This window comes from Sturnira hondurensis, unplaced genomic scaffold (genome assembly GCF_014824575.4).
Source record: "Sturnira hondurensis isolate 20B ecotype Veracruz unplaced genomic scaffold, ASM1482457v3 Scaffold0008480, whole genome shotgun sequence".
In the NCBI taxonomy this organism is placed as follows: domain Eukaryota; kingdom Metazoa; phylum Chordata; class Mammalia; order Chiroptera; family Phyllostomidae; genus Sturnira; species Sturnira hondurensis.
Genome location: NW_028081111.1, coordinates 1388096 through 1532274, shown reverse-complemented (window position 1 = coordinate 1532274; position 144179 = coordinate 1388096). Strand labels below are relative to the sequence as shown.

Sequence of the window (144179 nt, the reverse complement as noted above, 5' to 3'; positions counted from 1 at the left end):
TTTATTAATAACCACTTAAGTACCTATGGTAACACTTTGATTATAACATAGACATTCTGAAGGATCTTATAAAGTACTTATCACAGAAATAAACTACATTCAGGAAAAGTTAACAGGCATATTTTTGGGTATTTTAATTCTTCAAAATTATATATTATGTATACAACATAAAATGGTAACTCTTAACAAACCAAAATGAGCAACTGACCAGACTACTACAGAATTAAGTATTTGGTAGTTTTTTTTTTAAACCTAACATTGTTCTATTGAGAAAATAGTTTTTAAAAATTTCCCTGAAAACATTTGAATTATCATGACAGGGAGAGTAAAGGAAGTTTATTTGTTAAAAGAAAAATGTCCCTGGGAAATCATACCTCAAAAACAAGGAGGATGATCTAGCCTAAGGGACCATAAGATGTTTCAGTAAATCTGAATATCAGTTGAAGTCATCCATGTGACATGCTTAAAAGGAAATGTAGATTTTTAAAAAATACAGGCAGAAGAAAAAAACCATCAAGTGATTTAGTATTTCTTATCTTTAAAGATTGTTAATTACTGCCCAAGAGCAGTAAGATACCAAGTAGATAATAATTGTTTCACCATTTCCCCTTCACCATTTCCCCTTAACCTACAAAACAAAATACCTCAAGGAAAATTACCAGACTCAATTTATAAGCATACTTTTCACATTCATGATAAAAAACACAAATTTTAGAAACTGTCTCTGTCTTCACTTAGACTAATATACATTAATGAAATACATGAACAAGGTACACAAGAAGTCAATTTTTTAAAAAATTGGGCCAAATCAATTTTTCATTGGCAACATACATGCTGGAATATATTGGTTTGGTTCAGAGCATTGCTTTCAGCCATGCTAATAGATTAAAATAACAAAATTTAATCAAAGCGAGGCTTCATGTCTATAATTAAAAGAAAAGCAATTAACCTAAGAAATTATTTAAATATTGGCTGGCTACACGTTTGACAATGACTTTTCATGATAAACCACCATTTTGGATGACATTGCCAGGCTAAACATTGTGCTAGTTTATGTACAAATGAAAAGCTGCCAAATGACTGGACATCTTTCTGTATAAGTTTGAGAGTTTTTAAAAGAGATTACAGATCTTTTAATAAAGCATAATCAAAAGGGTTTACTAGCCCTGGCTGGTGTGGCTCAGTTGGTTGAAGAAGATATGATACAAGAAACATTGTACATGATGCTTCAGTCCCCTTCAAAGTGGGCACCTTGGGACCTCACACAGTTTTCCAAATAGCCATCAGCTGACCTGTTGTATTTTCCTGAATCTCATTGACAGTTGAAATCTCTTCCCTTTCAAAGGTGACTTTAATTTTGGGAGAAACCTGAAGTCACAGGACACCAAATCTGGGCTGTAGGGGAGCTGAGTCTCTTGGGTGATTTGATGTTTCACCAAAAAACTGTGCGCAAGATGCATGAGCAGGCACCATGTTGTGATGAAGCTGCCAATCACCACTTACCCATAGTTGAGGCCTTCTGAATCATCCGAATAGTTTCTGCAGAGGAATGTTCAAGTTTCACACAAAATTTGAAGGAAATAGGTTAACATTTGGAAGATCTTTGTACCTCAGTAAATCAATGTTTTCCAAATGGTGGTAGAAAATCATGCAAGAGTAAATGGCAAGATAGACCGATAGATATGAATGTAACAGAGTAGAAAATGTTCTTTAATATGGCTTCAGATTTCATAGCGCAACCAGCCTTTAAGAAACTCACTTATTTTGGTATAGTATAAAAAATGATCACATCTAAAAAGGCTACTAAAATACTTCTTTCTTTTCCAACTACTATGTACATATGTGTCTGAATTTTCTTCATATAGTTCAACCAAAACAACAATGCAACATATTAAATGCAGAAGTAGATACAAAAATCCAATTGTGTTCTAAAGCAGAAATTAAACTGATTTGCAAAAATGTAAAACAATGCCACTAATTTTTTGTATTGAAATATATAGTTATTCTTCATAAAATATGTTTATACTATCATGCAAAAGGGTCACTCATTTTTAAATGAATTAATAAATAAGTCTTTAAACTTTTTCTGTTTTGAAAAAATGTAAAGGGAGACTGTAGTGTGAGACTGGCTATGCGAGGTGAACAGCCTGGGGCTGTGCAGGTGCAGACAAGATGGGGGAGGGCTCACAGCGGGAAGAAGTGGGTAGAGCCAGGCAAACCTGGTTCCATCCCAGCTTTATCTCCTAGTCAGTTTGTGACTTCAAGCAACTAATTTCTCTGAGTTTCTGTTTCCTCCTCTACAAAATTAAACCAACACGTCAAACACAGAAGAACAATGTGAGGATTACACTGCTTGTAAAGTAGTATGTAGAGTATATCATATATGCTTGCAATGCAGGAGACAATTTGTTGTCATTAACATACATACATAGTAAACACATAGCCTCAAGAAATGGTTTCACAAACTCAGGGCAGCAGTGAAATGTAAACCTATCATGGTTTCATTTAGATTTTCTTTTTTTCCTATAAAGTAGAAAATTTAAGTCTACATAATGCAAAGAGGTCTCAGGATTCTCTGCATGGAAGGCAGCCTGTGAGTCTTTCATTTATTGTGCAAAGTTGACATAGTGAAACTTTTTGAATATACTTGCACTGTAACATTTCTATCCAAAGAATCCAGGGTTGGGTTGGATAGGAAGAAAGATATTTAAAACAAGGAGAGCTCTAATAAACCCCAGAAAATAGTGAGGACTAGTGACAATGGGAAAGTTGACTACAGTTTAAAAATTGGCTAATATGGTGGCACGTGAAGACCCTGAGCTCACTTCCTCCCAATAACACACTGAATGTACACCTATATTTAGAGCAATTCCTTCTCAGACAACTGAGAGCCAACTGAACATCTTCTGCACAATGAACAAGAGAGGCTGCATAGAGAAGGTTGGGGAACCACGAGAACTCTCTGAGCTGAGGGTACTCTTTGGGACAGAAGAAACTGGAGCACCATTGTTCACATAGCCCCAGCACCGGGATAGTGGGTGGGAGTCCTACCTAGGGTCTCTGGCCAACCTGCAGGGGTAGAACCAGAAGGCACTCTACTGCACATCCAAGGGGGCTCCTGCACCTGGAGATCGATCCAGTGGGTTTAGTAGGGCACAGCAGTGTGCACCCATTGGGCTGCATGCAGGCAGGGCTCCTGTGCCTAGAGAGGGAACAGAATTATCAAAGTGCCACAGTACATGCACATAGGGCTGCCCCATTTGGAGAAAATGTGGAGCTAGCAGGGTAGTGTGATACACACACTCAGAGCAGTCCCGTACTTCCTGGCTCAGGCAACAGACAATTCAAACAGGGTGTGCTGTGCACGCTGAGCAGACCTGCCTGGGCAATTAAGTGTACACATATCAGCCTGCCCCACCTGGAACCCATACCCCAGACTGGTGGCACACCCGGCACCACACAGGCCCACCCCAACTACAGGTGCCCTGCCAAAATCACACAGAGGCCACACTTTTTCAAGTTTGGGAGAGAGAGCTATCTCATCCAACTGAAAGTAACAAACAGAAAAGTTGATCAAAATGGGAAACAGGAGGATATGTCCCAAGTGAAGAAACAAAAAGAAAAAAGGAGAAAAATTCTTATAAAATGAAGATAAGTAATTTTCTGGATAAGAATTCAAAAACATAGTCATAGGATGCTCAACAAACTTGAGAGAAGAACTCAGAAAGGACTTCAAGAAAGAGGTAGAAAATGTAATAGAGAACCCATCAGAGGTGAGAAGTATCGTAAGTGAAATAAAGAATGTATTAGAATAAATCAATAGCAGATAACTTAATACAGAAGGGATTGGCTACCTGGAAGACAGTAGTGAAAATCATCAAATCAGAAGAGCAAAATGAAAAAAAGGGCTTTAAGAAATAAGGATAGTATAAGGGAGACATCAAACATCCTAACATTCACATCACACAGAAGCAGAGAGAGATATGGGCAGAAAGTGTATCTGGAGAAATAGTGGCTGAAAACCCTCCCAATCTGGGGAGGAAACAGACGTGCAGGTCCAGGAAGCACGTAGAGTCCCCAACTTTCCGAAACAAGAGGAACCCAAAGAGGCCCACACCCAGACATATTGCAATTAAAATGGCAAAATTTAATGATAAAGAGACTATCTTAAAGGAAGAAAGTAAAAACAAGTCATGTAGAAAGGAAATCCTATAAGGCTGGGACTGATTACTCAGAAGCAACTTTACAAGTTAGAGGGAGTGGCAGAAAATAATTAAAGACCTGAAAGAAAAGACACAATGTCCCACAATGTTATTCGAAATCAGAGGAGAGATGAAGAGTTTCCTGGAGAAGTAAACACTAAAAGTTTACCACCATTAAACCAACTTTAAAAGAAATAGAAAGGGCTTCAGCTGTGCAGGAAAGACAGTCCAGAAATAAGAAAATAGAGGAAAGACAAAATAGCACTGGGAAAGGCAAATATATAGCATGGTAGAGAACCCACTTAAAAAGCTAAAATAAAGATTAAAGACAAAATTAGCAAAATTAACTACAACTACAATAAATAGGTACACAAAACAAAGAATATGAAACACAACATGAAAAACATGAAGGATAGAGGGAAAGCAAAAATGTAGTGCAATCAGAACACATTTCAACTTAAATGCCTATCAGGTGAAGATAGACTGCTATAGATACAGACAGATGTATATGAACCTCATGGTAGCCATATGCCAAAATGTTGACACACATGTATGCACACATGCACACGAATAAAAAGAAAGGAACCCAATCAAGACACTACAGAAAACCAGCTGATCAAAAGCAAAGCTATCAAGTGAAAAGAAACAACAGAGAAGAACAACTAAAATAATCAAAAAACAATAAACAAAATGGCAATGAACATATACCTATATAATTACTTTAAATGTAAATGAACCAAATGCTCCAATCAAAGACAGAGGGTGATAGAATGAATCAAAAACAAAGATAAAACAGAACAAGAGCCATCTTTATGTTGTCCACAAGAAACTCACTATTTTTTCAATTATAGTTGACATTCAGTACTATTTTATATTGGTTTTAGGTGTAAAGCATAGCAGTCAGGCATTTATATAGTTTAAGAAGTGGTGTCTTCAATAATCCTAGCACCCACTTGGCAATGTACATAGTTATTACAGTATCATCAACTACGTTCTCTGTGCTGTACTTTACATTCCGGTTACTACTCTGTATCTACCAATTTGTACTTCTTAACCCTTTCCCCTTGTTGTCCATTCCCCCAGCCCCACTCCCATCTGGCAGCCATCGGTTTATTCTATGTATGAGTCTGTTTTTTTTTTTTGTTGTTGTTGTTCATTTATATTGCTCTTTGTATTCCATATATAAGTTAAATAATATATCTGTTTTTCTCTGTCTGACTTACTTCACTTGGAATAAGAGCCTTTAGGTCCACCCATGTTATTGTAAATGGTAAGATTTCATCCTTTTTATGGCTGAGTAATAGTCCATTGTATATATGTGCCAATCCTTCTCTATCCATTTGGCTTCTGATGGGCACTTAGATCAGGAATTGCCCGATCAGCACTAGTTAGGTAATCTGCCTGACAGACCTGCCAATCCTTAAAGGGAAGTATATAAAAATATTCCATTGTTTTATAGTTCACTGGAACTCCTTTCTATCTGCTATATTGGATGCTGCCCAATTCAAATCGGTTTTTGCTCAAATTAATTCTTACCATTTTTAATACTTTTTAGTTCATCTTTTAGTGGGGAGACGGTGAGGCGCATGTCAGAGATAAAAGGAGGAGGGCTCTCTTGATAGATTGCCACTGGACACGATAGTACAGCTTTGAGGCTCAGTGCTTGTTTCTATGACATGGGCACAGGACCTGCCTTGCACCTGGGCTGGTGAATTTTTTAATGTTTATAATAATTATAAAAATATTATAATATTTATAACAATTTTACAGCTCTAGGATGTGGGCTGAAGAGGGAATAAAAGATGGGATTAATGAGTTTTTTTTTCTTCCCTTTTCTTTCTGGTCTAATTGTGACGGAATCTCCCCCCACCCCCGCCCTGGGGATCTTTTGTTCTGGGTTTTTTTGCCCACCACCGATAAAAGCTGTGGTCTCAAAGCCAGAGTTTGGTAAAAAGGAAGGGAACTTTTTATTCAAAAGTTACACAGGTTTGCAATAATGGCAGAATTCTGCTGTTAAATCTCACTCTCTTTAGAACAAGGAAACAACCACAAACAGAGTCCTGCCTCCTGCCTTGCCAGACCAGGCTAGTCAGGGGCACTGAATCTCAGGAAAAGAAACTAGAAGTCAGTAGCTCAGCCAGGCTCCTGTTCTTAATCCTAAACCGTGTGGAACTTCCTCCTGGAGGGCCAGTGGGAGTCCTCCTGCATTCTTGCAAACCGCGTGGCTGAGAGAGAGCTCTGTACAGCTGCTACCTCCTGTTTTTCTGCTTCTTTCTAAGCTGTGTGGTCAAGAGAGCCCCCTCAGCTCCCAAACCCCATGGTTAAACCCCACGGTTAAACCCCCAGCGTGTCTGCAACACCTGGGTTTAAATCCTGGCATGGATCTTCCTCTGTAACCCCATTTCCGACTCCTCCCACACTGGGTTACACCTGCCAGTAGTCTGGTTTCTTCTGCCTTTCTCTGCTGCCACTGTTAGTCCTGGCAAGTGTGGCCATGACGCAGAAGCCCGCTCGAAGCCCGCTCTCTCAGGTGTAGGGAGCCCTTCCTGCTACATCACATCACAGGTTAGAGTCATGCACAGTCCCTGGCTCTGAGCCAAGCACAACCTTTAACTGTTATTAAAACTCTGGCCAAGTTCTTCAGACGTGCAAAGTAGCTCTCAATGACCCTGGTACACCTCCCTCACCCCCCAAACAACAGCAGTGGGGGGTTCTCCATTTGGGAGGAAGCTCTAGTTCAGCGCCCTGTTACAGAATAACTAAGTGCTGGCAACTGGAATTGCCCACGGTGTGTAGCAAATAGGTAGGTTCTTAAGCTGTCTTCTGGATGTGGTTCGTGTGGTATGGTGGGTGTGGGAAGGCAAAAGGGTGGGGGAGTGGGGCACAGGTTTGGCACCTGCCAGGTTTGTCTCCAGCACTATGGATCTGGGAAGAGGGACTCCTTGCCTGAGGTCCTCTGTGTGTACCTGCTCTTCCTTGAGAGAGGAATTCTTGGGCCTCTTCAGGCACTTTTGGGGGTTGCCATGGCTTTGTTTACTCTGCTCAGGAGGAGGAGAGGGGCTGATTTAGGGTAACATCTCAACAGAATTTTTATCCTTATCAGTGTGTGTGTGTGTGTGTGTGTGCGCGCGTGCACGTGGGGCGGGGGGGGGGGGGNGGGGGGGGGGGGGGGGGGGGGGGGGGGGGGGGGGGGGGGGCGCGCTGCTCTTGGTCTCAAGAACCCTGAGGCAAGCTTTCTGAAGTCTTTGGGTTTCTCAGACAAATCAAGGCCAGAGGAGGCTTGACCCTGGAGCGAATGTGAGATGCCTGCAGTTGGTGGCTGGGTTTGAAGGTGCTGGCTTTACACTGATTAGGGTGTCTTTGCGCTTAGGAAAGGCTCAGGGGTTATCAGCCCCTCCGGCTGCTCTACAGGTTTTACTGCCCTGCTCTTATTTGTAAGAATGAAGCCCAGAGGAGAGGCTTGCCTGGATGCCGACCTTGGCTAGACCCTGGGGACAGTGCACTGGAGAGCAAGTCTGGTGCCCCTGTGTCTTTAAGGAGTGGTTGTGGTGCTGGTGTGAAGAAGCTCTCCCTCTTGCCTGGTAACACCTGTTTGTCCCATTTGTCTGCATGCTGTCTCACCATTGCAACCTTGTGGCTCTAGAAGCCAGGTGGATTCCAAACGCAGGCTCCAGGTGGGAGTGTGGGTACAGCAGCACAGCAACAGATCACAGCTGGGAAAAGCAGTAGGCTACCTGGCCAGGGACTGAGACTGCCTGTGCTAGACCAATGGCACAGAACTTTAGGATCTTAGCCTTTGTTTTTTGTTTGATGAAGACAAGGTAGGACTTTTTCCATGGCACAGTGGTTGGAGATTACACATTGGGAACCCAGCGGCAGCCTTTTGGTTTTGAATTGGGTGCCACAGATAAATCTTACCACACCACAATCTCCCATCCGTGGGTCTCCTGGAATGCTTTCCTTGTGATACCACAAGAACCCCACTTTCACAAGAGCAAGACAATATTTATATAAATTCTAAAACAAAAATAATTTGTAAACTTTAAGAAAATGAGGCCTGGACAAGTATGGATGGACTCCACATGGCTCAGACTTACAGAAATGCAAATAGCTGAGGACAGTGCTGAACACCCAGAAGGTGCTTAATACTAGCCATTTGACATGAATTGAACCCCAAGAGGAAGCACCCTGTGATTAAATCTAAATTTCCTGCCAAAATCTAAGCATATTCTAGTCATGTTGAGAAGAATCCTGCCCGCCCTGCGTAGACTGGGCCTCAGCATAAACCCCAAACTGAGACTTAACTGGAGAGGAAGCCATTTTCATGTGAGAGGCACTTATCAAACTGACAGTTTAATTTGCAAGTGTGGAATGTGCCAGGGGAGCAGGGGTGAGGGTGTGTGGAGTGGCTCTGTGCTGAAGGTCAGCCACAACATTTTCCCTAGGCCGGAAAATGGCTTTTCAGTTGCTTTATTCCAGCACATTGCAAGTGCCATTTAACTGCCTGATAATCATTTGTGGTAACTCCTGGGAAATAAAGCCACTATGAATTTTCTGTGAGGCTGGGGGTGGAGCCAGGAGATGAGAAGACACTTATTTCTACTTTCTTAGAGATGAAAGGCATCTACTTAGGGACCCTGTCCAGGTCGGTGCTCCCATTAATCAGCCCCACCCTGAATCCTTGCACAGGTCAGTAGAGGGGGTGAGACCCTGAAGGGAACGGAATAATATGACCAGCATGAAAATTACAGTGTGGAAACCTGAATATGGCATTTGATGGTGTGCAGAGTGCTACAGGTTGATGCATCTTGGGAAATAACTCTTGCTTCTTGACTGACGATATAGAGGGTGTGTGTGTGTGTGTGTGCACAACAGGTGGCCCAAGTTCACCAGATGCAAAATGAGGAGCCAGGGGGTACAATGGGTCACTGCCAGTACCCAGCACAGGTCAGGGTGGTCCGAGTGGGATTCTTTGGAATCCTGTCCTATGTACTATGCCAGGTAAATGTCAACGCAAGAAACATCTAAATCTGTAAGAATTTTTATGGGTTTATTTGAGCTAAACTGGTAACAATTGCTAAGAATCAAAATCTCAACAAATTAAGAAAATGTTCCAGAGAGTGGTAGTTTTGCACCTTGTAGTATACATTACAATTAAAGTAGGTGGCATAAGGGGTTATATCAAATGCATTGATGATACATTAGAAAGGTGGGAGAAAGCAAAGTGGGAAATCCCTGGGATCCCATAAAACAAATAGACACATACTTCTTTTACACTGGTGCATATAGAATAGTTAACAGTTAACAATTAACATGATAACAACAACAAAGAGAGGTTTTGTGGTCTCTGCCCTGGTGCAGTGAGGAGTTTGAGAAAAAGGAAGTTACGTTGACATTGCAAAGGTATGTTATTGTAGATGTACAAAGACAATAGATAGGCTCAGTTTAGGCAAAGATTGACCTTTGTAAAGGAAAATACAGGCATAGGACATGACTACCCATCGTGGCTCACTTTTAGTTAGAAAGGTTTAATTTCAGACTATCCTATGTGGTTACTTTTGGCCTCTGAGGTTGTATGGCCACCATGCAGGCCTCCCTTGATCTTGCCAACTTTAGTATGTGGTCTATTTTTTTTTAGCCACAGCCCCTTCCCTTCCCCCTCCATGGATGGTCCCTGTCCCCCATAACCTGCCTTCTCCATGGAGGGTTTCCCTGTCCCCTCATAATGGGGTTCAGAGTGAGGGGTCCCGAAAATTCCCATAGCCCATGGGAACTTTGGGGGATGGGGGAAGGAGATGATAGAGCACTTAAGATACTTTGCATAACTATGGCAAGTCTTTCCTGAAGCTATGCTACCACCCTGTTACAGAACAGAGGTCCAAGGGGGAGGCAATATCTGGCCCACCCAGGGACGCCCCAAACTGTTACAGAACAGATACACCAGGGCCCGGACTCCAGAGGATGGTATACTAATACCGTCCAGACCCCCTGCTGGGCCCAATTGTCCATTGCCAATTGAAAAGACATCTCTCAATGTCAGAGATTTGTGAAAAGGAAAAGAAATGTTTATTTAATGCTATACAGACCTAACATCTTCATTAAAATATCAAAGTCCTTTAGGATATCCACCTATGCACACAGTGCTCCCTTCTCTCCCTGTCCTAACTCAGGGTACTGTAAATCAGGAAAAGAGCATATGTCCATTTTTCCCGGACGCTGGTACCGTCAGCTGTGTTGCCATCAGATCTGTCGAGGCAGGATCTCCAATTAATCCAAAGTCATGCGGCACCTTCTCACTGGCAAGAGTTCTTTGTACCCATTTTTCCAGGCAAAGTCTCTCCTGCTTCCCAGGCCACTCGGCCAAATAGAGCACCCCAAAGCCGTGTGGGCCTCTTGTACCAAAGCTGCAGGGGTCCCCACTCTGGCAAAGCCGTGTGGCTCTCTTTTGCCTGGGCAAGAGGGGGTCCTCACTCTGCTAAAACTGCATGGCTCTCCCCTCCAGTGGCTGCCGTGTCTGGGTTTAAATCCCCGCGCCAACCTTCCTCTTCCTACTCAACCCCTACTTCTGATTCCTCCCATGATCAGTTACACCTGCCAGTATTTCTGTATTATTCCAAGTTTACTGGGCTGCCATCATGAGTTTGGGCTGGTATGGCCCCATGTCATGGAGCCAATCTTCTCTAAGCTTTCACGCAGGTGCTATAACTTGGGGGACCTGCCCCCCAGTTACATCTTGGGGGGAAGTGGCTTCATCCACTTGGCTCCAAGCCTGGCCACAGCCATTTAACATATCCAAGTGATCCGCCAAAGGCTATAGATATGTTAAATGACCAGGCCATGGATTAGCTGCAAGGCTGTGGCTGTACGAAACAGCCCTGCATGTTCCTGCCCCATGTGTCCCTTCCCCCAACTCACACCTGTGGGGGAAGGGGTGAGGACATCTTATATGTCTCTCCAATATTCCTATACACCTTGATTTCTGGACATCATTCCAAATTCCTTTTTTAGCTCCTCGCCCCCGCTCCTGCCCCCGCCTGGCTGCACCCTGTATCAACCCCAGGCAAAGGAGTATGTGACCCTGAGAGCATCCAGTGACTTGTGACATAGCCGGGGAACTGAATGGCCACCCTGGCAAAAGATGGCTGCCGAGAAAAGGTACAAGATACAGGAAACGCAAATGTAGCACATTGTGGGAGGAGCCAGATAGGAAGTCACATAGGAAGCTCCAGATCAGGACTTAAACTAAGGGTGGGCAGAAAAAGGGAGGCTGATCTGCCATGAGGGCTGAGAGAGTGGGTAGCAGCTGTGCTGGTCTGTAGTGAAGAGGGCAGCCATGTGAGGGATTTCTGCCATGCTACTTGAAGTGAGAGAGAAGCAATCTGTTCCTCTGAGGATTTCGGCATGTGGCCTGGGCTAGTAAGAAAGAGGAATAGTGGACTTCCGCCAAGATGGAGGCATAGGTGGAAACACTGTGCCTTCTCCCACAACCAAGTTTGAATACAACAGAGGTTTGGAGAACAAAGACACAGCCAAAAAACAGAAAATTGAATTACACAGAAGTCTGACTACATCTAACCATTCAACAGGGACGGTAAGAGGGGAGGAGCCAGCAGCAGAGCAGGGTCGGGCAGGACAGATACCCCCACCTAGGCACGCAAGTGGTCCGGACCCAGTCAGGGTGTGGGGCAGACTGACAGCGGTCGCACATTCGCGCACAGTGAGACGGACCACGCAGGCCCCAGGGGGCGAGGGCTGACAGTGGTGGCACACTCGCGTGCAGTGGGATGAAACGCATGCGCCTGGTGACGGTGGCAGCTGCGGCACCAGTGGGGGCTGCGGCGGCAGGCGGCAGACAAGAGACCATTGTTCCTCTTTGACCCCGCCCCCACATACAGCATCACAACCCTGCGACTTAGTTGCCTTGCTCTAGTGAACACCTTAGGGCTCCAATCCTGCTACGGAACAGGCACGAACAGCTCAAAAGATGGTGCAAGAAGAACTCAAAGTCCCAGAGCCGATAACTCTAAGCAACTGAGAAATTGCCAGCCTCTCAGAAGCACAATTCAAGACACTGTTTATCAGGATGCTAACAGAACTGGTTGGTTATAGTCATAAATTAGAGGAACATATGAAGGCTGAACTAAGTGAAATGAAGGGACATGTCCAGGAAACCAATAGTGATAGAAAGGAGACTGGGACTCAAATCAATGGAATGGACCAGAAGGAAGAACAAAACATCCAACCAGAAAGTAATGAAGAAATGAGAATTCAAAAAAATGAGGAGAGGCTTAGGAACCTCCAGGACATCTTTAAACGTTCCAACATCCGAATTATAGGGGTACCAGAAGGGGGAAAGAAACAGCCACGAGTGGAAAACATATTTGAACAAATACTAAAGGAGAACTTCCCCAGTCTGGCAAAGGAAATAGACTTTCAGGAAATCCAGGAAGCTCAGAGAGTCCCAAAGAAGTTGGACCTAAGAAGGAACACACCAAGGCGCATCATAATTACATTCACCAAGATTAAAATGAAGGAGAGAATCCTAGAAGCAGCAAGAGATAAGGGGACAGTCACCTACAAAGGAGTACCCATCAGACTGTCAGCGGATTTCTCAAAAGAGACCTTACAGGCAAGAAGGGGCTGGAAAGAAGTATTCCAAGTCATGAAATCCAAAGACCTACAGCCAAGATTGCTTTATCCAGCAAAACTTTCATTTAGAATGGAAGGACAGATAAAGTGCTTCTCAGATAAGGTCAAGTTCAAGGAGTTCATCATTACCAAGCCCTTATTATATGAAATGCTAAAGGGACTTATCTAAGAAAAAGAAGATGAAAAAGATGAACAGTGAAAGGACAGCAAACTCACAGTTATTAACAACCACGCCTAAAACAAAAGCAAACCAAGAGGACAGCTAGTGGAACCATAGAAATGAAGAACACATGGAGGGTTAGCAACAGGGGAGTGGGAGGAGGAGAAGGGGGGAGAAGGTACAGAAAATAGCATAGAGGGTAGGTAGAAAATAGATAGAGGGGAGGGCAAGAATAGTGGGAGAAATATAGAATCTAAAGAGCTTGAGACAGGTAGTTATAAACTAAGGGGGGAAGAATGGTGGGGGAGGGAGTGTGTGGGTGGAGGGGAATGAAGGCGGGGAATAGAACAACTGTAGTGGTATAATGAATAAAATATATTTTTTATAAAAAGGAAGAGGAATAGCCATGAGGAAAGAGCTGTGAGCCAGGAGGGATTTGGCTATTAAATCTAAGTAAGGAAGCAGCAAGCAGCTATGCAGTTTGTAGTCAGGATTCTACCATGAGGTCTGAATAAGGAAGCAGCAGCCGAGAGGGAGAGAATGGCATGCTGCTGCTCTGATCATGCTCACTATAGCTGACTTTGACGCTACCAAGGATTCCGCCTTGCAAGACTCTGACCTGCTGCCTTGCAGATCCCGACTCTATCTGGACTCCTGGGACTTGGGTATATGGAGTGGCCACTCTCTTGGGACTTGTGCCTTGTGGACTTTAGCATGATCCACTGTAACATGGCATATATTTTCCCGGACTATTACATGGAGGTTGAGGACAACATACCCCCAATCCTGAAGGACAGAGTTGCTACAAGAGGATGGCAACTTTGAAACCCGTAAGTGTACTTTCCACTTACTCTCCACTTACGGAGAACTGTTTATGCAGCCAACTTAAGAACAAATAAGAATATGGGGAATTATTTGGCTTCTTTTTGGCTTATAGCAAGGGAAGTACCGGGTCTTATGGAAGAACAGGGCTCCCAAAAGAAGTGTTACCAGTCCTCCTGAGGTTTCAACCTTGTAAATAAAAACTTGTTTCCCTCAACACTAATTGTTGGGTCATGCATCAAGGTGCCACATGCATGAGTTCTGGTTTGCTCAGTTACACCCCCTCTGAGGGGCCCCTGTCCCCTCTGCACTGTCCCATTCACGTATGGTCCCATTTTCCCTCTGCCCTATCTTCCCTATGGAGGGTCGTCTTTTTTCTGCCCTGTCCCCTCACTTACAGGCCTCTGAGGGGCATGTGGTCTGGTCTCTGGTTTTCATCTATTGTATCTGCAGGTCAAGTGCTCAATCTCTGTGTCTGAATCACATCTCACCCTCCTCATCTTTTTAAATCACATCTGTGCTCTCAAGAAATATCTAAAGTCACATAAAAAGACAAAATACTGACATTTGCAACAACATGGATGGACCTGGAAAACATTATGCTAAACTATTTAAGTCATAAAAAGCTAAGAACTGGATGATTTCACTCATATGTGGGATGCAAAATTGAAACTTATAGACACAGACAACAGTATAGTGGTTCCCAGAGGGAAGGAGGGGTGAGAATAAAGGGTAACAGAGGCCAAATATATGGTGATGAAAAATTTGACTTTGGGTGATGAGCGCACCCTGTGATATGCAGATCTTGTATCATAGAAATTTACACTCGAAACCTATATAATCTTACTATCCAGTGTAACCCCAATAAATTTAAGTAAAAAGATGCATCTCAAATGTCATTTCAAATGTCAAATCACAGAGTGATCTTAAAAAATATAAATCCGATTATGTCATTCTCGTATCTGAAAGCTTTAATGGCTCCACCACTAGTCAGCTGTCCAGACAGAATCATTGCTGTGATGATGTGACACTGCTGGGAGAAGAGTGTCCTGTCTTCCTCCTCCAGTTGCTGTCATCACTGGTCAGGTGGCATCTAGCACTGGTGCAAAGAAGAACCATGCTTCCTTGAGAGCGTGCTAAGCATTCACTTTGGCTACTAAGTTCTAGTGTAGGACCAGACACAGAAAAAAGAAAGATTCCATGGTTCTGATAACATTTCCAACTCATTTTTGGGAACTTCATCTGCCTGCCTGCCTTATCCTGTACCCCAGCCAGCCTGGCTCACCCAGCTATGGGGGAAGAAGGCTGGGATGTTGGTGCCTGGACAGTCAGTGAATATGCATCTGGTTGGATGTCTGAACAAAACTGAAGTCCTTTTAGGAAAATAAAAGAGGGAGGAATCTGCTGGTATTAGCCATGCACAAGGCAACTAAAATTTTCATGACACAATGATAGAATTGTGGCTGCATGATGCCATCATGCTCTCGCTCCCCTCTCCATACTAGGAAACCCATTTATTGCACACAGCATGAAGCAGCTCCCTGGCCTCTGAGAACACATGGACCTTCTGCAGAGCCTTTGAGCTCTTATGGCTGATCTCAGACTATGAATCCTGGATACCTTAAGTCCTGAGCTATGGCTTGTTTTGACTTTTTAATTCTACTCTTTAAAAGGAAAGCCAGGTCTGGGTCCCTTGTACAGCTAAATGGTAGGATTGTAAAAGGGTACAGCTGCTGTGGAAAACAGTGCATAGATGCTGCCAAAAAACCACATGCATGCACACACACACACAAATACCATGTGATCTAGCAACTCCACTTCTAGATGAGGCAGGGTCTTGAAGAGATATGTGCATATTCATGTTGATAGCAGTGTCATTGACAGTAGCAAAAATTTAGAAGCAACTCCAGTGTTCCACTGATGAATGAAAGGATAAACCCAATGCGGTTTATCCATACAATGGAATATTATTCCTTCTTAAAAGGAAGGACATCATGAGAGATCCCAGATGGTAGTGGAGTGGGTGGATGTTACACTCACCTCCTCCTAGGACCAAACTGGAATTACAACTAAAATGTAAAGCAAGCAACCTAAATAATCAACTGAAGACTAGCCAAAGAGAGGTCTTATAATCAAGTATTTACAGAAGAAGCCACATTGAGACTGGTAGGAAGGGTGGAACTGTGAAAAGGGGCAGACTAATTTGTACTAAGTTGTGTGGCTCTGAGGCAAGGAACTGCCCGCAGCGTGACTGGCAACTCCCACTCGCAAAAGATCCACTAACTCCACTCTCCAGACTCCTGGCCACACCATCCTGATAAGCTCAAACTCCTAGCAGAATCTATGACAGACTGATTGCATGGCTATAGAATAGGGACCATTTTTCTCTTGCATATTGTTCAACTGGTGCAGACCCTGCACATCACACAGCCAAATCTTGGTCTATTTGGGTCTAATAAACATTGCCAGCCTTACCCCAACAACTCCCTGAGACCCCCACAACACCACAAAAGTGTACAAGCACCCAGCAGGTGGCAGTTAAACGTGGTATACCCTAGGACATTTGTTCAATGTCCTCAGACCCAGCACTGACACTGAGTTTGAACTCAAATCAGTCTTTAAACACCACTTGCTCCTACTTGGTGACTCACTGAGAACACACCTCACACAATTTGAGTACCATCAGGGGCTGTTTCAGTGATTGAGCCTAACAAGCCGCCAGCAGGTAGAGAAAGGTGGAGGTGAATCTTGGGTTACCTTGAGATTTTGCTAACCTGCCCCTGGCCCTGGTGCTGGTAAAAGGCAGTGTTAGTGTGCAGCGCGGGCCTTCCTGCACTCACCTGGGCCCAGCAGAGGCAGGAAAAAACTGTGGATCACTCTGTAGCTCCAAACAAGTTGCCCAGGGCCACTCACAGGCAGTGTCTGACATTGGCCAGCAAAAGATCTTACCCTAGAGGTTTCAAAACCAATACACCCAGTGCCCAGCATCAGACAACATCAGAACAAGATCCAATTACTTTCACAAGTGGCATATCCAAAAAGAAATCTTGGCAGGCACCAGACCCTGCTGAGGGAAGTTCTGCATTTTGTGGGCAGCACCAGCACAGCAGCCCATACACTGATGGCTTGATCTTCATAGTCAGCCAACATGAGGGTCAACCCCACGCACGGATAGGGCAATAGGAATCAAGACTCGATTACAACAGGAGGGCCCACATGACCCACACTAAAGACCTTGCTAAAGCACCCAGCTCAGGTGATCAAGGAGATAGTGCCACTGGGTCCAACAGGACACCCACTACGTAAGGACACCCTACTAAGACTGGGAATCATAGCAGATCAACTTAATTCATAGAAACAAACAAAAAAAAGACAGCAAAAATGGAAAGACAAAGAAATAAGCCCAAAATAAAATGAGAAATTTGGGGGAGGGAAAAGCTAAATAAAGTGGAGGCAAGCTATTTACCAGATATAGAGTTCTAAACAATGGTATAAGGATGCTCAAGGAACTTAAGGCAAGGATAGATGAAATAAGTGAGGATTAAAAAAAAAGATAGTGAGCATGAAAAAAGACATAGAAATATTAAAAATAATCAGTCAGAAATGAAGAATACCATATCTGAAAAGAAGAATACACTAGTAGGAATAAACAGTTGGTTGGATGAAACAGAGAATCAAATAGGTGACTTGGAAGACAACGTAGCAGAAAACATCCAGTCATAGCAGCAAAAATAAAAAAGAATGAAAAAAGTGAGGATAGTTTAAAGGACCTTTGGGACAACATGAAGTGTAACAATATCCACATCATATGGGTACCAAAAGGAGAAGAAAAAGAGCAAAGGATCAAGAACCTACTAGAAGAAATAATGACTGAAAACCCCTCACATGGTAAGGAAGAAAGACATACAATTACAGGAAGTAAAGAGAGTCCCAAACAAGATGAACTCCAATAAGTCCAGACCAAGACACATCATAATTAAAATAGCAAAGATGAAAGACAAAGAGAGAATCATAAATGCAGCAAGAGAAAGACGGTTACATGCAAGGGAGAGCCCATAAGACTGTTGGTTACATTTCAGGTGACAAGAGATTGGCACGATATTTAAAGTGCTTAAAAGCAAAGACTTACAAACAGGACTATTCTACCAGCAAGACTATAATTTAAAACTGAAGAACAGCCCTGACGAGTGTGGCTCAAGAAGTTGGGTATCGTATGGCAAACCAAAAAGGTCACTGGTTCAATTCCTGGTCAGGGCACATGCCTGGGTTGGAGGCCATGCCCCTAGTTTGGGGTGGGCAAGAAGCAACTCATTGATATTTCTCTCATACATCAGTATTTCTCTCCTTCCCTTTATTCCTCCATTTCCCTCTCTCTAAAAATAAATGAATAAAATCTTATAAAATTAAAGAAGAAATGAAGAACTTCCAAAACAAGAAAAAAGCTTAAAAAGTTTGTTCCAGTATTACAGGAACTGTTAAAGGGCTTTCTTTAAGAAAAAGAAGAAAAGAAAAGCAGAGGAATATAGTTTAAAGAATAAAATGGCAATAAATACTTTCCTATCAATAATCAGTTTAAATGAAAGTAGCTAAAATGCTCCAATCAAAAGATATAAAGTGGCCAAATGAATAAGAAAACAAGACCCATATATATTCATATTCAGTCTTCAAGAGACCCACTTCAGAATGAAAGATACAGACTAAAAGTAAAGGGATGGTGGGGAAAAGGAAAAAAAGTAATGTGCCTAAAGAGTCAAAAAAAGTAAGGGGATGGAAAAAGATATTTTATACAAATGAAAATGCTCTGGCTGGTGTGGCTCAGTGGATTGAGTGCGAGCCTGCGAACCACACGATCGCGGTTCGATTCCCAGTCAGGGGGCATGCTTGGGTTTCGGGCCAGTTCCCAGCGGGGGACGCACAGGAGGCAACCATACATTGATGTTTCTCTCCTTCTCTCCTTCCTTTCCTCTCTAAAGATAAATAAAATCTTAAAAAAAAAAGAAAAGAATATGATCTTGGCTAGTGTGGCTCAGTGGATTGAGTGCCACCCTGTGAACCAAAGGGTTGCCAGTTCAATTCCCAGTCAGGGCGCATGCCTGGGTTGTAGGCCAGGTCTGCAGTTGGGGGCACATGAGAGAAATGCAACCACACATTGAAGTTTCTCTCCCTCTCTTTCTCCCTCCCTTCCCCTCTCTCTAAAAATAAATAAATAAAATCTTTAAAAAAGAAAAGGAAAAATAACTGGTATAACAATACTTATATCTGACAAAATATAGTTTAAAACAGAGGCTGTGAGTGGAACCTAATCAACAAAACAAACAAGCAAGCAAACTATAATCAGAGACATTGAAATTAAGAACAATCTGACAGTAACCAGAGGGCAGAGGGGTTAATGGAGGGTAAAGGGGGGAGGGTTTTCAGGAACAACTATAAAGGACACATGGACAAAACCAAGGGGGAGTGGAATCAGAAGAGGGAGGTGGGGATGGCTGGGGTTGGCGGAGAGTTGTGGGGGAAAAATGCAGATAACTGTACTTGAAAAACCACAAAGTTAAAAAAAATAAAACAATAAAAGAAAGGCTGTGATAAGAGACAAAGAAGGATACTAAATAATAATAAAGGGAACAATCCAACAAAAGGCTATAACCAGTGTAAACATTTATGCACCTAATTAGGGGCACCTAATTATGTAAAGCAAATCTTAATGGACATAAAAAGAGAGATTGACAGTAACACAGTCATAGTAGAGGATTGTAGCACCCCATTGATATCAGTGGATAAATCCTACAGACAGAAAATCAAAAAGGAAAGAGCAGCTTTAAATGACACACTAGATCACATGCATTTAATTGATATCTTTAAAAGCATTTTACCCTGAAGCAGGACATTCTCTTCAAATGTACATGGAGTTTTTTAAGGATAAACTGCATGTTAGGACACAAAACAAGTGTCAATAAATCTAAGATTGCTGAAATTGTGCCAAACATCTTCTCTGATCACATTGGCATGAAACTAGAAATCAATCACAAGAAGAACACTGAAAAACACAAAAAGACATGGAAGCTAAGTAACATATTACAAAACAATGACTGGGTTAACAATGAGCTCAAGGAAGAAATCAAAATGTACCTTGAAACAAATAAAAATGAGAGAACAACAACCCAACATCTATGGACACAGAGAAAGCAGTCCTAAGAGAGAAATTTATAACATTGCACACCTACATCAAGAACTGAAATATCTCAAATAAACAATCTAGCTTTATACTTAAAAGAACTAGAAGCCCTGGCCAAAAAGCTCAGTTGGTTAGAGTGTCATCCAGATACGCCAAAGTTGCAGGTTAGATTCCCAGTCAGGGCACATACAAGAATCAACCAAAGAATGCATAAATAAGTAAAACAACAAACTGATGTTTCTCTCTTCCTTCCTCTATCTTTCTAAAATAAATTAATAAATTTTTTAAAAAAGAAACTAGTAAAGGAACAATAAACAAAGCTAAAAGTCAATAGAGTAAAAAAAATACCAACCAGAGTAGTAATTTTAAAAATGGTGTAAAAAAATACAAAAGATTAATAAAACCAAGAGCTGGTTCTTTGAAAAGATGAACAAAACTGACAAACATTTATCCAGACTCATTGAGAAAAAAGAGAGTCCTCACTGAGTACCTCAGTTGGTTAGAGTGTTGTCCCAATATGCCAGGGTTGTGGGTTTGGTGTCTGGTATGGGCGCATACTAGAATCAATCAATAAATGCACAAATAAGTGGAACAACAAACCAATGTCTCTCTCTCTCTGTGTCTCTCTCATCCACCCCTCCTCCCTCCCTTCCTGTCCTTCTATCTGAAAATCAATTTAAAAAAAACAAGGAGTAGAAGACAGAAATAAATAAAATCTAAAATGAAAGAAGTAACAACTGACACCAAAGAAATACAAAGGAGGGTAAGAAAACATTATGAACATCTGCACATCAAAAAAATTGGATAATCTGGCCAAAATAGATAAATTTCTAGAAAATTATCTTCCCAATTCAATCAGGAAGAAGGAGAAAATCTCAAGAGACAGATACAACTAATGAAATTGAAACAGTGATAAAAAAAGAAAACTCCCCAAAAGAAAACATCCTGGATGAAATAAATTCATAGGTGAATTTTACCGAACATTCAAAGAGGAGCTAACAACTATTCTCAAACTTTTCCAAAAAACTTAAGAGGAGAAATACATCTAAGCTCATTTTACAAGGTCAGCATTATCCTAATTCCAAAACCAAATAAAGATACTACAAAGAAAGGAAATTAAGGGCTAATTTCCCTGAAAAACATATATGCTAAAATTCTCAACCAAATTTTAGCAGATCAGTTCTAGCAACACATTAAAAAGATTATAAACATGACTAAGTGGGCTTTATTCTAGGGATGCAAAGTTGGTATAATATCTGCAAATCAATAAATGTTATATGACATATAAACAAAATAAAGAATAAAATGAAAAAAAGAATAAAATGACATGATTATATCAACAGATCCAGAAAAAGCATTTGATAAATTCCAGACCCCATTTATGATAAAACCTCTCAGCAGAGTGAGAATAGTGGGAACATATAACACAATAAAGGCCATACCTAACGAACCCACAGCCAACATCAATACTCAACGTTTTCCTTAAGCTTGGAAACAAGACATGTCTGCTTTCAGCACTACTAGAAGTCCTAGCCACAGCAATCAGACAAAAAGAAGAAATAAAAGGCATCCAAATTGGAAAGGAAGAAACAAAACTGTCATTATTTGCAGATGACATGATACAGTATATAAAGAGCCCTAAAAATTCCATCAAAAGCTACTAGAACTGATAAATAAATTCAGTCAAAAAGCAAGATACAAAATAAATATCCAGAAATCAGTTGCATTTTTATACACCAATAATGAATTATCAGAAAGGGAAACTAAGAGAACAATCCCATTTACAATTGCATAAAAAATGAATAAAAGACCTGAGAATAAGTTTAACCAAGGATGTAAAAGACCTTCTTGGTGCCTTGGCCTTGCTCTGGCGCTATCACAGTCACAGTGCCAATCAATGACACTACTCAAGGACTCACAAGGATCAGAGGAAAGGAGGCACATTCGGCAGGAGTTTGTGCTTTTCAATTATCTGCAGACCCCCAAATGCAGAAATGATACTATGCTCTGTCAAAGGTAAGGGTTGATTAATAATTCTTCTCTGTGTACTTGGCAGAAGGTGCTAAAAATTATGGTAATAATAATAGCCTGTCTTCATATGCTCTCTCCTACCAGGCTCAATTTATCTTTTGATTTGCCTGCGAGAGGAAAAAGTAATGCTGGAGGTTGAAATCAACACAGCCTATTCAGCAGGATTTAAACAAAGATGAGAGACAGAAAGTGACTCATCAGATTTCTGGTCAAGATGTAGGCATAGGTAGATAGGCTCTGCCTCCTCACACAATCACAAAAAGAATTACAACTAAATCTTCAAACAAATGACACCCAGAACTGTCAGAAAATCAAACTGTGTGAACATCTGACAACAAAAGATTTAAAGGAGCCACATTCATCCAGATGGGTAGGAGGGGTGGAGAAGTGTCGACAGGAAGGTGATGTGGCACAAAGAGGTGATGGCAGTGGTGGGATGAGCATGGGCGGTTCCATATTCATGCATGGCAGGTAAAGATCAGGAGGGATAACTTGAGTGATCCCAGCCCCTGGCCAAATGGTGCACCCCAGGTTTCAAGTTCTGGGAAGATAAATCCCCATAACTTCTGGCCACAAAAATCACTGGGGGTTGAGGTAGCAGAAGAAACTGCTGAATTTTCAGGAAACTTCTCTTAAAGGGCCCACATGGTCTTAGAACCTATGCAACATGCATACTCTGGGATTCAACACCATGGCAACAGCTGGAGGGTGCCAGTCATATACAGGGAATGGATAAAGTGAGGGGAAACAGGAAGAGTGTCAGGCAAACCTCTGGAAGCCAGGCAGCAGCACTGTCCCCTCTTTGAGTCATGCCCCCAAACAGAGCCACAAAGTGGTAAAGCAGGTTACCCTACCCTGGTGATCACCTAAGATTCCACCTCACACAATTTACAGTGCCTTTCCTACAATAGGCCACATTACTAAGACGTGGAGCCAAAGCAGCTGTACCTAATACAGAAACACAGGCAGGCTTCCAAATTGAAGAGACAAAGAAATATGGCACACATGAAAGAACAGAACAAAATGCCAGAAAAAGAACCAAACATAATGGAGATAACTAACCTACAAGATGCATAATTCAAAACACTGGTGATTAGGATGCTCAGAGAACTCATTGAGTACAGCAACAGCATAAAGGAAAAAGTGAAGATTACACTAAATGAAATAAAGAAAAATCTACAGGGAACCAACAGTGAAGGGAAGGAAGCTGGGGTTCATATCAATGTTTTGGAACATAAGAAAGAAATAAATATTCAACCAGAACAGAAAGAAGAGCCAAGAATTAAAAAAAAAACAAAAACAAAAACAAAAACCAAGGCTAGTATAAGAAGACTCTGGGACATCTTCAAACATACCAACATCCGAATCATAGGGATGCCAGAGGAGAGGAGGAAGAGCAAGAAATTGAAAACTTATTTGAAAAAATAATTAAAGAAAATGTCCCTAATTTGGTGAAGAAAATAGACATACAGATCTAAGAAACTCAGAGAGTCCCAAACAAGATGGACCCAAAGAGGACCACACCAAAACATGTGATAATTAAAATGCCAAAGGTTAAAGTAAAGAGACTTAAAAGCAGCAAGAGAAAAGCAGAGAGTTACCTACAAAGGAGCTCTCATAAGATTGTCAACTGATTTCTCAAAACAATCTTTGCAGGTAAGAAGGGACAGGCAAGAAGTATTCAAAGTGATGAAAAGCAAGGACGTACAACCTTGATTGATCTATCCAGCAAAGCTATCATTTAGAATTGAAGGGCAGAAAGAAGTGCTTACCAGACAAGATAAAGCTGAAGGAGTTCATCATCACCAAACCATTATTACAGGAAATGTTAAAGTGACTTATTTAAGAAAAAGATCATACCCTGCCTGGGGTGGTTCAGTGGATTGAGCACAGGCCTGCGAACCAAAGGGTAGCTGGTTTGATTCCCAGTCAGGGCACATGCCTGGGTTGCAGGCCAGGTCCTCAGTGGGGGGCACGGGAGGCTACCACACATTGATGTTTCTCTCCTTTACCCTTTCTCTATAAACAAACGAACAAATAAAATATTTAAAAATATTTTTTTAAAAAGACTCTGTCCATTAGGGTAATAATGTTGAGCTGGTATAACAGACGTTTCATTGAATTTGGTGAAATCTGCTGGCTCCTTGTATCCCATTATGTAGGTAAGGAAACCAGTGCATCTCACCCTCTCCACACAGTGACTCAGAGACTCAGGGCTTCTCCAACATGTGGATCTGCCAAGTGCCCTGGTGGCCAGGTGCCCTGCTGCATTCAGCTGACAATTAACACAGAGTACCAGTGTGCAGGACAGATGGACAGTGGTGTCAAGAAGGACCAGACGGAGCTACTCACAGCTAGTTCTGCCTCTAGCCAGACCTGAACTGTGCAGTGAGAAAGACTTGGAAATGCAGAACAGTACAAACACTGTAACTCAGAACCCAGGACAGCACATTCACCCTCTTGTCCTCATATCTGTGTAGCCAACTCCATCCACCTTCTTCAGGAAGAATATCCAGAGAGAAGAATAAAAGTACCTCAGGCCAACCAATGTAGCACTTTGAAGGACTGTGAGTAAAGAAAACACTCTACTTATTTTTAAAGAAAGTCTCCTCACTGTCCAGACCCACTTTCTTCCTTCCCTTTCTTCTTAAAAAAAAAAAAAAAAAAAAAAAAAAAAAAAAAAAAAAAAAAAAAAAAAAAAAGAACACACCATTCTAGAGCCACCAGGATGGAGCAGGTCCTGAGCCAGCCATTCCCTTCCTAATGACAACCATGAGCTCAGGACAGATTAGAAAAGTCGGTATCTGAGGATTCTGGAAGAATCTGCCAGTGAGCAGACTGGGGATGGATGTCAGCACTGGACAAATGACCAGCACAGTAGCAAACTGCTTGGGTTTCCTGCCATGATCTCAGCTCTGTCCTCAAGGTGGTGGGTCTCAGCACTGTTCCAGGACCAGGAGGGGAATGATGCAGAGAAGACTGGACAAGGGGCCCATTGGAGCCAGAGTCGGGGACTGCAGGGGACCCTTCCCTCTTCTGTCCTAGCTCTGCTCCCACCCTGAAGCTGCAGCCATGGCCGGGGCATAAGTTCCAAAAATGCCGAGGAAAACGCGTCTCTGGCAAGAGCCTGGGAAAATGGGCCCCTGTACACCACAATTTTGGGAAAATCCTGTTTATTTTTTTTTCCCTTGCCAGTTTGCCCCCCCAACTACCCAGTCATGTGAGCTTCAACACAGAGTATAAGGGAAGTGAAATGTAAGATTCTGAAGGGGAACCAGAGCTTCTAGTTAAAGGACAGGGAAGTAGCAGAGACTCCAGGAGAAGATGCACTGATGGCCCTTGCTGGTATAGCTCAGTGGATTGAGCACCAGCATGCAAACCAAAGGGTCACTGGTTCAATTCTCAGTCAGGGCACATGCCTGGGTTGTGGGCCAGGTCCCTGGTAGAGGGCACGCAAGAGAAAACCACATATTACTGTTTCTCTCCCTCTCTTTCTCCCTCCCTTCCCCTGTTTATTTTTATTTTTTAAAATATATTTTATTGATTATGCCATTACAGTTGTCCTTTTACCCCCTTCATTCCCCTCCACCCGGCACACCCCTCCCCCACCATTCCCTCCCCTTTAGTTTATGTCCACATGTCTCAAATTCTTTAGATTCTAGATTTCCCATACTATTCTTACCCTCCCCCTATCTATTTTCTACCTATTGTCTATGCTACTTATTCTCTGTACCTTATCCCCTGTTGCTAATCCTCCTTGTGATCTTCATTTCTATGGTTCCACTCCTGATCTAGCTGTCCTCTTGGTTTGCTTTTGTTTTAGGTGTGGTTGTTAATAACTGTGAGTTTGCTGTCCTTTCACTGTTCATCTTTTTTATCTTCTTTTTCTTAGATAAGTCCCTTTAAACATTTCATATAATAAGGGCTTGGTGATGATGAACTCCTTGAATTTGACCTTACCTGAGAAGTGCTTTATCTGCCCTTCCATTCTAAATGAAAGCTTTGCTGGATAGAGCAATCTTGGATGTAGGTCTTTGCATTTCATGACTTGGAATACTTCTTTCTAAATGAAGCCCCTTCTTGCCTGTAAGGTCTCTTTTGAGAAATCAGCTCACAGTCTGATGGGACTGTCACCTACAACTCCTTTGTAGGTGACTGTCCCCTTATCTCTTGCTGCTTCTAGGATTCTCTCTTTCATTTTAATCTTGGCTAATGTAATTATGATGTGCCTTGGTGTGTTCCTCCTTGGGCCCAACTTCTTTGGACTCTCTGAGCTTCCTGTATTTCCTGGACATCTATTTCCTTTGCCAGATTGGGGAAGTTCTCCTTTATTATTTGTTCAAATATGTTTTCCACTTGTTGCTCTTCATCTTCTCCTTCTGGAACCCCTATAATTTGGATGTTGGAATGTTTAAAAATGTCCTTTCTGTTGATACCTAAGACTCTCCTCACTTTTTTGAATTCTTGTTTTTTCATTCTTTTCTGGTTGGATGTTTTGTTCTTCCTTCTGGTGGTCCACTCCCTTGATTTGAGTCCCAGTTTCCTTTCCATCACTATTGGTTTCCTGTGCATTTCCCTTCATTTCAATTAGTTTAGCCTTCATTTGTTCCTCTAATTTGTGACTAAAATCAACCAGTTCTGTGAGCATTCTGATTACCACTATTTTGAACTGTGCATTTGATAGGTTGGCTATTTCTTGGTTGCTTAGAGTTACCAGCTCTGGGGCTTTGAGTTCTTCTTGAGCCATGATGTTTTGGTTTGTTCTTGCCTGTTACATATGAGGGGCAGAGCCCTAGGTGTTCATCAGGGTGGGACAACTCAGTTGCTGGGTTGTGATGCTCTATGTAGGGGCGGGGTCAGAAGGGGGCAATGGCGGTCCCCTCTGCTGCTTCCTGCTGCTGGGGCCTGCGTGGTCTGTCTCACTGCTCACTCCTTTGCCTGGTTTATCTGCGTGGGAATGTGTGACCACGGGCAGCCTGCCGTCTTACACCCTCACTTGGTCTGCCCGTCGCAGCCCAACACCTGGGATTTGCCAACTGCTGCCCTCGTGCCTGGGTCCCTGGGTCGGTCTGGCTGAGTTTTCCTGTGCCACCCTGCTCCGCCAGTCATTGGCTCAGCTGCTCTTACCAGTCTGGCTGAATAGTCCATTGTTGTCGGACTTCTGTATAGTTCAGTTTTCTGTGTTTGGTTGCATTTTTGTTACTAAAACTTTGTTGTTTTTAAACTCAGTTGTGTTGAGGAAGCACAGTGTTTCCACCTACACCTCTATCTTCCTCTGTTTTATTTTTAAAACAAACAAACAAACAAACAAACAAACATGTGCTGATGGTGAGCTGGGCCCGCAGGGAGCACATGCTGGAGGCCAGCTCGAGCTCTGTGCACGCCTGTGCTGAGGCTCGCCACCCACTGGCCTCAACGCGTGCGCGCGCGCGCACACACACACACACTGAGACAGAACTGTGGTCTGAACTTAGTAAGCTCCACAGACTGAAAGAGTGGTCTCCCAGCCTCTGCTGGTCAGTGGTGGGAAGGCAGACCATAGAACTCTGTCCAGTAAGGGCAGCACATCCATCGCTAGCTTCATCTGGAGTTTGGAGGGAGAAAACACTGGGATTTCAATAAGCACAGAGGTGAGGTTGAAGACCTCTGGAGCTCCTGCATGCAGACCTGCCACTTCCTGACAGGTTCATTTTTGCACATAAATTCTTCTCCTTTTGGCATTTTCAGTGTTTCCTGTGTTTCCTATGTTAAAGACTGCGCTTCTTGTCTGAAAGGCCCAGCCAGATCTCAGCGCCCTAGGAGACCACTCTCCGTTCTGGTGGGGTTGGCCTGCGCCCAGCACTCCTCCCAGTTCTGATGGTGAATGGGGGGATCCTGTGACCAAATCTGCACCCCCGAGACACCATCAACACATGGCAACATGCTTGCAAGCCATGTTGGTTTTTTAAAAAGATTTTGTTTATTTTTTTTAGAGAGCAGAGAAGGGAGGGAGGAAGGGAAACACTGATGTTGAGAGACACTAGGATAGGTTGCTTCTTTCACATGCCCCCAACTGGGGACCTGGCCCACAACCCAGGCACGTACCCTGACTGGGAATTGAAGTGGTGAACTTTGGGTTTGCAGGCGGGTGCTCATTCCACTGAGCCACACAAGCCAGGGCTGTCACGGCTTTTATTTATCTTGTCCAACATGCTGACAAGTAAAGAGAGATTCTGTTCCAGTTGTCTCAGTGGGATGGGGATGGGTAATAGGCCTCTGCAAGGAATTGCCCCAAGGCCTCCCCAAGCACCTCACCTTCCATGACATATGAGACAGTTTAGCGCCAAAACACACCCATGACTAGGGCGTGGGAAGTAACATCCACCCTTATTCCCAGTCATCCCACTGTGTGTTGTGACTTGTTCCACTGGGCACCACACGTGGCTAAAGGTGGGCAGGAATAAAAGAGAAGGAGAAGTGGGGAGGCCTCTGGCTTCTCCAGGAGCTCAGGATAACTGAGAATTCGCTGGGGGAGAGACCAGGACTTGCTGCCACATTCCACTGCATTTGAAGCATTGGGAGTGTGGCACATGCAACCAGTGCATGAAAGCCTTTGACTCCTCACCTCTGCTCTCCCTCCGCGGGACCCCTACTGTATGCACTGGGTCACTTTGTGAGGAAAACAGTTACTGGCTTGGGAGGATTGGAAGTGCCAGACAAAACGATCTCAAATTAAAAGAAAAATAATATCCACCCTCACAGATGTGTCTTGGAAGTGAGCCCACCTCTGACTACACACAGATCTCACTTGGGAACATTTGAACATTGCTTTTTAGTAGCAATTCCTTTGACTTTATCACCCTTACCCCTGCCCAGTGTCAAACAAGCAGAGAAATAAAAAATGTCACCACCTAGGGGCACCTTTCTGTTGATACCAGAGTGGGAGCCGGAACATGACAAATTACAAAGACAGGTAAGAGGCAGCCCCTTGCAAAGGATGGCAGAGGGAGCAAGGGACTGAGTGCTGTTCGTTAATAGACCTCCATCCTGTTTGATGCCACCTCAGTGCCCTTTGGGCACAGTCCCTGATATCACCGTGCTGTCAGTTTAAGTGGACTGCAGCTGAACTTGCTATGTGAGGTCAGCCAAACTTCACTTCATAGTTTCCACTCCACTTTGCAGATTCAGGTCTTGTTCTTTGGCTGGTTCCAAGTCAGCAAATTAGTATTCTTTCTTTCTTTCTTTTTCTTTTTCTGTCTCTAATACTTTATGGGTCACCTCTAGGCCTGTGCCTGGTTGGGTGGCTCCAGGGATGGGTCTCCATTCACCAGTCAGCTGGGAATATGAAAAGGCATAGGACTAGCCATTTGGGGTCACAGACTGTGGAATATGAAGGGGCAGATCTGGCCTTTCCTGGGCCAGCACGGGGCACCCAGGTGGGGGCCAAGAGCCCAAGCTTGGTGCTTGTTTGTCAGCCTGGTTGTGTTTGGAGAAGTATTCCTCGCTGTCATCCAAGTTGGGCTTGATCGTGTCACTGCCTGGCTTCCGGCCAGCGGGACAGATCTGATGAGATTCCGCATGCTCATCTGTGCACTGAAAGGCCTGGACCAGCCGGAGAGGAGAGCCACATCCATGGAGTGCCCCTCGGGCAAATCATTGACGGTGATCTGGTGAAGGACACCCTTGCCATTGATGACAGAGGCCCCTGTAGGCAATCCCCTCATCTTTCTTCAGCATGCCACAATCATGGGACAAGCTTCTCATTACATGAGCCAGCAGGGGGATATTCAGAGGGCCCAAGCCTCCTTCCTTCCTGGGGGTGTTAATCCAAGCCAGGTGGGTGAGCTGCGAGCCTACAGAGACCCCCAGCACCTCGCGGCCCAACTTGTGGAAGTCCTCGGCATGCTTACTGAAAACGACGATCTCTGTGGGGCACGTAAAAGTGAAGTACAACGGGTAGAAAAACGAGGATCACGTATTTCCCTCTGTGATCTGAAAGCTCCACCTCCTTGAAGGACCCATGCTCCACCAGGGTGGCCTGGAAGTCTGGGGCGGGCTTTCCGCTGTGAGTGTTTCCGGAGGCCGTGACTGACAGCTGCGAGGGGGAGGGTGGGATGCACAGAGAAGCAGACTGGCTGAATCGCATTCTGAAACCAGTATGTTTTCTTTTATAAGAAAAAATTAGTTTACCCACAAAAGGATAGAGAAATAAATTAGAATTCTATCTTAATTAAGGAAGGGAGGACAAGGGGGGAGGCACTGATTTACACACAGAACAGTCCACTTTATGCAGGGTGCTGGTTTGTGGTTATACTTTAAAAATGAGTTAGCAAACCCTTTGGCCACTGGGATGGCTATGGGGCACACGCTTGCCTGATGGAAATGTCCATGACATTCACTTGGCTGCCCTGCACTAGGTCCTGGTCTCAATAAATTAGAAAGCAGATGAACATATGTAAAACTGATGTTTTATTGAACCTAGCTTATTTTTGAGTCTTGGACATAATCAACAATGTTAATTATCAATGTTTTGCAGATGGTAGAAGGATGGGCTAGGGTGAAATTCTGGGAAAGGAAGATTGGATTCTGGTGCATGTTTGTCACAACAAAAGTAGTTGGCTGGGGAGTCTTGTTGGGCTGCTCAGCTGGGTCTAGTCTCCGATGTCTCTTTTTCCACCTCACACACGCGCCCTCAGTTCTTCTTCCACCCCATCCCTCTCTGATTTCCTCTCTCATCCTACAGACTGACCACTTCCAGAAGTGGTACAACAGCCCTCTGGTCCCGTTTCTCCTGGGCAAACTGAACAGGTAATAACATTCCTCTGACCCGGGCTCCTGCACTTGGTGAGCACACGCAGACCCCCTCGGGCCCCCTCGGCTGTCACGGACACACCTCAGCTCCTCAACGTCCCCTGTGACCCGTCAGCTTCCTCTACGCTCTGGCTGTGTCTCACAACTCCCCTCAGCGGAACCCCTACTTCCTGCCCCACCACCTGCCTTCACTGTTTCCAGCTCCAGGCTTCCCCAGGTGCCTTCATCTGCCCCTTTACCAATCAACATCCTTCACCCCTTTTGAAACCCTTCATATTTTACCCCTAATATAATTCTACTTGGGATTAAACTAGCTGTTCATTGGCCTGCCTATCTCATCTAGTTTCAAAGAAAAACCAGAGCTGGACAGTAAAGTGATAAAAACAGGTTTTGTTCAATAGGAGAAAAGAGACATTGGGACAGAACCGAGCTCAACTCCAAACACAGCTTGGGCAAGTGGGAACTTACAGGATGGAGCAGGTGGGGTCAGTGGAGGCAAAATCACTAAGGAAACAATGGGGTTGGGGGGGAGGGGGGTAAAGCAGACCCGAAGGTTGCTGCTGAAGGCAGGCTGGGGTGGGGGCCAAACGCCACCTGGGTTGGGGGAGTGAAGAACTCGATTAGATAAAGAGGGTGGTTAGATGCAGGGGATGGGGGAGTCTGGCTAAACCAACCCAGCAGGATTCCTGTGAAAACTGGACAGTGTGGAGAGGAACACGGAAGCCCAAAGTGGAGGCCTTGTGGGCAAGTCCAGGGGAGCCTGGGTAGACTCTGGTCAAGGGTAGACTCTGGGTAGACCCTGTCACTAGGCTGTGAGCTCCCAAAGGTCAGGGACTATGTCCCACTCTTCTGTACCCACCCCAAGCCAAACCCAGTACCCCCGCTATGATTCCAGGAGAGCAGGCTGTGACTCGTCGTCCCCTGGCCGAATGGCTCTGGATTTCATGTCCCCGGCGGGGCTGTTGTAGCAGCCCACCCCTCCGCCAGTCCCTCAGGCAGCTCCCCCCAGATGGGTGCCACCGCATGCTGGCCTTGTGGCTGGTGTGGCCAGGGCTGCAGGTCCGTAGGGAATTCTGGCTGAGGTGAGGGAACGACCGCTCACTCATCACCTTGATCACCATCTTGATCAAGAACAGTGAAGCTAAGACACAGGTAGGGGAGAGCTGAGGCCAGAAGGGAAGAGTGTGGAAGGTCCCACTTGGGAACCGAGATGTTTCCCTAGAACACGGGAAGGCACAGAAAATTGTGTCCACAGGCACCCACCCTGGGCCTGCAGATGTCTGCATCAGTGTGTGTGGCTCCAATTACAAGTCAGGCTGACCCGTCACAGCAGAAATCAGGAGGGAGCCCTCGTCATCTCACGTGGAAGCAGATTCTGCTTCTGGGGCAGGCGGGGTCGTTCACACACCACTTTGTAGGAAGACCAGCAGAGCTGTTTTATGACTTGAAAGACAAAAAGCTCCAGGTGGCTGTTCTGCAGCAAGTCCTGGGTAATCACAGACCTCCATCGGGACAGCCTGGACATTACCCAGCCACAACCCCCATAGCACGGGTCCCAGTGGAGTCCCCGCACCGTGCCCCTGGGCGATGGTAATGAAGGCAGTAGCAATGATAACACAGCTGACCCTTGAAGAATGCGGGCGTGAACTCACACGCAATTTTTTCAGCAAATATCTGTACCATTTTCGACCACAGCTGGCAGTCTGCAGATGCAGAAGGCCGATGATCTGCATTGGTCTCTGCATCGTATTCAGGGGACTTGAGCACCGTGATTTTGGTGTCTGCAGGAGGCCTGAAGCAGACATTGAGGGAAAACTTAAGTTTTGGGGGAGTCAAAAATCGCACATGGATTTCCAATTTCCTGGGAGGTCAGCACCCCTACCCCCAGTGTTGTTTGGGGGCCAAGTGCACTATCCTGGCGATAACTCGTAAAACAGCTCCCATTTCTTCAGTTCTGCACTGGGCCCATCCCTGCTCTCTTTTCATAAATCACAACGTTAGGCCCGAGAACACCATTATAGAAGTAGATACTATTACCCCTACTTTACAGGTGAGGAAACTGAGGCACACAGAAGGTGGGTCACTTGCCACAGGGATGCGGACGGTAAGTGGCAGATACAAAACCTGAGCCCGGCTGCGACTTGGGCCCCAGCTCCGCAAGGTCTCTCTGACCGCAGTGTCGAGCGGGACTCGCACCGAGACCCTGCTGGGCGGGCAGATGAACCCCTACTCCCCGACGCCCAGGAAGAACCTTGCTCGGAGAAGTCACACAAGAGGCCTAGCCGCTTCTCCTAACCCACCTCTCCTCCTCCGTGCCTGCCCCTCTGGTGGTGTGGGCTCTGGGAAGCTCCCGTCCGCAGAGGACCTGTCGGAGGGCCGCGCCGTTCTGAACTGGGATGTGCCTTATGCACAAGGAGGGAGGTCTAAAGACCAGGATTTTGCAAGATAGCGAATGGGTGTCAGACAGAACATCTCTCTGAAGGCTGGTCTGTCAGGGACTCTGGCTGCTGGCTGTGGACAGTGTGAAGGTCAGGTTCGAAGAGCTTGAGAGAAGGGTGACTGGCTCAGCAGCATCCAGCACAGCTTGCTCCGTGTGCCTCAGGACACGCAGTGTGCCATTGTTGGTGATTTAAGTGGCCAAGCTCCTGTCCAGATGCCAATAGGTGACTGCCTCAGGGTACCTGCGACAGACCCCACCTGTGTTGCAACATCATTTCTAGAATCACAACATACCCTTGGACCCATTGAACTTTTTTATTTTTTATATTTTATTGATTATGCTATTACAGTTGTCCCATTTTCTCCTCCTTTATTCCCTTCCACCCTGCATACCTCCTCCCACCCGCATTGTCCCCCTTTAGTTCATGTCCATGGGTCTTACATATAAGTTCTGTAGCTTCTACATTTCCCATACTATTTTCAACCTCCCCCCTGTCTATTTTCTACGTACCTTTTATGCTACTTATTCTCTGTACCTTTTCTGTTTTTGTTTTTATTTTAGGTTCAGTTGTTAATAACTGCCCATTGGACGCTTAAGCCCTTTCAGTCCCTCCCCTTAATAAGAATACAACAAGCCACAGTTTAAATAAAGCAGTACCTCGCCCTGGTGAGGTAGCTTAGCTGGTTAGAGCATTGTCCCGCTACGCCAAAACTGTGGGTTCAATCCCTGGCCAAGGCTCATACAAGAATCGACATCCCTGGTCAGGGCACATATAAGAATCAACCAATGAATGCATCAGTAAGTGGAAGAGGAAATCAATGTTTTTCTCTCTCTTTCCTTCCCCTTTTCCCTCCCCCTTACTCTCTCTCAGTTCAATAAATACATTAACATTTCTTTAAAAACCTTAAATAAATTAGTTACTCACTTCAGTCTTTCTTCAGTTTAATCACACCCAACATATTGAATATTTCAAGAGGACCACACATTAGCAGTTTTAAACAAGGAGAAATGCATGTTGCATGGATTTGTCCCCTCAGCAAGATGATGATGCAGCCTCACTGTCATGGGGACAGAGTGCTCTGTCCCCTCGAAGTCTCAACCCTTCCCCTTGGGCTGGGGTCCGTGCTGACTTCAGTGGACACCGATGTCCATCAGGTTCCTGCAGAGCAGTTAAGCTTGTCTTTATCACCCAGGGCCTGGGCTCCAAGGTCAGCCCTGGAGCCATCCAGGTGCCGTGGGAGTTGTCTTTTCTGCAGGGGCTGAAGGAGCTGGCAAGAAACAAAGATCTTGGGCCCCCTTTTCCTGCCCCCTCTCCCCAGGAGTTCCAGGAGGCTGTGGGGCCCCTAGACTCAGGTTCTGACCCCTGGTAGTGAACGCCCTTACTGACGTTCTCCTTCACTGTTTTGGGGGGCTTTATATCCTTAGTACCTAGCACAGCACCTGAAGCCCAATATACGTTTGCTGAAGGAATAGCTTCAAATATGACTTTGCCATGACCCTGTGTGACATCACACACACTGTGCCCCGAATACCTGCCAAAGATCCAGCTGTAATAATAAGTCTAATTGTTGTCATTTAATCGAGTAGCAATTTCCTACAGTTTTGTATCAGGTGCAGATCATCATTTTTTGAATTAAATATATTTATTTATTCACTTAGTAACAACACTGACGAGATGTTACCAGCACTGTGCTAGGTACAGAGAATTCAAAGGTGAATATAAAATGCCTACGTTAAGTAAAAAGAAAGATCTTATACAAGTAACCTGAATTTACACCTCACAGAACTAGAAAAAGAAGAAAAAACTAAGTTCAGCATTAGCAGAATGAAAGAATAATGATTAGAGCAGAAATAGATGAAATAGAAACCAGAAAAGATCAATTAAAGTAAGAGATTTTTTAAAAAAATAAAATAAAATCGAAAAACCTTTAGCTAGACTAACCAAGAAAAAGCAGACTCAAAGAAACACAAGTAAAAAGGAAAAAGGATACATAATAATTGATACCACGAAAATACAAAGGATAATGAACTACTATTAACAACTGTACAGCCAACAAATCTACTAATCTAAAAGGCACGGATAAATTACTAGGAACACACAACCTACCAACACTAAATTGTAAAGAAATAACTAAGTGAGGAGCTCGAACTGGTAATCATAAAACCACCAACAAAGAAAAGTCCAGCACCAGATGGTTTCCACGGTGAATTCCACCAAACATTTAAATGAGAACTAACACCAATCCTTCTCAGGCTCTCAAAACACGGCAGAAGAGGGATCCTTCCCAAATTCAAAAGAGGCCAGCATCACCCTGATACCACAGCCAGACAAGGACACGATGAATAATGAATATAGCTGGATACATCCTTAACAAAATACCAGCAAATCAAATTCTGCAACACACACAGCAGCCAACTGGGTTTTCCCCTGGGTGCAAGGATGGTTCAACATGTGCGAATTGGCATGTGTGATACACCACAGTAACAGAATAACAGATAAAAACCATGTATCATCTCAACAGATGCAGAAAAAGCATTTGACCAAATCAACACCTGGACAGGATGAAGAAGTTCTAGGGTGCTGCTACAGAGCTCCATGCCTGCAGCTACTGGCACTGCGTTGTACACAAAGCCTGCTCCTGTGTTGAGTTCCTGCAGCACACAGAACCAGTAACAGTACGGTGGGAGGGAAGTCTGGGAAGAAATGACGTTTATGGCCTTGATGGGGTGGTGATGGCTGCACGGGTGTATACTTCTCCCCAAACCACCGAGCTGTAAACATTTAACATGTACAGCTTTTACATGTCATACCTCAATTCAGTGGTTTAATGAAAAGATGAGCATAAATCAAGTTATCTTCTCCCATGTTTTCATCTCAAACCTCTGAATATCGGCAAAGAAATGAAATAACTGCTTTAAATGTGACACATGCACAATGAAGTCCAAACCCACGGAACCCAGGCACGTCCTGCACAACTGGCATCAAATGCGAACACACAGGAGGCAGCACAGAGTTCCTTCCACCTCTGGTGCAGGGAGCCGGGTCTGGTTCCAACACAGGCCTGACTCTACCGCTGGTTAGATGTGCAAGCCACCCCACTGGTGTCCCCTCCCCTGTGTGACACATGGGGCTGGCCCATGAGCTCCTAAGTGCCTGCCAGCACGTGGCCACAACTCAGAGGCCTGTGTGTCCTCATCAAGAGTGTCCCTCCCAGGAGAAAAGGGATGGGGGCAGGGCGGTGCACATGGGTTCAGTGCAGAGAAAATGCAGGAGAACACCCCAGTGAAGCCGGGAGGGAACGAGGCCACTGTCCCCCAGGATGGTGATAGATCCATCTTGTCCTCTTGCTGGAGACATGAGCCCTGGAAAAGCAGAGCCACAGGAAAATTTTCTTTAAAAAGTGTTTTTTGCCACTCTTACCCCAAAATAATTAAGTAATGCTACCTGGACTCATAAGAGGAGCACATTTATGTATAAAAATATTTTTAAAGGATTAAGATCTCCTAATTCACAGCTCTGTGGTTCTAACCTCAACTGGATCTACAGAGGCAGACAGGAAACGTAAAAAGCGCACTGGCCCTGGGTTCTAATTTTATTTCTGCTACTCATTAGATCTGTGATTACAGGAATTTTACTTAACCTTTCTGGGTCTCCCAGCAACACCTATAAAGTGAGAGTAAAATTAGACCACTTAATTAAGGTTTCTGCAAACTCTTAAAAAATAAGTCTAGGTTCAAATTTCTACAATCTTCTCAATTATCTCCTTTCCCTAATTCTCTGCAGTAATAAACTTTCCCTTGGATTAACCTCTGTGGTATCAACATTTCACAAAAATGTAAACAATTTTTATAATGCTACTCATTTAAAAATACACAATGTCTATTAAACTTATCCTATAATATTTTGGTAGATCCTATTGAACATTTCTTAGTAACCATCCTAGAACCCGTCTATAGTCTCAGTTGAAAGTAAAGATTGCTCAGCACACATCGCACACACAGCACACGTGATTAATCACGCAGTACCTGCCCGAACACGTAGCAGCGGGCACTCACTACGTCATTCCCCTCAACAGGAGTCAGACATTAAAGACTAGAGGTGTTTCTTTTTTGATGTCCACAACAAAGTAGACACTGTACATCAAGTGCCTCTACATAAAATATTAGGTAAAATTAAGCATCATTTCAGTTTTAAAACCACAAGAATATGAATTTTAGGACTGAAACTCTCTGTAAGTAAACTCCCTAATTTCAGGATGGACCAAGCCCTAAGTATAAGTATTTCAGCTTCCAAACCATTTGTGTGAGTTAAATAACATCTAGTATATTTTTAAACTTTCAAGGCAGAAGATATAGCCACATTTTAATTTGATGCTTACAAAGAATTGATTTTTACCCAAAGAAAATTGGCTTCACTTGAGGCTTTTCATACCTAGCAAGTTAACTTGTTCAATTTGAATAAAAGTGTCATAATATGTGAGCCTGCGAACCACACGATCGCGGTTCGATTCCCAGTCAGGGCACATGCCTGGGTTGCAGGCCAGTTCCCAGCAGGGGACTCACAAGAAGCAACCATACATTGATATTTCTCTCCTTCTCTCCTTCCCTTCCCCTCTAAAGATAAATAAATAAAATCTTAAAAAAAAAGTGACATAATACTCAACACAGCTGTATTTCTGAGTCTATAAAACACACATTTTATGCAAAATACAAATAATAGTACAGTTGATTTTCCACAAAGATAATGCTAAATTTACTGTTTTGGACATGCTCTTTCTATCTAAAAGTCTGTAAAATCATCTTTAACCACCCTTCCCTCACCTTCAATATATGAGAATTGCAGATTAATTTAGAATCTGAAGTTAAAAAAAGGGTGACATTTACTGAGGTCTCTTTCCTCCCCAGCATCTTAGGCAATACATAATTATGGTCCAGATTAAGTAATGGATCCTAAGCACACCATTATAATTCAAAAAGAATCATGTAATGTTAAAATAATAGTGGGACAACTGGTTCACTTTCAGTTAAAATCTTTTCAGAAATTTTGTTTTGGTAAAAAAAAAAATCTAATTAAAAATGTGTTAGGGGGTGGGGGGATGTGATCACTTGCCCCAACACATAAATCCACTACTGCAGCCGATGGTTGCACAGGTTTAAAGAAGGAAATGACCCCGGCTAATTCCCTTCTCAATATTTTTTAAAACAATGTTTCTGCATTAAAGGAGTGTACCCACTACCAATCACACCAATGATTACCATTTACCTAACCCTTTCTCTGGGCCGGCAAGATGCTAGTCACTTCACAGACGTCATTTCCCTTACTCCTCAGAGCAACTCTGTAAGAAACATAGTATCCCCACTGAACAGATGGGAACGCAAAGACTGAGAGAGGGCATGAGGCTGCCAAGGAGCAGAGCTAGGGTTGTTTGACTTCAAAGTTCATGCTCATTATATTAAGCTACACTGTTTTGAGTTCCTCAAACTTCTGTTTAGATTTCTCAGGCAGAACTACTTCTCTGCAACAAATATAGCTGATTATGCAATAGTAATAGGCCTATCAATACTATAAATTAATTAAGTCTTGACAAAAGGATAGACTTTATAAAACTTCAATTATTATATCAAAGGAAAATCAGAAAATGTACAGTTAACTGAGCTTACAGGCACCCGGGCTGATCTTTTCCACATCATATAAAAGTTCTAATATGGATATTTAACCCAAAAGTTTTTCCTCATTAATTTTAGTGGTATGAAATACACATTCCACCCCACTTGTTGAAACAGTCATCTCAAACAAAAAATAAAATAAAATTTGTATTACAGAAAGACTCAAACAGGTAAATTTATTTATACTTAGGTGAAACATTCTTAACCGCCCACCCTAACCCCGCTTGAGGCAAGAGCTCTGGAAACGCAGCGCCCCCTCGCGGCCTGGCTGAATAAACCCGGGGCACCGCTGCGGACCAACTGCAGCTCCGTCCCCAGCTTCCCCGGGGAACAAGTGAAACCCGCCCATGAATGGAATGACAGGGGACAAGCTGCGCACAGAATTCGAGAAGGAGCCCGCACAAGGGTTCTTCGTCCTGAGAGGCGACCCGACGAGCATCTCAATGCTCCCTCTTTCTCACTGGACCCCCAGGCTCGACAAGTCCCATCCTTCGGGAAAACTACAGGATCCAGTTAACCCTCTAGCCGCCCCAACAGCGTAAATCCCAAGGAAACCCCAACTTGCCGGCGCTTTAAACACAGGACAAGCCCAAGATCACCCTCCCCGAGCCCCAGCTGTATCAGGACGACCGAAAGGAACGAACCCTTCCTTCAGCTGCAGACCACAGCCGCCTATACACAGGAGGCTTCAAGACACAGCCGGGACAGGACAAACACGTCCGCCCCTGCGCCACACCCCAAGTCGCACGGAGGGGCCCCGACCCGCCTTTCCGGTAGCTGCGGCCCAGGCAAGTGAGCGGGAAGGCCACACCGCGATGACACCGACAAAGATGATCCTGCCCGGTACTGCAGCCCCACGAGCATCAGCTCCATCTCCTCCTTCCAGAAGAGCCCGCGGAACCAGTCCAGCAGCTGGAGACGGGCGGCAGCACTAGGGCAGCCGGGACGCAGGGCAGACACGCCGGCGGGCGGGTTCCACGGAGCCTGCGTCTGGACTGCGCTAAGGCTCTTCGGGACCCGACTCAACACTGGCAGACACTGGCTCACGGAGGCGGAGACAGAGAGCGCTCTCCCCGCACAGTGGTCGTGGAGCCCAAAACGAGAGCCGAAAGGAGCTGCTGGCCGTGCGCGTCCGCTGCCTGCAGCGCCACCTGGTGGGGCCCGCGCGCAGTATCGGGGGCCAGTGTTCCTTCGGTTATTAGTGTTGGCTAGTTCATATTTACACCATTGTTCACTGACAGTCTACTTCGTGCAGAAAGACTTCAAGACCCTGACGGTTCAGCATAAAATAATCCCTGTTCTGATTTGTGGTAATAGCAAAAGATGGAAGTCACAAGTGTTTATTAGTAGGAGACTGATTAAACAACAATAGTATGCCTCCTGAAGGGAATACTATGCAGCTGTAAAAAGATGAGGGTGTTCTCTATAAACTGATATGGAATGATGTCCTGGACATATTTTCAAGGAGAAATGCAAGGTGTAGCCTACAATGATAGCACACAATGATATTTTTGGTGTAATTGGGAAAAGAAGACCATATGTATATATATATATGCAAATATGCGTTGTATTTGCGTAAAGAAATACTGGAAGACTAATACAAGTGATTTGTTATGGAAATAGGAAAAACTGGGTAGCCGGAGGTAGGAATGGGAGGAGACTTTTCTAAATACTTTTTTACATAAATTTGACTCTCGACCATATAAATGATTGCCTGTTTACAAATTTAACTTAATTAAAAAGTCAATAAAATATCTTCAAGGCTTTCAAATTAAAAAAAAACCTGCCCTCATGGAGCTTACATTCCAGTGAGGAGACATGTAAACAAATAAAAGATATACTGACCCATAGCACGGAACTTTATAAAGAAAATTAAGCAATATGAGACAGGAGTGGCCATTGTTCTAGTGAGGGTCAGACTAGACCTCTCAAAGGGAGTGGCCCTGGTTTGAGAAGAAGTGAGAAAGAGAGCCAGACACACGTCTTGAGGAAGCACCTTCCCAAGCAGAAGGAACAGCAAGGACCCAGAGGGGGGAGGGGCATAGAATGCTCTAGGAATGGAAATAGTCAGTGGGGCTGCTCAGATGAATGAGGCAGGGGGTGGGAAGGGATGTGGATGGAGAAGGAGGCAGGCACAAAATGGAGGAAGTCATGTGGCCTAAGTTTGATTTTATTCTTGCTGTAATTTAGGGAAGCCAGGAGAATGAACCAATTTGACCATAATGGTATGAAACTAGAAATAAATTACAGAAACCCCTGAAAAATAAAAAAACACATCAAGGCTAAATAAAATACTACTAAACAGTAAATGAGTTAAAAATGAAATCAAGGAAGAAATAAAAGGATAGCTTGAGACAAATTATAATGAAAACACAATGACCCTAAATCTATGGAACACAGCAAAAGCAGTCCTGAGAGGGAAATTCATAGCAACACAGGCCTACCTCAATAAACAAGATAAACCTCAAATAAACAATTTTCCCTTACATCTGAAGAAACTAAAAGAAAAAAACAACAAACAAAGCACAAAGTGAACAAAAGGAAGAAAATAAAGATCAGAGCAGAAATAGACTAAATAGAGTTTAAAAAATAATATAGAAGGTCAATGAAACCAAGAGCTGCTTCTCTGAAAAGATAAACATGATGGATAAACCTTTAGCCAGACTCATCAAGAAAAAAGAGGACTCAAATAAATAAAATATGAAATGAAAGAGAAAAGGTGATGACTGACACCACAGAAAAATAAAGTATTATAAGAAAATATTACAAAGAACTAAATGATAACTAACTAAACAGTCTGGAAGAAATGAATGAATTCCAAGAAAGGTATAATCTTCCAACAGTGCATCAAGAAAAAAGCAGAAAGTATGAACAGTCTGATGACTGCCAACAAATCAAACCAGTAATCAGGAAACCTTCAGCAAACAAAAGTCTGGGTATGGATGGGTTCACAGGTGAATTTTAACAAAATTAAATAAATTAACACCTATCTTTCTCAAACTATTCCAAAAAAAAATGAAGAGAAAAGGCTTCTAAGCATATTTTACAAGGCCAGCATTACCCTGATTCCAAAACCAGGTAAAGACATTTAAAAAAATTATAGGCCAATATCACTGATGAACATAGATGTAAAAATCCTCAACAAACTATTGCCAAACCAAATTCAACAATACATTAAAAAAGATCAACTGGGATTTACTCCTGAAATGTAACATTGGTTCAATACCTGCAAATCAATTAACGTGATACACTACCTAAACAAAATAAAGGATAAAAATTATACAATCATGTCACTAGATATAGAAAAAGTGTTCGACAAAATCCAGCATCCATTTATGATAAAAACTCTCAGCAAAGTGGGAGTAGAGGGAACAAACCTCAACATTAAAAAGGCCATATGTGACAATGTAGAGCTAACACCATACTCAACAGGGGAAAGCTAAAAGCATTTTCTTTCTTTTTTTAAAGTCAGGAACAAGACAGGACTGTCTGCTTTCACCACTTTTACTTAACATAGTATTGGATGTCCTAGCCACAGCAAATGAATTAAAAAACAATAAAGGCATCCAAATTGCAATGGAAGAAGTAAAACTATCAATATTTGCAGATGACATGATACTGTATATATAGAGAAACCTAATGATCCCACCAAAAAATATTAGAATAAATGAATTCAGTACAGTAGCAGGATACAGAATTAATATTCAGAAATCAGTTGCATTTTTACACAATAGCAATGAGCTACCAGAAAGAGAAATTAAGAAAATAATTCCATTTACAGTTATATCCAACATAATAAAATACCTAGGAACAAAGGTAACCAAGGATATAAAAGACCTATACTTGGAAAACTGTAAGACATTGAAGAAATAAACTGAAAAAGACACAAATAAGTTGAACCATATAGTATGCTCATAAATAGGAAGAATTAACATTGTTAAAATGTTCATACTTCCCAAGGCAATCTATATATTCAGCGCAATCCCATCAAAATACCAATGACACTTAGAGCTAGAAAAATAATCCTAAAATTTATATGAAAACACAAAAGACCTCAAATGACTACTTCAATCTTGAGGATTATTGAGGAGAACAAAGCTGGAGGGATCACACTACCTGATATCAAGCTACACTACAAGTCTATAGTAATCAAAATGGTATGGCATAGACATAAAAACAGACACGCAGATCAATGCAACAGAATAGAGAGCCCATAAATGATCCCTTGCCTATGTGGTCAATTAATCTATGACAAAATAGACAAAAAGAAACAATGGGTTAAAAACAGTCCATACAATAAATGAATTGGGAAAAATTGGACAGATACATGCAAAAAAACCCCCACAAAAAAAACTAGACCACCTACTTACACCATATACAAGAATAAATTCACAATGGATTAAAGACTTAAATGTAAGACCAGAACCCATGAAATTTCTAGAAGAAAACATAGACACTAAACTCTCTGACATTGTTTTTAGTAAAATTTTTTTGATATATCTCCTTAGGCAAGAGAAATGAAAGAAAAAATTAAAACAAATGGGGCTGCATCAAACTAAAAAGTATTTGTACAGAAAGAAAACCATCAACAAAACAAAAAGAAAACCTACTGAATGGGAGAATGTATTTGCCAATGATACATCTGATAAGTGGGTTAATATCCAACATTTACAAGAGATTAATACAACTGAACACCAAAAAAATCCAATTAAAAATGTGCAAAGGACCTGAATATACACTTCTTCAAAGAGGACATACAGATAGCCAATAGAGATATGAAAAGATGCTCAAGGTTACCAATCATCAGAGAAATGCAAATTAAAATCACAATGAGATATCACCTCATATGTGTAGAATGGCTATCATCAATAAGTCAACAAATGAGTTTGGAGAAGATGTGGGAAAATGGGAACCCTTGTGCACTGTTGGTGGGATTGCAAATTTGTGCAGCTACTGTGGAAGACAGCATGGAGTTTCCTCAAAAAAATAAAAAATGGAACTACCTTATTGCCTAGCAATTCTACTTCTGGGAACATACCCAAAGAAATCCAAAACATGAACTTGAAAAGATATATGCACCCCTATGTTTATTGCAGCATTATATACAATAGCCAAGATATGGAAGCAACCCAAGTGCCCATCAATAGATGAGTGGATAAATAAGTGGTACATATATTCAATGCAATACTACTCAGTCATAAAAGAGAATGAAATCCTACTATTTGTGACAACATTGATGGACCCTGAGGGCATTAGGCTACGTGAAATAAGTCAGACAGAGAAAGACACATGCCATATGACTTCAGTTATATGTGGAATTTAAAAAACAAAATAAGCGAACAAAATAGAAACAGACCCATAGATACAGAACACAAATGGATGGTTTCTAGATGAGAGGGGAGTTGAGGACTGGGTGAAAAAGAATTAAGAACTACAAATTGGTGGTTACAAAATAGTCACAGAGATATAAAGCACAGCATAAGAACATAATCAATAATGTTGTAATAACTATGCATGTTGCCAGGTGGGTACTAGAATTATCAGCAAGGTCATTTTGTAAATTATGTAATTCACCACTAAGATGTACACCTGAAACTAATATAAATAATATTAATATCAATTGTAACTGATATATTCAAAAAAGAGGAGACTTCCACCAAGATGGAGGCGTAGGTGGAAACACTGTGCCTTCTCCCACAACCAAGTTTAAAGGCAACAAAATTTTAGTAAACAAAAACACAGCCAAAATACAGAAAATTGAACTATTCGGAAGTCCGACAACAACGAACCATTCAGCCAGACTGATAAGAGAGGTGGAGCCAGCAGTGGAGCAGGGTCAGGAGGGAAAGATCCCTTGACCCAGGTGCATAGGCAGCCATGGGTGAATCCCAGGTGTGGGGTAGCAACAGATGGGCCCAGTGAGGGCATAAGACGGCAGGCTGACCATGGTCACACATTCGCACGCAGATAAACCAGCGAAGGAGCCAGCAGTGAGATAGACCACGAAGGCCCCAGCAGGGGGAAGCAGCAGAGAGAACCACCATTGCCCCTCTTTGACCCCGCCCCCACATACAGCATCACAACCCACTGACTGAGTTGTTCCACCCTGGTGAACACTTAGGGCTTTGCTCCTCATATTAGGAGGGCTCTGCTCCTCCTTAGGGCTCTGCTCCTCATAACAGGTGCAAACAGACCATAAATGGCTCAAGAAGAACTCAAAGCCCCAGAGCTGATAACTCTAAGTGACCAAGAAATAGCCAACCTCTCAGATGCGCAGTTCAAAACACTGGTAATCAGGATGCTCATATAACTGGTTGATTTTAGTCACAAATTAGAGGAACATATGAAGGCTGAACTAAGTGAAATGAAGGGAAATGCACAGGAAACCAATAGTGATGGAAAGGAAACTGGGATTGAAATCAAGGGAGTGGACCAGAAGGAAGAAAAAAATGACTAAACAGAAAAATATGAAGAAACAAGAATTCAAAAAAATGAGGGGAGGCTTAGGAACCCCCAGGACATCTTTAAATGTTCCAACATCTGATTTATAGGGGTACCAGAAGGGGAAGAGGAACAGCCACGAGTGGAAAACTTATTTGAACAAATAATAAAGGATAACTTCCCCAGTCTGGCAAAAGAAATAGACTTCCAGGAAATCCAGGAAGCTCAGAGAGTCCCAAAGAAGTTGGACCCAAGAAGGAACACACCAAGGCTCATCATAATTACATTAGCCAAGATTAAAATGAAGGAGAGAATCCTAGAAGCAGCAAGAGATAAGGAGACAGTCACCTATAAAGGAGTGCCCATCAGACTGTCAGCTGATTTCTCAAAAGAGACCTTACAGGCAAGAAGGGGCTGAAAAGAAGTATTCCAAGTCATGAAATCCAAAGACCTACAGCCAAGATTGCTCTATCCAGCAAAGCTTTCATTTAGAATGGAAGGACAGATAAAGCACTTCTCAGGTAAGGTCAAATTCAAGGAGTTTATCATCACCAAGCCCTTATTACATGAAATGTTAAAAGGACTTATCTAAGAAAAAGAAGATAAAAAATATGAACAGTGAAAGGAGAGCAAACTCACAGTTATTAACAACCACACCTAAAACAAAAGCAAACCTAGAGGACAGCTAGATCAGGAGTGGAACCATAGAAATGAAGAACACATGGAGGGTTAGCACCAGGTGAGTGGGAGGAGGAGAAGGGGAAAGAAGGTACAGAAAATAAGTAGCATAGACAGTAGGTACAAAATAGATAGGGGGGAGGGCAAGAATAGTAGGGGAAATATAGAATCTAAAGAACTTGAGACACGTGGTCATAAACCAAAGGGGGGGGATGGTGGGGGAGGGGTGTATAGGGTGGAGGGGAATGAAAGAGGGGAATAGATCAACTGTAATGGCATAATCAATAAAATATATTTTTTAAAAAAGAAAAAAGAACAAAGAAGTATCCTTTGGGTAAAAGATATTATTTCTGTTTATAAAATAATTAGCAATGTGGCAGGGCAGGCTGGGTGGAAGGGGTGAAGGGGAGAAAATTGGGACAGCTGTAATAGCACAAATAATAAATAAATCAATTAGCAATATGAAGACTTTAAGTGACAATCTCCCTTCATGAACTTATCTGATAAATATCTTCTGAGTACCTCATCCATGTACAAGGCACTCTTTCAGGTACCTGTCTTTCAGCAATAGAGACAAGGGAGTCTCTGTTACTCATCCTTAGCTCACAGTTGAGCAGCTGGGAAAACAGATGGTGACTGTTAGGGGTGGAGTACCATGAGGCTCCACAGGGGAGGTGAGACTTCAGGGGTGTCTTCCAAGATTAAATAGGAATTGACCAGTTATGGTGGTGAGTAGGCATCAGGCAGAGGGAAGCATCAAGGCAAAGTCTGTGCAGAGTTGGAAGCAGGAGATGTGGCAGGATCTAGGAGGAGGGTGGGCTGTGGGCTGGAGGAGGAGGAAAACCCTGCAGCATCTTGGACTCCCATGGCAGGCAATAGGGCAGCAGCAGAGTTTGTCATTTGGGTCACTCATGGGCTCTGGCTACAGCTATGTGGACATAAGCAGGGCAGAGTTGTGGTGGAGGTGAAAGAACAGACTGGCTGGAATGTGTGATAGGTTTTTTACACCAGTGACTTTCAAACTTTTTAACTGCAACCTGCAGTAAGGTGCACATTTTACAGTGCAACTCACTATACAGAAACACTTGTGTGGAGGGTACATTTATATAAGACAAAGTTACATACAACATGCAGTACAATAGTCTTATCAACTCTCTATTTCATCAGTGGAGAAAGATTTCATAATCTATTGATAGGTTGCAACTTAAAGTTTGAAAAACACTACACTAAATAGTTTAGTTTAGTGGTCTAAACTACTCAGGGTCTTCCAGGCTCACAGGACTGACATTGTGGGTGGATGATTTTGATTCTGGGGGCTGTCCTCTTCATGGTTGGATATTTAGTAGCACCTGCCTAGAGGACATCAAACTGATCCCCCACATCAGGGGTGTCAAACTCATGGGGGGGCACATCAGCCTCACGGTTGCCTGCAAAGGGCCGGATGTAACTTTAGGACTGTAAATGCAACTACCTCTTAACTAGGGGCAAGGAACTTGGTGCTGCCACTGGGTAGAAACAGGTGTTGGATTGGATAAAACAAGGTGGAGGGCCGGGTTCAGCCTGTGGGCCTTGTGTTTGCTATCTGTGCCCTACATGAACAATATTGTGACTTAGATTCTGAGAGCAGTAAGTGGAAGGTTCCTTGAGAAGCTTTGGTTAGCTACTTGTGTGATAGAGGAGAAAAGATAACTATAATAAGAACAGAGGCACCTACCAGTTCTTTTTCTAATGTTCCAGGATGTGGAGCCTGTGGAAGTATCTCTTCCAAAGTAAAAGCAAGAGGCTTCACTTTGTTCCCCCTGCCGTTAAGAAGAACACTCAACACTTAGAGTATCTCCTTGGATTCTGAAGATAATATCTACCCTACACGAGTGTCGTGAACTAAATCACTTTCTGGAATCCAAATCTCCCCTGGTCTGCGCTATGGAGTGAACCCTGCTACTTGATCCTTTGATATTAGGTGGAGACTCTGTTACTTGAAATGCATGTTAAATTGGCTAACTACCTCATTTTCAAGGCCTACAGAGTTTCAAAACACTCAGATTTCTGTGATTGTTGAGACTTGTGTCCTCACAGTCCCCTGGAGTCCAGAGATTTCCCTCAGTGCTGTCACTTATTTACAATGACAAAACACACACTTAATACAATATGGAGGAACAGAACGGTAAGCAACAGTTTTTTTTTTTGTAAAAAAGATAATAAATGGGACAACTTTAAAATGGAGCCAGGGCTGCCATCCCAGAAGAACTGCCTTGCATGTCTTATGCCTCAAACCTCTGGATGTTTAAACAGGGCACACTCACCTTTGGGCTGGGTCGAAAGCAACCTTATGTCCCAAAGAACCGCTTGTAAAGGTAATAAGAAAGCAGTTATTATGACTATTGGACTGAAAATTGAGGACATTGTTAAGAATTGGCATCACTACGTTATGTCACCTGCACCAATAGAAATGTCTTCCTCCTACTGATGGGATTGTTCTTCTTCCCTTTCTCACAAACGCCCACTGCTTTTTCTCCTAATTGGAACACTGTTTGGGCTTCTGCCTGAATCAGTGATTGTCTAATAGCCATTCCTTCCTACAAAAAATTCAAATAAATGCTTGCTATTTCTTACTTTGAAAGGCCTTTTATTGTTAGGTCTACAGGAACTACGGCAATCCTCGTACTAGCAGCAAGGCCTTGGCTGTATTCATTATCTTCCTTCCTCATTTCAGTTACATTTTCTTGAAAGCATCTCAGCTTCCAAGACTTGTACATCTGGTGAAGTGACCCAAACCTTCATCCTCAAAGGGTATAAAAATTATAAATTTTTATTAGCTTTGGCCCCTGGACTTGCTGTACTAAGAGGTATGCTGATGATCCCTGGGTTCCAGAAACACATGCCTGCCTACATTCTGTCCTGGCAAAATTATACCCTCCTTGGTAATCAGGATCAGCCATCCTGGCCAGCACAGTCACCCTCTTTTTTGTCTTTTCACTCAGTGGTTTGTGGAGCCAGGTGGCAGTCCTAACTTCCACTTCAGAATGGGTCCATTGCTCTGTCCCTTGTACTGAGAACAACAAAGCTGTAAGAATGGGTGCAAAACATGGGCAGGTGTGTGCCGCAGCCCGCTGCAGCAGACGTGATCACGAAGTGAGGCGAGGGACTAAAATAATGGAGAGGACCATAGCTCTGCTGGCATATGGCGAATTTATTCAAGCAATAGCTGTCTTATATACAAACTGTTAATGCCTAAAGCAAGACTGCAGGGAACTAGAAACAATGTTGTTTTTCAAAGTTCGTGCACTCCCTTAAGCTACCAAGGGCAAGAAGTTCTCATAACCATCTGGGAACATGACACCTGCGCCAGAGCCTTGTTGTGTCTTTCAAGGCTGGGAACTAAAAGGTTAGGAAAGTGTCAAGGTACCCGCCGGCTCCAGGGACCAGAAACCAAGTTCATCCACCATTTTCACAGTGGAGAACTCTGTCCTTGGCCCCCTTAAGGCCTGGCGGACCCCCACATTTCCCCCTTTTTTATTTTATATAGTGCACTGGCTCTACATCCTTTGTCATGTTCAGCTTATGTTTTTTGAGGTCTACGTATAAGCCACTGATTTGTTTGATAAAAAGCCGAATAATGCAAGGTATACACAACAAAAGCAGAATAACAAAGATACCAAAACCTATCCAATTATAAAGAATATGCCCAAAAGAGGGAAATTGCTTGGATAAAGCAGACAAGAAATTCTGAGCATCTCGAGCAATATCTATGTTTAAAGGAGGGGCATTGATCAAATCTTGAATCTCTCTATGTAACGTAACAAGGTCTAAGGATGAATTGCAATTATGCCAAATTATAACAAATGATTATAACAAATGATTATGCCAAATTATAACAAATGATTATGCCATTATAACAAATGATTGCGAACCTTTTCCCATGGAAACTCAGTTGAATTATAAGAAAAGGGGTAACACATATATGGGAATACATGAAATGACATTTTAAAGAAGATCTAACCTCAAGCGAGTTTAACTCTTAGTATTGTTAACATAAACAGGGACAAAGTCATTATCGTTCCAGGTTACAGGATGCATCATGGGAGGATTAGGGACAAAAGTCCAATATTCTTTAGTCTTCACTTGAATTCTCAGCATTCACAAAAGGCTCAGCAAAATTGCTAGGCGTTGGATTCTTCTCCGAGCTCACTCCGGGTGATTGAGGAGAGGTTGTATTGTTAAGGGTTAAGCACGCCAGCCGTCTCCGCAGCCGGCTTATCTTGCTTCTGGGCATGTCTGACACAGCGTTCAGGAAGCTAACGAGGGGCTTCTGCATCTGTTGGAAAAACACAAACATGCCTTCTTCCCCATGGGAGGGGTCAGGTCTATGACGAGACCCATTTATGGGGTCTCTCCAATAAATCAACGGGTAATGTCGCACACTCGGCCCCTAATGCCGATCAGCTGCGGAGCGTCTCTCTGCATCCAAAGTTAAAAAGTTAAGAGCAAATAAAGAATGTGACACTAACAGTTTAGGAGAATGAGGATCATACCATCTAGGGACTTGAACCCTGGACCCTCAGATTAAAAGTCTGATGCTCTACTGACTGAGCTATCCCGGTGGCCCTGACTTGATGGCCTCTACCTTAAGATCAGGTTCCTCAAACCGCCGCGACTCCCAAGGCATTGGAGGCGGGGCAGTCAGCACCGGAGGTGCAGGGCAAGAAAGATCCTCTCCCGAACGAGTGGCTCGCAGGCTGCTGCGAGTCCCACGCTCCCATTTGTCAAACTCAGAATCACCCCTGAGACAATCTCTCACTAGAGACCACAAAGAAAATGCATCAACAGGAGTTTTCTCTGGGCCGTGAGCACGGTAGTGTTCATGAATGCGTTCTCCTACCTTTTTCCAAATTTCCATATTAATAGTACCTTCTTCCAGGAACCAAGGGCAAACTTGTTGAATAAAATCTACAAAACGATGTATTTGATTCTTAGAGGTAGCAATGCCTCGCCCCCTCAATAGGGAGCAAAGGACTTGTTTAAAAAGTCCCCGATCTGATGAATGTGAAATCCCCATGATTATGAACTCTCCAACCCCGCTCCCTGCTACTATTATATTTATCTTACCGGTACCCCGTAGCAGCGGTCCTCTCGGGCTCCCCTATCTTCGTGATTAGGACTCTTCAGGTCCCCCCAGACCCCCTTTTTCCGGGTCTCTGTTATTCCGACCCCCTTTTTCCGGGTCCCTGTTTTTCGGGCGCCACTCTGCCGTAGTCCGCTGCAGCAGACGTGATCACGAAGTGAGGCGAGGGACTAAAATAATGGAGAGGACCATAGCTCTGCTGGCATATGGCGAATTTATTCAAGCAATAGCTGTCTTATATACAAACTGTTAATGCCTAAAGCAAGACTGCAGGGAACTAGAAACAATGTTGTTTTTCAAAGTTCGTGCACTCCCTTAAGCTACCAAGGGCAAGAAGTTCTCATAACCATCTGGGAACATGACACCTGCGCCAGAGCCTTGTTGTGTCTTTCAAGGCTGGGAACTAAAAGGTTAGGAAAGTGTCAAGGTACCCGCCGGCTCCAGGGACCAGAAACCAAGTTCATCCACCATTTTCACAGTGGAGAACTCTGTCCTTGGCCCCCTTAAGGCCTGGCGGACCCCCACAGGTGTGTCATTAGGTATAACTGTGAGAGGTCCACTCTATGTCTTTCCGCTGGTTCCTGAATGCTTTTCAGCTCTGGAGAAACCACACCATCCATTGATCACCGATTAAGAGCATTTACTGCATCCTGGAAGACACCACACCAATCTTTCAAAAAGTTGACTCCCACTGGTGCCATAACTAAGCCTGCAATAGGTCACTTCACCATTTTAAAAGGTCAACATTGTATGGATGATGAAGTACCTTTTGAATATTAAAAAATCCCCTAACCTTGGCAGGAGGAGGAGGGTGTAAATAATTTACTTGATTAAAGGTAGTGTTTTTTTGATACCACTGCCATGAATGAGGCATTCAGTAAGTTCTTGCAGAAGTATCATATCCAGTATCAATGTCTTTTTAATAAGTGTGGATCACTGACTCTTCATAATGGAAAGATTAGAATGCACTGTAGCTGCCTCCAAGTGACTGGCTGGTTTTCCTTCACTCCAAGATTTGGTACTGCATCAAGGGCTTGGAGTTGGTCAAGGATGCTGGCAAGTCCATCAGTCAGCTTTGGAGATAGATGTTAGCTTTGCCCACAGGATGCTCATGCTCCAGACCCAAGCTTCCCAATCTTGCCCCCACAGCCACTTGGTTCACTTTGGCCACCACTGCTCAACCAGAAAACTGCTGGGGTGGCTAGGGAAACAGGTTGGTTGGGATTTTTCTATCTGATTATCAGAAGCCTCCTCCAAAGTGGAGACCCCTGAGTGAAAAATCACATGGACCACTGCTGTTTTCCAGGCCCATTTTGAGAGGCTTCTGAACATTATTTTCCCCAGATCTTTTTGTCGTCTTATCCAGTCTTTTTTTTTTCTATCCTACTGGCCAAATAATAAGCCCATGAAACAGTATAATTCTGATCTTGGTCCATCTTTTCTACTTGACATGTTGTCAAACTTTAAGTGTGAAGTTCTGCTTCATGAAAGAAATTCTCTTCTCTGCTGTCCTCCAGGGCCATTCCTAAAGAGTATGAAGCCACAGTGGTCTGCTTCCCACTGGTATAAGCATATCTATGGCATCATTCATAAACCAAATTCATTTTTTGTCTCCCTGATCATACTGGTCATAGTGAACCTCCCGTAAAGGCTTAGTTGTGGGCTAAGAATAAGATGGCAGTCCAGGAGTAAGCATACAGGGAATGTGAGCCACATGTTTTTCTGTTTATTTTCTCTTAAAAGAGCCACTTAAGCTCAGTTCCATGCCCATATCACCTCCAAAGGATGATAGAGTGCTAATTGTGTACCCAGTGTGATGATTTTATAGATCAGATAACACCCAGTTCACGATGGTAAGTTCAAGTTAGATGGCCAATTGATGTGCAATGGTCAGGTTCTGCCAGGGCCTAATAGCAAGCCAAAAGCTATTTCTCAAAAGGGAGTGGTTATGTTCCAGAGTCTTTGCTCAAAACTGGTGGATCCCTGGCACCCTCTAGCCTATACATCATCATATTGCGATCACTGTAGGGGACCAGCATCAAGTTCTTTGTGGTAGTGAGAGAACCAAGGCTCCATGCCTTCCAGATCAAAGCGCACTGCTTCTGGTGTTCACCGCTTGTTGGATTAGAAGGGGAGAAAAGATGATTTCAAGGGTAGTAACTTCATACCAAACCAGGAACCATGCTGATTTATTCTGGTAAAATGGTCACATGGGCACAACTGCTTTCTCTGGAGTAGGATTAGGCATATGGTAATTTGCAATCACTTTCCAAAATCTATTTCTCTTCTACACAGACAAAATTCTTGTGTTAAATGAGGTTGTTAAAGCCTTTGAGGTCTGTATCCCTCCTGTCCGTGAATGTGACTATTTGCTTTGGTTCTGATGAAGAGAGGGCACTTCACTGAGCTGTCTTGGACCCTTCTTACTCTTGTAGCTTTCATAAGAGCACAAGTGGAGATTCTGCTAATAGCTGGGTGGGCTTATGCCATCTCCATATTCAGAAAGTAAAGCTAGGTTAAAGATACATAGTGACATGGTGAGATTCAGGGTAAATCTTTCTTTATCTTGTTGACTTTCCTAAGAAGACTTGCTCTGACAGACGGGCCACTGTAGTACTTTGAGTCCTCTGACTCTGATCCAGAATCCAACAATTGCAGAAATTTCTTGGTAGTTTTTTCTTCTGGTAAATGACTGCAAATCCCCTTTAAAAAGGATGGAAGAAAAATTTACAGTGACTACTTGTCTTTTTACCAGAGAGTCCTTCCTCATGGGTGCCCTGATTAATTTATTCAAGGCACTTTGGTCTGTGCATCAAGACATGGCTAGAAAGTTCCTGGCTCTCCCTCATTATGACCCAAGTCGGGTCTTTTAACAAGCTTTGTAGTTATACAGGCCAAGTGTAACTTAAGCACCAAAGATTTCAGCACCAAAGATCTCTGTGGTTCAAAGCTTGCTAATACCACCCCACCCCACACCCAGCCCTGCAGCTGTCACAGCAGTGGGGCCTTCCTTGCTGTGAGTGGCAGGTGTTGCTATCTGGTTTCAGTTTCCTCGCAACCCTATCACACCTGCTGAAATTGGGAGCTCATTTCAGTCGCAGCAACTCTCCTCTTCACCTCTGGCCTGTAGAGAATGGGTATTATAGCTCTCTCTGAAGATGCTAGTGTTGTTCTTAGCAATCTTCGTGCATTGGCGTTTCAACTTCAGTTAAACAAACAAAAGCTTCCCCAGATAACATGGTAGCTCATTAGATGCAGAATCTTGGATCAGCTGACCTGCATGTATAAATTCAGTAAGGTCGAAAAGTACGTTTAGCACCCTTAGAATTTATTCCACATGTAATTCCTCCAGGTTACTGCTACTATAAATTTTTATATCTTACAGATCTTTGAGTCTTCTGCTTCCGGATGTGATGGTGTGATTAGCCCCTGAAGCATGTTGCAATATGACTCTCATGATGGGTCCATTATGGTAGACAGTTAATATCCTTGAAGGAACTGCTTCGGATCACGACTATGCGGTCTTCCAGTAAGGGAACACCAGCCTTGTTAGAGTGGCAGGGGTCTACTTCTGGCCTGGAGGGTTTGATGAGGTTGGGAGATTTAGGATATAACTCATTTGGATATTATCAAATGTCATCATTCAAATTTTCTGGATTCCACACATTAACAATCAATGCTCTAACTTTCACCTGAGAAACATAGCAAGGATACAAATTCAATTATATTTTGAGTCAGGAACCCCTGGAATCAAGTCTGCACTCAGTTTTAGGCAGTTTCCATATCTGCAACTTTATTATAAGTTTATTTCAACATACCAGATTCTATTGGTGCCTCAGCTAGATCCCCTCAATACTTGGCATTCTGGGCATGGCAGTCCAGTTTCCACAAGCCATCACCTAGGGTTCCATGCCTGAGGCCTCCTGGGGCTGATGCAGCCTTTTCTGCTTGTGAACAGAAGCTGAAAGTGCCAAGGATGGCATCCTTGCACAGCCACCTGGAAGCAGCCTGTGTCGTGTCTGCCGACAGCTTCCTCAAGCAAGGGAGAGATAACTGAGCCACATTCTAGACTGCCATCCAGAGTTCCCCCGGGAGACTGAACTCCAGTTGTACCTTCTATTGGCTACAGTCCCTTTTCTGACTCCCTTTCTTCTTCCTGTGTCTGGCATTTCCTCCCAAGTAAGCACAGACATTTGAATCTGCTTCTGTGGCAATCCAAATGAACACAGAAAGTAATAGAAACTACCTGTCTCAAATCACAGTGTTGAACCACTGAGTTATTTTTATTTTTAAAGCTCCTTAGCCCAACGAGAAGATAATCCATCCAAAATCTCACTTCACCCCTCACCACCACGATGGATCCTAACATCAGACCTGAATCTGACAAGACCTTATTTTTAGGAGGCTCATCATCCCAGGTGAGTGGTTGCTATAATCTAAATCTCATGACATGATGCCCAGGACACTAGGCTTCATCTTCTATGGCACCTCTGTGTTTTTAAGCACACCTGAGCCAGAGGGCTAACCTCGGTTTTTCATTCTCTTGAGAGTCCTGCCACCCCTTCTGTCACAATTACTCTATTTATCAGTGTTCTTTTTTATTTATTTTATTTTATTTTAATGTATTTTATTGATTACACTATTACAGTTGTCCCATTTCCCCCACTTTATTCCCCTCCACCCTGCGTACCCTCTTTCACCCACATTTCCCCCTTTAGTTCATGTCTGTGGGTCATACATATAAGTTCTTCAGCTTCCACATTTCCTATACTATTCTTAATCTCCCCCGTCTACCTTTTATCTACCACTTATGCTACTTTTTCTCTATACCTTTTCCTTCTCTCTCCCCACCCACTCCCCTGCTGATAACCCTCCACGTGATCTCCATATCTGTGGTTCTGTTCCTGTTCTAGTTGTTTGCTTTGTTTGTTTTTGTTTTTGTTTTAGGTTTGGTTGTTAATAACTGTGAGTTTGCTGTCCTTTCACTGTTCATATTTTTTATCCTCTTTTTCTTGGATAAGTCCCTTTAACATTTCATAGAATAAGGGCTTTGGTGACAATGAACTCCTTTAACTTGACCTTATCTGGTAAGCACTTTATCTGCCCTTCCATTCTAAATGATAGCTTTGCTGCATAGAGTCATCTTGGATGTAGGTCTTTGCCTTTCATGACTTGGAATACTTTTCTCCAGCCTTTTCTTGCCTGCAAGGTTTCTTTTAAGAAATCAGCTGACAGTCTGATGGGAACTCCTTTGTAGGTGACTGCCTCCTTATCTCTTGATGCTTCTAGGATTCTCTCCTTCATTTTAATCTTGGGCAATGTAATTATGATGTGCCTTGGTGTGTTCCTCCTTGGATCAAACTTCTTTGGGACTCTGAGCTTCCTGGATTTCCTGGAAGTCTATTTTCTTTGCCAGATTGGGGAAGTTCTCCTCCATTATTTGTTCAAATAAGTTTTCAATATGTTGGTCTTTCTCTTCTTTTGGTACACTTATGATTTGGATGTCCGAACATTTAAAGATGTCCTGGGGGTTCCTAAACCTCTCATAATTCTTTTGAGTTCTTTTCTTCATTCTGTTCTGGTTGAATGTTTCTTTCTTCCTTCAGGTCCGTACCATTGATTTAAGTCCTGGTTTCCTTCCTGTCACTGTTGGTTCCCTGTACATTTTCCTTTATTTCACTGAGCATAGCCTTAGTTTTTTCATCTAATTTGTGACCATATTCACCCAATGCTGTGAGCATCCTGATTACCAGTGTTTTGAACTGTGCATCTGATAGGTTGGCTATGTCTTCATTGCTTAGTTGTATTTTCTGTGAAGCTTTTAACTGTTCTTTCATTTCGCCCATTTTTTTTTGTCTTGGTGCACCAGTTATGTAGTAAGGGGTGGAGTCTTAGATGTTCACCACGGTGGGGCAATCCATGTGGCTATGTTGTGATGCTGTATGTGGCGGAGAGGTTTGAGAAGGAACAGTGTGGCTTGCTCTGCTCTCTGCCATTTTTTTAAAATATTTTATTTATTTATTTATCTTTAGAGGGGAAGGAGAGAGGGAGAGAAACATCAATGTATGGTTGCCTTTTGTGCATTCCCTGCAGGGAGTTGGCCTGCAGGGAACCTGCCTGCAACCCAGGCATTTGCCCTGACTGGGAATCGAACCGCGATCCTCTGGTTCGCAGGCCCACGCTCAATCCACTGAGCTACAGCAGCCAGGGCTCTCTGCCAGTTTTTGATCACTTTCCCCACGAAGAGCCACAATCAAATTGGGCTCTTCTGGAGCTGATTCCCAGGTGGGTGGGCTTGTGTACATTCTAGGACCTTATTGGTTTGTCCAATGAACTCTCCTGTGAGGCTGGGAGTTTCTCCTGCTACTGCCTCAATCCCCACAGGTGTTTTCAGTCAGAGGCTTTGACGGTTTATTTTCCCTGTACTGGAACTCTGGGTTGCGTGATCTGTCTTGCTCTCCAGTTGTTCCTTCAGGGTTATCTGCACACAAATGTGGGCCTTCCCAGTCCACAACCCACCGCCTTGCTAGGTCCACCAGCTGCCGCCTTACTGCAAGTCCTCCCCTCTTCGCTGCCTGTCTCTGCCCCTCCTACCTGTGAGGATGAATGTTTCTTCTTTAACTCCTTGGTTGTTGAACTTCTATACAGTTCAATTTTGTCAGTTCTGGTTGTTTTTTGTTTGTAAATTTGTTGTTGTCCTAGTTTTGGTTGTGTGAGGAGGCACAGAGTGTCTACCTGCACCTCCATCTTGGCTGGAAGTTCTATTTATCAGTGTTCTTAAGTGCAGACAGAGAATCTTCTGTATCTTGTTTCAGCACAAAGAAATCTGTAAACTACTCAAAGGCTCATTGGAGAGCCAAGAAAACTGTAAACTGAACTTCAGAGCTCTCAGGAACACACAGGTTGATTACAAAGCGAGCTGCTGCTTCTGTCACTGTCAAGAAGTTGCAGAGGACAGAACCTGCCTCTATCTCTGACAGGATCAGGAAACCAAGCTCTCAGGAAGATACCTTTAAAAAACCAAAATAAAAAACAAAAACAGGAAGTGACACCTTCAGTTGCAGGTTCTAGTCTCCCTCACTGCCATCGCCTGCCCTGAACTTCTTCCCACTTGGGTCATTCCTGCATCAAAGTCTCTTGCAGATATACCTGACTGGTACAGCCTAAAAGATAGTGGAAACTATATCTCCAAGGGCATTTCAAGATGCTGAATGCTAGAAGAGACTTGGAATGAGTTTTTACTAACCAATCTACAGTATCTGTCACACAGTTTATTGATGCAAAGTAAATGTTCAACAGAGAAAATAAATTATAAAGAGTTTAATTATTTGCTACTAGACAGTACTCTTTTTTTATTATATCATCAGAGTTATTCTTAAGACTCTACTCAGATTTCTACTGAACAGTCTGCCAGCTTCTCTTTTGAGCTCATCAAATAAATGTGATGTCCCCTGCTCCCTGAAAAAGGAAATACACTTGTCTTTTCAACAAATGGCGTTATGATAACTGGAGAGTCACATACAAAGGAATTAAGTTGCAACACTTCTTTACACCATGCAGAAAGATTAACTCCAAATAGGTATAGACCAAATATAGGAGCCAAGAGCTAAAATTAAAAAAAAAAAACCAACCCAAAATAACAGCAACAATAAAACTCCTAAAAGAAAACAGAAGAATTACAACCTTGGTTTAGGCAAAGCCTTCACTGATACAATACTAAAAGCACAAGCACAGAAAAAAGGAAGGAAGGCAGGAAGGGAGGGAGGGAGGAAGGAAGGAAGGGAGGACTGGAGAGGGACAGGGAAGGAGAGAAGAAAATGGAGTTCATTAAAGTTAAAAACCTTTGTGCTTCAAAGAACACCGTCAAGAAAATAAAAAGACAACCCAAAGAATGGGAGAAGGTATTCCAGCCTGGCTGTTGGACACTGCAGCAATCTGAGCAGCAGTAGGAAGAGTCTGTGTAAAGGGGATAGGGCAAAGGTGACGAGCCGACTGAATTTGGAGTTTGGCCTCAGCCCTGTCGTAGCACGCATTTTGACATAGAAATGGTCACATTTACAGCAAGGACAGTGAAAAAACAGAAGGATGACATTTCCCCGAAACATGTTCTTTCCAATTTTATCTATTTGACACGTAATGTGATATTGGAAAGTAAATAAGCTTTACAAGAACCATCAATTAAGAATAGTAAAATCAAGAAGCCATATCAGTTGTAGCTAATGAGAGCAATAATAACATTGCAACAAAAGCAACTCACCATTCTGAATGTTACTAACATTGGCAAATGTGGTGGGTAACATATCTGAGGGTTTTGGGTCTTTAATTTCAAATTCTATTCTCATTTCTTAACTCCTATGCAGGTGATTCGTTAATTTTTTTAATCACCACAACCAGCTGGGCTGCAGACAGTGCAGCCCAGGGTGCTTGACAACAAAGCATGAATTATAGAGAATGTCCTCAGTGCATTTGTTTCATATCCTCCCTGACATCAGTCATACGAGAGACTTTCCCACCACCCACCCCCAGGCTCAAAGATGCCTAGACTTGCATGTGGCAGATCCTCCCTGTCTGAGCCCCAGGAGCCCAGTGGAGAGGAGGGTATGTCCCCTAACCCTGCAGTCGCAGGTCCTACCAGTCTTCTGAGAAGAGCAGACAACATGGTTTCACTTTCTGAAGCACTTCCCCTCTACTTTCCCCCAATGGGGCAAATATTCTATTTGCCTTTTTTAAACAGGAGAAAATAAAAGTTTAATACCTGTGCATGGGGAAGTCAACTAGGCATAAATATTCTAAAGACAGTGAAGCAAAATTGGGTATATAGACATTTTTGGACAAAAGAGAAAAGGTTGGGGGATGAGGTATTGGATTGCAGAAGTAAGAATGGGCAATTTACAGGTGGTTGAGGAAGAACAGACCATGCACGGTAAGAAAGTTCTTGCTAGGCAACTCAGAAATAATAGGACCCAGAGGACATTTAAGTCAGAAATAATGGGACACGGGGCATGTTTAAGTCTTAGTAACATGCTTTTTACACATCAGTCTGTCATGTCCTTCCTTCTCTTTGCCTTGTGCTCATTCCTGCTCACCCTTCACATCCAGAGCTGTTCTCAACATCCCCATCCAAATATTTCATATGAGTTACCACTTGCAGTAATTATAGGTTTAGTGCTTTGTTTTATAAATGTATATTTCTCCCTCTGACTGAGGCAGGGGCAGTCAACAAACACACCCCTCTTATCTTTTTAACCAAACCCCTCAAATTTCCTGCTCTTTCCTAAGGGGATTGAAGATATTAATTCTTCCCTGACATCAGATATAGATATTAATTAGACAAGCTAACATTGAACCAAATACTCCATTTTGAAAAAAATCTATTTATGTAATTTAATTTATTTATTTGGGGGTTAGGTTTTATTTATATATTTATTTTAATATATTTTATTGATTATGCTATTACAATTGTCCCATTTCCCCCTTCACTCCCCTCCACCCGCACACCCCCTCCCATCCACATTCCACCCCTTTAGTTCATGTCCATGTGTCATAAGTTCTTTAGCTTCTACATTTTCCACACTAGTCTTGCCCTCCCCCTGTCTATTTTCTCCCCACCATCTATGCTACTTAAAAGAGAGCTTTTTATACACTCTCCTCCTCCCACTCCCCTGTTGCTAACTCTCCAGGTGATCTCCATTTCTGTGGTTCTGTTCCTGTTCTAATTGTTTGCTTAGTTTTGTTTTAGGTGTGGTTGTTAATAATTGTGAATTTGCTGTCATTTCACTGTACATGTTTTTTGTCTTCTTTTCTTAGATAAGTCCCTTTAACAACTCATATAGTAGGGGCTTGGTGATGACGAACTCCTTTAACTTGACCTTATCTGGGAAGCACTTTATCTGCCCTTCCATTCTAAATGAAAGCTTTGTTGAATAGAGCAATCTTGAATGTAGGTCCTTGCATTTCATGACTTGGAATACTTCTTTCCAGCCCCTTCTTGCCTGGAAGGTCTCTTCTGAGAAATCAGCTGACAGTCTGATGGGAACTCCTTTGGAGGTAACTGTCTTCTTATCTCTTGCTGCTTCTATGATCCCGTCCTTCATTTTAGTCTTGGCTAATGCAATTATGATGTGCCCCTGTGTGTTCCTCATTGGGTCCAACTTCTTTAGGACTCTCTGAGGTTCCTGGATTTCCTGGAAGTCTATTTCTTTTGCCAGACTGGGGAAGTTCTCCTTTATTATTTGTTCAAATAACTTTTCCACTTGTTGCTTTTCCTTTTCCCCTTTTGGCAGCCCTATAATTCAGATGTTGGAACATTTAAAGATGTCCTGGGAGTTCCTAAGAGTCTCCTCATTTTTTTGAATTCTTGATTCTTCATTCTTTTCTGATTAGACATTTCTTTCTTCCTTCTGGTCCACTTCATTGATTTGAGTTCCAGTTTCCTCTCCATTACTATTGGTTCTCTGTACATTTTCCTTTATTTCACTTAGCGTTGCCTTCATTTTTTCGTCTAATTTGTGACCAAATTCAACCAATGCTGTGAGCATCCTGATCACCAGTGCTTTGAATGTGCATCTGATAGGTTGGCTATCTCTTTGTTGCTGTTGTATTTTTTCTAGAGCTTTGATCCGTTCTTTTGTTTGGGCCTTTTTTTAAAAAATCTTGACATGCCTGTTACACACTGAGGGGTGGGGCCTTAGATGTTTGCCTGGGAGGGGCAACCCAGTTGCTGCATTGTGCTGCTGTAAGTGGGGCAGGGGTCTGAGAGGGAACAATGACACTTGCTCTGCTCTCTGCCAGACTTCAGTCACTTTTGCTGCTTCCCCCAAGCAAACTGGGCCCTTCTGGTGCTGATTCTCGTGTGGGTGGGTTTGTGTACATTCTAGGACCCTGTGGGTCTGCCCAATGAACTCTCCTGTGAGGCTGGGAGTTTCTCCCGGCACGTCAACCCCCACAGGTGTTTGCAATTGGTGTTTTGAGGCTTTATTTCCCTGCACTGGAGCCTTGGGTTGTTCTCTTTGTCTTGCTCCCCAGTTTCACCTGGTTTATCTGTGTGAAAATGTGGGACTGCCTGGTTCCACAAGCCACCTTCCATGCCGTGCCCCTCCATAATCTGCTGCTTTGCTGGGTCTGTCAGCTGCTGCTTTGTGCACCTGAGGTGTGCCAATGAATGCTTTGCCGTGACCCCTCTATACTCAGCCTCCTGACTCTGCCCTTCCTACCGGTCAGGATGAATGTGTCTAGTTTAAATCCTTGGTTGTCAGATTTCCATACAGTTCAGTTTTCTGTCAGTACTAGTTGTTATTTTGTTTCTAAATTTTTTGTTGTCTTTATTTTGGTTGTGGGAGGAGGCACAGTGTGTCTATCTACGCCTCCATCTTGGCTGGAAGGATTTATTTACTTTTAGAGAGGGGAAAGGGAGAGAGAAAGAGAAGGAGAGAAACATTGACAGGTTGACTCCCCGATGTGCCCTGACTGGGGGCCAAGCCAGCAACCCTGGCATGCCCTGACCAGGAATGACTGGTGACCTTTCCCTTTGTGGGAAGACTCCCAGTTGAGCCACACCAGTTAGGGCAAGAAAAGGATCATCTTTTTGCATTCAGGTCTTTTAGCATTAGGGAATCAGAAAATGTATTGCCTGCATCTTAATGTGTTTTTCAATAACATTTCTAGTCCAGACATTTAAGTTCTGTGTTAAGAAGCTTAGTTCTGTGTTTACTACAGACCACTGGAATAGGCTACGAGCTTGACATGGCAAGTGCTGGGTCAAGGGCAGCAGTGTGATGGGCTGCCCAGATTTCCTTCTTTTCTATGTGCTTTGAATTATATTCAGATCCAACCATTTGTGACCTCAGTTTTTATATTACAGAAGCTAAATTGCAGCTTCACCCATTGAAATGCTATAGATTCAATAGACAAATGGAAAGCAACAGAGCCTTCTATTATGGAGAGCACAAGACATCTTCTTGCATCCATGAAATTACCACAAACCCAAAGGCCAGGGGAGTGATTTGAAAAACCTGTGCTTGGGAGCCTCTGAATCTGGCCATTGAGTTTGCTCAGGAGCGGCTGAAACATGCTTGACTCTCAGCACCTAAAAGAGGAGTTAAAAGAACAAAGAAAAGCAGGCAGATTTGGGTGGAGGAAAAGAGATCTCCTTAAGAGGAAGTTTGAGATATTAAAGACAGAAACGGCTATGAAATGGGAAATAGCATCTTGACGGGATATTCTGACAGAAAGGGGGAAAAGGTGTTGTGTTGAGTCTGCTCTCAAATAAAGAAGAGAGCAGTTGGGAGGTAAGAAAAAGGGTTTGAAAAGCAAGGTGACCTTAGGAAAGGAGAGTCCTGAAAGTCTAATTCCCACTTAAGGGAAGGCAAGTCCAGAACCAACTGAGCAGAGTGTGAGTCCACAGTCAAAACAACGGGACCTACACCCTAAAGAGAGGGCAGTTCCTTTAGGTCAGGGGTGTCAAACTCATTTTCACTGGGGTCACATCAGCCTTGCCGTTGCCTTCAAAGGGTCAAATGTAATTTTAGGACTGTATAAATGTAATTACTCCCTAACCAGGGGCAAGGAGCTTGGTGCTGCTATCAAGTAGAAATAAGGTGCCAGGCCAGATAAAACAAGGTGGAGGGCCAGATTCAGCCTGCAGGCCTTGTGTTTGCTGCCTGTGGTTTAGGTGATGACAGGCAGCGCAGATGGACCCAGGGTTGGATACCAGTGAACAATATCCTGTGTGTAGTAAAAGGTAGAAATAGCCCATATGTCCACCAGCAGATGGTCAGATCAACCAACTGTGGTGCATCCATTCATGGAACAATATTCAGTCATTTTATAGAGGATTGAAGTACTGAAGTACTGATACAGCATGGATGGACCTTGAAGACACTGTTAAATGAAAGACACCAGACTCAGAAAGCCACATATTGTAGGGTTCCCTCTACATGAAATATCCAAACTAGGAAAATGTGTAGAGATCAAAAGTAGCCTGGTGGATGCCAGGGACTAGGGAATGGGGAGTAAAGTACTTGAAGGGCATGGGGTTTTCTTTGGGGGTGATGAAAATGTTCTGTAGCTGGATAGTTGTCATGTTGCCAAGCAACGTGGGTGTCCTCAATGCCACTGAACTTTAAAGTAGCTAAAAGGATGAGTTTTACGTTATACACATTTTACCACAATGAAGAAGACAAAGATTGAGTGCATGATGCATCAGAAACCCAGTTATGACAGAAGAGGCACAGGTATCACTAACACCCTGAAGAAATGTGCCCACAACCTGCATAAAGTTAAGACCCTGAGGGAGGCACAGAAAAGAGGAAGCTCATTGTAAGGAGTACTGCCTGAGTCAGGTGTCTGATTGGAGAGAAGGTCTCCAGGCAGCAGGAGAGTGTGGACAAGATGCATTGATTGGTGAATGCCTTGTCACACTCAGGGCTCATTGATTCCATGTGTCTCATACAGGAGACTCCCTAGAGCAAAATCCAAGAATTGTTTTGGGGAAGCAAAAGGAGCTGGGCCAGAAGAAAGAGAGCACAGAAAGAGGGCCTTGAGTTCCAGCAGATCACTGCTCCTAACCATTTAGGAGAAGGCAGGAGATGCGTTTAAAAAGCCATTTAACTGTTACAGGCAGCCCCAGTTGTTCTGAGGAGGGGAGGGGTAGAGAAAACACCAGAGCTGGTCTCTCAGTCCAGGCTGCAACTGGTCAGGGGGTGTGGACCCCCAACATTGACAAGATCTTTGGGTACTGATGCCCAAACTGCCTGGGGCTTCTCTGTGCAGTGCAGGTGAGGTCTGTGCAGTGGAAGTGCAGCTGCTACTGGCAAAAAGAAAAATATCAAGGCATAGCCGATGGAAATTCTACTCAGAACCTACTCAGGGATGGGGCCCAGATCTTAAAGAGCATATGAAAGAGGTGATGGGGAACACGATTCTGAAGCGGCAACAGCAAGGTTAGTTTGAGATGAGCAGTGTGAGTTTGGGTCCCACTATTCCACGTGTTGTCCATGGAACAGCAGCACCAGGATCACCAGGGAGCTGGTCTGAAATGCAGAGTCTCAGGCACACCCACCTCCTGAGACAAGCTTCCCAGGTGGTACACATTCACTTTAATGTTTGAGAGGCACTGCTGCATTCCACTGTGTGGAATTAGCTGGGGGTGAGTCCCTGACTGAATACAATCAAACGGAAGAGGAGCCCTGGGCTAGGCTGTGCAGGCCACCACCACACTCAGACAACAGTGTGAGAGCTCCATCAGTACATGAGGCACAGCCTCGATCCAGCCGTCGCACATTGGAAATGAGAGGCTGCATATACAAATGGGTAAGACCCAGACCATATATGCACAGAACTCTGACACCAGCCACAGTGACCTGTCTAGACCACCAACCCTTTGTCCACAATGAACAAACCAAGAGGCAGCATGTTACAAGTCAGACTGGTAGGAGGTTAAACTATCATCTCCAGTGACAGTTCAGGAAGCCCCACAATGACCCCTTTTTTTAACAATCTGTCCCAACCACCCAGAACTGGATCAATAACAGCTATACAACTTGCCTAACTTTTCTCCTGCTTCCAACTTAGGATGAGCCAGAGAAAGCCAAACACAAACCTAGTCTCGTAGGACACCCCAGGCTCCAGCTTCCCCAGGCCCACATCACCCAATCAGGGCACACCTGAGTCTTCTCTTTTAAAAGCTATAAATATTTCCCATTCTCTGCCAAAAACAAGTGGTGGTGGCTGACTCTGAATCAGCTCTGAATAAATAGACTGCTTTCTCATTTGGGTTGGTCTTTGCTTATTTTCACAGAAACTCAGGCCTCCAAGGGAGAATAGGAGAGTAAAAAGACTTATCTGAGGTAAGGAGACTTACCTCAGATCAAACCAGGTGACTGAGGCAAACCAGTTAACTTGACTGCAAACTTCTTAGCTTTGCAAGATGGACCAGTGTCTCAAATGTTACTGTTGTCTCAAAGAACATGATTTGTTCAACAAGAATTTTCTCTCAGATCAGGAGAGTAGAGCGTTATGATCATGGTCATTGTGGGAGATCTCTCCCAGTTGGGTCTGAGCTCACAGACGATGACAGGACAGACTACGTATTAACATGGTCTAGTCAAAACAAAATTCAGAACTTGTTTAAAAATCATCAAGATTTTAAAGAGAGTGACAGCAGAACTTTAAGCCAAGACGTGGGTCTCTAAATTCCTGTGTGCACCGCACAGTTGGCACGCCCTAGCCAGGGGTGTCCCAATTTTTGGTGTCTCTGCCACACTGGAAGAAGAAGAGTTATCTTGGGCCACATATTAAATACATTGTGACACAAAAGAATCTAATAATGTTTTAAGTAAATTGATGATTTTGTGTTGGGCCACATTCACAGCCATCCTGGGCTGTATGCAGCCTGTGGGCCATGGATTGGACACCCCTGTGGCCATGAGCTTCAAACACAAGTGCAGAGAACCTGGGATCCAGAAGGGCTGGGATCAAGATGCCTCTGCTGTGGTCTAGGCAAAGCTAAGGGCATGACGTTACCTGAATTACCTGCTTAGGGAATGTGCTATGGCCTGAATGCTTGTGTCCACCACTCCCAGCCCCCCAAATTCATATGTTGAAATCCTAACACCCAATGTAATGGTATAGGAGGTGTGCCCTTTGAGAGTGATTAGTTTATGAGGGTGGAGCCCTCATGAATGGGATTAATGATCTCATACAAGTGACCCCAGGTAGTTCCCTAGTTTTCCTTCTACCATGTGAGGATACAAGGGAAGACTGCAACCTGGAAGAGGACCCTCACCTGACCATGCTGATGCCTGATGTTGGACTTTCAGCATCCAGAGCCATGAGAGATAGGTTTCGGTTGTTCAAAAGCCATCCAATGTGTGGTATTTATCATAGCAGCCTAAATGGACTGAGATAAGATGGAAGTTAGCTCCTTTTCTATAGATGTTGAGCGAGGCCAGCGCTGCATTTTGTGAGTCCCTGTGGCTTCTAGATCTTTTCAAAAGCAAGGACACCTGAGCCTTGGGGTTGAACTAATTCAGGCCAAAGGCCCCAAGGCAGTCATGAGAAGCAGTCCTGGCAGCAGGTGCTAAAAGAACCCTGGACCTGACTTAGCCAGCATCACAGACCCCTTGGCTAAGATAAACCAAATAAAAAATTAAGAATGATGCATTTTCACTTTGATGCCTTAGGACTTAAGTCCTAAGTGATGTGACACTTAGGACTTACAGAAAAAAACGATTTGAGTTTGAACTTTGTAACTTGAATCTGCAAAGTGATTTCATTCATTCTCTCTGGGAATTTGTTGACTAATGTTTAAATTATAAATTTTCTGTTTTTGGAATGCCCATCTCTGCCCCTCCTACTGGTCTGGATGAATGCTTCTTCTTTAACTCCTTGATTGTCAGACTTCTCTACAGTTTGATTTTCTGTCAGTTATGGTTGTTTTTTGTTCTTAAATTTGTTGTTGTCCTTCTTTTGGTTGGGTGAGGAAGCATAGTGTATCCATCTACGCCTCCATCTTGGCTGGAAGTTGAAGATTCTCTCTTTGTCTTTAACCTTTGATATTTTAATTATGATGTGTCTTGGTATGGGCCTCTTTGGTTTCATCTTGTTAGGGACTCTCTGTGCTTCCTGGACTTGTATGTCTATTTCCTTCACCAAGTTAGGAAAGGTTACTTTCACTATTTTTCCAAATAGGTTTCCAATTTTTTACTCTCTCTCTTCTTCTGGCACCCCCATGATGCAAATATTGGTATGCTTGAAGTTGTCCTACAGACTCCTTGCATTTCCTCATCTTTTGATTCTTATTTCTCCATGTTGTTCTGATTGATTGTTTTTCTCCTTATATTCCAGCAATTTCTCCAAATTGCTGCTTTGATTCTGGCTTTATCCAATCTACTGTTGACTCCCTGTAAATTATTTTTTCTTCATTTCTGTTAGTGTATTTTTCATTCCTAACTGGTTCTTTTTATGGTTCATGTCCTTTTTTATGCTCTGAAGTTCTTTCTGAGTTGATTTGCTCTTCCCCTAAATTCATTGAACATCCTTATAACCACTGTTTTGAACTCTGCCTCTAGTAGCTTGCTTATCTCCATTTTGTTTAATTCTTTTTCTGGAGTTTTGTTCTGTTCTTTCATATGGGCCATGTTTCCTTTTTTCCTCATTTTGGCAGCCTCCCTGGGTTTGTTTCTATGTATTAGGTAGAGCTGCTATGTCTTCCAAGCTTGGTAGAGTGGCCTAATGTAGCAGGTGTCCTGTAGGGTTCAGTGTCACAGCCTCACCCTATTTGGGTACTAGAAGTGAGCCTACTGTGTGAGTTGTGTACACCCTCCTGTTATAGTTGAGCCTTGATTGATGTTGGCATGTCCAGGGTCAGCCACTGCCTGTGTCCTATCTGGGGTCACACAGCATAAGCCACAAAGCTATCTGCAGATGATGCTACTTGTGCTGGGCTTGGAGATGCCCAGGCAAGGTCAAGCTGTGAACCTAGCCCACTGCTGCTAGTACTAGGCCTGGGGCAACTTAGAAAGAGGTATGGGGCTTGCTGAAGCCAGATTCTTCTTGTTTGAGAGAACTTAGGAAAATCTGAAACATGGGCCAAGATACACTATTTGCATTGAAAAGCCACGATAAACAGCTTAAATAGTACAAAAACTTGGGTTGGGCAGGGCCTCAGGGAATCACCAAAATAGGGCAAACAGTCAGGTTAGTGAAGCCTCAGGCATGGTGCCTGCCTGGTGGCTCTGTAGGTCTGTGGTGGGGTGGTTCAGAAGAGGAACCACCCCACTGTCTCTGCCAGCACTTCTGTGTGGGAGAAAGCTGTCCTCCAGCTCTCACCCTGATGTCAGGCAATCCAGTTCCTCCCTGTATGTCTCTGGTGCCTTTCAATCTGCTGCTCTGGCCCTGGAGCTCAGAGGGAGTAGGTTTGGGTAAGTAGGAACATAGGCCCTTTATAAGGAACTTCCACAGGTTCTAGAAGTTCCTGTCTTCCACAGACTCAATCTCCACTGTTTTTTATAGCCAGAATTTATGGCAACTTCCTTCTTGATGCTGGAACCCTGGGAGCTATTATGAGGCCGAACCCCTTTGCTTCTTAGATATCCCTCCTGATTTTTATCCACCACGCAAGGGTATGGGGCCAGCTTATTCCACTTCTCTACCCCTCCTACAGTCTCAGTGTAGTCTGTTTTTTAATTCCATATTTGTAGGACTTCCATTCAGCCTTAATTTCTGGTGGTTCTGAATGATGGTTGTTCTCTAGTTTAGTTGTAATTTTGATGTGGTTGTGCCAGGAGGGGAGGCATGTTTACCTATACCACCATCTTGACTGGATGTCCTGGAGTTGGTCTATAATGTCCTAATGTGATTTAACTCTTGCTGGAGCCACAGGATAAAATCATATCCCAGTGGGTGGGAGTGGCATTTTCCTGATGAAAGTGAAGTGAGTAGTACTACAGACAAGCATCCTAATAAGACAACTGTGAATCAGAAAAATAATGCTATAACAATATGGTTTAGACTAAGGCAGGAGAAGTGGTGGATGGAGGGTTGAGGGGATGTAGGGAAGGAGGAATGGTGCTACAGAGTGAATATTTGTGTTCCCCTCAAATTCACATGTTGAAATACATCCCCCAAGGTGATGGTATTTGGAGGTGGGCCTTGGGAGGTGTTCAGGTCATGAAACTAGAGCGAATGGGATTAGTGCTTTTATCAACCCCAGAGAGCTCCCTCCTCCCTTCTATCATGTGAACACATAGGGAAAAGACAGCTGTCTATGAACGTGGAAGGGGGCCCTCAACTGACCATGCTGGCACCTGATCTTGTACTTTCAGCCTCTATCTGGAACTGTGATAAATAAATCTCTGTTGTTTATGAGCCACTTGATCTATAGTATTCATTATAGGAGCCCAAACGGACAAAGATGGATAGATAAATGGAGGGATGAATGAAAAAAAGAGTTAATAATTTTATCTTCTGAATTTTTCTAAAAATAATGTTGGTTTTGATATTATCACTTATACTTCTTGGTATTTTTCTATAGGATCCACGCATTGGTTAACATGCTGTGACTACTCAAATGTGTGAGTGGATTAACAGAAGTCTTTCTCCTGCTCAGAACCTATTACTCCTCTTTTTTCCCCCTTTTTATTAAACTTATTGAGGTGACACTGGTTTACAGAATTATACAGATTTTGGGTGCACAATTCCACAACACACCATCTATATACTATATTGTGTGTTCACCATCCCAAGTCAAGTCTACATCTGTCACCACTTATCCCCCCACACCCTCACCTCTCCCTGGCAGTTGCCACTCTGTTGTCCATATCCATGAGTTTTTTCTCTTTGCTCAGTTCTTTCCTCCCCATTCAGCTCACCAACCCCTCCTGACAACTGTCAACCTGTTCTATAGCAATGAGACTGACTCTGTTTTGCTTGTTAGTTCATTTTGTTCATTAGATTCCACATATGAATGAAATCATATGTTACTTATATTTGACTAGCTTATTTTACTTAGTATAATGTTCTCTAGGTCCATCTGTACTGTTACAATGGGTAAGATTTCCTTCTTTTCTGTGGCCAAGTAGTATTCCATTGTGTAACTATACCACAGATTTTTTATCCACTCACCTACTGATGGGCACTTGGGCTGCTTCCAAATCTTGGCTGTTGTAAACAATGCTGCAATGAACATAGGGGTGCATATATTCTTTTGAACTATTGTTTTGGGTTTCTTTAGATATATCCCTAGAAGTGGAGTTTCTGGGTCATAAAGAAGTTCCATTTTTAATTTTTTTGAGGTAACTCCATACTACTTTCCATAGTGGCTACACCAATCTGCATTCCCACCAATAGTCCATGAAAGTTCTTTATTCTCTACAGCCTTGCCAGCACTTATTGTTTGTAGGTTTACTGATGATAACCATTCTGACAAGTTTGAAGTGATATCTCATTGTGGTTTTAATTTGCATCTCTCTGATGATTATTGACATTGACCATCTTATCATATGTCTACTGGCCTTTTCTTTGGACAAGGGTCTATTCAGATTCTTTGGCAATTTTCTAATTGTATTGTTTGTTTCTTTTGGTGTTGAGTTTTATAAGTTCTTTATAAATTTTGGATCAGATGTATCAGCAAATATGTTCTCCTATGCAGTCTGTAGTACAGAGGGACAAGCTCTAGGAATGATTTTACTCATTTATCCCTGTATAGCATTTATCCCTGTATAACTGCCATCATCTTGACAGTTATAAACTCAGCCTATGTAAGGACAACTTCCATCTCTGAGAAGTCACATTTCACCTGCATCATATTGGATTGTTGTGGGGAGAGAGGAGAGGGGCACAGAATGGAGGGTGACATTGGGGATCACTCACACAATCATAGCAGGAAGGCATAACACTTTTGCATTTTCCCCAAATTAAGATTTCAACCAAGAAATATCTTTTTTTCTTAAGATTTTATTTATTTATATTTAGAGGGGAGGGGAAGGAGAGAGGGAGTGAAATATCAATGTATGGTTGCCTCTCATGTATCCCCTGCTGGGAACTGGCCAGCAACCCAGGCATGTGCCCTGACTGGGAATCGAACCACGATCGTCTGGTTTGTAGGCCCACACTCAATCCACTGAGCTACACCAGCTAGGGCAAGAAACATCTTTTTAAATCCACAAACATGAAACTGGAAATTACCAGAGTGGTAGTTAATGAGTACTGGCATCTTAAATAATTTATCAAATTAATAATGCTATTTCTCAGACTGATGTTTGCCAGAGGTAAGGGGAGTGGGGGACTAGGTGAAAAAGGGGAGGGGATTGAGAAGTACAAATGGGTAGGTACAAAGCAGTCATGGAGATGTAATGTACAGCATAGGGAATGTGGTCAATAATATTATAATAACAATGTATGGTGCCAGGTGGGTGTTGGATATACCAAGGGTAGGGGGGACACTTTGAAAAGTATATGATTGTCAGGACCTGGCAGGGTAGCTCAGTTGGTTAGAGTGTGTTCCTGATATGCAAAGCTGCAGGCTCAACCTGTGGTCAGGGCACATACAAGAAGCAACCAATAAATGCATAAATAAGTGGAACAACAAATCAATGTTTCTCTTTCTCTAGCTCTCTCTTTCCCCTCTTCTCTCTAAAGGTAATTAAAAAAAGAAAGTATACAATTGTTAACCACTATGCTATACACCTAAAATGGAGACAAACTAATAACAAATTAAACTGTAATTGAATAATAAAATTAAGAAAAATAATAATGATGTTCCCCTAATCTTTGCAGGGTGTTTAGTACATTTCAAATTAATTGAAGCTTTCCATGGGCATTCAGACTCACAGTAAATTGTCACTTGTATTTTGATGTTATTGTTTCCATTGAGGAAAACTCTGTTTTATATTTAAGATAAATAATGGGAATGGGAGAGTACTGGCCAAGACGGAGGTATAGACAGAAACACTTTGCCTCCTCATACAACCAAGAGAAGGATAGCAACCAATTAAAAAACAAAGAACAACCAGAACTGCCAGAAAATCATTTGTGTGAAAGTTGAACACCCAAGGAGTTAAGGAAACATTCATCCAGGCTGACAGCTCCAAAGGCAGCAAAGAGGGTTGCCCCGCCCTGGTGAACACCTAAGGCACCCCCCCCCCATCCCTTACCATGTAACAGGTGCACTGAGACAAAAAAAATATGGTCCAAACAAAAGAACAGATCAAAACTCCAGGAAAAGAACTTAGTGACAAGGAGATACACAACCTATCTGATGCAGAGTTCAAAACACTGGTAATCAGGATGCTCACAGAATTTATTGAGCTCAGTCACAAAATGAAAGAAGAAATGAAGGCTATACAAAGTGAAATAAAGCAAAATATACAGGTAATCAACAGTGAAGGGAAGGAAACCAGGGCTCAAATAAATGATTTGGTACAAAAGGAAAAAAGAAACACCCAGCTGGAACTGAATGAAGAAACAAGAATGGGAAAAAAAACTACGGGACAACTTTAAATGTTCCAATATCCACATGATGAGGGTGCTGGAAGAAGAAGAGAAAGAGCAAGATATTGAAAATTTATTTGAAAAAATATTGAAGGAGAACTTCCCTAATCTGGCAAAGAAAATAGGCATGCCAGTCCAGGAAGCTCAGAGAGTACAAAAGAAGTTGGACCCAAGAAGGAACGCACTAAGACACATCACAATTAAGTTACCCAAGATTAAAGACAAGGAGGGAATCTTAAAAGCAGCAAGAGAAAAGGATACAGTTACCTACAAAGGAATGCCCATAAGACAGTCAGCTGATTTCTCAAAAGAGACCTTACAGGCAAGAAGGGGCTGGAAAGAAGTATTACAAGTCATGAAAGGCAAGGGCCTACATCCAAGATGACTCTATCCAGCAAAGCTTTCATTTGGAATGGAAGGGCAGATAAAGGTCATGATATCTGCTTTCCAGATAAGGAAAGGTAAAGATATATGCTTTCCAGATAAAGTCAAGTTAAATGAGTTCATCATCACCCAGCCCTTATTATATGAAATGTTAAAGGGACTCATCTAAGAAAAAGATAAAAAATAGGAACACTGAAATGACAACAAACTCACAACTATCAACAACTGAACGTAAGAAAACAAAAACTAAGCAAATGACTAGAACAGGAACAGAATCACAAAAATTGAGATCACATGGACGGTTATCTGTGGGGAAGGGGAAAGAGATAATGGGGGGAAAGGTACAGGGTATTAGAAGCATAAATGATAGGTACAAAATAGACAGGGGGAGGTTAAGAATAGTGTGGGAAATGGAGAAGCCAAAGAACTTATATGTATGACCAATGGGTATGAAGTAAGGAGCGGGGGGAAATGCTGGAGGATGGGGGGCAATGCAGTGAGAAGGAAGATAAAAGGGATAAAATAATTAGGACAACTGTAATAGCATAATCAATAAAATATACTTAAAAAACATAAGTAATAGGTCAAATTCATTTAACACATACATGGCATTGTACTATAATCTGGACTCTTCAGAAAGACCTCAGACACTTGTTTGGGAGTTCTCTACAAGCGGTAGCTAGTGGGTTGACTGGGAATGTCTGGAAAAGACACAGACAATGCTGTCACTTGCCTGTGGTACAACAGAGAGAGAGCCCTCCCCCCCATCCCAGTGCTCTATCACTGGCCCAGGATTTACCTTTTGTTTATAACATCAGCTTGCCCTAGCTTCTGTCTTAGTGGAACTTATGGAACCCTGCTTGGAGCATAGCAATTTGGGTTTCTCATGGTGTCACCTACCTGTTTAGATTGTGTTACCACCAACAGTCTTTGCCTCATAGTGTTGCCTAACCAGGGACACTGTCAGGCTCCACTCTCAGCTGCTCCCCACACAGTGTTCCCGCTGCCCCACCTCCCTCTGCAGCAAGTGCTGTTCTCTTCTGCTGGCTGATGAAGCCTGCTCTTCTCTTCCGTCAAGTGGCAGCAAATGGTTCCTGGCCACTCCTTCACCCCTCATGACACTTTCTCTCAGTCCTGACACTAGAAGACCAAGTCTGGGGCACTGGATAGTGGTGGTCCTGAGTGAGGGAGAGAACACCCCTTCCCCAAAGCTGGACACTCCCACTGAAACAACAGTTTCTGCACACTCTACGGAAAACAGTATGGGGGTTCCTCAAAAAGTTAGAAGTGGAATTGCCTTATGACCCAGCAATTCTGCTTCTAAGAATATATTGAAAGGAACCCCAAAACTAATTTGAAAAAACATATGCACTGTTATGTTCATTGCAGTGTTACTTAACAACAGCAAGATGTGGAAGCAACCTAAGTGCCAATCAACAGACAAGTGGCTAAAAAAGCTGTGGTGCATTTACACAATGGAGTACTACTTGGCTGTAAAAAAAGAATGAAATCTTACCTTTTGCAACAGCATGAATGGACGTAGAGGATATTATGCTAAGTGAAATAAGCTAGACAGAGAATGAGAAATACTATATAATATCACTTATATGTAGAATCTAAAGAACAAAATAAACAAGCAAAATTGAAAAAAAAGTCTCTAGCCTTAAGTGCTCTTCTCCCTAACATTCTTTCTCAGACCCCATCATGTACTTCCTTTCCTTCTGAACGGGACTCAGGAGACCTGAAGTTCTGACTTGAGAAACAAGAGCCGTGACTAAGGTCACTGAAGAAGGTTCCTCCTTTTTCATCCCCAGTTCCTCAGTCAGCATTCCTAGACCTTATAGGTCTTCCCTGTCCCTATCTCATCTTTTCCCTTTGCTGACCTGCCCAGGTTTACTGGTAGCCACAATGGGTAATAATAATAATAATAATAATGGCTTGCTTTTATGTATAGGTGTATATGCATATGTATATGTCTAAATATTTTATGTCTATTCACTTCTTTAATCCTTATCACAACTTTCATAAATCTCCATTTTACAGAACTTGAGAAAACTGAAGCACAGAGAGATTAAGTAATTTGTCCAAGGTACACAACTGATAGGGCCAAACAGGAATTTGAATATAGGGAGCCTGCCTGGTGAGCTTAACCATCACACATGGCCCCCTAATCACAGTCCTGTCGGCCGGGGGGACCAACCCATCATGTGCCCAGAGGCTCACGGCTCATGCAGATAAATCCCTGACGGGGCTCTAACCCTATGGTATATGTTGGTAGTTAGGTCTCTCTGTGTTGTTGTCCAAAGGAGATGTCCAGAAGAATCCTGCAGCCTGCAATGTATGCCCAGGAGTTTCCATAGCCTGTGGCAGAGCTGCCTTGCTCTAAATGCCACAGTTTCCTCTTCCTCCACCAAAGGCACAGTCCTCAAGGGAAAAAAAAAAATGCTCACTTGTCACTTGGCATCTGAAACTTTGCTAAGTCATTCATGCCTTTAAACATTTGTTCCTCTACCATCTGTTGGTCCCTTCCCTGGGCCACTGTAGTCACTAAGAACAATAGCAACAAAACCCAGTCAGGAGCTGACCTCCCACAGAGGAACTCCTCATCTGGGGAGAGGGTGCTGCTGCTAAGGAGACTGGAGTCTCAGTGCACTTGTGCACAAGGAGCTGTTGCTTCAGGCCCTGGGAAGGGTCTATCAGGGACAACCCCAGTTTCCTGCTGGGCCTCCTGTTGTGTGTGCCCCTAGTGGACTCTGTGGGCCTGCCTCTGCCCAGTCTCTAATGAAGGCACACTCAGGTTTCACTTGGGGCCCTCCTGCCCCTCCCCTCCCTCTGACTTTCCCCTCTCTGGGTCTAATGAGGAAGGACTCATACAAGTCCCTGGGGGCATTGAGCAACTGACAAGGATGGCTAGTGCCACACAGTGCTTATGGCAGCACCCCCACTTCCCTCTCTGCAAACCTGCCCCTTATGTATTTCTCAGACCAGCTCACCCCCAGCTCTCCTTTTGTTAGCTGGCTTCTTCTCCAGGAAACGTCTTACCTCTATGCAGGTGGATTTCTGGGGGTGCTGCCTTATCTAACGAAGGAACCAATCATGTGCTGGTTCAAGCCAGGGCCACCCTAACTCCTACTCCCCGCCCCCAAACACACACAGTTTCAACACCATCCAGAGATAAACAGCATACTCTGTGGTTTGCAAAGAGCTCTAAGAGCCAGTTGGGAACATTCTGGAATTAGACATTATGATAGTTGTATACATTGCAGCTGTGCCGAAGTCTCTGAATTATATAGTTTTCAATGACATTGAAAGTGTCATTTGACATTGTCAAATGTCAATATCAAATGACATTGACATTGGGGAATTCAACATTATATGAATTTTACCACACACTTTTTTTAAAGCAAGTGGGCTGAGTGATAAGAGGGGGCATATTGGACCTGAAGTTTTTCCCATAACTGAATAACAATGAGTCACGTTAAAAAAAACTACTACACCCTCTGACTAGGGTAACATGATAGAATGTGGTACAAATTCTTCAAAAATGGATACTTTAATTTTGAACCAGTCAAAGCAGACTCTTGCAATGATGATGGCCATGCAATGTATTTAGAGAAGCCCTTGAAAAGCATATCTGGAGTCTGGGAAGTAGCAAACCCTTCTGTTTGGGCTGCATTGTGTCACTGAATCCTCAACGACCTTGAAAACACATGATGCAACTGCCAGTGGGGCAAATGGTGGTTGCAAACAGACCATACTGGAAATAGAAATGCAGCCTTGGAGAGAACAAGCAAAACTCCTGATTTTTGGTGGGGTGGGAACAAGGACAGCCAGGGACCTAGCTGCCCCTGGAAAATTACTGAAAGATTAAGGAGAAGCTCTGTAAGATTGGCAAAGGGAAGATACCTCCAGATACAAAGGATCACTTTTGCTAGACTGGAAACTTTACACTAATGAATAAGCAAATCGGTCATGCTCCATGAGATTGCTCACCTGAAGGCCAACCCAAATGAGCACGTTAAAGGGCTAAATCCAGAAATCAGTGCATTTCTCTGTCCGAAAGAGCATGAGTTTCAGACTTCCCAAAAAGTGTAATTTGGTTGGCCACCACTCACACTTATTAGTGCTCAGCTCTGGGAAAATGTCTCCACAGAGCTGGCACCTCACCATCTGCACTCCCTGGTTTTGTTGCCACTCTGAGACAGGAAGGAGGGCTACTGGAGCCTCATTGAAAGGTAAGGCAGAGCCAGTAGCTGGAAACAGCTGACATAGGCTTGGGCATGTGCACATGGCTCTGGGCATGCGCACATGGCTCTGGCCTTTCTCTTGTCCTGTTCTCTAAAATGTAAGCTTCAGCTCTTTGCTCACCTTCTTTCTTTCTTTCTTTTTTTCTTTTCCTGTACAGTTCCCACATGCTGCCTAATGTATGTCCAGGTGTGGGTTTAATGAGGTAAGTGGCTCCTTAGCATGAATGAGTTTATTGTATTGTGGTCAGTAATACAATAAACATTTCCTAAACATTTGGAAAACAGGACAGGTAAATTTTATGGCAGACGAGGGATGGGGAACACAGATGTTTCAGAGACAGGCGGGAATGTGCACTCTTTCTAGTCTTCCAGCACTTCACTAATCGACCCTGAGCTCTTTACCTTGTCCCTGACGCGACTCCAGCCAGACACTCAAGGAACCTACAATTGAAGGACTAAAACTTCAATGTGTGCTGCAGGGAAACTTAGCTTTTCCAAGACAATTTTCATCTACAATCTAATTTATTTCTTTGTGTTAATGTATTAACATTTTCCATTTACAATTTTTGTTCATGTGAAGATCAAATACTTATACTTTTGTCCTCTAAAATTTATTTAATCAATTGTTATCAAATTCACCTCTTCAGAGTAGTATATTCTAATTAAGATATATATATATATATATACTATTTATATTTTGTACATTGTCAATGAGCAAATATCAATTGGAAGGACATTTGCTCAGCTTATTTTTTAACACAATTATTTTGTTCAAAGTGGAATCTTACCTAATTTCAAAACAAAAGCCACTTGAAAAGGTTAGATGCATGATCTGTTATGATAGAAGTGGTTGCTATAGTTAAGTCCTTGACCAGAATTGCTTGGAGGAAGGGCCAAATGTAGGAAGGGAGCACAGAGAGTCAAGATGATCCTGGAGCATCTTGTGCCAGAAAGTAGGATCCTGTTCAAAGGGATGGGGACATAGCATAAGACACAGGAGCAAGTTTGAAAAGATTCCCACTGGCCAGACCAGGGACAAGTTGAATATGAAAATAAATGGTAAGGCCCTGACTGGGTAGCTCTGTTGGTTAGAGCATCATCCTGACACACCAAGGCTGAGGGTTGGATCCCCAGTCAGGGCACATACAAGAATCAACCAAGGAATGCATAAATAAGTGGAACAGCAAATTGATGTTTCTCTCTCTCTCTCTAAAACTCAACAAATTAAAATGACTAACTAAATAAATGATAAGTGTAATGGATTATGTTCTACTGGAAAAAATAAGAATTCATGAATACACATTGATATCTTACTACATCATCTATCTATCTATCTATCTATCTATCTATCTATCATCTACTATCTACCTATTAACCCATCTATCAGTATGTAAAAAGGGAAAGAGAGATAATGGAAATAGGAAAGCTGGTCCTTAAAACAGAAAGCCAACTAATAAAGAAGGAATAATGGAGCAAGAAAACCATCAACAGATGCTAAAGTTAGTAGATTAAAGTTTACTAAGAAACCAGGTATTGCCATAGTCTCAGTATCTCCCAGAAATTACTTACAATTTCCAAAGTAAAAAATTTTATAGTGGGAAAATCTGGCAGATGCCATGTTCACCAAGTGATCAAATCCAGCATCATCAGTACCAGCTGCATATCCTCCTGCATGTTTCTGTGTGGCACGCTGCATATCATCTGCCACCTTGCTTGGAACATTCTGTGGCACCCAGTGGGGAGTCCCCACCTGCTTAAGTACTAGAACGCAGACCTTATGCAACAGAGCTTCATACTATGCATGCAAGCCCATTCAAGGCTATGGGAACACTACTTATCAGGCCTATTCTCAAGGTTATAGGAAAACTGCTTCCCTTAGTTGCCCAGACACCTGAGTGAGGAAGCCAGAATGCATCCATTTACCCTACAACTACACATAGAGAACCCCAAAGATTACATCAGAATCTTATCACTACTGGAAATGATAAATGAGTTCAGCAAAGTAGTAGGGTACAAAATTAATATCCAAAAATTAGCTGCATTTTTATATGCTAATAACAAACTAACAGAAAGGGAAATTAAGAAAGCAATCTCATTCAAAATTGCTACCAAAAGAATAAAATACCTAGGAATAAACTAACCAAAAATGTAAAAGATCTGTACATGGAAAATTCTAAGACACTGAAGAAAGAAACTGAAGAAGATACAAATAAGTAGAAGCACATACCATATTCATGGATAAGAATTAACATAATTAAAATGTCCACACTATCCAAAGCAATCTGTAGATTCAATGCAATTTCTATCAAGATTCCAATGACATACTTTACAAAACGAATATTTTAAAAATTTGGATGGAGTCACAAAAGGCCCCACCTAGTAACAGTGATCCTGAAAAAGAGAACAACATTGGAGGAATCATGCTACTTAATATCAAACCATACTACAAGAACATAGAAATCAAAACAGCCTGGCACTGGCATAAACACAGTTACATAGATCAATGGAACAGAACATAGAGCTAAGAATTAAACCCACACCTTTATAGTCATTTAATATTTGACAAAGCAAGCACATACAATGGGCTAAAGATAGTTTATTCAATAAATGGTATTGGGAAAATTGAACAGATACATACAGAAAAATGAATCTAGACCACCTTCTTACATACAAAAATAAATTTAAAGTGGATCAAAGACTTAAATGTTAGACCTGAAACCATAAAAATCCTAGAAAACATATGCAGCAAAATATGGTATTTTTAAAACTGAAGTGGCTAAAAGTCACCCAAGACTGGTATATCCCTTCTCCCCTTCTCCAACCTCCTTAAAGTTGTCAAGTACAAAAAAATCTTATCTTCTGAATAATTATTAATAATACTGTTTATGTGTATAGTAAAAAAATAAAAACTACCTCAAAAATTTTTTGGAACCACATGGTTAGGGAAATATTTGATATTATACCTGGTTTAAGTTTGGTTCATGTCTTTTAAAGTAATTAACATAAAATACTGAAACACTAATTACTAAGAAAATTCTGATATACATTCATTTACAATTCTGATTGTGATTTTGAATTTTATGTCTTACAGAAAGGGCACAGATCTGGATCGACTGCATGATAATCAGATCTGTGACTGGCTCTTTTTTCTTTTTGTCATTTAAAGATAGTCATTGTTGTTATGATACATTTGCAAATATGTTTCATCTTAAAAAGCCATGGAAAGAACTCTGACATAAATTAAAAATTTCTAAGAATAGGGGACTTCCGCCAAGATGGAGGCATAGGTGAAAACACTGTGCCTTCTCCCACAACCAAGTTTGAATACAACAAAGGTTTGGTGAACAAAGACACAGCCAAATAACAAAAAATTGAACTATATGGAAGTCCAACAACAATGAACCGTTCAACCAGGACGGGTAAGAGGGGCGGAGCCAGCAGTGGAGCAGAGACAGGCAAGAAAGATCCCCTGAACCAGGTGCGCAGGCAGCCAGGGTAGCAGTGCAGTCCCAGTGAGGGTGCGGACCCAGTGAGGGTGCGGGGCAGACTGACCGAGGTCACACATTCGCGCACAGATAAACCAGCAGAGGAGTGAGCAGTGAGACGGACTGTGCAGGCCCCAGTGGGAAAACCCAGTGAGTGCGCAAGGCGGTGGTGGGCTGACCACCGTTGCACATTCGCACACAGTGGGACAGACCGTGCAGCAGAGGGGACCACCATTGCTTTCTTTTAACCCCACCCCTCACATACAGCATCACAACCCAGTGACTTAGTTGCCCTGCCATGGTGAACACCCAGGGCTCTGCTCCTCATACATAAGAGGCATGAACAGTCCAAAATATGGCTCAAGAAGAACTCAAAGCCCCAGAGCCAATAACTCTAAGTGAAGAAGAGATAGCGAACCTCTCAGATGCACAGTTCAAAATACTGGTGATCAGGATGCTCACAGAACTGGTTGATTATAGTCACAAATTAGAGGAACATATGAAGGCTAAACTAATTGAAATGAAGGGAAATGCACAGGAAACCAATAGTGATGGAAAGGAAACTGGAACTCAAATCAATGGAGTGGACCAGAAGGAAGAAAAAACATCCAACCAGAAAAGAATGAAGAAACAAGAATTCAAAAAAATGAGGAGAGGCTTAGGAACCTCCAGGACATCTTTAAACGTTCCAACATCTGAATTATAGGGGTACCAGAAGGGGAAAAGAAACAGCCACAAGTGGAAAACTTACTTGAACAAATAATAAAGGAGAACTTCCCCAGTCTGGCAAAGCAAATAGACTTCCAAAAAATCCAGGAAGCTCAGAGAGCTTCCCAAAAGAAGTTGGACCCAAGAAGGAACACACCAAGGCTCATCATAATTACATTAGCCAAGATGCAAATGAAGGAGAGAATCCTAGAAACAGCAAGAGATAAGGGGACAGTTACCTACAAAGGAGTTCCCATCAGACTGTCAGCTGATTTCTCAAAAGAGACCTTACAGGCAAGAAGAAGCTGAAAAGAAGTATTCCAAGTCATGAAATCCAAAGACCTACAGCCAAGATTGCTTTATCCAGCAAAGCTTTCATTTAGAATGGAAGGACAGATAAAGTGCTTCTCAGATAAGGTCAAGTTCAAGGAGTTCATCATCACCAAGCCCTTATTATAAGAAATGTTAAAGGGACTTATCTAAGAAAAAGAAGATGAAAAATATGAACAGTGAAAGGAGAGCAAACTCACAGTTATTAACAACCACACCGAAAACAAAAGCAAACCTAGAGGATAGCTAGATCAGGAGTGGAACCATAGAAATGGAGAACACATGGAGGGTTAGCAACAGGGGAGTGGGAGGAGGAGAAGAGGGTATAAGGTACAGAAAATAGCACAGACAGTAGGTAGAAAATAGACAGGGGGAGGGCAAGAATAGTATGGGAAATATAGAATCTAAAGAACTTGAGACATGTAGTCATAAACTAAAGGAGGGGGAATGGTGGAGGAGGGGGTGTGCAAAGTGGAGGGGAATGAAGGGGGGAATAGAACAACTGTAATGGTATAATCAATAAAATATATTAAAAAATTTCTAAGAATAAATTTTCAAATCATACCTTTAAATGGAACAAAGATTTATAGAACACTAAGAAATAACGGAACTGGCCCTGGCTGGCATAGGCGTAGCTCAGTAGATTGAGCGTGGGCCTGCGAACCAGACGATTGCGGTTTGATTCCCAGTCAGAGCACATGCCTGGATTGCAGGCCGGTTCCTTGCAGGCTAACTACCAGCAGGGGATGCACAGAAGGCAACCATACACTGATGTTTCTCTCCCTCTCTCCTTCCCCTCTAAATATAAATAAATAAATAAAATCTTAAAAAAAAGAAATAACAGAACTGATGCTTCATCCCATGCCTCATGTTCTAGTACTGAAGTCCTCATAACCAGTCATAAGCCGTACTGACCAGGTAAAACAGAGATGAAATGGATAATGCCAAAAGCATTCCCTGTGATTCCTTCCTAGGGTATCTCCTTAACAATCAATCCATATCTAGGGGTGATGTTCAAAATGAAAAAAACACTCTCATTTTCTTTTGCAATATCACCTGGCCTCAATACAAACTTGCGGACAGGAAAGTCTGGCCTGTAAATAAATCCCTGAATTATAACACTGTTCTGCAATTAGATTTGTTTTGCAAAAGTGAAGGCAAAATGAAAATGCCTTATCTTTAGACGTTTATGGCCCTTTAGTAAGATAGGAATTTCAGGAAAACTTATAGGCTATCTGTTGCCACAGTGTCAGATAAATTAGAAGACACCTTCCTTACAGCCTTGGTAAGACACGGGCCTCTGAAGATCAAACAAAACTCATCCTGAGAGTGGAATGGCTTACTCCCCAGCCCACTCCCCTGCTGCCCTGCAAGGAGCAGCTGCCACTGTTAATCCCGCTTTCACTGCAGAACTGCCTACCCCTGCCCCTGCTCATGGTCCTGCCACTACCAGAAGGAGAACTCATTATTATCACCCGAACCCTAAAATGTTACCTCTGAGGAGAGTAGCAAATGGGGAGCCTGGTGAAGAAATTATTTAGGTACATGTTCCCATTTCTATGTCTGATTTGGTCCTTTGCAAAGAAAAACTTGGTCAGTTTTCCAAAGACACTAGCAAAGTCACAGAGGGGTTTTATCACTTGACACTGTCTTATGATTTAACTTGGAGTGATTTACAAATTATTCTGTCCCACTGCTATTTGTAAATGGAAAGCATCGCATAAGGGGAACTTCCAGGGCGTATGCTGATGAATTAGCTGGTCTTCATGCTCAACATTGCATATACTGACTAGGGGGAGATACTGCATCTTCTGGTATCAGGAGACTATGAAACTGGGACAAATGAAGGACAAGAGGGGAAAAACTGCCAGACCCATATGGTTACTTGTCTCATAGAAGGGATTAAAAAGAGCATACTATTAAACCCATTAATTATTACAAAACAAAAGAGATTACTAAAAAAAAAGAATAAAAACCATGCCTTTTTTCAGAGGGCAATTAACAAAAGCTTTACAAAAGTACACAGACATTGACCCTGAGTGTGCTGAGGGCCAAGCATTTCTGGGGAGGTATTTTATTCAGCAGGTAGTCCCAGGCGTTAGGAGGAAGTTATGAAAAGTATCCTTGGGATTCCAAACCCCCAGTGAGCAACTGGTAGAGATAGTTTTCAGTGCTTTTAACAACCAAGACAGGGAAGAGGAAGAGCAAAAATCCACCCAAGAGAAACAAATGTCTCACTTGTTACCTGCAGCTTTAAGTCCTATGCCCCTTCAGGGTCACCCAGCCCCTGAACTACAATGAACAACAAAGGAGCAATGCTATTCCTGTCGGCAAGGACACATAAAGAAGGAGTGCCAACAAACTAACCTGATGTCTACTACCTGCTGGACCATACCCTCCCTGCAACAGGAAAGGCATTGGAAAAGTGAGGGTCATAGGCTTCGAAAGGAACCAGTGATGGTCAGAACACATGGAATTGATGGTGCCAAGGCCTCCTTCTGCCCCCACCAACCATCTGACCGTCAAACCAGAGGAGCCTCATGTGACCTTAGATGTGGCAGGTAAGCCTGTACATTTTTGTCAGACCTGGAGGCTGCTTACTCTGCTCTGACCTACTCATCAGAGCCTGTTTATTCCAAAACCTGTTTGATCCCTGTAGTGCATAGGCATCAGGAATGCTACCATTCTACTCAGCCCTCAGCTGCTGCCTCGTGAACCTCACTTTTAGTGAGGCCTTCCTTGTGGCTCCGGAGTGCCATCCCCTTATTAGAGAAGGACATCTTGTACAGTCTAGAAACCACCATAACTTCCAGAGTCACCTCCCTCCTCCCCCGCTCTGGACAACACCAAGTCAGTATCCTGGGGAGGACTAGCAAATTAATTTCATTCAGATTCCCCCCAAAACTGGACCTAAATGTTTACTAATATTTGTAGACACTTTCTCTTGATGGATTAAAGCCTTTCCTACCAGAACAGAGAAGGCTACTGAGGTAACCGAGTACTTACTAAAATAAATCTTACTTAGGTTTGGAGTACCAAGAAACTTACAGAGTGACAATGGATTTTCTTTTAGCCAAAGTCACACCATAGCAGGCTCAAGCCCTAGGAATCAACTACCACTTAAATGAACCATAAAGATCTCAATCCTCAGGTAAATCTCCATAGGAACCAGAACCTGAGAGCTATTTTTGTGAACTCCCCAAGGACCTCAAACTCCTCTTCAAGAAATAAGAACCTGTTACAGATAAGTAAGTAATTTAACAGCTAATTCTTCATATAATAGCCTTTCTCACATTTCTGACTCTATACTAGCCTGTTGGTATGTCCAGCCTTCTCCCACAGGAAAATGATTTTTCTGTCCCTGTTGGATCTAATTATCACCAGATAAAGCCTCAGGTCCTTCACTTCACTAACCTTCTTATCAAACTTGTCACCTCTAGGATAGAACAATTCCATGTCAAGATAATGACACTTTGAAGATTCCAACCAATCCCTGTGTTAGAAGAAGCTCCTAAAGACCTCTTTGTTCCAGTCCAATTCCTTTGACCCCTTATATCAAACAGGGAGAGCCTTCCATGCCCTACACAGGCAGGGACTATGGCCATTGTCAGCAGGAAGCAGTTACTGAAAACATGCTGTGCCCTCTCAACAACCCTAGAAGATTTTATTTTTTAAAAAATATTTATTTTAATTTTTTAATGCTGCTCAGTTACAGTTGTCTCCATTTTCTCCCCTCCTCTCATCCCTGCCCCATCCATCCCCACCTCCCACCCTCGATACTACCCCACTTTGGTTTTGTCTATGTGCCCTTTATGCACGTTTCTTGATGACCTTTCCCCTTTTCCTTCCCGTTATTCCCTCCCCCTGGAGTAAACTGGTTACTGTCAGTTTATTCTTTCAATTAGTGAAAATTGCACCTTGGATAAACCTTATTGGGGAGATCGGGGAAGATGGCGGCGGAGTAGGACAAAGGATTTCGCATTTCTCCACGCGCCGGAGAAGGACCTGGCTGATCTGCGGAAGAACACAGCAGATGCTAAACTGGGACTCAGCATATAAGAAGGCAGGACGCCAGAGACTGTAGTGGACACTGAATGACCAGAAGTTGAGGAGAGGAGACGACCACAGATCAACAAGGTACGAGGGAGCAGCACAGAGGTGGTGGCAGGGCCCCCTGCCAGGCCAAGCCAGGGCCCGGGCTGGCCGCCCCGGTCTCTGAGAGCCGAGGGTGGGCAACACCGTCTCTGGGAGAGAACTGGTCACCGGCACCACCCATATCTGGCAGGGCGCAGATTGGAAAACACCGTAAGAGATCCGTCTTCCAGTAGTGGCAGAGAGAGGAGTGAGCATTCGGAAGCAAGCTCCGATAACCCGTGGAGTCAGGTTGCTGGCTTGGGAGAACTGAGAGTTGCCAGAGCACTCCCTGCTTCAAGGGGCCCGTGTCTGCCTGCGAGCAGTCCTGGGGAATCTCGGACTGCTGTCAGGGCCTCCAGAAGTGGGTCAGTTTCGAGCTCCATCCCTACTCAGCCGGCACAGATCAGCTCCATCCCTGCTCGTCGGTGGCGAGGCTGCGCAGACCGTCTGCATCCTTGCTCAGCTGGCGCAGACTAGGAGACACTGTGAGTCAAGCATTGATCTTCAGCTTGACCAGCTGCAAGTCGCTCACGCCTCCCCGGTCCCCGGTTTCCTGGACCTCGGGTAGCGCGCACATCCCCGGCACCCGGGCGACCCGCGCCATCGCTGGCGCCGGCTCCTTCAGCCACGCGCGCCTTCCCGGCCCCCCGGCTTCATCGGCCTCGGGTCTCGAGTGCCTTCCCGGTCCCGAGGGGCCCCGAGCAGGCCGTCTACTCGGGGAACTGCCAGTCGCCTGTGCTTTTCCGGTGGGGCGGGGTCTGCGCCAACCCTCGGCTTGGGGAATTGAGAGTCGCCCAGGTGATCCCTGTGGCACAGGACCTGCACTGGCTGGCGAATAAATTCGGGGAGTCTCTGGCTGCTGGCTGGGCCCCTGGAAGAGAGCCAGTCACCAGCTTCACCCCTACTCAGTCGGCGCAGACAGGGAAACACAGGGAGTCGGGCTGTTGCTGTTGGGTTTGGGAGAATTGTGAGTTGCCCTGTGTATTCAGCCACAACACAGGGAAAGGTCCACACCCAAGCCTACGAGAACAAGAAAGCCAGGCTGGGAGCGTGCACCCTCATGTCAGACCAGGGCTGGGAAGCCTGGGAGAAAATCTGCTCTTAGTGGGGTGCGGGTGAGAGGCGCCAGTCTGGATCTTGGGGGGTACTGCCAAGACGAGTTGAGTGTACCAAGGCGCGAGAAGAGCCACAATAACAGCCCCTCAGGCTGCTGCAGTTAGTGAGACCAAACGGGTTGACTCGCTGGACACCAACCGGAGGAGTAGAGAGAGCAGAGAAGACCAAGATACCTACAGGAGACTGCACCACTGAATTCCACAGGTATCCTACCACAGGAGTTCACGCCATAAACTCAGGGTACCAGAACAGATCAATCTAAGAAGCTGAGGCCAACGAGAAGAGCAGCACAAACAATGGGGAGACAAAGAAACAATCCCCAAATGAAAGAAAAGGAGGAAGCCACAGAAAGAATGTTAGATGAAATAGAGGCCAGTCAACTATCAGATGTGGAATTCAAAGCACTGGTTATCAGGAAATTCAAAGAGCTTACAACGAACTACCAGAAACTACAGGGGAGCTACAATGAACTCTCCACAAATTATACCAGCATGAAAAAGGAAATAGAAGCCATCAGCAAAGGCCAAGAGGAAATGAAAAATACAATTTCTGAATTGAAGAACACAGTAGAAGGTATGAAGAGTAGGATTGATGAGGCGGAGGACCGCATAAGCGAGCTCGAAGACAAGGTGGAAAGAATCTCCCAGACAGACGAGGTAATGGAAAAGAGAATCAGAAAAAATGAGGAGAGTCTAAGAGAAATACAAGACAATATGAAACGTAATAATATCCGAATAATAGGAATACCAGAAGGGGAAGAAGAAGAACAAGGGATAGAAAACCTACTTGAAAGAGTAATAACAGAAAATTTTCCTAAGATGAGGGGAGAGAAAGTCACACGAATCCAGGAATCGCAGAGAGTCCCAGGCAGGTGGAACCCAAAGAGGCCTACTGCAAGACACATCATCATTAAAATGGCAAAACTCCAGGACAAAGAGAGAATCCTAAAGGCAGCAAGGGAGAAAAAGGAAGTAACATACAAGGGGGTCCCAATAAGGTTGGCTAATGACTTCTCAACGGAAACATTCCAAGCAAGAAAAGAATGGCAGGAAATATTCCAAGTAATGAGAAACAGAGGCCTACAACCGAGACTGCTTTATCCAGCAAGGCTCTCAATCAAGATAGAAGGCCAAATAAAGAGCTTCCAAGACAAAAGAAGTCTAAAAGAATACGCCTCCACAAAACCTGCTCTACAAGAATTACTAAAAGGGCTGCTTTAAGGAAAGGAAGGAAAAGAGAGAGACAGAGAGGAACACAGGTACATAAATGGCAATGAATAAGTACCTTTCGATAATAACTTTAAACGTAAATGGATTAAATGCACCAATTAAGAGACATAGAATAGCTGAATGGATAAGAAAGCATGACCCACACATATGCTGCCTACAAGAGACTCACCTGAGGACAAAAGACCACCACAGACTGAAAGTGAAAGGATGGAAACAAATTTTCCAAGCAAATGGACATGAAAAAAAAGCCGGGGTAGCAATCCTCATATCAGACAAAATAGACTTCAAAAAAAAGGCTATAAAGAGAGACCCAGAAGGTCACTTCATAATACTCAAGGGAAGAATCCACCAAGAAGACATTAACATCATAAATATATATGCACCCAACACAGGAGCACCCAAATATATAAAGAAAATCCTAGAGGACCTCAAGAAAGATATTGACAGCAACACAATTATAGTAGGGGATTTTAACACCCCACTGTCAAAAATGGACAGATCTTCCAAACAAAATATCAACAAAGATATAGCAGCATTAAACGACACTCTAGAAGAAATGGACCTAATTGATATATATAGAGCCATCCATCCCAAAGAAACTAAATACACTTTCTTTTCAAACGCACATGGAACATTTTCAAAGATAGATCACATGATAGGACACAAAACCAGTCTCAACAACTTCAGGAAAATAGAAATCATACCAAGCATCTTCTCTGATCACAAGGGACTGAAATTGGAAACCAACCCCACAGGAAAAAACCCAAAACACCCAAAATCATGGAGACTGAATGGTAGGCTATTGAACAATGAATGGGTCAAGATTGAAATTAGGGAGGAAATCAAAAAACTCCTTGAAACAAATGAAAATGAACTCACCACAACCCAAAATTTATGGGACACAGTGAAGGCAGTCCTGAGAGGGAAGTTCATAGCGATACAGGCTCACCTAAAGAGGATAGAAACATTTCAAACAAACAACCTAACCCAACGCCTGCAAGAACTCGAGGAACAACAACAAAGACAGCCCAGAGCAAGTAGAAGGAAGGAAATAACCAAGATCAAAGCAGAATTAAATGACATAGAGACTAAAAGCACAATTCTAAAGATCAATGAATCCAGGAGTTGGTTTTTTGAAAAGATAAACAAAATAGACAAACCTTTAAGTAGGCTCATTAAGAAAAGAAGAGAGAGGACACAAATAAACACAATCAGAAATGAAAGAGGAGAGATTACAACTGATACCACAGAAATAGAAAGGATTGTAAGAAATTACTATGCGGAACTGTATGCCAAGAAATTTGAAAACCTGGGTGAAATGGACAAATTTCTAGAAAAATATAATCTTCCAAAACTCAATGAAAAAGAAGCAGAAAACCTGAACAGGCCAATAACAGCAAATGAAATTGAAGAAGTAATCAAAAAACTCCCATCACACAAAAGCCCTGGGCCAGATGGTTTCACAGGAGAATTCTACAAAGCTTTTAAGGAAGAGCTAACCCCTATTCTTCACAGACTATTCCAAAAAATCCAAAAGGAGGGAAAACTCCCCAACTCTTTCTATGAAGCCAGCATCACCCTAATCCCAAAGCCAGATAGAGACACAACAAAGAAAGAAAATTACAGACCAATATCACTGATGAACATAGATGCTAAAATCCTCAACAAAATATTGGCAAATCGCATCCAACAATACATCAAAAAGATCATACACCATGACCAAGTGGGATTCATCCCGGGGATGCAAGGATGGTTCAATATACGCAAATCAATAAATGTAATACACGAAATAAACAAAAGCAAAGACAAAAACCACATGGTCATATCAATAGATGCGGAAAAAGCTTTTGATAAGGTACAACACCCATTTATGATAAAGGTACTCAGCAAGGTGGGAATAGAGGGAACATTCCTCAATATAATAAAGGCCATATATGAAAGACCTACAGCCAACATCATACTCAATGGGCAAAAACTAAAAGCTTTTCCACTAAGATCAGGTACAAGACAAGGTTGCCCACTTTCACCACTTCTATTCAATATAGTATTAGAAGTTCTAGCTGCAGCGATCAGACAAGAAAAGGAAATAAAAGGCATCCAAATCGGAAAGGAGGAAACAAAACTGGCATTGTTTGCAGATGACATGATAGTGTACATGGAAAACCCTATAGCCTCTACCAAAAAACTGCTGGAACTAATAAATGAATTTGGCATAACAGCGGGATACAAAGTTAATATCCAGAAATCAAAGGCATTTTTGTATACCAACAATGAAGCAGCAGAAGCAGAAATCAGGAAAAAAATCCCATTCGATATAGCAAAAAGAAAAATAAAATATCTGGGAATAAACCTAACCAAGGAGGTAAAAGACCTGTATGCAGAAAACTACACAACACTGAAGAAAGAAATCAAGGAAGACACAAATAAATGGAAACATATACCGTGTTCATGGATTGGAAGAATTAACATCATCAAAATGTCCATACTACCCAAAGCAATTTACAGATTCAATGCAATACCTATTAAAGTACCAATGGCGTATTTCACAGACATAGAACAAACACTTCAAAAATTTATATGGAACCAGAAAAGACCCCGAATAGCTGCTGCAATTTTGAGAAAGAAGAACAAAGTAGGAGGGATCACAATACCTGATATCAAACTGTATTACAAGGCCACTGTAATCAAAACAGCCTGGTACTGGCACAAAAACAGGCACATAGACCAATGGAATAGAACAGAGAGCCCAGAAATAAACCCAACTCTCTACAGTCAATTAATATTCGACAAAGGGGGCAATAACATAAAATGGAGTAAAGACAGCCTTTTCAACAAATGGTGTTGGGAGAACTGGACAGCTACATGCAAAAAAATGAAACTTGAGCACCAACTTACACCATACACCAAAATAAATTCAAGGTGGATAAAAGACTTAAATATAAGCCGTGAAACCATTAAAACCCTAGAGGAGAGCCTTGGCAAGAAAATCTCAGATATTCCACGCAGCAATATTTTTACTGATACGTCCCCTAGAGCAAGGAACATAAAGGAAAGAATAAACAAATGGGATCTCATCAAAATTAAAAGCTTCTGCATGGCTAAGGAAAACAGTATCAAGATACAAAGAGAAGCAACAGCTTGGGAAAACATATTTGCCAATGATACCTCAGATAAGGGTTTAATCTCCAAAATATACAAAGAACTCATTCGGCTCCACTCAAAGAAGACAAGCAACCCAATCAAAAAATGGGCAGAGGACTTGAACAGACATTTCTCCAAGGAGGACATACAGAGAATCCAGAGACACATGAAAAGATGCTCGATATCACTAGCTATCAGAGAGATGCAAATTAAAACCGCAATGAGATACCACTTAACACCAGTCAGATTGGCTATCATAAACAAAGAAACAAACAACAAGTGCTGGAGAGGTTGTGGGGAAAAGGGGACTCTAGTTCACTGTTGGTGGGATTGCAGACTGGTACAACCACTATGGAAAACAGTATGGAATTTTCTAAGAAAACTAAAAATGAACGTACCTTTTGACCCAGCAATTCCACTCTTGGGAGTATATCCTAAGAACCCTGAAACACCAATCCAAAAGAACCTATGCACCCCGATGTTCATAGCAGCACAATTTACGATAGCCAAGAGTTGGAAGCAGCCTAGATGCCCATCGGTAAATGACTGGATCAAAAAACTATGGTACATTTACACAATGGAATTCTATGCTGCAGAAAGGAAGAAGGAACTACTACCCTTTGCAACATCATGGATGGAACTGGAAAGCATTATGCTGAGCGAAATAAGCCAGGCGGTGAAAGACAAATATCATATGATCTCACCATTAACAGGAATCTAAACAAACCAAACAAGCAAGCAAAATACAACCAATGACACTCAAATATGGAACAGGCTGTCAGGGCCCAGAGGGGAGAGGGGAGAGAATCATAGGGGAAAAGGGAATGGACTCACATGAACAAGTATAAAAGACACATGGACAATAACTAAGGGTGGGGGGTGGAAAGGGGAGGGAGGCGGGGAGCATGGGGTGGGGGGTGGGCAGGGTTGGGAATATAAGACAGAAACCTGTACTTGAACAAGAATTAAATAAAAATTATATTAAAAAAATAATAATAATTAAATTAAAAAATTGAAAAAAAAAACCTTATTGGCTATGATACTGCCACTGCACAAAGCTGTCAGTTTATTCTTTATTTCAATGTCTCTGGCTATATTTTGGATGTTTGTTTCATTGATTAGTTTTCACTTATAGGTGAGATCACATGGTATTTGTCTTTCAGTGCCATATTTATTTCACTTAGCATAATCCTTTCCAGTTCCATTCATGCTGTCACAAAGGGTAGGAGCTCCTTCTTTCTTTCTGCTGCATAGAATTCCATTGTGTAAAACTACCATAGTTTTTTGATCCACTCATTTACTGATGGGCACTTGGGTTGCTTCCAACACTCGGCTATTGTAAATTGTGCTGCTATGAATATTGGAGTGCATAGGAAACTTTGAATTTTAGGATTCTTAGGGTATAATCCTAGCAGTGGAATTGCTGGATCAAAAGGCAGTTCCATTTTTAGTTTTCTGAGGAAATTCCATACTGTTTTTCACAGTGGCTGCCCTAGTCTGCATTCCCACCAACAGTGTACCAGGCTTCCTTTTTCTCCACAACCTTGCCGGCACTTATTGTTTGTTTGTTGATTTGTTAATGATGGCCATTCTGACTGGTGTGAGGTGGTATCTCATTGCAGTTTTAATTTGCGTCTCTCTGATGGCTTATGATGCTGAGCATTTTTTTCATGTCTCTGGGCCTTCTGTATGTCCTCCTTGGAGAAGTGTCGGTTCAGGTCCTTTGCCCATTTTTAAAATTATCAATCCTAAAAGGTTTTAGGGATAGAAGTCTCTAAGTGGGTAGTATGCCAGGATAGTAAGAAGCTAGAAAAAATTCCTGGGTGGGTGGAATAGGGAAACTGAGACAAAAAGATTAAACAAGGCCAAACAATTTGAACAACTTACAGCCAGCTAGTGAACCACAAGACGTTGTCTCCCCTAACCAAGGATATTTAAGAGCAAGTGGTTCATACCTCTCCTCCCTAACCAGAGAATACATGGTTTAAATCACCCTGGTCTGGGAATTAGAGAACAGAGACCCAATTTATGTCATTTGTGCCAGCTAAACCCAAGGACAGATGAAGTCAGGGGAACAAATAACAAAAAGCCCATTAAAAGCCAGACAGACCCAAGATAAAAGTAAAACAGTAAAGCAGACCAAAGAGTATCCCCAAACTCCCCTAAAACACACAGTTCTAAAGGGTACTTAAACAAATACTTTATTATGTAATTCAGAAGGATTCAAAACTAAAATGTTATTAAGAACTTTTACATTGAATTTATGCTTAATTTTGGATCACCACCAATCATCAGTTTGCTTGCACATCCAAGAAGAGCTGTGTGTGGCACATTTGTCTCCCTTTAAACACTGTTGACTTTACTCCACCTGAGAATCAGTATGTTTAACTCATTGCAGTGTAGATGAAGCTCATTTTTCCCTTTAACTGAAGTTTATTCTGCTAAGCAAAATATAAGTGCTGAAAAGTAATTCAAGTTCCTATTTCTTAGTTTAAGATGGTTATTCCTTTATAGTTCAAACAACTTTGAATTGTATCTTTGTATCATCCATCATAAATAATTTATTTTAATAACATTGCAATCTTTTTTGATGACATGAAAGCATCTGTTTTTTTAAATAATATATTTTATTGGCTATGCCACTACAGTTGTTCCATTCCCCTCTTCATTCCCCTCCACCCTGCACATCCCCTCCCACCCACATTCCCCCACTTTAGTTCATGTCCATGTGTCATAAGTTCTTTAGCTTCTACATTTCCCACACTATTATTGCCCACCCTTTGTCTATTTTCACCCCACTATCTATGCTACTTATTCTCTGTACCTTCTCCTCAACTCTCCTTCTCCCACTCCCCTGTTGCTAACCCTCCACGAGGTCTCTGTTTCTGTGGCTCCGCTCCTGATCTAGCTGTCCATTTAGTTTGCTTTTGTTTTAGGTGTAGTTGTTAATAACTATGAGTTTGCTGTCCTTTCACTGTTCATATTTTTTATCTTATTTTTCTTAGATAAGTCCCTTTAACATTTCATATAATAAGGGCTTGGTGATGATGAACTCCTTGAACTTGACCTTACCTGAGAAGTGCTTTATCTGTTCTTCCATTCTAAAGGAAAGAATTGCTGGATAGAGCAATCTTGGCTGTAGGTCTTTGCATTTCATGACTTGAAATACTTCTTTTCAGTCCCTTCTTGCCTGGAATGTCTCTTTTGAGAAATCCACTGACAGTCTGATGGGCACTCCTTTGTAGGTGACTGTCCCTTTATCTCTTGCTGCTTCTAGGATCCTCTCCTTCATTTTAATCTTTACTAATGCAATTATGATGTGCCTTGGTGTGTTCCTCCTCGGGTCCAACTTCTTTGGGACTCTCCGAGGTTCCTGAACTTCCTGGAAGTCTATTCCTTTCCCAGATTGGGGAAGTTCTCCTTTATTATTTGTTCAAATAAGTTTTCTACTTGTTGCTCTTCCTCTTCCCCTTCTGGTACCCCTATAATTCAGGTGTTAGAATGTTTAAAGATGTCTTGGAGATTCCTAAGCCTCTCCTCATTTTTTTAAATTCTTGTTTCTTCATTCTTTTCTCTTTGGTCATTTCTTTCTTTCTTCTGGTCCACTCTCTTGATTTGAGTCCCCGTTTTCTTTCCATAACTATTGGTTCCCTGTGCATTTTCTTTCATTTCACTTAGTGTAGCCTTCATTTTTTCATTTAATTTGTGACCAAAAGCAACCAATTCTGTGAGCATCCTGATCACCAGTATTTTGAACTGTGCATTTGGTAGGTTGGCTATCTCTTGGTTGCTTAGAAGTATTGGCTCTGGGGCTTTGATCTGTTCTTCTGTTTGAGCCATAATGTTTTGGTCAGGTCACGCCTGTTACCTGAGGGTGGAGCCTTAGGTGTTCACCAGGGCAGGTCAACCCAGTCACTGGGTTGTGGCACTGTATGTGGGGGCAGGGTCAGAGAGGGAAAAATGGCACTTGCTCCACTTGTATTTCAGTCCCTTCCACCGCTTCCCACAAGCAAACTGTGCCCTTCTGGTGCTGGTTCCCGGGTGGGTGGGCTTGTGTATGTTCTTGGACCCTGTGGGTCTCTCCAACAAACTCTCCTGTGAGGCTAGAAGTCTCTCCCAGCACCTCCACCCTCACGAGTGTTTTCAACCAGTGCTTTTAGGCTTTATTTCCTGTTGCTGGGGCCCTGGGTTGTGTGGTCTGTCTTGCTGCCTGTTTTTGCTTGGTTTATCTGCACTCAGATGTGTGACTGTGGTCAGCCAGCGGCCTTGAGTGCTTCATTGCGTCTGCTTGTTTTCTCCCTGTACCTGGGGTCTCCTAGCCTCATGTCACCTACATGCCTGCCTGTACGCCTGGGTCTGTCAGTAACTGATTTTTCCTCTCTCGACCCCTCTCCACCGGCTGCTGACTCCACCCACCCCTTTTTCTGGTCTGAATGAATGGTTGTCGCACTTCCATACAGTTCAATTATCTGTCTGTTCTGGTTGTGTTTTTGTTTCTAAATCTTTGTGTCCTTAAATTTGGTTGTGCGAGGAGGCACAGTATTTCCACCTATGCCTCCATTTTGGCTGGAAGTCTGAAAGCATCTGGTTTTACTTGAGCTGGGCCTATTAGGTCAGTGGAAAAAAAGTTATGTTTTGGATCTGAGATTGCTTGTTGAGGCCATAGACTCAGTTTATAACACCAGGACTTTTTCATAAATGCAATATTTAGACAAGACTATAGGGCAGGCCAGGTGAGAGCACATTGGTACACAGAAACCTTTCAATGCTGCTAAAAACAAATCAAAGTTCATGATTTTAAGCTGCCACTTGATGAGATTACTTTATATTGAAAAAGGCACATAGTTATTTATAAAATAAAACCATAATGCACATCACCAAGTTTCTCTCAACAAATACATAGAAACCAGATGGTATATGATTCATTTTCCATATGAATATTTTTAGATTTGTTTTGATTTGTGCCAAGACTATTCTAGGGTACATTTTGAGAATTAAAAAATTGTCTAAAAATGTAAAGAGCAAATAATTAGTAGAATGCTTAATATCAACTTATGATTGCTTATTTAATAGTTTAACAATCACCACTTACTGTGCTAGAAAGCGGCAAGTGGTCTCCATTCTTTGATAGTATCCCACTAATGGATAGCATTTTTCTCATTCTTTAGAATGTGCATTACTCATGATGAAAATTGAAATTATAGGACTCAGATTTATTTTTTCCTAGGATCGTTAGTTTTAAACTAATAAAAAGTAACACTAGTACTTAAAGAAGAGTCACCTTTTAATCATGAGAGAATGTGTAATATTAACTCTTGTCATTCGTGGTGTTACTTGTTTAAGACCAGCTCCTTCACTGTGCATAACTAGAAAAAGGGGACAAAATACACATAAACATCTGTGTGAAGATCTCACAGAGGAAGGAAGCTCAGGAAGGTGAGCAGGACATTTGAACTGACTTTTTCTCCTGGAGACCTTTGCCAGTTATTTAGCAGCCTGGGAGCTGCACAATGAACTAGAGAGCAGCTGCAAAGTTAACCAGAGCTGGATAGAATTCTCAGGAACTAAGGGGTGGGTGATGACAGAACCACTGGAGTCCAGAACCCAGAAAAAAACAAGGGGCCCAAGTAAATACACAAGCATTTTGGTTTGTGCCCCAGAAGAGCTACATCTTAGAAACAAGGGTGTCAGAAATATATTACCCTGGCAAAGAATGAGGCCCAGCTCAGTCTATAATTTTATTACAGGACTCATCCTTCTGTGAGAACCAAAAGTAAGTTCTTCCTTTCAGAAGGTAATATTTCATAGGATGCCCAATTAGTTCTAGTTACATATACAGAATATCTGGCATAAAAAATAACCAGGGACATAAAAAGTCAGATATTGACTAAAAAGTGAGAGAAAAGAAAAGACAACAAAAGAGACTCTCCAGAGATCCAAATATTGAAATTTATTAGGCACAGATTTTTAAATAACTATAATTATTTTTGAGAGATCAAGAGAAAATATAGTTTCAGCAAAAATCCAGAAATAATACAATAGTATATGAAATTCTAGAACTAAAAAATACACTATCTCATCCCATAAATGTGTTTAAAATTAGGTTAGACACAGATAAAAGTGTTAGACAACTAAAAGAAAACTCAGAAGAAACATTTCTGAGCCCAGTCACGGAAAGATAAAAGTGAAAATTTCATAAGTACCATAAACAAAATACTTTGTATTTTCAAAGATTTTATTTATTTTTTTTTACAGAGAGGGGTAAGGAAGGATAAAGAGAGGGAGAGACACATCAATGTGTGGTTGCCTTTTGCATGCCCTTACTGGGGACCTGGCCTGCGACCCAGGCATGTACCCTAGACTTGGAATCAAACCAGAAACCCATTTATTCAAAGGCCAGCACTCAATCCACTGGGCCACATCAGTCAGGGCAAACAAAATATTTTTAAAAATTTGAACAAAATATTAGAAATTGTAAACTAGCAAAAATATTTAAAAAGATCTTGATCAAGTTAGGGTTTTCATTATATGTGAGGTTGATTTAGCATCTGAAAATGAATCAATGTAGCTCACCACATCAATAGAATAGGGGAGAAAGAAATGATCATATCAGTATTTGCAGCAAAAACATTTGATAAATCAAATTAATTTATTATTTTTAAAAATCTTAGTTAAATATAAATGAAAACAAATTTCCTTGACCTGATAAAGGATATTTGTGAAATATTATTGTTAAGAAGCCAAAATGAAATTAAGAAAACAATTTTGTGGAGTTTTGGCCAAGATGGAGGGGTAGGTAGAAAGGCTTCACTTCCTTCCACAACCAAAAGAAGGATAACAACTAATTTAAAAACAATAAACAGCCAGAAGTGCCAGAAAGTCAAACTTCATGGAACTCTGACAACCAAGGAGTTAAAGAAACATTCACTCAGACCACTATGATGGGGGAGAACAGAGACAGGCAGTTGAGTAGAGAGGATGTGCAACCAGGCAGTGGACTGGGCAGGCAAGTCAGGCATGGCTGAATGGAAAACTAAAGATTCAAAGTGAGCTGCAAACTACTGCAGGGGCTGCCACGGCAGGAGAAACTCCCAACTCCCATCCTAACATGAGAGATCCTTGGAAAGTGGAGCTAGAGCAGAACAAGCACACCACATTGTTCCCTCTCTGACACCTCCACTTTCATCTCAGGTGTGCTGAGATAAAGAAATGTGGCCCAAATGAAAGAACAGATCAAAACTCCAGAAAAAGAACTCAGAGATGAGGAGACAGCCAACCTATCAGATGTAGAGTTCAAAACACTGGGAATCAAGATGCTCACAGAACTGATTGAGCTCAGTCACAACATGAAGAAAGAAGTGAAGGCTATACAAAGTAAAATAAAGCAAAATACACAGGGAACCAACAGGGAAGATAACAACACCAAGACTCAAATCAATGGTTTGGAACAAAAGGGAGAAATAAACATTCAACTGCAACAGAATGAAGAAACAAGAATTCAAAAAAATGAGGAGAGGCTTAGGAACCTATGGGACAACTTTAAGTGCTCTAACATCAGAATCAGAGGGGTGCCAGAAAGAGAAGAACAGGAGCAAGAAATTGATGACTTATTTGAAAAATAATGAAGAAAAACGTCCCCAATCTGGCAAAGGAAATAGACTCCCAGGAAGTCCAGGAAGCCCAGAGAGTCCCAAAGAAGTTGGATCCAAGGAGGAACACACCAAGGCACATCATCATTAAATTACCCGAGAATGAAGATAAAGAGAGAATCTCAAAAGTGGCCAGAGAAAAGCAGAAGTTACCTAAAAAGGAGTTCCCATAAGGCTGTCATCTGATTTCTCAAAATGAACTTTGGAGGTGAGAAGGGGCTGGAAACGAGTCTTGAAAAGGCAAGGACCTACATCCAAGATTACTCTATCTAGCAAAGCTATCATTTAGAATGGAAAGGGAGATAAAGTGCTTCCCAGATAAGGTCAAGTTCAAGGAGTTCACAATCACCAAGCCCTTATTATATGAAATATTAAATGGACTTATCTAAGAAAAAGAAGATGATAAAAAATATGAACAGTAAAATGACAACAAACTCACAACTATGGACACCAAACCTACAACAACCCCCCCCCCCAAAAAAAAAAACTAAGCAAACAACTAGAATAGGAACAGAACCAGAGAAATGGAGATCACATGGAGGGTTTTCAGTGGGGACGGGGAGGGGAAGAATGGGGGGGAAGGTATAGGGAATAAGAAGCACAACTGGTAGGCATAAAATAGATGGGGAGAAGTTAAGAATGGCATAGGAAACAGAGAAGTCAAAGAACTTATATGTACAACGCATGGACATAAACTAAGGTGGGAGGAATGCTGGAGAGTTGGAGGGTATAGGGTGGAGGGAGGATAAAGAGGAGAAAATAAATGGAAAACTGTAATAACATAATCAATAAAATATACTCAAAATTTTTTTAAAGAAAACAATTTTCTTTCTAGTCATCAAAAATAACAGAATATTCAGATAAATGAAACAAAGGAATTATAAGACTTATTCACTGAAAAATGTAAAATATCATTGAAAGAAATTAAAGACCAAAATAAATGAAAAGATATTTCATATTCATAGATTGGAAGACATAATATTTTTAAGATGGTAGTACTTCTCAAATTGTTTTACATATTCAATACAATCTGTAATAAAATCCAACTGCTTTTTTTGTAGCAGAAATTGGCAACTGATTTTAAAATTCATATGAAAATGCCAGAGACCCAGACAGCTAAAACAATCCTGAAAAATCAGAACAAAATTGAAGCACTCTTACTTTGCAGTTTCAAAACTTGGTGTAAAGCTATAATATCAAGAGTATGTGGAACTGAAATAAAGATATATATATATATATATCTTTATCAATTCTATCATATATATATATAGAATTGAAGAATTCTATATATATAGAATAGAAGATAGAATTGAAGTCCAGGGAGAAAAACTTACATTTATGGTCATTTTTTTTTTACCAGAGTACCAAGACAATTCATGGAGAAAGAATAGTCTTTTCAACAAATGGTACTTGGGCAACCAGACTTCTACTTGCAAAAGAATAAAGTTCGACCCCAACCTCACACCATATGAAAAATTATTTCAAAATGGATCAAAGGGCTAAATGTAAAAGCAAAAAAAAATATGTAAAACTCTTAGAAGAATACATAGGGGTAAATTTTCGCAACCATGGGGTAGGAAAAGCCTTCTTTGTTATAACACCAAAAGCGCATGCTACAAACTATTAAAAAAAAATAAACTTCATCAAAACAAAATCTTTGATTTCCAGTCAAGATGGAGGTGGGGGTAGGCATGGCTTGCCTCCTCGCACAACCATATCAAAATTACAACTAAACTACAGAACAACCATCACTCAGAACCATTCAAAATCTAGTTGAATGGAAGCCTGACAACTATGTAAGTAAAAAACCACATTCCCAGACTGGTAGAAGATATAGAGATGTGGAGACATGAAGATGTGGAAAGGGATGGTCCTATATCCACATGTGATGGATAAAAATTTAGGAAGGATACCTAGGGAGTGAGAGGTCCCAGACACATACCTGCCCCCTAGCCCAGAGTTACAAGGCCAGGAAGATAACCCCCCATAGCTTCTGGCTGTGAAAACCAGTGGGGTTTGAGTCAGTGAAAGGAACTACTATAGTCCCAAGTGGTTCCCCTTAAAAGGTCTGCACACAGACTTACTCAAATTCACTCCCTATGAGCTCCAGCACTGACACAGCAGCTTGAAGGGCACCAGTGGCATATGGGGAGGAACTGAGGTGCCTGGTTTCAGGGTGAGAGCTGGGTGACAGCTTTCTTCAAGACAGAAAGACAGGCAGATGCCATTGTTCTTTTTCTGAGTAACCTCCCACCCTGCCTCAGAGCCACAGAGCCAGAAAATAGGTGCCATATTTGAGACTCTATCAGTCTGGGTCACTTGGTTTGCTCTGCCTTGGGAAATCCCTGAGGCTCTGCCCCACCCAACTTATGGACCACCCAAGTTGTTAACAGTGGCTTTTCCATATGAATGGCTGGTCTTGGCTGGGGCTTCACATCTTCCTAAATCCTCTCAAACAAGCAACATCTAGCCTCAGTCAGCCTCCAGCCTCTGCACCTCTGGCCCCAAGCCTGATACGAGCAGCTGCCAGCTGTGTATCACAGTTTGTCTTTGCTTGGGAATCTCCAAGACCAGAACAAGTAGCAGCCATCTGCAGATTGCTATGTAGCTCATGCTAGGTAGCCCCAGGTGGAACACAGGTGGTAGCTCACTCTGGTCTGCAGCACCTGGGATATGACATGTTAAAGCTACGTATGTAAGAAAAAGAAGATAAAAACTATGAACTATAAAATGGCAATAAATACATGTCTATCAACAATTGAATCTAAAAAGCGAACCAAGCAAACAGGAAGAACAGAGACAGAATCACGAACATGGAGAGCATTTCAATGGTTGCTAGATGGGAGGGAGATTTGGAGAAATGGGTGAAGAGATGAGGGGATTAGGAAGTACAAATTGGTAGTCTCAGAATAGCCATGGGGATGTAAATTTTAGTATAGGAATTTATACACATGACCCATGGACATGAACAAAGGGGAAGGGAATGCCTGGGGAAGTGGGGGCTGCTGGGTGGGGGGTGGCAAAGTGGGAAAATTGGGACAACTTTAACAGCATAATCAATAAAGTATAATTTAAAAAATTTTTGTGCTTCAAAGTGCACCATCATTAAAGTAAAAAGATAACTCACAGAGTAACAAAATATTTGCCAATCAAGTCTGATAAAAGACTTATGAGAAATATATAAGGAACTGTTACAACTCAAAGATAAAGGAGAAATAACCAAATTAAAAAGTGGACTAAGTATTTTCCCAGGGACATTTTCCCAGAGAATATATACAAATGGACATTAAGCTCATGAAAATATCAACAACATCATTAATGATAAGAGGAATGCAAAGCCAACCACGGCGAGAGACCAGTTCACATGCATTATAATGGCTATGATAAAAAAGATAATAAGAAATATTGGGGAAGATGTGAAAGTATGGGGGTGGGTGAAAGTAGGTTTACTGTACCATTGTGACATTGTTTTGAGTTAATGAAGCTATCATAATAATCATAGCCTGTATGCTTTTTTCCATATGAGCACTTTGCCAACCCAGCATTAGAAATTAGAACCCTTATGCCATGCTAGTGAGAATGTGAAAACAGTGCCACAGCTTTGGAAAAACAATTTGGAAAAAAACGTTAAACATAGAGTAACTCTATGACCCAGCAATTTCACTCTTAGGCATACACCCAAGAGACATGAGAACATATCCACACAAATAACAATTGTACATAAATATTTATTACCACATTATTTTTAAATTTATTTATTTAATCGTTGTTTAAGTATAGTTTGTCTTTTACACCCATCCCAGCCCACCCCCCCCCAGTGCTCCCCACCTTTCTCCCATTTCCACCCCCCTTAGTTTTTGGTTTCCACCCCCCATGTGTCCTTTATACTAGTTCCTGTAAACCCTTCCCCTTTCCCCCTGTGATTCTCTCCCCTCTCCCACCTGGTCCCTGTTAGCCTGTTCTCTATTTGAGTGTCTTTGGTTATATTTTGCTTCCTTGTTTGTTGTTTAGGTTCCTGTTAAAGGTGAGATCATATGGTATTTGTCTTTCACCGCCTGGCTTATTTCACTCAGCACAATGCTTTCCAGTTCCATCCATGCTGTTGCAAAGAGTAGGAGCTCCTTCTTTCTTTCTACTGCATAGAATTCCATTGTGTAAATGTAGCAATAGTTTTTTGCCATTCATTTACTGATGGGCACTTAGGTTGCTTCCAACTCTTGGCTATTGTAAATTGTGCTGCTATGAACGTTGGGGTGCATAGGTTCTTTTGGATTGGTGTTTTGGTGTTAGTATATAATCCTAGGAGTGGAATTGCTGGGTCAAAAGGCAGATCCATTTTTAGTTTTCTCAGAAAATTCCATACTGTTTTCCATACTGGTTGTACCAATCTGCATTCCCACCATCAGTGAACTAGCGTCCCCTTTTCTCCACAACCCCTCCAACACTTGTTGTTTGTTGCTTTGTTTATGATGGCCATTCTGACTGGTGTAAAGTGGTATCTCATTGTTTTAATTTGCATCTCTCTGATAGCAAGCGATATTGAGCATCTTTTCATGTGTCTCTGGATCCTCTGTGTGTTCTCCTTGGAGAGGTGTCGGTTCAAGTCCTTCACCCACTTTTTAATTGGGTTGCTTGTCTTCTTAGAGTGGAGTCATGTAAGTTCTTTGCATATTTTGGATATTAAACCCTTGTCTGAAGTATCATTGGCAAATATGCTCTCGAATACAGTTGGTTCTCTTTATTTTAATACTGTTTTCTTTAGCCATGCAAAGCTTTTTTTTTTGATGAGATCCCATTTGTTTATTCTTTCCTTTATGTCCCTTGCTCTAGGGGACATATCAGTAAAACTGTTGCTGGGTGAAATATCTGAGGTTTTCCTGCCAATGTTCTCTAGGACTAAATGGTTCCACTGCTTATATTTAGGTCTTTTATCCCCCTTGAATTTATTTTTGTATATAGTGTAAGTTGGTGCTCGATTTCCATTTTTTTGCATGTAGCTGTCCAGTTCTCCCAATATCATTTGTTGAAGAGGCTACTTTTACTCCATTTTATGTTGCTTCCCCCCTCGTCAAATATTAATTGACCATAGAGATGTAGGTTTATTTCTGGGGTCTCTGTTCTGTTCAATTGATCTATGTGCCTGTTTTTATGCCAGTGCCAGGCTGTTTTGATTACAGTGGCCTTGTAATACAGTTTGGTATCAGGTATTGTGATCCCTCTTGCTTTGCTCTTCTTTCTCAAAATTGCAGCAGCTATTCAAAGTCGTTTATGATTCCACAGAAATTGTTGAAGTATTTGTTCTATATCTGTGAAATATGCCATTGGTACTTTAATAGGTATTGCATTAAATCTGTGAATTGCTTTGGGTAGTATGGACATTTTGATGATGTCAATTCTTCCAATCTATGAATATGGTATATGTTTCTATTTGTTTGTGTCTTCCTTGATTTCTTTCTTCAGTGTTGTGTAGTTTTCTGCATAAAAGTCTTTTACCTCCTTGGTTAGGTTTATTCCTAGGTATTTTATTTTTCTTTTTGCTATATTGAATGGGATTTTTTTTATTTCTGCTTCTGCTGTTTCATTGTTGGTATACAAAAATGCCTTTGTTTTCTGAATATTGACTTTGTATCCCTCTGTTTTGCCAAATTTATTTATTAGGTAGAGCAGTTTTTGGGTAGGGTCTATAGGATTTTCCATGTACACTATCATGCCATCTGCAAACTGACAGTTTTGTTTCCTCCTTTCTAGTTTGGATGCCTTTTATTACCTTTTCTTGTCTGATCGCTGCGGCTAAAACTTCCAATACTATATTGAATAGAAGTGGTGAAAGTGGACGACTTTGTCTTGTTCCTGATCTTAGTGGAAAAGCTTTTAGTTTTTGCCCATTGAGTAGGATGTTGGCTGTAGGTCTCTTATATATAGCCTTTATTACATTGAGGAATGCTCTCTTTATTCCCATTTGGCTGAGTATTTTTATCATAAATGGGTGTTGTACCTTATCAAAAGCTTTTTCTGCATCTATGGATATGATCATGTGATTTTTGTCTTTGATTTTGATTATGTGATGTATTACATTTACTGATTTGCAAATATTGAACCATCTTTACATCCCTGGGATGAATCCCACTTGGTCATGGTGTGTTTCAATGTATTATTGGATGTGGTTTGCCAATATTTTGTTGAGGATTTTAGCATCTATGTTCATCAGTGTTATTGTCCTGAAGTTTTCTTTCTTTGTTGTGTTTTTATCTGGTTTTGGGATTAGGATGATACTGGCTTCATATAAAGAGTTTGGGAGTCTTCCATCATTTTGGATTTTTTGAAATAGTCTGTGAAGAATAGGGGTTAGCTCTTTCTTAAATGCTTTGTAGAATTCTCCTGTGAAACCATCTGGTCCAAGGCTTTTGTGTGATGGGAGTTTTTTGATTACTGCTTCAATTTCATCTGCTGTTATTCATCTGTTCAACCTTTCTGCTTCTTCTTCATTGAGTTTTGGAAGATTATATTTTTCCAGAAATGAGTCCATTTCACCCAGGTTTTCAAATTTCTTGGCATATAGTTCTCCATAGTAATTTCTTACAATCCTTTGTATTTCTGTGGTGCCAGTTGTAATCTTTCCTCTTTCATTTCTGATTATGTTTACTTGGGTCCTCTCTCTTCTTTTCTTGATGAGCCTACTTAAAGGCTTGTTGATTTTGTTTACCTTTTCAAAGAACCAGATTCTGGATTAATTGATCCTTAGAATTGTGCTTTTAGTCTCTATGTCATTTAATTCTGCTTTGATCTTGGTTATTTCCTTTCTTCTACTTGCTCTGGGCTGTCTTTGTTGTTGTTCCTCGAGTTCTTGTAGGTGTAGAGTGAGGTTGTTTGTTTGAAATGTTTCTATCTCTTTTAGGTAGGCCTGTATTGCTATGAATTTCCCTCTCAGAATTGCCCTCACTGTGTCCCATAAGTTTTGGGTTTTGGGGAGTTCATTTTGGTTTGTTTACAGACACTTTTTGATTTCTTCCCTAATTTTATTCTTGACCCATTCATTGTTTAATAGCATGCCACTCAATCTCCATGATTTTGAGTGTTTTGGGTTTTTTCCTTTGGAGTTGGTTTCCAGTTTCAGTCCCTTGTGGTTGGAGAAAATGCTTGGTATGATTTCAATTTTCTTGAATTTGTTGAGGCTTGTTTTGTGTCCTATAATGTGGTGTATCTTTGAAAATGTTCCGTGTGCGTTTGAAAAGAATGTGTATTTAGCTTCTTTGGGATGAAGGGTTCTCTATATATATCAGTTAAGTCAATTTCATCTAGAACATTGCTCAATGCCACAATATCCTTGTTGATATTTTGTTTGGAAGATCTGTCCATTTTTGACAGTGGGGTGTTAAAATCCCCTACTATAATTGTGTTGCTGTCAATATCTTTCTTGAAGTCCTCTAAGATTTTCTTTATATATTTGGGTGCTCCTTTGTTGGGTACATATATATTTACAATGTTTATGTCTTCTTGGTGGATTCTTCCCTTGAGTATTATGAAGTGACCTTCTGGGTCTCTCTTTATGGCTTTTTTGGGGGAGTCTATGTTGTCTGGTATGAGAATTGCTACCCCGGCTTTTTTTCCTGTCCTTTTGCTTGGAAAATTTGTTCCCAGCTCTTCACTTTTAGTCTATGTAGGTCTTTTGTCCTGAGGTGGGTCTCTTGTAAGCAGCATATGTGTGGGTCATTCTTTCTTGTTCATTCAGCTATTCTTTTTTTTTAAAGATTTTATTTATTTATTTATCTTTAGAGGGGAAGGAGAGAGGGAGAGAAACATCAATGTATGGTTGCCTTTCATGTGTCCCCTGCTGGGAGTTGGCCTGCAGGGAACTGGCCTGCAACCCAGGCATATGCCCTGACTGGGAATCGAACCACGATCCTCTGGTTCGCAGGCCCGCACTCAGTCCACTGAGCTACACCAGCCAGGGCCTTCATTCAGCTATTCTATGTCTTTTGATTGGAGTATGTAATCCATTTACGTTTAAGGTTATTATCAATAGGTACTTATTCATTGCCATCTTTGTACCTGTGTTCTCTCTCTCTCTTCCTTCCTTTCCTTAAAGGAGTCCTTTTAGCATCTCTTGCAGAGCTGGTTTTGTGGAGGTGTATTCTTTTAAACTTATTTTGGCTTGGAAGCTGTTTATTTGGCCTTCTATCTTGATTGAGAGCCTTGCTGGGTAAAGTAGCCTTGGTTGCAGGCCTCTGGTTCTCATTACTTGGGATATTTCTTGCCATTCTCTTCTGGCTTGGAGTATTTCTATTGAGAAGTCAGCAGCTAACCTTATTGGGGCTCCCTTGTATGTTACTTCCCTTTTCTCTCTTGCTGCCTTTAAAATTGTCTTTGTCTTGGAGTTTTGCCATTTTAATGATGATGAGTCTTGAAGTGGGCCTCTTTGCGTTTCCTTGATTGGGACTCTGTGTTTCCTGGATTTGTGTTAGTTTTTCTCTCATCAAATTAGGGAAGTTTTCCATCATTACTTTTTCAAATAGGTTTTCTATCCCTTGCTCTTCTTCTCCTCCTTCTAGTATCCCTATTATATGGATATTATTACGTTTCATGTTGTCCTGAATTTCCCTTAATCCTTTTTCATTCTTTCTGAGTTTCTTTTCCTTTTCTTGCTCTTTCTGGGTGTTTTTCTCTACCTTGTCCTCCAGCTCGCTGATCCGATCCTCTGCTTCAACAAGCCTGCTTTTATCACTTCTACTGTGTTCTTTAGTTCAGAAATTGTATTCTTTATTTCCTCTTGACCCCTGTTGATAGTTTCTGTTTCCTTTTTCATGTTGGCATAGTTTGCAGTGAGTTCACTGTAGTTTTCCTGTAGTTTCTGGTAATTCTCTGTGAGCTCATTGAGCTTCCTGATAACAATTGCTTTGAACTCAATATCTTATAGTTGAGTTGCCTCTATTTTGTTTAGCATTCTTTCTGAGGCTTCCTGCTTTCCTTTCATTTGGAGATTGTTTCTTTGTCTTCTCATTGTTTGTGAATCTCTTCTTGTTAGCTTCAGCTTCTTAAATTGACTTGTTCTGGCTTCCTGGGTTTATGGTGTGAACTTCTGTGGTATAATAGCTGTGAGATTCGGTGGTGTAGTCTCCTTGATCTCCCAAGCTCACTGGTCTTGGGCTGTCCTTTAAGTTGGCTCTGTGTTTGTCTTTGAGTTTTGGTTGTTTGGGGGTCTTTCTTTTGTGGGTCCTTCCCACCAGCTGGTTAACTGATGGTCCCTCTGTTCACCACCTGTTTTAATTTGTTGTACTGGTGAGGGCAGGTTGTGTTGAAGCTAGTTCTTTCATGTGTACAGGTTTTGAGGAACCTTTTTTGCTCTTGTTCAGTTGTTTGTACTGGGTAGTTCTCCACTATTTAGTTATATTTCCAGGTAGGTCTTGGATTGAGGTTTGTGTGGTTTCCACTCTCTCAGAAGGAGAGAATCTTTGTACAATAAAGCATTCAAAGTTCAAAGAGCCTCTCTCTGGATGCCATTCTGGCTTTCACTCACAGTTTAATTTTTCCTAAAAAAATATGTTCAAGACCACAGCATGTTCATTTTATTTTCCAAGTTTTTTAGCTGTTAACAGTAAGGCTCAAAACAAGCAAAAGTTCAAAGAAAAAAAAAAGCTCAAGGAAAACAAAAAGAAGTGACATAAATGGACTTCTGGTCAATAAAATTCAATTTCAGCAGTTACTTCAACTTATCTTCGTCCGTGGTAGTTGGGCAATTAAGTAAACGTTAGGGGGTCATGCCGTCACTGCACTCAGTCTAACTTGCTTCCCTTGCCCCCTAACCAACCCGAAGCCCTGAATTGCCTCATGTCACCCCGCAGCAGCTCATCACAGCATTATTTAGTCAACACGGTGTACCATTTTCAAGTGAAATAAATACACTATGGTGATGAAAAAAGAATAAAATATGTGTGTATGTTCCTTATTTCAAATAGTAATGAGAGGCCAGCCTCTGGGGGAGTCATGCCAGTGCCAGGAGAAAAAAACGTGTTGTGCTGGGTGGGATGTTGCTGCTGCAGGTGTGCCCTGGTCCTCCCTGAGGGCCTGATGGACCTGCGGCGGAGCCGCCTGCTGAGATCTCTGAGACAGCTGCCCACGAATCATGACATGGAACACATCAGTAGATGTGAGATGAATGACCTGTCTCTGAGGAAAAGCTGAGTCTGGCAAGGAAGGGAGGTGCTGACAGCTAAGAGAACAATTGGGCAACAACAGAAAAGTGGAGTGCAGAAAATGCTGAGTTCTGATGATCTGCTCTGACTCAAGTGTTACTGGGAAGGCTCTGGTGTCACCAGAGGTTGTGGATGACAGGAATGACAGCAAGGCAGCATTCCAGCAGCTCTTCCCACCAGTGCCGAGAAGTGGCTCTTGGGCTCTTCTCTGCCCTGGAGGCCATCTTCCCTGTCTGGCCTCCCTGCCCTACCCTCCCATCAGGTTCCCTCAGATCACTTCAGGAAACGGCTGTTTGCACCGTGTTTCAGAACCTGGCCCCAGGAAACCCAAAGATGAGTGTTTAGTGTCATACCTCCAGGGACTTCCTGCTAGCACACAGGTGCACCCACCAGCCACCATGGGAATCTCTGGGCTAAGCATCAGGCCAAATAAGATTCCTCTACTTCCTCCACCACTTGTCAGTCAGGAACCTTGTCTAGATGGCTCCTTTCCTCAGAGGAGAAAGACAGGCAAATCAGTCAAGATGGGCAACCCACTACTTCCACATGCCTCCGAGGAGCCCAGCTGTGTTACCCCAAAGAAGAAAGGATGGAGAGATTAACATTAACTTTATGCTATTTAATCCTCAGAAAGGCTCCAAAAGTCTATAACATGAAGAAGCTGAGGCTCAATTAGGCTACATAACTTGGTCAAGTTCACAAAGCTAAAAGGGGGGAATCAGGCCCAGGGCTTTCAGATCTCACAGATCTGATTCCTCGTATGAGTGATTCTCACTCCCAATATGGCCCATGTGTCAGCATGCCCTGAGAAATGCAAATTCTCAGGGTCACCTTAGACCTGCTGGATCAGAAACTCTGGAGGTGGGGCCCAGCCATCTGCATTTTAACAAGACTCCCAGAGGAACCTGATGGCCACTCAAGGGTTATACCCATGCCTTCTTCCATGCTTTTCCCCAATAGGAAGGTCATTTTTATTTTTTAAAGATCTGCACATCACACTTTTTATTTACCTCCATTTGTCTGTAGTTTATTGAAAGAAAAACAGGCACCCACTTGGCAGAACTGGTTTCTGTTGTAAGCTAAGGCCTAGGAGTCCTAGGCATGGCTCAGATAACAAAGTAGTTACTAAAGGAAATTTACCTGATCTCTGTGTCCCAACTTATATGGGGGAGGGAGGCAGATAACAGCAAACAAGTCTAACAGCATTATTATGGGCATTCGCTGTTCAGAAAATATGTGCTGAGTGGATGGATACATACATCTCATTGATGGAAGGTTTAGGCGACTCAGCCCTGAGTTTCTTAGCCTCTCTGTTACATGAGAGATTTAAGCTAATAGACAGAAAACTCTTTCGAATAGCAAAGAACATAAACACATTATTTTGATCGGTTATTTGGAGCAGCAGTGTAAGTATAGCATAGTGGTTAAGAATGGGCTGAGAAATTAAACTACCTGGCAGAGTCATTTACTAGTGACCTTGAGCAAATCACTTAACCTCTGGCTCTCAGTTTCCTCATTGGGCAAATGAGGGAATAGTAACCCTTGTGAGAGGTCAAGTGAATTAACACCAACTGTTGCAATATCACTGAGGAATCTTTTCTGGCTTGCTCAGGCAGAATTAGGCTCTCTCCCCCAAACTCAAAAAAATGCCTGTTCATGTGACCATTTCAGTGGGTGCCACAGTGATATGCAGTAAAATAGAAGATGTATAGCTAAATTTGAATTTCAGATAACCTACAAGTAATTTTTAATATAAGTATGTTTCACATACTGCATGGGGCTTGTACTATATTATGAATATTCTAAAATAAATTTATAAGTTCAAACCTAACTGGGCCTTTCCTAAAATTCCTAAATCTTCAACCTTAATTTATTATACCCACCCCCACCTTGGGGGTAAAAAAACTTGTCTTATTTAACTTTATGTCCACAGAACCCAGCAGAGTTCTTGGCACATAGTTCTAGGTACAAGGGATGCAAGGATAAACAAGAAAAAGTGTGTGACTTCATGGAATGTATTTTCTAGGAGACGGGTGATAAATAAACAAATGTATCATATGATGACAAGCATACATGAGGTGAAGAAAACTAAAGCAGAGCAAATGAACAAGTAGCAATGGGGGCTCTGGAAGGATTCCATTTTAGACAAGGTAGTTAGCAAAGCCCTAAGGTGATTCAGGAGACATGATCTCAATAAAGAGTGGGTGTGAATATAGGAACAAAGTGCTCCTCAGAGGGAACTAGATGTATAAATGCTCTGAGATACCATGCTTGGTGTGTTGGACAAACTGCAAAGAAGCATGTGTGGCTAGGGCAGAGAGCAGCGGGGGGTGGGGGGGGTGGGCAAGAGTTTGATTTAATTCTGGACAGGCCGAGAGACCAGCAGGTTTTGAAGGATTTCATCACATAATTTGAGTTAGATTGTTCAGAAACCACTCTGGGGTGCTATGGGAACCTGATTGATGGGAGGAGAACAGTAAGGAAGCCTGTAGAAATCCTGGTGGGCAAAAGCCAGGGCTCAGAGAAGAGTGATCAAATGTGGTCACCCTTGGGAAGGCAATGCTGAAAGAATTTGCTGATGGACTGCATGTGGAAAATAAGAAAAAGAGAAGAATCAAGAATAACTCTTGGGTTTTGGTTTAAAAACACAGGTAAATGATGGTAGTATTTACTATGAGAGGGAAAAGTAGGGGCACAGTAAGTATGAGATAGGTTCATTACAAGTTCTGTTTGGATAAATTAAGTTTGAGATGCATTTAAATGTTCAAGTGGATATATTGATTAAGCTATTAGATAGATATATGATTCTGGATCTGCAGTTGGGGCGCATTAGAAAACAGAGTTAGAACTAGGAGTATAAACTTGAGCATCATCAGAATATAAATGGTGTTCTAAGCCACTGGGCTCAATATGATCAGAAAAAAATGCAGAGAACTGAGTCAGAACACTACAGCATAAAGAAATCATGGTGAAGAGGAGGAGCCTGTCAAGACCCTTCAAAAAGGCAGCCAAAGCAAAGAAAACAAGGAGAGTGTGGTGTCCAAGAAACCAAGGGAAAAGAATAACAAGAAAGGAACCATGGGTGAACTGTATCAAATCCTGCAGAGGGGTCAAGTGAGAGGAAGACTGAGACTTGACCATGGATTTGACAAGAGAAGTGTGAGTGCAGAGGAGATTCACAGCTTGACTGTAGCATTTTATGGTCATGGGAGGGGAGTCGGTCAACTACTCCTAGAGACTAACATTGCTGGGCATTAGTGCTCTAAAGGTGAACTGCTCTAAAGAGATGGAACTGTAACTGAGAGGGAGTCAAGATCTAGGGATGCTTTGTTTTGTTTTTAGTAGAATTGTTGCACGCAGTATATTTGAATGCCTGTGGGTAATAATCCAGCAGATACACAGACAGTATTTTTCACGAGAGAAAGGTAGTAATTGCTGGAGCAGACCTTTTAAACAACTGAGAGGGAATGGAACCACTGTCTTTTCAGAGAAGCAGGTAGCATTTATCCAAATGTAGCTATTTTTATAGACTTGTAGAATAGGTTATTCTCTTCTTGCTTTTATTTTCTCTACGAAGTAAGAGATAGGGTTGTTAGCTATAGGCAGAGGTTTGAGAAGAGAAGAAATATGGATGTTACCAGAGATTACCAGAGAAATGCAAGATTGAGGTGAAGAGTTTGTAGAAATTTGTAGTCATACATTTAAAGTGAAATGAGGACTTCTGGTCAGGATGGTGGCATTGGTAAATATGGTTTGCCTCCTCTTACAACCACATCAAAATTACAATTACAGTATAGAACAACTGTCACTCAGAACCACCAGAAATCAAGGTGAATGGAAGTCTGACACCTATGGAATTAAAGAAACCACATCTATTCAGATTGGTAGTAGGGGCAGAGACACGGAATGGGCTGGTTGCACATCCATGTGTGGTGGATAAAAAATCCAGGAGGGATATCTCAGGAGCAAGGAGTCCCAGCCCCACACCAAGCCTTGAGCCCAACGTTCTAGTGCCAGGAAGATAAGTCCCCACAACTTCTGGCTGAGAAAACCAGCAGCGATTGAGTCAGTGGAATAAACTTCTGGAGTCCCAAGCAGTTCCTCTTAAAGAACCCACACAAAGACTTACTCAGACTCAATACCATTGAGCTCCAGCACCAGGGAAGCAGCTTGAAAGGCACCAGTTGCATAAGGGGAGGAATCGAAGTGTGGGGCATCAAGGCAGAGTAGGGAACAGCTTTCTCCCAGACAGAAAGGCAGGCTAAAGCCATTGTTCCTTTTCTGAACCCTCCCTGCACAGAACCACAGAGCCAGCAGATGGGTGCCATATCTCACACTTGATCATCCTGGCTAACCCTGTTTGACCTGCCCTAGAGATCCCCTGAGACCCCATCCCACCCAACTTATGGGTCCACCAAACCTTTTAACAGTGACTTCTCCATATGAATGGTTGGTCTTGGCTCATACTTTGCAACTTCCTAAATCCTATCAAACAAGCAGTAGCTGGACTCAGTGAGCCCCCTTTTGCTAAGTGGCCCCAGGCCTGGCACTAGCAGCAACCAGCCTAGATTCACAGCTTGGCTTTGTCTGGGAATCTCCAAGCCCAGCGTAAGTAGCAGCCATCTCTGATTGCTTTATAGCTCATACAGGGTGGCCTTGGGCAGAACACAGGTGGAGGCTGACCTTGGCCTGCAACACCCAGGAAACCCCAGAGCGTACACACCCAGTGGACAGCTACAGACCACATTGGAGCACCACCACTCTGCCCACGAACAGCTGATCTTCCATGGAGGGTGGTGGTCAGTGGTCACGGCAATTCCTTGCAGCTGACTGGCCTTGGTAAATCCCTCCCATTGACCTACCAACAGCAATCAAGGCTCAACTACAAGAGGATGGTGTACTCAGTGAAGTACACATGAAGGGCGCACCTCAAGTACCCAGTTTGGGTGATGAGGAGGCTATGCCACTGGACTCTATAGGACACTTTCTACATTAGTCCACACTACCAAGACAGGGAGTCATAGCAGCTCTATCTACACAGAAACAAACACAGAGTGGCTGCCAAAATGAGGAGGCAAAGGAACATAGCCCAAATGAAAGAAGAGAACAAAACTCCCGAAAAAGACCTAAATGAAATGGAGATAAGTGATCTATCAGATGAAGAGTTCAAAGCACTGGTTATGAGGATGCTCAAGGGATTAGTGGGGACTTCAACAACATAAAAACAACCCAGTCAGAAATGGAGGATACACTAATTGAAACAGAGAACAATTTATAGGGAGTTAACAATAGATTGGATGAAGCCAAGAATCAAATCAATGATATGGAACATAAGGAAGCAAAAAAAAAAAAATCAGAAGAAGAAGAAGAAAAAAGAACCCCCCAAAACAAGGAGCTTCTTTGACAACTTCAAGGGTACCAGCATTTGCATCATAGGGGTGCTGGAAGGAGAAGAGAAAGAGCAAGAAATGGGAAATCTATTTGAAAGAATAATGAAATAACAATTTTCTAATTTGGTGAAGGAAATAGGCACACAAGTCCAGGAAGCACAGAGTTCCAAACAAGGTGGATTCAAAGAAGTCTATTCCAAAACACATCATAATTAAAATGCCAAAGGTTAAAGAAAAAAAGAGAATCTTAAAAACGGCAAGAGAAAAGAAGTTAGTTACCTATAGAGGGGTTCCCATAAGATTGTCAACTGATTTCTCAAAAGAAACTTTGAGGGCTAAAAAGGATTTGCAAGATACATTCAAAGTCATGAAATCAGGGACTTACAGCCAAGATTGCTCACCCAGCAAAGGTAACATTTAGAATTGAAAGGCAGATAAAGAGCTGTCTAGACCAGAAAAAACTAAAGGAGTTCACCATCACCAAACCATCATCATACAAAATATTAAAGGGACTCATTTAAGAAAAATAAGAAACCCTGGCTGGTGTAGCTCAGTGGATCGAGTGTGTTCCTATGAACCAGAGGATCGCAGTTCGATTCCCAGTTAGGGTACATGCCTGGGTTGCAGGCCAGTTTCCAGCAGGGGATGCACGAGAGGCAAACATACATTGATATTTCTCTCCTTCTGTCCTTCCCTTCCCCTCTAAAGATAAATAAATAAAATCTTTTTAAACAGTTGAAAAGAAAAATAAGAATATCAAAACTATGAACAATAAAATGGCAATAAATACATATCTATCAACAATCAAATCTATAAAACAAACTAAGCAAATAAGAAGAGAGAGAATCATGGATACAGAGAGCATTTTGATGGTTGCCAGATGGGAGGGGGGTTTGGGGAATAAGTGAAGAGGTGAGGGGATTAAGAAGTACAAATAGGTAGTTTCAGAATAGCCATGGGGGTTAATGTACAGTATAGGAAATAGAGTAGCCAAAGAACTTATATCTATGACCCATGGACATGAACAAGGGGAGAGGAATGCCTGAGGGAGTGGGGGGTATCCGGTAGAGGGAGGCAAATGGGGAAAATTTGGGATAACCATAATAGTATAATCAATAAAAATATAATGAAAAGGTGAAATGAACCATGAACCAACTCACAAAAAGATGAAATTTGAATTGGCCTTAGAAAAAAGAATAGTACTCAGACTTAGAAATAATTTTGGCACTCAGTTAAAAAAAAACTGCTAGAAATGTAAGTTATTTGAAATCCAGTACCATGATGGTCTTGTTCATTGCAACAATAGGCACCAAATAATTATTTGTCAAATAAATGAAAGAATAGATTAGTGAATACCAAGGCATCTTCAGAGGAAGTGGGTGTGCGACACTAGCTTAAAGTTCTTTTGCAGGGCATTGGGAGTCAACACTGAGAAGCAGATAATGACTAACTCAGGAAGATATTAAACACCTGGATAAAGGTTTTGGCCCTAAACCTGCAAATCAACAGAGATCTGCTGTCAATAACAGATCCAATAACCAAACTTGATGGTCTAAGTTTTGCATGTCATACAACAAGGACTGAACTGAGTTTTAGACCTTTGCAGATCACATAAATGTGACTGCATTCTTCATAGACTCAGGATCTAAAAAAGAATGCTCTAACTTAGGAGTGTAGGGAAGAGAGAAACTTTCCTCTGTTCTTCAAGTTTCTTTCAGCTGGTATAATAGTTAAATCTACATGAGACAGAGTAACAAGTGAAAATAACCAAATTTAATTACATACACATGTATGGGGACCTTGCCTATGCAAGAGGTTCAGGGACAAAGTTATAATGAGGTTTATATCACATCCTGAGATGAGGATGAGGTAAGATGCCTTGGGGCCTCAGAGGGGAGGAAGGTCATTGTAAAACAACAAGAAGAGCAGGAGCTCAGTAATTAGTAGTTGCCCTGCCACACAGATAAGTCAAAAAGTTTATCTCTGACAATCTTTTATGATGAGCAAAGCCCCTAATTTAAATTCTCCTAGGTGAGAGAGTATAGGAACTTGAGCCCAGGAATGAAAAAGTTCTGGGTAACCAGGAAGCCAGAAGGAGTGCCAAATAAGCTTACAGCAAAAAATGTCACCACCCCTCCACTTTTTACTAAAAAATGCAGAGGTAGCTGATTTTATTTCCCTTCTAACTGCCTGCTTCCTTGCAGATGTTGAAACTACTGATCCATATGCACAGCTGATCAAGGTGTGACCACTATATGAACTTCCTAGGGTGGTGGTAATGAGTAGTCTGCCATCTTGACCCCACAGCATAGGCGCCAACATAGTTACCAGGAAATGCAGCTTGAAAAGGAAGTCAACTGACCCTGAAATAAAAATTCCACTAGCCTGCCTTTTCAAAAAGCCCACCTTTTTGTGCAAGCCCATTTTGTCACCAGCTTATAAAAGCAGCTAAGCAGAGCCAGCCCCTGAGCCACTGCAGACAGCCTGCCTTTCTTCCAGGCTGCCTCCCCAGTGCTCATGCACAAGCTTAATAAAATCTGTTTGAAAATTTCTCTGGGGTTTTCTCTCAGTTTCTATCTTGGGAAACCCAAGAACCTCAGTACTAGTAACATAGGTATTAGAGAGGGGCAGAAGTTTCTCTTTAACCTGCAGGGTTTTGTTGTCTTTACCTCAAAAATAATCCACATACCATAGAGGTATATCTAGGAGTGACTTGTTCTGAACCCCTAAAGGAGCATAAAAGTCATACTTAGGCAGATTATATAAAAAAGAGCATGTGCATTTATAAAAACCAATATGTCCACCTGGATCTTTCTTCTGGGATAGTGTGGGGATCAGGAGAGAACAAGAACTCATTTTCATGTGGCCCTTTGGAATTGTAGGAGAAATGTGGATCACACAGCGATGTGAAGTCACATTGAAATAATGTTGTTTCTTCTTTCAAGGTCGAAGAGGCCTTATAGTGGTGATTTTGGACATGTGCCCTAAAGCTTTGTTGTCTTCATGGTCTTAAATGGCATTTAACACCTGGCTTGCATTTTGACTCAACAGCCTTCCTAGAGGGAGACAGGAATGTTGTAAAAGAGTTAGGAAGCCTTTTCAAAGGAAATCATGTTCCAGGAAGCTATCCGGAAGCACGTAGAAAACTTTTGTGCTTCTGAGCCTGGGAACATGTTTGCACTGCAGTCATCATCTTGAGGCGCCCATAGCACGATCTTCCCTTTGTCCGTTTGGTGTAAAAGTGTATAATGAGGAAACTCTTTTAAGTTTACTTAAGCTGTTGGAGCTCAGGAGCCTGACTCCTGCCAAGGAGGAGTACCTGCTGTTTGAGGACACTGAGAAATGACGTTCCCATGGTACAGCATCAAGGAATAGCAGCCAAAAACTCTCATCAGTGTCTGCCATGTGCCAGGCACTGCCCTGAGTCCTTTACTTGTGTTTAATTCTCCTAACAACCCAGTGAGTTACATAATATTAGAATCCTTATTTTACAGATAAGGAAACTGAGAGACTGTTAAGTGTCTTGCCCAAGGAGAAGAGGTGTTGGGCTTATTTGTTTTCTATTTCTTCTATTTTGAAAAGAAATACTATTCATTTCTAATAGCTTTAGATTTATAGAAAGATTGCAAAAATAGTACACCTCTTACCCAGCTTTCACTAATGTTAACATCTGATGTGACCATAGTAAAATGATGCAAAACAGGACATTAACATTTGTACAGTACTATTAACTAATTACAGACCTTATCAGACTTCCAGTAGTTTTTCCACTTATGTTTTTTGTTGTTTTGTTTTGTTTTTGCTCTCCTGGAGCCAACATTGCACTTGTTTATTTCTCCTTTTTCTCCACTATGTGACAGTCTCATCTTTCCCTGTCAGTCATCACCTTGACACTTTAGAAGAGTACTAATTCAAGATTTTGTAGAATGTCCTATCATTTGAATTTGTCTGATGTTTTCTCATGACTGGGAGGACATTAAGGATTTGGAGCTAGGATAGCACAAAGGGGCTAGCCCTACACATCCTGTCTCAGATTTGTTATTGGAGATGTTAACTGAAATCACTTGGTTAAGATGGTGTCTACTGAGTGTCTCCATTGTAAAGTTACTATTTTTCACTTTGTTATTGGTAAATATCCTGAGAAAATACTTTGAGACTATGCAAATATCCTGTGTCTTTTCACACTTTTAGCATCTGTTGGTGGATCCTGTCTGTGACAATTAGTACTGAGAAGTTTACCTTATGATGACTTTCTATTTCCTTCTTTCCAGCTACATGTATTAATAGGAATTCTTCTGTAAGAAAGAGCTGGCCCTTCTCCTTCATCTATTTATTCAATAAAGTATTTATTTACATCAGTATGGGCTTATGGATATTTTTCCTTATGGGTTATGGTCCAATACCTAGCTTTATTCATTTTTTTGCTCAAATTGTTCTAGCTTCAGATTTTAAGAGCCTTTTTAGGTTGGTTTCTGAGCCCTTGTGACAAGTTAGGAGAGCTCACAAGCAATGACACTCTAGTGTCAGTGAGAACACCAAGAGCCCAGCCTTTGGGTTTCTAAACAATCTCCAATAATACAAATCAGATCTCCATGAAGAAATGGTTGAATCCAGGATGAGGAGAAAAAACCCAAGGTGAACTTAGAGCATTTTATGGTGCCAGAAAGTTATAAAGTACTTGAATAAGGACAGGGGATGCCTGTTTATTGCTGTGGCTGGTACACAGTGGGTGCTCAATGCATATTTGTTGTATGAATGAAGGATTCATCATAGATGATCCACCTGAGAGTGAGTGCTCAGACCACTCCAGCTGTGTGTCCAAGGTCACCAGATATTCCCGATGACACCACAGACAGCCTATAATGCCACGGCCAGGGAAGTTGACCAGAATAGCATCAGCCTGTGTCCCATCCTCAGTGGGTGCCCAGGAAGTGGCCCCAAGGAAATGGCACTCACATGACCTCAGTGTCAGGCACCCTAGGCTGCTGCCTCATATTGGCTGAGGGCAGAGATAAAACCTGTCAGGCTGGCAAAGAGCCCTGCCCTGTGGCTGGAAGTGCCTTCCACCAGAGGTGGACTGCGCCTCTGTGGAAGGGAGTGTCCTGCTTTCCTACACTGCAGAAGAAAACTAAAATAATTACATGCATGTATGAAACTGAGAATAGTGTCTGACACATGCTATGTGGTCAATAAATGTGAGATTTTATCATTCATCTTAACATTTCTGAAAGAAGAAAGTTTAGAAACTGTTTCTTTTCCAAAAGCTTTTCTGAAAGTTACAATCTCACTCCTTAGAGGATAAACTAAAATATAATGAAAACTGGAAACTTTCCCAATACATTTCTGGATCACAGGCCCCCCTGAAGGCCAAGACTATACCCCACCAAGGTGAATGGGAAACAGGGAAACTAGCTCTCCAAGGCATAGAAGCAGCAATTAGCACTGATTCTTCCCCAAACCCTCCTTGGCCATGTGGCTGGTTTGGATGGAGAGGGAGGGAGTGAGGGTGGCTAATGCACACTGAAGAACATACTTAGAGACCTTGGGACCATTTTCATCCCAGTGATCTCATCAGAAAGATCCACCCACGTGGCCTGATTCCTTCTTGAATTGGGGGAAGGGGCTCAGATGACTTCAAGCCTGCTTCACGAAGCTCCTTTTCAACTAATCTTGATTTACTAAAGGAAGTAACCAGGCTTCTGTATTGAATGGATCTGAATGAATGTTTCTGATCCTTCTGCTGGTCAAAAAGTTTCTGGTAATCTTGACAAAGTTCTGGAGAAACTGAATTCAAGAAGTCTTTCCCTTTTCTTTTCCCTCTTCGCATTAGCACCACCTGTCTATGCTTAGTCCCTGACTATGAAGTGTGCAAAGTCTTATCTTGGTTGGGAAATGCAAGTGTGTGGCTATGAGGCTGAGTCTGTTTGAGTTCCCCCTGGAAAGTGGGGTCTGTGAGATACTAACATCACCATGCTGAGGGGCGTGATGGGCCCAGGCCCAGGCAGCCCAGACTAAAACTACTGAGGGAGGATCCCAAACCTCACACCCTACTTGGCCAGACTGGGACCACCCAGAATCAAAGCTCATGAGAGAAGATGGGGAACTTTCTGGATTGGAGTGCAAGGGAAGCATTTAAATTCCTGGTGGGATTACACTTTAAGAATCCATATTTCATGAATTGTTTATTACATTGATTGACTTGGATTATATGATTTTGTAGGATTCTTTAAATCACATAGCTAAGCAATGCTTGGAGTAGAAAATGGGTGTGACTTCTTGTCTAATGTATCAGGAGGCCTTCGGTTAAACTTTAATGTTCTGTCTTGACTGATGCCAGAAGCTTTTCTGGCCAATATAAATGAGGCCATTTCAAAGACCTAAAGAGGCTGAATGGAGACATCATTGGGCAGCAGCAGTAAGAGCTGGGCCCATCAAATGAGTGTAGAATTTTATGATACTCTTCAGGAATAAGAAACATTTCTCAACTTGGGGTAGGAGCTCCATGAATCTCAAATGGAAGCTTGGGACAGGCTTCTCTTGACAGGCAGGTCTGGGGCTGTAGCCCTAATCTGGTGATATTGTGTGGAAAGGCCCCAGGTAGGTGGTCTATACATGCACTCATCTCAGGGCTGGAGCAGCTCTCAGGAGCCCCATGTCCTGCCTTTCGGTGATCGGGTATGCCTTTATCCCCAACCATGATGGTGAAATGTAAATTCTAGATCTGGCCATGGGGTCAAGGGCCCGTCCATCAGGTTTCAACCTAACTCATGTGAGTGCTAAACAGATGTTGGGGCCAATATCACAGCCAAGGGCTATGCTTTTCATTCACATGCCTCTATCAGGGAACCCATATGTTGGAGTACTTTTGGCTGAGAACAGGACTTGAGCTGTTTTGGTCTTTGGAAAATATCTTCAAGGTAAACATCAACCATATACCATTTTGTCCAGCATGTAACAGTCCTTCTAGAAGTCAATTTAGTTATATGTACCATGGATGTTCCTGAGGTTCTGATTTAGTATAGTAACCACACCTCTAATAATGCAACATGATATCATGCCAAACATAACATTCCAGAGACATCTTTGCCTATGAACTTTATTTTGAAGAAAAAAATCAGAATGTTCAAAATGCCTAACAAGAAGAAAACAGCTAGCCCTGGCTGGTGTAGCTCAGTGGATTGAACGCAGGCCTGTGAACCAAAGGACCATGGTTTCATTCCCAGTCAGGGCACATGCCTGGATTGCAGGCCAGTTCCCAGCAGGGGACCCATGAGAGGCAACCATACACTGATATTTCTCTCCCTCTCTCCTTTCCTTCCCCTCTAAAGATAAATAAATAAAATCTTTAAAAAAGAGAGAAGAAAACAGCTAGAAAAGGGACTAATTTCTGGTACTAATCACTAAAATTATAATGGGAACTCTGATTAAAGACATCAGAATAAAGATTTTATTCCAGTGCTAAAAGTAAATATAATCCTCTGTAGATCTTGTAATAGGAAGAGATTCTCTAAAAGTGGGTGACATTATTCTGAAAACCTAAGCAATTTGCTGTTCTGGGAGAGGTGGGATTGAAAGACATGGGTCAGCTCTAGAAGCAAGGTGAACATTCCTCTTGGACGTGAGTTCACTGTGAGAACCAGGCACAATAAGCAGGGCTGAAGGTGGTCCTCAGTTTCTTAATACACAGGAGAAGCTGTAAATTGATGGGATAAAAGACAGTGGGCAAATCTTGTCATATATTTTGGAAAAACCTACCCCTCCCTCTGACCATTTCCCAACTGTGTGGTTTTGTAGAATTGTCCAGCTCAGTGCCTTCCTCACCCCTGGCTGCAGGGACTGGAAGAAGTGATGCACCCCATGTGGTCCCCTGGGTGGGGCTGGAAAGAAGATGCTACTGGGCCCCAAACAGCACTGGTAAGGAGAGCCATCACAAGTGCTGGTAGCCACACAAGTTCATTAGTGGATCAGGAAAAATAAAACCCCATACCCAACAGCCACAAGATAAGCCTCACATCAACCAGAGGTCACCAGGAGCCAACAAAGAATAAATGTGGAGCTAAGCTGTCCCTCACCCTCACTGTGACATCATTGAGACCTCTCCCTTTGTCCTAGACACCACCCAAACAGAAGATGGAAAGGTCCTGATAAACATTTACTTCCTGTTACTCCAAAGCAGGTTGACAGATGGAATACAGGATGCCCAATTAAGTTTAAATTTCAGATAAACAATAATTTCATTTTATTGTAAGTATGTTCTTTTCAAATAACTATGTCTTGTATTTTATTTGATAAATCTGGCAACCATACCCCATAGAAACTACTTTAAATTAGTTTGACCTAAGGTGCCTAGAATGAACACTTTAAGATTCTTTGGGAAAACCAGGGTTGGAATATTTGCTTTGAAAATTTTATTTGTATTTGTATTGTTTGCTGTTGTTTAATTTAGTTTTTCAGTTTACTACTGAATAGAAATGGAGAGTCCAGGATAAAATGAGCTTAGTTATTTAAAATGAAGTTATATTTTTGACATATTTGAGGAGTACATTTTCCTTACTATGACAAATGTGGAGGTATGCAACAGTATATACCAGGAAATCTAAGGGAAAATGTTCATCAGAGAGAGTCTAATACTGTATAAAGATACTGCATAAATTTGGTGTGCCCAGGAACAGGCATCTTAATATATTTAAAATCACAAGGACAATTACAGAACTAAAAACCATTACAAACCATAACTTACATGCAAACAAAACACAGAATTCCTACAGTAAAAGTTAACTTACTTAAGGGTAACCTTTAGAGAATTTAACATATGTATTTACTTTTGCTGCTTTTAGTAAGAGAACTGTCCAACACACCAGATTATGGCCTGTGAGAGGTGTATTTGTTCCTTCTCTTATCCCTACCTGTCATATGATTGGTCCTTTTTCCATACCTCTTCATTGTGGGAATAGAGGAAAAAGGAGAGGAAAGGAAGAGAGAAATGAACTTTTGGGATTATAAAGTAACACATTGCCAGGTGTGAGATAAAATATAAACATACCATGTGCTTTGAAGACTTGAGCCCACAAGCACACTGTATTGTCTAAGGAAAGGTCTGAAAGAAATCTTATGTTTGGAGGGTTGAAATGGAAAACCTTTTGGTGAGGATACTAGGCCTAGAAAAGACATCACATCTGTGAGAGAAATGAACCAGCCTGGGCAGATCATCTGAGAGATGTTTTCTGTTAAAAGGTCAGGATGTGTTTGGGGAGCCAATTAAAGACACTCTAGTTAAGCATCGCCCAGAGGGAATGGAGCTGCTCAGAAAGATGCCCTTTGGAAGGACAGTGTGGTCAGAAGCAGGCCATGAGCTCTCTGGGAAGAGCAATGGATGAGCATTGGGTTGGAGCAACAATTATTTTATGTTGGTATACATAGATCTACATAATTTATTATAATAGCTATATCAAAAATTCCATTAGGTGATAAAATAATTTATTTTATAATTATTTAACCAACCCCCTATTTGATAAACATTTAGATTTTGTCTAGTGTGACACAATAAATATCCATATTTTATTATGCACCTATGAGCATATATGAGTAGAATCAATTTCTAAGGGTTGAATTAGAAAATTTAAAAGTATGTGTACTTTTGAAAGACATTGCCTATTTGCCCTCTAAATATAGTTAAACTTAATACCCACACCAGCAAAGTATGGAAATTGCTTTTCCCAGCTCCAGTGTACTGTCTAACTTTTTGATCTTGGAAGATTATTTGATTTCGTACCATTTTTCAGTGGATGAAAAATGGTATTCATGATTTCAACTTATATTTCTTTCTATTCCAATGAATTCAGCATCCTTTTATGAAGTGAAACTACTGGATTTCTTTTTCTTTTTTTATGTTGGAGGAAATGTTTAATCATATGAAAAGATGTTCATATGTTTATTTTTTCTGTGTCCATGAGTTTTTTTCTTACTGCCCTACAACTCCTCTCCCCTCCCACAGCTGTCAGTCTGTTCTCTATATATGATACTCTAATATTAATATCAATAGGTATTCTATTTTGTTTCTTTATTTTGTACATTAGATTCCACATATAAGTGAGATTGTATGGTACTTGTCTTTCTCTGACTGGCTTATTTCACTTCACATAATGCTCTCCAGGTCCGTACATGCTGTGGCAAAGGGTAAAAATTACCTTCTTTTTATGGCCATGCAGTATTCCATTGAATAAATGTACCACAGCTTTTTTATCTTATTTATACTTGGACTGCTTCCAAATATTGGCAATTTTAAATAACACTGAAATGAACATTTGGGTACACATATTCTTTTGAATTACTAGTGTTTTGGATTTTTTGGATATATTCCCAGAAGTGGAATCACTGAGCCATAAGGCAGCTCCATTTTTAATATTTTGAGATAACTCCATACTACTTTCCACAGTGGCCACACCAGTCTGCATTCCCACTAATGGTGCACAAGGGTTTCCCTTTCTCCACAACCTCACCAGCACTTGTTGTTTGTGCATTTATTGATGATAGGCACTCTGGCAAGGGTGAGGTGATGTCTCATTAGGGTTTTAATTTTCAGTTCTCTGATGATAAGTGACATTTAGCACCTTTTCTTGTGTTTACTGGCAATCTTATATCCTTTTTGGAGAGGTGTCTACTCAGTAGATTTCTTTTCTTTTTAATAAATTGCTTATTTATGTCCTCTGCACATTTTCTAAGATCTTTTTTCTTATTGGTCAGCTAATAATCTTCCATTGAACAATTAGATACTTGTTATATGCATTGCAAGTATTTCTTTCTCCAGTTTGTGGTTTCTAACTTTATTTTTACATTTTACACTCTGTAGAATTTTTAATGTAAACACACGTATTAATTTTTAATGCCTTCTGGGTTTTTATTATTGTTTAGAAGGAACATCACCTCTTAATATTCTTTTTAAAAATATTCTCTCATACTGAAAGACATTTTTTTAGATTTAAATCTCTAAGGCATTTGGAATAAATTTGATGTTGAATTATAACTTTTTCTTTTCAGTTATCCCATGAATTCATGTTTTCCTCAGTGCCTTGCAATGACAATATATTAAATTCCCTTTAGTATTTGGGGCTACTTCAAGACTGTCTATAGTATCCCAGTAATTAATTGTCTGCCTGTTCATCTGCCAGCATCAAACTTTGTTAATTATTGTGGCTTTGTGATACAGTATCATGAGTTAAACCCTAATATTAATATTGATATGTATTGAATAACTGTCACTTTAGTTAAGAGAGACATAAAGAAAGTTCGGATTGCACCCTTGCCATTGGGAAGACCACAAAGAGGCTGCTACGTGGCAAACTCTGAGTTTCCTCTGGTCAATAACTGGCTCCACGCTGGCTGTTATGGCACTTAAAGAACACTAGTAAAAGAGATGGAGGAGTTGTTGGGAGTGGAGAACATTAGTTCTTGGCCTTGGGAGAATCTCAAGTGATTGCCAAATGAATTATAACTTTGTACAGACTTCTAAGACATATATTCATGTGCCCTAGATCAGGCAACAGTAATGCCCTAAACTGCTTAATTCATCTCCAAAGTCTATGTAAAATGTCCTAATCAGCTGAGTCACCAAATCACCATGGCTTTTTCATTTGTTTATATAAACAGGAAAGCTAAACAGTTTGTTCAGTATTCTCAAAATAGCAGCAGATTAACAGTCTACTCCCCCAATAATTGGTTTTGATAATATCATAAAGAAAGAGACAGCTGCTATCCTCTGGGGAACTCTGGAAAAAAATCCCCAATATCGTGCAAGACTTAATATTGTTCTATTCCCCACCCTTCCCAGGTCTGACTCCTATGTCACTCCAAACATAAGGTGAGAGGTGTAAAAGAAATGGATAGTTTCTCAGCAGTTGTGGGATGCAAGCTATGAGTGAGGATGAAACAAAAGCCCTAAAGTTAAGTTCTTTGAAGAAAATCAGCAAGCAACAAATAATATAAAACATAACAGTCAATGACTTACCTCTGGCAATTGGAGAAAGATCACATGGACATCTCACAGCTTCTGCTCAGAAGAATACTCAAAGACTTCAGAGAACTGAGAAACTCAGTGTAACTAGTGTTGAGCCTCTCGAGAAGTCTATTGGGATTACATGTCCCCTCCTCTCCTTTTTGAGAGAGCTTTTCTCAAATTCAAAGTATAAACCATTTTAGAACTGGTTCCAATAACTAGGGGAATTTGAGTCAAACCTGAAGTCAATAGAGTGAATTAGCATTACTTGTGTTAACGACAACAGGTTCAAAATGGAGTTCGTCATGCTAAGCCCCACATCACCAAAACCAACACTTAATAACAGTTTAAACTCTCTCTTAAATGAAGGCTTAAACTAGTCAATCAGGAATCACCTGATGAGCACTAGTGAGGTCATTTATCTGATGGAACCTTACAGTCCTCTAAAGGAAAGTGACCTTGCCACAACCAATCTGCTTTTTGCTAGTAGGACTTCCTTGTTCCTGCTCCCTTCAGTCTATAAAAGTCTTTCATTTTGCACAGATCCTCTGTGCAAAAGTCTGATAAACTGGATATTGCCTATCAGAATCTCTGAACAAAGCCATGAAGATCTTTAAAGTTTACTCAGTTGAATTTTGTTTTTTAAATTCTTGATATAGATATCTATCTAGATAGAGATAGATAATAGGTAAATGGAAAGATTAAATAATAACTATAATAGACAGATTATAGAGAAATATAAGAATAATATAAGCAGAGTCACTTTATTTTTTTATTTTTAGAGAGAGGGGAAGGAAAGGAGAAAGAGAGGGAGAGAAACACCGATGTGTGGTTGCCTCTCACACGCCCCCTACTGGGGACCTGGCCCAAAACCCAGGCATGTGCCCCAACTGGGGATTGAACCAGACACTTTGGCCCACAGACTCGTGCTCAATCCACTGAGCTATACCAGCCAGGGCTCAGTCACTTTAAAATGGAGGTGGAGATGCCATCCCAGATGGACTTCCTTGCGAGTTTTACTCCTCAAACCTTTGGAATGTTAAAACAGGGCAAAATAATATTTGGATTGGGTCTAAACAACTTGAATTTCAAACAAGTGTTTGGAAAGATAGCAAAATTGACTATAGACTGATAGACTATAGACTATGAACTATATAGACTATGTAGACTATAGAGACTATAGACTATTGAGTATCAGACTGAAAATTGAAAACATTCTTTGGAATTAGCATCACTATGTTAGCTTATCTACATTTATAGAAATGCTTTCCTTCTTTGATATCATTGTTCCCCTTTCCTGTCTTATAAATACCCTTTGCCTTCATCTCCTAATCAGAAAACAATTTGGATTTCTGCCCAGGTAGCTGTTGTTTTGGATCTCAGTAAATGCTTGTTGCCTCTCACTTTGGCCTTTTATTTTTTAGGTTTAACAATAGATAGGACTTGCAACCAAGATAGAGGTATAGGTAGATACACTGTGCTTCCTCGAAAAAACAAAAGAAGGTCAACAACGAATTTAAAAACAAAAAAAACAACCAGAACTGACAGAAAACAGAACTGTATGGAAGTCTGACAACCAAGGAGTTAAAGAAGAATATTCAGCCAGATTGGTTGGAGGGGCGGATACAGGCAGCTGGGTGGAGAGGACTTGTGGCAAGGTCATGGCGGGAGGACTGGGGTGGGCAGGGTGGTGGCTGGCAGACTCAAAGAGGAGGCGGATTTCGGATGGGGTGGTCCCACATTCTCATGAAGATAAACAGAACAACTGAGGTGCAAGACAGACCATGCCACCCAGGGTTCCAGGGCAGAGAAACAAAGTCTCAAAGCCTCTGAGTGAAAACACTTGTGGTGGTTGAGGTGGTCATGGGAGGAACTCTCAGCTTCACAGGAGAGTTTGTTGGAGGGACCCACAGGGTCCTAGAATGTACACAAACTCACCCACCTGAGAATCAGCACTAGAAGAGCCAAATGTGATTGTGGGTAGAGGGGGAAGTGACTGAAAGTTGGCTGGGCCTTAATGCTAGCCTCATAAAATGAGTTGGGAAATATTCCCTCTTCTCTTTTTCTGGAAGGCATGGTATAGAATTGGTTTGTTCTTTTTTTTTTCTTCTTAAATGGTTGGTAGAATTCACAAGTGAAACAATCTTGGCACAAAATTTTCTTTGTTGGAAGATTTTAAACTACAAATTTATTTAATATGTATAGAGCTATTCAAGTTCTATATTTATTCTTGACAGTTTTTGTAGCTTGTTTCTTTCAAGAAATTGGTCTATCTCATTTAAGTTGTTGCATTGATGAACATCGTCTACTTCAGTGTTATTACCTTTTAACAGCTGCAGTGATGTGCCCTATTTTGTTCCCACCGTAGGTAATTCCTGTTTTCTCTGCACCTCTGGGTCAATGTTATTCATATTTTCCAAGAAGCAGCTTTTGCTTTCTTTTATTTTCTCCATTTTTCTGCTTTCTATTTCATTTATTTTTTAGTTATATCTTTATTAATTTCTTATTTCCGCTTGCTTTTAGATTTAATTTGCTCTACTTTTTTGTTTTTTAAAATATATTTTATGGATTGTGTTATTACAGTTGTCCCATTTTCCTCCTTCACTTCCCTCCACCCTGCACACCCACTCCCACACACATTTCCCCCCTTTAGTTCATGTCCATGTGTCACACTTATAACTTTGGCTTCTACATTTCCCTTACTATTCTTACCCTCCCCATATCTATTTTCTACCTACCATTTATGTGTGCTACTTATTCTCTGTATCTTCTCCCCCTCTCTCCCACACCCACTCCCCTGTTGATAACCCTCCATGTGATCTCCATTTCTGTGGTTCTGTCCCTGTTCTAGTAGTTTGCTTAGTTTATTTTTGTTTTTGTTTTAGGTGTGGTTATTAATAATTGTGAGTTTGCTGTCATTTTACTGTACGTGTTTTTTGTCTTCTTTTTCTTAGGTAAGTCCCTTTAACATTTCATATAATAAGGGCTTGGTGATGATGAACTCCTTGAACTTGACCTTATCTGAGAAGCACTTCATCTGCCCTTCCATTCTAAGTGAAAGCTTTGCTGGATAGAGCAATCTTGGATATAGGTCCTCGCCAACCATGCTGTCTTACAAAGTCCAAGCATGGGGAGGACGACTTCAAAGAAGTGTGTTCTGGCTTGGCAGACGTAGCGTGAATGGATATGTGGTGTTGATCTTAATCTTGCTGTCTCTTGGTGTTCTAACCTTTACCTTTCTGATAATTTGGAATCTCCTAGAAATGCTGACCATTCTCAGAGCTGAACAGCAACTAAGTCAGGCTGAGAACAATATCATCTTGGCCTTTCCTCAAAATAACACCTCCTTCCCTGACCTGATTAAGCAATTGTAGGATATAATGATATCAGCTAGTAGGGGGCCTGGAATACCCAAGGCAGCCCCCTTAAGTAAGTCCCGAGGCAAATCCCCTCTAATGAAACAGCCCCTCCTTTACCTTGAATAGGGATATATATCTATTAGAATTAGACAGGAAAAGAAATAGGAGAAGCTAGTTAGCTATTAAGCATGTAGAAAACAGTTACTAGGAAGATAGAGTTTATAGTACACAGAGAAATATTTTAGACAGAAAGATAGATAGCTAAATTAAACATCACAAAGGCTTATAATAAGTTTCCTAACCTCTCCTCGGTCTAGTGTATCGTTTTGCCCCATGACTAACTCTGAGAACCTTAATAAATAATAAGACATTCAAACTCTGTACATAGAGCTATTTCATATTGTCTGATTAATAGTTCTCCTGGTCAAAATAACTTCTGTTTAATATAATTGAAACTATGGGAACTTTCGTATTTTTCCTAATTACCTTTGTATTGATTTTTCCTGCTTAACTGATTATACTATGCACCTGTAAATGTTAATCACTACCAGAAATGAAAATATAAAAAACCTGCTTGTACTTGCAATAAACGGAACAGTGCTTCACCTGCCTTTGAACTGTGTAGTTGCCTGTTACCCATCGCCGACGCCTATCCTCACCTCCAGGGACCCCTGGACCCTGCTGCGACTGGACCGGGGCAGGTCCTTGTCTTTCATGACTTGAAATACTTCTTTCCAGCCCCTTCTTGCCTGTACCTTACAGGCAAGATTTCTCTTTTGAGAAATCAGCTGACAGTCTGATGGGAACTCCTTTGTAGGTGACTGTCCCCTTATCTCTTGCTGCTTCTAGAATTCTCTCCTTCATTTTAATCTTGGCTAATGTAATTATGATGTGCCTTGGTGTGTTCCTTCTTGGGTCCAACTTCTTTGGCACTCTCTGAGCTTCCTGGATTTCCTGGAAGTCTATTTCCTTTGCCAGACTGGGGAAGTTCTCCTTTATTATTTGTTCAACTAAGGTTTCCACTCGTGGCTGTTCCTCTTCCCCTTCTGGTACCCTTATAACTTGGATGTTGGAATGTTTAAAGATGTCCTGGAGGTTCCTAAGCCTCTCCTCATTTTTTTGAATTCTTGTTTCTTTATTTTTTTCTGTTTGGTTGTTTTTTATTTTTTTTAAACAGTGTAGATATCTTTTGTTGAAAACCCTTTTTCTTTTTTTAAAATATATTTTATTGATTATGCCATTACAGTTGTTCTATTCCCCCCTTCATCCCCCTCCACCCTGCACACCCCTCCCCCATCATTCCCCCCCTTTAGTTTATGACCACGTGTCTCAAGTTCTTTAGATTCTACATTTCCCCTACTATTCTTGCCCTCCCCCCTGTCTACTTTCTACCTACCATCTATGCTACTTATTCTCTGTACCTTCTCCCCCCTTCTCCTCCTCTCACTCCCCTGTTGCTAACCTTCCATGTGATCTTAATTTCTATGGTTCCACTCCTGATCTACCTGTCCTCTTAGTTTGCTTTTGTTTTAGGTGTGGTTGTTAGTAACTGTGAGTTTGCTGTCCTTTCATTGTTCATATTTTTTATCTTCTTTTTTCTTAGATAAGTCTCTTTAACATTTTATATAATAATGACTTGGTGATGATGAACTCCTTGAATTTGACCTTATCTGAGAAGCACTTTATCTGCCCTTGCATTCTAAATGAAAGCTTTGATGGATAGAGCAATCTTGGATGTAGGTCTTTGCATTTCATGGCTTGGAATACTTCTTTTCAGCTTCTTCTTGCCTGTAAGGTCTCTTTTGAGAAATCTGCTGGCAGTCTGAGAGGAAGTCCTTTGTAGGTGACTGTCCCCTTATCTCTTGCTGCTTCTAGGATTCTCTTCTTCATTTTAATCTTGGCTAATGTAATTATGATGTGCCTTGGTGTGTTCCTCCTTGGGTCCAACTTCTTTGGGACTCTCTCAGCTTCCTGGGTTTCCTGGAAGTCTATTTCCTTTGCCAGACTGGGGAAGTTCTCCTTTATTATTTGTTCAACTAAGGTTTCCACTCGTGGCCGTTCCTCTTTCCCTTCTGGTACCCCTATAATTCAGATGTTGTAATGTTTAAAGATGTCCTGGAGGTTCCTAAGCCTCTCCTCATGTTTTTGAATTCTTGTTTCTTCCTTCTTTTCTGTTTGGTTGTTCCTTTCTTCTTTCTGGTTCACTCCCTCGATTTGAGTCCCAGTTTCCTTTCCATCACTATTGGTTTCCTGTGCATTTCCCTTAATTTCAATTAGTTTAGCCTTCATTTGTTCCTCTAATTTGTGACTAAAATCAACCAGTTATATGAGCATCCTGATCACCAGTGTTTTGAACTGCGCATCTGAGAGGTTGGCTATTTCTTGGTCGCTTAGAGTTATCAGCTCTGGAGCTTTGAGTTCTTCTTGAGCCATAATTTGGTCTGTTTGCACCTGTTAAATATGAGGAGCAGAGCCCTAGGTGTTCACCAGGGTGGGGCAACTCAGTTGCTGGGTTGTGATGCTGTATGTGGGGGCGGGGTCAAAGAGGGGCAATGGCGGTCCCCTCTGCTGCTTCCCCCTGCTGGGGCCTGTGTGGTCTGTCTCACTGCTCACTCCTTCGCTGGTTTATCTATGCACAAATATGTGACAACAGTCAGCCTGCTGTCTTGCACCCTCACTGGGTCTGCCCATTGCTACCCTGCACCTGGGATCCGCCACAGCTGCCTATGCACCTGGGTGGGGGGGATCTTTCCTGCCTGACCCTGGTCCACTGCTGGGTCCACCTCTCTTATCAGTCTGGTTGAATGGTTGGTTGTTGTCGGACTTCCATATAGTTCAACTTTCTGTGTTTTGGCTGTGTTTTTGTTTACTAAAACTTTGTTGTTTTTAAACTTGGTTGTGGGAGAAGGCACGGTGTTTCCACCTACGCCTCCATCTTGGCGGAAGTCTCTGTTTGGTTGTTTCTTTCTTCTGGTACACTCCATTGATTTGAGTCTCAGTTTTCTTTTCATCACTATTGGTTCCCTGTGCATTTTCCTTAGTGTAGCCTTCATTTTTTTAATCTAATTTGTGACCAAATTAACCAGTTCTGTGAGCATCCTGATTACCAGTATTTTGAACTGTGCGCCCAAAAGGTTGGCTATCTCTTGGTTGCTTAGAATTATTGGCTCTGGGGCTTTGATCTGTTCTGTTTGAGCTGTAATGTTTTGGTCAGGTCACGCCTGTTATGTATGAGGGGCAGAGCCTTAGGTGTTCACCAGGGCAGGTCAACCCAGTGGCTGGGTTGTGACACTCTATGTGGGGGTGGGGTCAGAGAGGGAGCAATGGTACTTGTTCCACTCCCTTTCAGATTTCGGTCCCCTCTGCCACTTCCCACAAGCAAATTGTGCCCTTCCAGTGCTGGTTTCCAGGTGGGTGGGCTTATGTACGTTCTTGGACCTGTGGATCTCTCCAATGAACTGTCATGTGAGGCTGGGAGCCTCTCCTGGCACCTTAACCCCCCCAAATTTTGTCAATTGGTGCTTTTAGGCTTTATTTCCTGTCACTGGGGGCCTGGGTTGCGCAGTCCGTCTCACTGCCCTTTTTTTTTGCCTGGCTTATCTGCACGCAAATGTGTGTCCATGGTCAGCCAACCACCTTGCATGCCTCACTGGGTTTGCTCGTCTTCTTGCACCAGGTCCTGCTAACCACCACCTCTTCCTGCCGGGACCCCTTTCCACCAGCCACCGAATTGGCCCCTCTTACCAGTCTTGATGAATGGTTCATTGTTGTCGGACTTCGGTATTCAATTTTCTGTCTGTTCTGATTGTGTTTTTGTTTCTAAATCTTTGTTGTCCTTAGATTTGGTTGTGCGAGGAAGTACAGTATTTCCACCTTTGCCTCCATCTTGGCCGGAAGTCCTCAGTGGTTTTTTTTTTAATCTGTTAATGGTTTCCAAAAAGAAATTGTGTTTTAAAGGCATTTTTTCAGCATTTAATGAACCTCCTTCCACATGGTTTCAAGCCACTAGAACACCACTGTCCCTTAACACACACACACATACCGTTAATCTTCTCAGTTTTTTTGTGAAGAACTTAGCCTTCATAATGACAGTATGATTTGGGAGCTTTCCCTCCCCCAGAACTTGGTGGTAGGCAGGTCACATGACATCAGAGATGGGAGCAGCTCCAGTCTTATTTTTGGCAGCACTTACCAGTGTCTACTCACTGACCAAGGTCCACAATTTATCAAGGTTGATATATGGGCAGAAGCTAAGGTCCCTTGTTAGGTGGTAGTGCCTCATACCAACTTCCCTGAGTAACCTGGGTGATGTTTTTTGAAGTTGATCCTGTGGTGATGCTTGCCTCCAGCATTTCCCTGGCCTCCCAGGTCCATGGCTGTGGCTCACATGGCTCTAAAATTTTCAAGTTTTCCTCAGTCAGGATGCATGGCATGGCCAATATGAAAAAGCATACTTGTTTTTAACTTTAGAGATTGTCCTAGTGTTTACAATGTGTATCTTTCATTAATCAGAATCTATCTTCAAGTGATAATACTCCATTTCACATGTAATGAACACTTTTCAATAATGTATTCTCATTCATCTTTTCTGCTATTGTCATATATTTTGTTTTTATATATTCTATAAACACTTAATTGCTACTGTTTTTCCTCTAGAAAGCCAAATATTTTTTAGAGCAATTAAAGATAAGGAGAAAAATTTACCTGTACATATTTCATTTCCAGCACTCTTTATTTGTGTAGCTCCAAGTTTTTGTCTTGATTGATAGTCCTTCTTACCTGAAAAACTTCCTTTAACATTTCTTGTAGTGTAGATCTGTTGAAAATGCATTCTCAGTTCTTGTCCACTTGAAAGGTCTTTAGTCTTTATTTTTAAAAGATATTTTCATTATATGTAGAATTCTAGGTTGATAGGTTATTTTTCTTTTCAGCATGTTAAAGATGTCTTCTAGCTCACATAATTTCTTACAAGAAGTCTACTGTATTCTTATATTTATTCTCTATACATAATGTGGTCATTTTTTTCCCTCTGATTGCCTTCAGAATCTTCTCTTTGTCTTTTTTAGTCTGATACTCTTAGGAGTATAGGTTTTTCACTTTTTTGGTTGTTGTTGGCTGGTTTTGTGTTTTGTTTTGTATTTATCTTGCTTGGCATTCTCTGACCCTTTTGGTTATGTGGTTTTGTGTATATTATTAACTTCAGAAAGTTCTTAGCCTTCACATCTTCATATGTTTCTTCTGCCATTTTCTCTGTTTTCTTTTTTTGGGGATTCCAACAACAAATACATTGGACCTATTTATGTTGTCTCACAGCTCTTAGGTTCTGTCCTATGTTTCTACTCTTTTTTTCTTTTTGTGTTTCAATCTACATAATGTCTCTTTATTTATCTTCAACCTCTCTGAATCTTTATAGGTATTCAACTAAGTCAAAGTGACTACAATATAACTACTACTTGGTCCCTTAGAGGAGGAGGACTGGCTTGTTTGCAGCTGGCTGTACTAGGTGCTGAAGGACTCTGTGTTGAGACCTTTCAAGGCCATGAAGGTTCACTCTGGATTCCAGCAGATGGGAGAAAATGTGTGGAGCTGTAGGAATGCCTGACATGCCTTTATTCAAGGGTGAGGCGATCCATGCATGCCACAAGCTGTGTGTCTCATTGACAGGGGGTTCCAACTCCCTTATACACTAAATGCACACAAAGCCCACACGGTGCCAAGATATTGTATAACAGCATAATTTTGTGCCTGTAAACCCATTCTCATGGATGTGGGAATACAGTTTATTGGACCCAGACTCAAGGCTATGGGAACTCTGCTTAACTTAGTACCCCAGACATCTGGGTAAGGGAGCCAGACTGACTCCATTTACTCTACAGACCCCTTGGCCTTGCATTGCTCAGGTGCAGAACAGCCCCACTGCATATGTAGTCTCCAGCTAGGCCCATGGCCTCACCTATGGGGCTTGGAAGAAGGGGAATTAACACAAGTACATCGATCCTCCTGCTGTTTGCTGCACTGTGAGTAAAAAACTGTCTAGCTCTGACACAATAATCAGGTTGTTTACTTTGGGCATATTGTCTGCCAGAATATAAGCTTAAAAGCATTTTTTTTGTAAGTGTAATTTGTGTAACCTACCTACCATGTGCAAAACATCTTGCTAGGTTACACAAAAGAAATGAAAGATTAAATATCAGGCTCAAAGTATTATAATGATCCTGTGAAAAAGGAGGAAAGCCAATCTCAAACCACAAAGATGTAGGGAAAAAGTAATGTACTCTTATTGTTAGTTCTTTAAGCTTAATATTAGCATTTTAGTATCCCTAAACGTTATCTTGAATCCTGCCTAGGCCTTGTGTATAAACACACCATCAACAACAGCCCATCAGCCCATCAAGAACAAACTGGGCTGTGCTATCTGTGCTTTGGTATTAGGATGAGTCATGCAAAATGGCTAATATTGAACCATCTTTCACCCTCAAAAATAGTAACTTTATGTAGTTTAATTTAATACTAAACTTCTAATAATTATTTCTAAATCTCTTTGAGAGAGTCCTCAGCTGAGAGCTAAAATGCTGAATTAAAAGGGTAGATTTTATGATTAAAATTGGAAATTAGGAAACCTGAATTTTCATTCCAGATTTGTTCTTTAGAAACTTTTTTCTCACAACATTTTGACTCTTAAGTTTTCACACCTATCCTGAAAGTTGTAAAGATAAAGTGAGACAAAATATAAATTTGAAAAGATTATATTTATAAGAATCAATAAGCAACCTGTTATCTTGGCTTTTTACACAGAAAATAATCATATGAGATTTAATTATGATATGACAATTATTAATTATGATATAATATTGATGGAATAAAAAGTGCCACAGTTTTTGGCAGGCATTTTGCAATATGTATCAAATTAAATATTAAATGTAATGCACTATTTTGACATACAAAGTGTCCTACATAATTGATATATACAACTTGATGAATATGGAGATAACTATAAACCCATGAAACTATCACCATAATCTATGCCATCAATTTATCCATCACCTTCAAAAGATTCCTCTCACCCTCTCATTGATTTATATGTTATTATTTTGTAATAAAACTACTTAACACCAAATATATTCTCTTCATAAATTTTGAAGTTCACAATACAGAATTGCTAACTAAAAAAAAAATGTAATTCTATGTTACAGAAACATTTGCCACGTGCACACACAGATTACCTCATAAGGATTTTACTGCAGCACTGCTAATAGTTGCAAAACACTGGGAACAGCCTAAATGCTCATCAACATCAGATATTAAGCAAACTGTATTGTAGCCATATAATTTAATATAATGAAAATCTTTAAAATAACAAAGGTAATGTCCAATAATGAAAGCACATCCAAGGTATAAAAGGAAAAATATTGATAAATGACATGTATAGCTAACTAAACATATCTTTTGTATTTTTAAATGCTATATATATGTGAGATATTTGTGTATTTATAAATGGAATGATACACACCAAACTGTTACTAGTGATTAACTCTGGGGAAGAAAGTTAAATGAACAAAGCTGTTGAGTGTGTGTGTGTGGATATATGTGTGTTTATGTGTATGTCTGTGCACCCGTGGGGTGTGTGTGTGTGGCGGGGAGGGGTGGATTGGAAAGGTATACAAGAAGATCTCCTCTGTTGAGGTTTGATGAGAAAAATTGTAGGTATAAAGCATTTAAGACCAAATCAGGTCTTCCTAACTATTGGAAGAGCTGGAGGAATGAATGGATATCGGGAAAGCTGCCACCAAATGTCAGAGAAGCTGACAGTAAGTCTCAGCCTGAGCAGGTGGCAGGAACTAACCTGCCACCAGGAGCAGGCTGCAGGTGGAGAACTAGTGTTTTACCACATCCACAAAGCAGATGTTTCTAGAAAGAGCTATGAGCTTGGAAGTGTAGAAAGATCTTCGAACCTGCCATGTTTGACTCCAACACTACAAGTGATGGCTCCTACTGAATCTTTTTCACTGACCAATTCTAACTCAGGGCCAAACAGCACAAGGAAATGTGTTCCCAACCTTAGGTGAGACGGAAGCGATGGTGCAAAAATGACCACAAGCAGTTCAACCACAAACTTGTACTTTGTTACCAAATAGATTTAGATATGGTTAGAATCAGCACCTTCTGCTATGTCATGTTATCACATGTATAAATCCCAGAGTTAATATAATAACCCATGTTGAAAACTGCTTCGGAGAAATTGCTTCTAACACAATTATACGACCAGTTTCTATTAATCAACAAATTATCTTTATTTTCTTTTTTTTAATTTAATTCTTGTTCAAGTACAGGTTTCTGTCTTATATTCCCAGTCCTGCCCCACCCCCAGTGCTCCCCACCTCCCTCCCATTTCCGCCCCCCACCTTAGTTATTATCCATGTTTCCTTTATACTTGTTCATGTGAGTCCTTCCCCTTTTCCCCTGTGATTCTCTCCCCTCTCCCCTCTGGACCCTGTCAGCCTGTCCTGTATTTCAGTGAGTTTGGTCACATTTTACTTGCTTGTTTGTTTTGTTGTTTAGATTCCCGTTAATGGTGATATCATATGGTATTTGTCTTTCACTGTCTGGCTTATTTCGCTCAGCATAATGCTTTCCAGTTCCATCCACACTATTTCAAAGGGTAGGAGCTCCTTCTTCCTTTCTGCAGCATAGAATCACATTGTGTAAATGTACCATAGTTTTTTGATCCAGTCATTTACCAATGGGCATCTAGGTTGCTTCCAACTCTTGGCTATCATAAATTGTGCTGCTATGAACATCAGGGTGCATAGGTTCTTTTGGATTGGTGCTCCAGGGTTCTTAGGATATACTCCCAAGAGTGGAATTGCTGGGTCAAAAGGCACGTTCATTTTTAGTTTTCTTAGAAAATTCCATACTGTTTTCCATAGTGGTTGTACCAGTCTGCAATCCCAGCAACAGTGAACTAGAGTCCCCTTTTCCCCACAACTTCTCCAGCACTTGTTTGTTTCTTTGTTTATGAAAATTATCTTTATTTTCATTGGAACAGAGATAGATTCCAGCAAATCGATGGGCATCTATTCGAATGAGTCACTAAAAGCCTGCTGTCAGCTGCATGCAGATGATTGTATTATAAGAGCCTATTTAGTGATGTGAAGCAAGGAAAGCAGTGTATTTCACTAGCTATTTTAGTTCAACGGGCTTACTCTCAGGACTGTTTGCTGTATGTCATTTTTGCAATATATCTCTTTTCAGCAGCCTACATCCCATGACATTGAAGCAGACCCGTTTATTGTTTATAATGACCACTTCCCCTTCCATGTTGGCAGATACCAGGTTCTGCACTGAGACTCAGGTAAATTGTGATTGATACAAGGAAAACATGGCAATCCTTTATCAAGAATTGGTTTAGGGGTGGCCAAATGATCTTTGATAGGGAGTTTTCCTCAGTTATTAAAAAGAGCCCCAAGGGAAGATAGCTCCTCTTATCCCACCAGATCTGTCACATCTGAATGGGATACCTGGGAGATCTGAGGTCATCTTGAAGCCATGCTGGAAAGCAGCCTTGGGACAAAGCCCAACCTGAGGGAGCACATGCAGAAAAGAACCTGTACCTGATAAAACTGAGGAGCCACTGCTGTGCCATGCGTGTCCTTCTTCTGGACATCCAGGGACTTTTGATACCAATATTTTTTGCTTTAAGTCAGTTGAATTGGGATGGCACCACTCATTATAGCTTCTTAATTATGACCCTGGGTCACATTTGGAATAAAATTTAATGATGGTGGGAGCATTAGGTAATATTAAATCTTGATTCACCATCAGTCTCACCACTTCGCTTCCATATTCTACCCTTTGTTCTTCTATTAGATAATAGTGATAGCACATATTTTCACTTTGTCATGTTATGATTAGTTGCTCATTTTAATTCATTCTCAGTGGATCTGAATGAAAACTTGTAACCAAATCGGATTCAACTCCCAGAGGAGCTGTTGGAAAAGAATGAATTTTGGTTTGTAAGAAATTGCATATGTGATAGTACACATATTTATGCTGCCTTAATGTCACTAGGATCTTACTCTAGCAAACTGAGAAAGTCACTACTATTTGATCAGTTAACATCTTTTGTTTTTTAAAGAATTTATTTATTTATTTATTTTTAGAAAGAGGGGAAGGGAAAGAGAGAGAGGGAAACATCAACGTGTGGTTGCCTCTCACAGACTCCTAGCCGAGGACCTTGCCTGCAACCCAGGCATGTGCCCCGACTGGGAATTGAACTTCGACCCTTTGGTTTGCAGACCCACACTCAATCCACTGAGCCACATCAGCCAGGACATTTTTTTTAAAATATTTTATTTATTTATCTTTAGAGGGGAAGGAAAGGAGAGAGGAAGAGAAACATCAATGTATGATTGCTTCTCCTGCATCCCCTGCTGGGAACTGGCCCCTGCTGGGAACTAGCCTGCAACCCAGACATGTGCCCTGACTGGGAATCGAACTGCGATCGTCTGGTTCGTAGGCCTGCGCTCAATCCACTGAGCTATGCCAGCCAGGGCGACATTTGTTTTTATTGTTTTTTCTTCTTTGTGTTTATACTTTGCATTAATAGGTTGCTTCAATAATAAATATGTAGGACCTTTCATTTAGAAAAAAAGGACAACTAATTTATTCAGGTAACATCTTTTGGACAATTTATCTTCTTATCTCTCAAAATACACTGCATGATGAATTGCATATAGAATATGCCTGGTGGATGAGTGAATGAATGAAGTGACTAGGTATCTGATCTCTCAAAGCCTTGACAGTTAAGACATAAGGGTATTACTTTTCTAACTCCATTGCCTATTAGTTGGAGGTTTAATCTGGGCTTTTCACCTGATTTTGATACTTACTGTGAAATTTTGGAATGCTATTGAACTTCTTCAACAAGCTTCAATTTCCTCATCTATTATATGATAAGGATAATAGCCAGTACTCTTACAGAACATTTGCTATTATAATTAAACAAGCTAATATTTGTTCTCTGCACTATAGAAATAATATCATAATCTCATGTTCAAGACATCCTGTCTTCCAAAAGGCAGGTACTCTCAACTGTTTTTGGTTGCTGGGTCTGTTCCAGGGGAAGCACACCAGAGGAGTGGGTTTTTTATAGACTGCAGGGAGGTTCTTCCAAATTCTTTTGGCTCATGTTCCATCTCCGCTCTCAACTTGCCTCTATCACCAACAAGAGAGGCAGATAATCCCTGTTAGAGGGCCCAATGCCAGTAACCAAGTCAAGGCCACAGTCCAGGAGAAGGACCAACATCTACACTACTTCTACATCTACATCTAACCATCTACTTTGGTTATGCTATCCTGGACAACAAGAACAACCTCACAGCATTAAGCTAATGAACTATGGTAACCAGTAACATGAGAATTCTCACATCAGCACTTGTCTAATGTGACAGTGAAATATTCCTACCTGAAATGCTAACTTGAATAATTTAAAGATTTTAGAGACTAGCAAGGTAATAACCCACACAATGTTAATATAATCATTCAGTCAAGTCTAGAGACCAAAGGGTCATCTATTCTTTAATTTTTCTTCTGCATGAAATTATAGGCCGTATTTCCCAGAGAACTGTGCCCTAATAATGATGCTCGTAGGAAGGGGAGCTGAGTCCTTCTAGTGCAGTGGTTCTCAAAGCATCGCCTGGGAATCTGTTAGATGAGCAAATTCTCATTTTCCACCCAGATCTACTGGGGACAGGGGAGAGGGATAATGGGGGAAGATAGGGGAAGGGCCACCAAGGAACATGTTTAAAGGACACATGGACAAAACCAAAGGTGGTAGGCAGGGATGGGTGGGGAGGGGGCCAAGGTGGGGTGAAAATGGAAACAACTGTACTTGAACAACAGTAAAAAAAAATCAAAATTCGAAGAATTGTCTCTAAATTCTAGAATGAAATTGAAGTTGAACTTGATGTCAGGTAGTATGCCAAGGCTATGATCAGAGAAACTAGGCCAAAATTGTTGTTATTGGCACCTTATTTCTGAAGTCTAGAAATGTGAGAATTTGCTAACTCTTGTTCTGATTACATTTTAACCTGTCTCATCTTTACATTTGAAGATGATTATTCATCACCTTGTATTTGCAAGTTTACCACCAGTCCTATACATACACATTCCTTAATATTAGCCCAGAATGAAGAAGGGGCACTACTGCAGACAGAAAACTCTTTTAAAGAATATACTTATAGCCTTTGGCTGCCATGTCCTGAGGGTTGAGGAACTGACGTCCGCAACTCTGGGGTCGAGGAAGCAGGGAGACGAGGGGCAGCACTGCGCTCCTTGGAAGGGAGAATACATTCCCCCCAACACCTACACCATGTAGATTCCTCTTCCCTCTCTTCAGGGACAGAGACTGAGCATCTGGAAACTATAGGACCGCTCCGCCTCTTCAGGAAGACCACCGTTTACAGGAAGTGGGTGGGGATAACACGGAGGAGTTTCCGGTGTGGNCCCCCCCCCCCCCCCGAAAGCCGGTGCAGGAGTGCAGTCCTGTCTGTGTTCGGTCCAGTCCCCCGAGGCAGTGACTTCGGTAGGAGGAAGAATACGCTGGCCCTTCGCCACTCTACACCGCAGCCCTAGCTCAGCGTGAACTACATGCCAGGCACCTCCAGCCTCATCGAGGACATCGACAAAAGCACTTGATTCTGCTTCAGCTTGAAGGACACTTAGAGGATTTTTGAGAGCATTGATCAGTTTGCTAATTTAGTGTTACATCAGACTGTGGAGCGCATTCATGTGGGCGAACAATACGGTGATATTCCTCGAGGGATTTTTGTGGTCAGAGGAGAAAATGTGGGAACTAGGAGAAACTATAAACGAGGAGAAATACACTTGGAAAAGGAGAGTGACACACCCCTTCAGCAAGTGTCTGTTGAAGAAATCCTAGAACAAGGGGTAGAATAGCAGAACAAGCTGAAAGTTCAGGTTTTGAAAGATCGAGGTCTCTCCATTCCTCGAGCAGATACTCTTGATGAGTATTAATTCTTGTTCAGAGGCTATTGCTCTTGAGGAGCAGGGGCTGTCACTGAATGAAAGTGACATTCTGGTCATCTCACATATTTGGAGACTAGAATTTTGAGAAGTCATGTTTCTTTTGAATCTTTCACATATACAAAATGAAAAAAACTCACTTTTTTTCCTTTTTAATAACCAAACCATTGTTTAAAGAAACAGCTGGATCGACTTCCTTCATCACTCTGAAGCCAGCAACTACTTCTCCCTATTGCTCTTCTCATCCCAAATTAGAGTTTACAGGGGACAGTCTTCATTTGCTTGTAAATAAAGTATGAATGTCAAATTATATATATATATAGTTATATATATATATAGTTATATAGTTATATAGTTATATAGCTTAAGGTTTTCTTTTGATTTGTAACCATCTAATATATGATCAGAGATGAAAAATATATTAATATAATCTTAAATCATTACCATCATTTAACTGAATTATATTTGTCTCTTTAAAATATCTTTTAGATATGTATTTATTTATATTTAGAGAGAGAGAGAGAGAGGAAGGGAAGGACAGAAACATCAGTGTGTGGTTGCCTTTCATTCACCCTCTAATGGGGACCTGGTCCAAAATCCAGGTATGTACCCTGACT

The 144179-nt window shown here is 41.9% G+C and overlaps 2 pseudogenes; one reads left to right on the top strand and one right to left on the bottom strand.

Annotated features, from left to right (window-relative positions):
* Positions 1-29245: 29245 nt before the first annotated feature.
* LOC118992927 (peroxiredoxin-2-like) lies at positions 29246-30161 on the bottom strand (annotated as a pseudogene).
* Positions 30162-55529: 25368 nt separating this feature from the next.
* Positions 55530-143696, top strand: LOC118992925 (U6 snRNA-associated Sm-like protein LSm1; annotated as a pseudogene).
* Positions 143697-144179: the final 483 nt, after the last annotated feature.